General features: G+C 28.3%; 12 protein-coding genes and 1 long non-coding RNA gene across 17 annotated transcripts in view; 4 read left to right on the top strand and 9 right to left on the bottom strand.

The window, feature by feature from the left end:
• The window catches only part of LOC107163154 (angiotensin-converting enzyme-like), a 23175-nt gene extending 141 nt beyond the window's left edge, over positions 1-23034 (bottom strand). The window contains exons 1-12 of one of the 3 annotated variants that reach the window (XM_089229229.1): positions 22386-23034; positions 11791-11952; positions 11475-11571; positions 10476-10619; positions 10031-10222; positions 7721-7806; positions 7496-7656; positions 7070-7194; positions 5915-6140; positions 2876-2998; positions 2495-2638; positions 1957-2407 (exon numbers count right to left, since the gene is read on the bottom strand). In XM_089229229.1, coding sequence (XP_089085355.1) covers positions 2242-2407; positions 2495-2638; positions 2876-2998; positions 5915-6140; positions 7070-7194; positions 7496-7656; positions 7721-7806; positions 10031-10222; positions 10476-10619; positions 11475-11571; positions 11791-11952; positions 22386-22742 — 1983 coding nt within the window. In that variant the 5' untranslated portion in view covers positions 22743-23034 and the 3' untranslated portion in view covers positions 1957-2241. Of the gene's footprint in view, positions 87-1956; positions 2408-2494; positions 2639-2875; positions 2999-5914; positions 6141-7069; positions 7195-7495; positions 7657-7720; positions 7807-10030; positions 10223-10475; positions 10620-11474; positions 11572-11790; positions 11953-22385 lie in introns of those variants that run through there. The other 2 variants (XM_089229228.1, XM_089229227.1) reach the window with 2 other exon arrangements.
• A 3235-nt stretch (positions 23035-26269) lies between these two features.
• LOC107163158 (regucalcin-like) lies at positions 26270-52432 on the bottom strand. 3 transcript variants are annotated; one of them, XM_089229224.1, is made up of 20 exons: positions 52038-52432; positions 51793-51970; positions 51565-51729; positions 51115-51253; positions 50809-51036; positions 50331-50730; positions 50117-50245; positions 49888-50027; positions 49032-49277; positions 44858-45043; positions 44493-44745; positions 44242-44416; positions 42457-42845; positions 42202-42367; positions 29324-29432; positions 28598-28760; positions 27602-27808; positions 27051-27272; positions 26816-26928; positions 26270-26715 (listed from the first exon to the last, which is right to left on the bottom strand). In XM_089229224.1, the coding sequence occupies exons 1-20, from the start codon at positions 52138-52140 to the stop codon at positions 26452-26454; spliced, it is 3975 nt and encodes a 1324-aa protein (XP_089085350.1). In that variant the 5' UTR covers positions 52141-52432; the 3' UTR covers positions 26270-26451. The 3 variants fall into 3 exon arrangements, with proteins under 3 accessions (XP_089085350.1, XP_089085351.1, XP_089085352.1); XM_089229225.1 differs by lacking the exons at positions 42202-42367; positions 42457-42845; positions 44242-44416; ... (9 more) ...; positions 51793-51970; positions 52038-52432 and adding an exon at positions 35148-35294; XM_089229226.1 differs by lacking the exons at positions 29324-29432; positions 42202-42367; positions 42457-42845; ... (10 more) ...; positions 51793-51970; positions 52038-52432 and adding an exon at positions 28928-29143.
• LOC149055151 (uncharacterized) lies at positions 45600-49025 on the bottom strand. Its single transcript, XM_089229230.1, has 2 exons — positions 48546-49025; positions 45600-47079 (listed from the first exon to the last, which is right to left on the bottom strand). Exons 1-2 carry the CDS (start codon positions 48588-48590, stop codon positions 46606-46608), a joined length of 519 nt encoding a protein of 172 aa, XP_089085356.1. The 5' UTR covers positions 48591-49025; the 3' UTR covers positions 45600-46605.
• Positions 52433-55284: 2852 nt separating the features above from the next.
• alpha-PheRS (phenylalanine--tRNA ligase alpha subunit) lies at positions 55285-57559 on the bottom strand. Its single transcript, XM_015510436.2, has 2 exons — positions 56974-57559; positions 55285-56916 (listed from the first exon to the last, which is right to left on the bottom strand). Exons 1-2 carry the CDS (start codon positions 57470-57472, stop codon positions 55955-55957), a joined length of 1461 nt encoding a protein of 486 aa, XP_015365922.2. The 5' UTR covers positions 57473-57559; the 3' UTR covers positions 55285-55954.
• A 4655-nt stretch (positions 57560-62214) lies between these two features.
• On the bottom strand, positions 62215-64350 carry LOC107163153 (peptidyl-prolyl cis-trans isomerase-like). Its single transcript, XM_089229223.1, has 3 exons — positions 64111-64350; positions 62982-63198; positions 62215-62576 (listed from the first exon to the last, which is right to left on the bottom strand). The coding sequence occupies exons 1-3, from the start codon at positions 64309-64311 to the stop codon at positions 62365-62367; spliced, it is 630 nt and encodes a 209-aa protein (XP_089085349.1). The 5' UTR covers positions 64312-64350; the 3' UTR covers positions 62215-62364.
• Positions 64351-67534: 3184 nt separating this feature from the next.
• Positions 67535-69934, bottom strand: LOC107170734 (peptidyl-prolyl cis-trans isomerase-like). The gene is made up of 3 exons (XM_089228856.1): positions 69621-69934; positions 67909-68125; positions 67535-67843 (listed from the first exon to the last, which is right to left on the bottom strand). The coding sequence occupies exons 1-3, from the start codon at positions 69687-69689 to the stop codon at positions 67635-67637; spliced, it is 495 nt and encodes a 164-aa protein (XP_089084982.1). The 5' UTR covers positions 69690-69934; the 3' UTR covers positions 67535-67634.
• Positions 69935-71324: 1390 nt separating this feature from the next.
• Pfdn1 (prefoldin subunit 1) lies at positions 71325-73502 on the bottom strand. The gene is made up of 4 exons (XM_015520923.2): positions 73287-73502; positions 72280-72402; positions 71678-71806; positions 71325-71617 (listed from the first exon to the last, which is right to left on the bottom strand). The coding sequence occupies exons 1-4, from the start codon at positions 73311-73313 to the stop codon at positions 71495-71497; spliced, it is 402 nt and encodes a 133-aa protein (XP_015376409.1). The 5' UTR covers positions 73314-73502; the 3' UTR covers positions 71325-71494.
• A 2759-nt stretch (positions 73503-76261) lies between these two features.
• LOC149055150 (uncharacterized) lies at positions 76262-80102 on the bottom strand. Its single transcript, XR_016191955.1, has 8 exons — positions 79907-80102; positions 79653-79834; positions 79146-79579; positions 79013-79072; positions 78533-78608; positions 78288-78450; positions 77300-77563; positions 76262-77219 (listed from the first exon to the last, which is right to left on the bottom strand). It is a non-coding gene; the product is annotated as an uncharacterized LOC149055150 (long non-coding RNA).
• Positions 80103-81133: 1031 nt separating this feature from the next.
• LOC107163159 (uncharacterized) lies at positions 81134-84721 on the top strand. The gene is made up of 6 exons (XM_015510427.2): positions 81134-81611; positions 81689-81806; positions 82925-83124; positions 83191-83319; positions 83601-83747; positions 83817-84721. The coding sequence occupies exons 1-6, from the start codon at positions 81552-81554 to the stop codon at positions 84231-84233; spliced, it is 1071 nt and encodes a 356-aa protein (XP_015365913.2). The 5' UTR covers positions 81134-81551; the 3' UTR covers positions 84234-84721.
• Positions 84722-85343: 622 nt separating this feature from the next.
• Positions 85344-88445, bottom strand: RfC4 (replication factor C subunit RfC4). The gene is made up of 7 exons (XM_015520921.2): positions 88124-88445; positions 87930-88041; positions 87636-87844; positions 87363-87558; positions 87052-87261; positions 86862-86975; positions 85344-86283 (listed from the first exon to the last, which is right to left on the bottom strand). The coding sequence occupies exons 1-7, from the start codon at positions 88264-88266 to the stop codon at positions 86176-86178; spliced, it is 1092 nt and encodes a 363-aa protein (XP_015376407.2). The 5' UTR covers positions 88267-88445; the 3' UTR covers positions 85344-86175.
• Positions 88446-88553: 108 nt separating this feature from the next.
• LOC107170733 (uncharacterized) lies at positions 88554-93062 on the top strand. The gene is made up of 7 exons (XM_089228504.1): positions 88554-88987; positions 89086-89406; positions 90397-90562; positions 90881-90940; positions 91444-91591; positions 91660-91795; positions 91864-93062. Exons 2-7 carry the CDS (start codon positions 89269-89271, stop codon positions 92713-92715), a joined length of 1500 nt encoding a protein of 499 aa, XP_089084630.1. The 5' UTR covers positions 88554-88987; positions 89086-89268; the 3' UTR covers positions 92716-93062.
• Positions 93063-100544: 7482 nt separating this feature from the next.
• On the top strand, positions 100545-112763 carry LOC107170736 (low choriolytic enzyme-like). The gene is made up of 5 exons (XM_089229737.1): positions 100545-100946; positions 106766-106897; positions 107931-108278; positions 109798-109931; positions 111891-112763. Exons 1-5 carry the CDS (start codon positions 100787-100789, stop codon positions 112032-112034), a joined length of 918 nt encoding a protein of 305 aa, XP_089085863.1. The 5' UTR covers positions 100545-100786; the 3' UTR covers positions 112035-112763.
• Positions 112764-144163: 31400 nt separating this feature from the next.
• LOC149055149 (uncharacterized) overlaps positions 144164-144179 on the top strand; it is a 3732-nt gene continuing 3716 nt past the window's right edge. Inside the window, exon 1 of the mRNA XM_089229111.1 lies at positions 144164-144179. This exon is cut by the window's right edge and continues 133 nt beyond it. The gene's annotated coding sequence lies outside the window, so the exon portion shown is untranslated.

The raw sequence follows: 144179 nt of genomic DNA, 5'->3' as shown, positions 1-144179 counted from the left end.
GCCGTTGGATATCTTCGAGACCGGCAGACTCGTCGTGACTTCGTGAGTCGTATAATTCTGCTACAGAAAATTCAAATCGCGCGTACCTGTAACAAAGGTGTATCATAATATTATAAGATTGTTTCGCAGCGTTTGACCTAGTAAGCTTACATCTCCGACCGCCATGACTACGGAACAACATAATAATACATGTTATTTTGAACATAAAGGTAGGTACGTTATGTGCACCTCAACGTAACATATTACATAGGTGCGTCATAACAAATAATATTATGTAGCATACTTGATGGAAATTCCTAGTCGACATCGTATCATGTAATTTAATTATTTATTTACGGATAGATATCCCTACACAAATTGACCATCTCAGACCATTTAAACAACGCGAAAACAGATATATTTTTTTTTTAATTTCAAATATGAACACTTGCATTTAAAATTCGTGCTATTTACACACAGTATGTAAAATATATATATAATATGTATAACAACTTAGATGCAAGATATGCTATACGTATCTTGAATACAATACGTATAATTTCATAATACCTTTTTGGAATGTTCTTTATTAATTAGTTTTGTGTTACACAATATTACACTTATTTAATATTAAATTAAACATTTTGTTTTAATGAATGTGACTCTTTAAAATATACAGTAACGCCAGTAATGATTTTCAAAAACCTAAAGAAGAAAAACAGTGATTGATTGAAATAAAAAATTACAGAAGAAGTTGACTACATTTAAAATATATTATTTATATTATAACAAAAGTTTATTAAACAAAAAAGAAATTAAATTTATTATTACATTTGGCATTAACTAAATGTTCTGGAAAAAATGAGATTTTTAAAATAAACTGCATCATTAGTGATTAAAAATAAGCAAATGGTATTTTGGATTTCAAACGATGGAACAATTTGGAAATGGCTTTAAATAAATTATTTCCTGTGGACATAATGGTATACGAGAAAAAAAGTTTTGAAACTTATCTTTTTTTCATTGCAATTATTGATGTTTTGAAAACATAGTTTTCTATTTTTTCTATTTACCTATATAATATCAATTATTTATATATACATCCACCGTGTAATTTTGTTTGAAAAAATGACCATCTATATTATATATTCGGATATTCCATACAATTAATCTTCTCTCTTTTATCGACAATAATTGAAGTTGTCAAACGTCAACAATATTAAACATTCGAATCATTAAATCTTAAAAAAGTTATTGTAAAATAAATTAACGATTTAATATTTTAATTGGTATAGCCGGTATAGGTAGTGCCCCCATCGTGTAAATATATAGGTCCATTGCTTTGGTATTTAGAAATAATTTTAAATATTATATACAGAGCTTAATCTTTTTGTTAGAATTATAAGAGTTAATTACTACAATAACACGCAATTTTTACAGGAATATCACATATTAATACAATACCAATGCAGTGACTTTTGTCATTTTTATTCCAAGTACATAAAGTCAACAATGTTATCATGATCTGTGTCCAGTACTCAAGTGTCCACAGATATGAATATCATCCAAATAGCAAAATAAGTTATTAATTATGAGTTATAAGCAAGTTATAACTTAAATCAGTTATTCGTTTGATGAATAGGTACGGAAATATTATATTGTACCTATAAACCATTTTGTCACTGTTTCGTTTTTTTATTTATTTCTCTGCAATATATCTTGGGCTCTAATAATATTCATAAATTATTTTTTTATTTTTTATTATAATAAATATATTTTATAGGTCAGGGTTTCAAACCGAAATAATTTATATGTTTTTCATTATTTTATTATTTTTTTCTGTTAAAAAAAATCTAGTCTTCATGAAATCAAAATCTCAATATTTTATATTTATTATTTAAATATATATTAACTAATGACTACAACAAGGTATAACGTCATTACTTCTATCATTAAACAAATCAGAAACAGTGACCATCACATATCAACATTTATTGAATGTCATAATTATAACTAACTTAACTAAATAATAATAATAATAATAATAATAATAATAATTTCGATTAAATATTTTGTTTTCGTTCTATAAACTAATAAATTGTGGTTTCGTTCGACAAAAAAATTCCTATATATCGAACAACAAATTACCCAACTGCAGTTTCGGCCGGTTTGAAGTCCTACTTTATTATATTAAAAATGTAGTTTTTTTCTGATGATGCCTACCTAGAACATATTTTATTGGTTATTTTTTTTTTATGAGAACTACTTCCATCCAACGTGTTCATTGGTCTCTTCATTGATTTTTAAAAGATGCTCGTGAAGGGGTTGAAAATATTCCAATAACGGTTCTATTTCTACTCTTTGGTGTCCAACTATTGTCTCAAATAGAAATTGCCATTCCGTCGAAGAGCCACTAGCCATGACTGATCTAAGATAAACCACGAAACAAAAACCAGTATTTTATGATGTTGCACGTACTTAGTTTACTGCATTCCGATATTTTTATATTACATACTTGATAATTCTTCCGACTTTTTTATAGCCTCGTAGGTTGCATTCGTACAAGTGTTTGGTTTTTGCGTGTTTAGATTTGTACTCGCCACAAACCGTACACAACGCTTTGAATATTTGAAATTCTATTATCGGTCCCAAAAAGTCTCTGGTTTTATAAAACATATTAATTATTCACACTGCAAATAATATTATATTACAATAATAGTATAATAGCATCGCGTTATAGAATTAATAATATGATAACTATCACGTTGACGCGCGACGTCGTTATCGTTTAATGATCACAAATTCACAATAAAACGTGCAGAATGTAGATTCGCATTAAAATAGTATAAATAATAATAAAATATTATAGTGTATATAATTATAATATACTATATACTTGATGTGCGGAAACTCAATCACCTCAGCGTACGCTGCACTCGGATCAAACGGTTTGTAATTAGGATTCGTACACTTGTCCATGTCTTTGGAAATAGGCGACACAACGCCCTCGTATTTGAGCCTGTGGTAATAATATTTGATCAGATCGCTTGAACCCAATTCACTACACTAAATTTATGTCATGTGATTTAGAACAAACAAAAAAATATTTCAAAATACCACATTTTTAAAAACTTTTAGTTGTTATCCATCGTTATTTTAAAGAACTCCTATTGATACTTAGTTTGATAGTTTTATCAGCATATACTGATCTACCTAATATTTCGTTTCATTAATATCGATTAAAAAACGAACAAGTCTTTATATGTTATTGGTATACAATATGCTGCATTTAATAATAATAATAATTCAGATAAGAGAAGTAAAGTCTCAAGAGTCCCACGTGATATTAAGGCATATTGGGATAAACTATTTCATATTTAAATTTAAATGCTCAAAAATATAAAAATTCAGTATTTGGTTCTCAAACGCGACTTTTAAAAAAGAATATCCTGTTGGGAACATGAAGTAAAATAGGCTTTCATTTGCTTTAAAAAAAAAATAAATACATTTTTTCAAAAATGTAGTGTCTTATCAGTAATGACGGCTATACAATTTTTTCTTTAATAGCTATGAAATTTACACAAACTTTGAGCGGTAACAAATAAAACCGATACGATCATATGAAAATACATTTACAGCTGATAAGGCTAGTGGCAACAATTTTTTTCAAAATATTGACTATTACCTAAAGTTATGTATAAAACCATATTTTATTTTAAATTTATAATTTATCTAATATATATAAATATAACTATTGTAGTAGTATTTGCAGTTGAGTGATTTTTTTAATATTATGGATATAAAATATTGAAGCAATAGTTTTATTTTTTATTTTTAATCATAATTATTTTATGAGCGAAAAGTCAAAAGGTACTCCGTTAAAGCTTTGGTAAACTATATAGCTTCTATAAGAAGTACTTTAGCGCTTATTAAAAATATACTCGATATTCATGCATCACCGTTAAAAAAAAAGAAATGCATTCTGTTTCAGATCATATCAAATCAAAAATGATATAGGTCGTCTTTTAAAAATATGGCTGGCTCTTCAAAAGTCAAAAGTCTTTTCACTAACAAGCACGAGATTGAAAAAAAAACGATGCAAATATTAAATTTATTATTTCAGATTAGAAAAGAACATAATATTAACTATTAATAAAACAATATTAACTGTGTCAATATATTTTTCCTACAGTGTCTTACAGCGATCCGGGACATGATCAGTGTCTACCGACTGACCGCGCTTTCGGAAAAATGGACATTGACGCTTATATAATATAGGTACTAGGTACTATAAAGTAAAGACTAAGATTTAGAATATATTTATCTATATAAACGAATATAGATATTTTTTTATTGATCTTAATTACATTGTTTACTAGGCCATTAATTTAGGTATACATAATATTATATAGTTCACACTAAAGGTTATGCTTCTAAAATAGTATATGTTATATAATTTCAATTTCCTATTTAAACCTACCCATAATAATCGACCAAAAAAAGAATGTTTTCCTAACCATTTTTAAAGATTTATAAGACCGTAAGTGCACAATAAATCAATAAAATGTCAACAAATTATAGTTAAAAGTGTATCAAATTCTAAAAAAATGTATACAATAAATAATAACGCTTAAATTTAGTGCTGTAGTCATAAAAAAAACAGAACGTATACTATAAGTTGTAAACATCATCGGAATCATAAGATATATAAGTGTAATGTCCATAACATTATAACCAAAAGGTATACGGTGTCTATTCGTAATAATCAGAAGGTAGGTTATGGCGTTTACCGCAAACCCGAGATTATTTCAAGTCTTCTTCGTTCGTACCTCTGTATTGGAACAGTGCTCAGACACACAGACCTATAGTCAATAAAGTTGATTTTAAATTATGGTCGTGGGTCCTAATAGTCATTTCCTATATTAGGAAACGAACGAGGAATCGACAAACTCACGCCATCATACCTATAAGTTACAAGTTCTAATTTATATTTATTTTAGAGAGAGTAATTAACTTAAAACGTACGAAGGTGAGGCGTATAGTTGGTTCGCCGCGTATAAGCTAGTACGGGTGATACCACAGTACCCAGTGACGAACTGGAATGAAAAGAACCGTGGCGCTGAAACATTTTGTAGCGCCAAAAAATTACCAATTAATGCACTTTTCTATTTCATTTTTAGCAAATTTTTAAAACTATAAACTTAATATTTTTTCAGTAAAATATGAATACGAAGTCTAACCTGCCGACAATGTCTGCACATGTGCTTATACTTTTATTATTTTATAATAAATAGTAAACATAAAATATAAAAAAATTTTAAAAATGAGTATAAGTAGGTACCTGTTTTTTATTTGCAGTCGGTACTTTGGCAGGTCACACGTTAAAACTGCAGATTTATTTTAAAAAGAAAAAAAGAAATAAGAAACTTTTTAACAAATTACAATAAATAGTTTTAATCATGAAACGAAATCGGAAAGTTATCGTCATTCTACAGCGTCGTTGCACGTCGCTCGCAATAACATGAAATACGTGTCCATATTACTACATACACTCGTACTATGCCGCGCGGAAATGTCAGGAGACAATAATAGAAACATAATGTTTCAAATTCCCAACAATAAATACGAATCAATAGTTATGTCCGTTTTTATTATTTTTAATTTATGTTATTACATTTTATTTTTATATTACAACGTTTTTATGATAAATAAAAATTAATAGGAATATGTTATTATGGATGGCAAACACCTAATAATAAGGTGATTATTTTCAACATTTATAACTTTCATAGTTTTACAATAGGCCCGGGCCAGACCGCCACTGAGCGTACCTACATAACAATACCTACACTGGCTACACTTATAAATGGACTCGCGTTGAAAATTCCTGGGCACGTCTGTGTGTGCGTGAGTGCATATAACAGGCAATACGTACCTTTTGCTCCACCAGTGATCATTCATGCGTTTCGGTGCGAAAGAGCTCCTGCACGAGTCCGAGTGCCAAACATCGGCGGCGTAGGCGAATGGCAGGACGGCGACCTTTTCCATGGCCAACCGCAACAGATATATGTTCCGACTGCTCGCGCTGTCGTTGTACCTGTCGATGAAGTCTTGATATCGCACGGACAACGTCAGTGCGTTGATCACGCCGTACACGAACGCTGTAGACGATATTACAATCACATATTATCTTCTTGTTTTTGTTTTCATTTTTTATTTTTTGCACAACGTGTATATCATTATCATTATTTTTATTACAAAATATACTAGGACAACAACAGTCTACAACCGACAGGATTAAAACGTAAAAGTTGTATTAAACCGCTAATGGAAGGCTGAAGGCAAAATTTACCATATTATTCACTTCATTTATGAGCCACGATCGATATCAACGTATTACAGGATGTCCTTGGGATACTAATAAAATGTATATATGATCTACCGTTGTACATAAAACCGAGTGTATTATCAATATTTTTTAATTATTACTTGTTACTGCAGCCAAAAACCACTGCTGCAGTGGTCAGGTTATTTCAAATGTATATGCTTAGTGGTAAAGACACATCTATTAATAGGGTTAGACAGGATAAACTTTTCAAAACTTTAAGATTTCGTATATAGCCGATAATATTATGATCTGCTGATATCTGTATTATATGTAAGGTCCTTGTTGTTATGACGGATCTACATTATTAGTTATGGCTCATGTTCTCGCGTACATTTTTTTCATAATAACTTCATATTAAAATAATAGCAAGCTGTTATCGTTATGATACCATTGAAGTAAGAAGTTTTTGGAAAATGAGCATTTTACATCAATAAAAATTTAAAATATTTAACTCTCAGTTCTTTTAAAAAATACGATGTTCGTAAAGCTTAGTACTAGAATTATATTTTTAATCGTAATTTTCTCCTAGTGGGGGGAGGGCTGGAAGACTCTTGTTTACCTCCTCCCCATTATTTTCTTTCATAACTGTGCACTCAAATATCCCCAGGCAACTATCAAGTTGCGTTAGGTTTACGTCCGAACAATGTAACATGTTTATAATATAATATACGCATGATTTTGTCATAGTTATAATTTCGTCACCTGGGTCGGATGTATGCTGATACGCAAATGGCCGTTTTTTGTAAGCTGCAAAATAGTGAACTAAACCCAGTTGCTTGTGCATTGTGTACACGTCTTCGATTGTGTCCTTGAAATCCATTTTTATCCTGAAAAATTCTGTTTGCGTCTTAACAAACACTGTCACATGTGTATTAAATATACAAAAGGTTTGCAAGTCAAGGAAAAATATAAGTAGGTACTGTAAATGAAAAATTCTTAAGATAAAATCGATTTTCGCACACGTTTCATTTCAACCGATATTTTACACAAATATAATATAAATTTAATAAGTTTCGTATTACAGATGCATAAAAGAATATACATTAATATATGTATAATATTATAATATTATAAGTCACTCCACTTTTCGCCGACTTGGTATTAATCAAAAATGTATCAAAAAATCACCTGAAATCGTTATCGGCGTACATATCCCAAGACGATGGTTCGTGATTAGCAAAATGTTTATTATCTATCAATACTGAATGGGACCAAACACTTTTCGGCACACATCCCATGCCTATCGATTTAAAGAACCTATTAGCTTGGTCAAACAGTCGCCTTGCAGTCTGTAATGGATTTCAATTAACTGTAGTTAATAATATAACGAATCAAATCTAATAAATGTTATACCATAGCTTTTTTGCCATTATCGTGTACGACGAATTCCTGAACCATGAAAGGTATCAACTTCGTCCATGGTTGACCCAATACTGAACCTGAATATTTGACGAATAAACAATAAATAACGTTTAATTCAGACAGCTTAAGAATTAGTCTGCCAATAAAACTTGATAATCCAACTAGGTATGTCAAACATTCCGTCAAAATCAGTATTTTTAGTATTATTTATTACATATTATTATTATTTTATTTTTAGATTAGAATAATTATAATACTTATGAGTAGTAAATTAAATTATTTTAGTTAGTTTTATTTTAAGTTGTTTAGTCCAATTGATTTATATTGTATGATATTTATAAACATTTGATATTATTTGATATCAACCAATAGTTTCCAAAAAATATATTAATGCATTTTACGAATTGGTTTATTCATCATAAGTTTTCACTATACACATGCCAATTGTATGTTTACTTTTTTTTTTGAATAAAATAAAATATGTAAAAATATAAACGCGTATTAACCTTTTTGTGGTGATTGTAGTTAGATCACTTAACAGTGGCGCAATTATCGGGAGTGTTGGGTATGTAATTCACAGGGACCCGGGTTTTTGGGGGGCCCGATTCCTGAGATGTGGGAAAATATTTTAAAATTGCATACAATGTTTACAAAATTTAAAATATGTCAGTAAAGAAATTTCTCGCCAAAATCATTTTTAGATAATTAGTAAATTAGTAATAATTATTAAAAATATTCTACTTTAGTTTCCAATTACATTTTATTATGGTCAACTAATGCATATATTAGAGGCGTTTAGAAATTATAAAGTTGATTAAAATAACTACATATTATTTTATATTTACCTATACTATATAATACGAGTAATCAGAGAATATGATAAATCAAAAATTCGTAATTGTGTTAAAATAATTATCTATTATCACTGCGACCCTTCCACTTACGAAATTGACCATTTTATCCATCATGGTACTTTCAACGAGCAATAACTTATAATAGGAATTTATTTACAAAAGTTATTTTCATGAAATAGCCTACATAATATTAGAATGCCACTCGCGTGAATACAAAATATTTTTTAAACAATTTTTACGGCAATAACATTGTGATTGAACAATGAGTCAATTGAATGAAAAAATAATATTCTACATGGATTTTTATAAAAATTATAATTCATAATAGATATTGTCATATTATTATGTCATACATACGATACATCTTTGAAATTGAGGCTCTTATTAAGTTTTGGTGTTTATAACATTGTCAACTATAACGCATTAAGATATTTTCTTTTTGAAGTAACTGTTTTAATATTATTTTCTCAAGTTAAAAAATTCATAAAAAAAATTTTTATCAATAATAAATTAAAACATAAAAATAAATGAATAAATTAAAAAGGTTTTAAATTACATATAGTGTAGTGTGCTTGGTTATTTATCAATTAACTTTCCCGGTGGACTGAAATATCTTTAACGAACTTAATTTATTGCAATCAATAATTATTGGTGATTTTAAAATTGTAACTTGGTTCTTAATGACTAGTTAATACAATTCTTTTTTATTGAATCTGCTGATTTTTTTTTTAATAATTGCGCACAAAACTGATTAACATTTTAACCGTAACATCAAATTTGAATAATATAAGCTAATTTCAAATTAAGCGTTCCGCGGGATAATTATATATAACATGTTTGAATAAAATCTATAGAGCATAAAATAATAAATGTCTATTACGTTGGGATAGACATGTATTTATTATTGAAATAAGCCGAAGTAAATACGAATAACACGCATTACATTGATTTGTTATGTCATATGATATTATACTTATCCACAGATTAACATACAAATATATACATACATATATATATATATATATATATAGTATAATTAATCTATTCGTATACATTTATATACATTTATGGTAGAAAGTAAAATCTTGTGGTTTGAATAGTTGCAATGAAAAAAAAATTTTAATATTTTAAAATTATATAATAGTCTAGAAAATGTATATTACTATTTACTAAGGACTAAAATACCACTATTACAGATCACTAGTAAAAAACGACGTGAGGTAAGCAATTTTCTGTCACACTTATATAAATAGAACAACTTTCAAATAATATCTACAAAAGTTATAGGTAAACGTTAAGATGCTATAAGCCTCCGATTCAAGGAGTTGTTTAAACTGTTTAGAGAGTGGTGCTTAACCCAACGACCCGTTCAATGGACAACTGATGAGAAATACCTCATCAGTATGAACTGATCGATTTTTATTTTTAAATACATTCTCAGACTTGCCCAATAAATGAACGGGAATGGGACCATTGGCGGACACGGTAGCTGTTCCAAATTTTTCTCTGAGAATTTTACGAACGTGTGTGAAAAGATGCAAGTACAGCGGTCTTATGCCTTCATACATCTGATTGGCGTTCAATTGGCCTTGGTTGTATGAGTATGGTTCCATATAGTAATCGACTTCGTTTGAAAAATCTTAAAACGTAAATTAATTATCTTTTAATGAATAACGCTGTTAGTATAATGTAAATAAAGTAATTTAAAAAACAACATAATTACATTGTCTTATATATCATATAATATAATTGTCGTTAACCTTAAATCTTGTAACATGGTATAATCATAAAAATGTATAATATTATACACATCAGTGCAGATAATATTATAACAAATAGGTATTCAACATTTCAAAACAATGAGGTATTATGTTTTTTTTTTGCTAAATTACTGTTTAGTTGGGCCATATAGTTCAACATTTCAATATAATTCATGTAGATATTTTTCACATCATAGCTGGTGTGATTATGCCAAGCTTTCCAATAGTATTTTAACTCTACCGCGTCTGATGAGTTAACCATAACGATATTGATTTCTAAAAGTCGATTATACAGCATAATTAATACACATTGTTCTGATTTACATAATATATTTTACCACATAGCATTTTTTACCTTACTTCATAAGTACCACTGAGTGTTTAATTCAGTTATTAGTTAAGAGTATAACTTTTGTAGAGCTGAGCATTAAATGTCATATAATCGATAATCCATAATATTATTTAAGTATATATAGGTAATGTGTATTTTATTCCTTATTTGTTCAAAAATAAAATTAATGTAATATCTTGTTCAATGATATACCTTTTACAATTTTTAAACAAATAAAGAATAGAATTTACACTATATATTATGAACTTAAACAAAATTGATTATTTGACATATTTTAATGCTCAGCTCTCACACCCACGTTTTACTGACCATAACTCATAATATCGTCTTAACATACAATATTCAAAGAACATTTGGGCCAAGGTGATTATATTATAGATCCCTATAAGTTAATGGTGGTTTCTCCATCGCATTATCCACGTGAATGATTAAAGTCCCGTTACTAATAATTTACAAGAAATTTAAAGCACCGTGGCAAGTTTAGGACCAAGATAATAATATTATATTATATAGTTTCAAATAAACGTATAATATTATGTTTATAACTACATTTTACAATGCAACCCGCAATACTCCAGAATAAGAAAGTTAAACTTCCACCTACCAGATCTCAAAGTTTAGTATCATAAAAGCTGTACCTACCTACATAATATTCTAAAAAAAATACGTTTTGAAAACGCGTCATCGTATGCCTATGATGAATATAAAAACAATTCACGATATTAATATTATGCTTTGGTGTTATTAAAATCGATTTAAAAACAACATTTCAGTCATACCGTCCGCTGTTATGTCACACGGATGATTGGTCTTCCGGTATTCACAAACTGTTAATTCGTTAATCGTTGTTTTTAGTTTCCTCTTCAGCATTAAGGTCTACAATCAATTTCAAGACAAAATATAATAATATAATGCGATGCTTCCGCCGAACTATTTACATGCACACACACACGGTTACCCTCAACAATTAAATGGATTTTATTTTTTAAGTGACAAGATAGTGTAAATTATATAAAACTCGACCGTTTTAAATTGATAAATCTTTGTAGGACAGTCGTCTGTATATTATATTTTAAAGAAGACAAATGAACGTACTGTCTTATACTCGTCCGTGTTCAGCTGACAAATGCCACGGTCGTGCACAAAATACACTAAGGGCAACAGGTCTTCGTAGTTCGTGCCAAAACCTATAGAGATATTTTCGGCAGACGTTACAAGTAGATTTTGATATATAAACAATCGAACGGTAGATCTCATCTATAAAATAAACAATACTTCATTACGGTATTAGTATATGTAAACAAAATCCGGGATAATTCCTGGAAAAACTTAATCGATTAAAAAAATTGTTTCACTAATAAAAAGTTTAAATTGCGAAAAAATATATATAATATATAATAAGGATTTAATTTTATATGGCAATGTCAAAAATCCTGAAAGGAGATGAAAATAAGGTAAATCCACTGAATTTTTTTTGGGGGGAGTATTGAATATCATCAATATACGTACGCCGGGTATATTAAATGACGAATTGAACACAGATTTTGTATCATATATAGATTTGATGTTTTTAACGGGCAACGAAGTGCACTAGATCAGCTGATATATATTATATAATAACATTGGATATCTAAAATTCTGAACGGAACGAAGGGAGCTATTGATTTTGCCACGATGTGGTATTTTACCCTTCTAGCAAATATATCGTACTCGAGGATATAGAGAAATGCTCAAAACTTTCATAATAATATAGCTACCTACTCGATGTACTGTGTGTATTACACCGACGAACTGGTAACTGGTAACTGGTATTCCGCAAAAGAGATTGTTATTTTTTTCGATTTTTTCCAGAGAGATATAAAGTCCGAAATCGGAAAATTGCGAACAAAGTACTTACGGACGTTACTTATACACAAACATATAGACATTCAACACATGAACAAAAGAGGTGTATTATTGAAATCCACGTAGGTACTATAATAAATATACCTATTAACATGATTGGTCATAACAATAACAACACGCATTATATCGGTGATATACGATTGTGTACGATTGTCCCTTTTAGTAAAACGATTGCGTACGAAAATGAGTGCAACGTTTCCAACATGTACTATTAAATTAAATTAAAAATAATAATAATATAATTTTAAAAAATCATTATTATAATATTATAGTCAATTAAAAACAATATAAAATATTTAGTTATATAAAATACAATAATAATACACATAAGCTATAAATTAAAACGTTGGTATCGATAACCAGTTCCTGATAAAAAAAAAAAAAAATTAATTTAAAATAATAATAATAATATAATTTAAAAAACCATTTTTATAGTCAACTAAATAAAACTTAAATTTATTATACAAAATACAAATTATAAGTTATAAATTAAAACCTTGGTATCGATAACCAGTCCCTGATAAAAAAATTAATATATTACCATATCTATTTTAAATTGGTCGTATAGTTTTATTACATGGTTAATTTTTTGCATATCTTTAGATGGAATAGCTTTGGATATATTTTTTCGTATAGTGGATATTTTTATATTGGTTTCAGCCTGCATTTCTTTCAATGCCTCAAGCACAAAGAGTATATTAGTGCCTGGTGGATGTGAGTTATAGAATTGAGCGTTAAAAGTTCTGTGGAAACTCTCTGGACCATTTGTTGTTCTGACATTAAAATACGTAAAAATTATGGAATTAATAATAATCTAAATATTTTATGACACTTTATTTTTATGTATCAGAACATAAACTTTAAAGTTATATTGTACAAGAATACTTCCAAATTTTTCTTATAATTTATAAAAATATAATACCTTTTATTTATTGAAGGTTCTTCAGCCGGCTGAAACACGATTGAGCATAAAACACCTTTTTTGCGACACGATTGAGCAAAATTGTCGGCGTATCAAAGGAAATTAAAATACAAAAGAAAACTTACACGATTGAGCATAAAAAACTCGGCAACGTTGCCATTTTCAATTTAAAAAAAGTAAAAATAAATAATTTAAATTTAAAAATATTTATTCAAATAATTATAATAATTTAAAATATAATATGCCAAAAAAATAACACAATTTTATAGTCAAAATTTAATATACCTAGTCACATTAAAATAGTATTTAGATCCAATTGATAATAACAATAATAATAGATATGGCATGAAAAAAATAAAATCAAAATATTTATAATAATAATAGTTATGACGTGAAAATAATAAAATTAAAATGTTTATAAATCAATAATAAATAATAGTCTTTTTTTCTTTCTCCAATGAATTTATACTTGTATAAATTTACAAGGGCCAATTCTTTGCCTCTTTCTGATAAAATTAAAGTTATATTGTTGTTTAAATCCATATTTAAAAAAATAGAAACTATACGCACTTATATGAAATTTACTTTATGTGACGCGACTATAGATGATCGAACACTGATATTATTTCTATAATAATTTTGGAATCGTATCTTAATTATCTTATATTTTCCCCAATACTATAAAAGTTTAAAACGCCGTAGAAATTTATTGCTCCGGACCTAATTTATTAATCGATAATATTGTCGATAAAGTTGGACTCGGCTCATTGCTCGCATCTGATATCATAATAATCGTGTTTAATAATAATACGTCAAAATAATAAATTACAAAATTTTGGCAACATGAATGTGGCAACATCGCATAAAATATTCTATGCTCAATCGTGTTGCTAAAAAGGTATATGCTCAATCGTTTTATGCTCAATCGTGCTTTACCGCTTCAGCCCATATATTAGTTGGAAATATACAATTTAGTTGTATATAATTATTGAATACATAGCCTGGAAATAATAGTCTCGGTAACGTTTATATAATTGTACTCCTATAGAACATTAAATTATATTGTTTACGACGCCGTTCATTAAAATATATAAATTTGAAAAACAACATTTAATATCCAATAATTATTTCACAGTGCACGCAGAAACGAATAAAGAATTAGTAATAAATAAAAAAAATACGCCACTTTATAAAAATACCTACAATAACAATATTATTATAATATCATTATATCAATACGACATTTTAACCTCGAAGAAATGAGTATAGGCAAACAAAATTACAGTTCAACTCTTCAAATTGCGTATCTGTAGTTCCGTATTTTCGTTTGAAGATAAACACCGTATATTGCCTGAATAATGTTATATTCAAGCATTTTACGACTACCTCTAGGCTCTAAGAGTCATATGTGACCGAAAACTTAGTACCTAATTAATGGTATAATATATACCTATATTTTAAGCTAATCCTATTGTTGCTTTTTAACCTCCGAATAGTGTAAAAGCAAATAATGCCTACACGTTTTATTTTATCATTTCGTATATTATTTGACTATTCGCTATTTTTATGTTCGTTAAAAAAGTATACTTATGGAGAAATATTTTACTTTTTTTGAAAACTCGTATATTACAATTTACAACAAGTAATAACCGTTATGATTCTTCATCTTGAAACACTCATTATTTCAAAAAGGTGTGTCTTAGAAAAAAATTGTATTTGGTTTCCAATCAAAAAAAGAGTTTTTTACTTTTTTGAATAACTTTTTGTTTTTGTGTTTTTTTTTTTTAGTTTTAATTTCACATTCCACAAAAGCACATTTTTCTAAGTATTAAAATATACGGTGAGTTATTTACGAGTAATAAGTGTTTAAAGTACCACTCTAATTCACTAATCTAAAATTTAAATACTTATAACTACTCATAAACTACTCGTCCTGAATTCGATTTTTATATGTCGAAATACACTGAAAAATATTTTACTACTGAAGATCAAATGAAAACTGCTGTATGTTGTCATTCAAAAAAAGTAAACAAATTATTAGGGTAAAAAATCGTATTTAAAAGAACACATTGTTTAGTAGTATTGTACCAACATGAAACCTATAAAAAAACATTAATAATTTTTGAAATAATCCGCAGTTCGTGATAAAATAATCACTCTGTACTATGTACTGCAAACACGATTAAAATATTTTAATACGGTATACAAAATAAATCTAATTAATAATTATTACGGGCAAAGAACTCATTTTAATTGAAAAATAATATTATAAGAATAATACTGTTCTCGCGGTCGGATGAAATAATCTGTTATGAGTAGGTCCCTACAATCATAGAGTAATAACTAATGTTGTGCATCTATGATATTTACCTACTGTTTATCTTTTTATACATTTTTATCGCATACCTAATTATAATAATAATAATGCATAAAAACACAGAAAACACGATTGAGAGGTCCGTTTTATTCTTTCCTGTATTTTCTTCAAATTTAAGTATTTGTGAAATATTTACAATTTTATTTAGCTCGACGTCAAAACATCGAACAGTTTTATTCTACTTTACATATTATTGTCATGCCGTATATATATTCGGTATTGGTAAATTGGGTCCCAAATGACCATAACTCAATAAATTGAGTAAGTGGAGTCACAGGAAAAAAAGGGTGGTGGGTAAGCTCGGTCCCGGGAAAATAAGATTGTAGGTCACGCCGTCCCGGCTACTAATTAAAAAAATTAATATTATGATTATTTCTAAATATTATGTGCTATATAAAAATAGATTTCATTATATTATATTATAATATACTTCATTTATATCGATCAAAAATATTATAAAATACAAATTTAAAAAATAAAAAATGTATTTCATTATTATTGTTATAGTATCATACAGGAGAGTAAATTATCAAATACACCAGTAATTTTATAATTCAATTTGAGTTTATTAAATCAATAATAATTAAGTTTTTACCGAGTACTTACATCATATTATATATTAAATATCATAATAATGATATATTTATTTATTAATTTGCATTTGTAATATTTTTAATTAATATAAATTAAGTATAATAGTATAATCTTATGAAATTTAGTTTTTAGTTTTTTAATTAGTAGCTGGGACGGCTGGAACACGATTGAGCATGGTTACGATCAAACAAAAGGTACCAAAAAAAATCCAAAAACTTGAGCACGAAAATAGGAGCGACGTTGCCATTTTGTGCCGTAGAATATTATCATTAAAAAATAAAATACATTTGAACATTTTACATTTTATGATACATTTTTTGAACAATTTTAGTTATGAACAAGTACATTTTTATAAATAAAAATCTTTTCTTAATTTTTTATCATATATTTTTTTCCTGTTAAAGCCGACAGCAGAGGAGGATCTGTTTGCACAATACTGCTCCTAAGTCATTTATTATTGCATGCTAAGACACCGTTTGCTGGTCAGTTTAGTATATTTTTACAATATTTTTTCTTTGTTTTTACAACATTTTCATATTAAAATTAAAATTTGTTCTCCTAAAATATACTGAATATATAAATATAGATAAAAAATATATAAAAATTAAATAAATGTATAAAAATGAATAATCTTTTTCGGATAAAATAATTTTTATTTTATTATTTTCCATCATTTGCAAAATACACACACGAGACAACAGAACAGACTGATTGTGACCGTCTTAATAACAGCGTATAGGTATTATACAAACAATGACAGTTATTCACAATTTAGTGCAATCGTTACCATAGTTAAAATATTGGTTTCCTATCTGTCACAGTTATTTTCAATTTCCGTGGATACCCACTAGGTACCCATCGATTGATAACAAAATTTTTTTCGACTAATATATTAACTATCTATTAGTAGATTGCGGATTTAAATGCATTAAAAACCAAACATGCGCTAAAATATCTTAAATATACATAAATACATGCACTAAAATATTTAAAAAATTATTTTTAACAATACTGAAATATTTGGAAAAACCGTTTATTCCTACAAGTATACCTATTAATTTATTTTGATATTTTTTAAATTGTTATTTCATGAAACAACAAATGTAAAGCTTACTTAGCATATCATACGATCAACCAGAATAAATATGCGAATGCATACAAATCCGCGCTTTACCTATAACAGTAATCTACACAACATACGTAGGTACTAGTGAAAACTTGACAACGTTGTACTTAATATTTAAATTTTTTATCGTGCGGCTCAATCGGGTCGTCAAAAAGGTCGGCCGATAACGACCGTGCTCAATCAGGTATCACCGGCTGGGACTTACAATCTTTTTTTTCGCGGGACCCAACTTACCTACTACCTGTTACCTGTTAGTTTCCCAGGACTCAATTTACCGTCTTCAAAATGTACCAAACTTAACTCGGACCCGATTTATCTGGCCCCCAGATACTTCTGATACTTTCAAAATGTCAAAACATAACACATATCATCACATAAATTAACCTAACGATCACTATTATGTGCTAATGTGTGATTCAATTTTTAAAAAAAAACTCAGTTTCCAGTATATCTATTAAAACGGAACAAAAATACACAGGTAAAATTATATTTATTCCTTAAAATAAATGTTATTAATTTATTATATTTATATTTTAATTTATACCTATGTATAAAAGACGCGTATATAAGAAAGCCGACCCCCCCCCCCCCCGAAATTTCAGGCAAATCATTAATTAAGTGTTTAAAGAGTGAAAGTGGTTTCAATTAATAAGGAAGATAAATATAGCTGTAGTTTTATTGATAATATTAAATGTTTTAACAGAGAAATAATGATATATTTTCATATCTATTGATATTGGCGAGGTCATAAATATTTCATAGTTGACATTTTTTAATCTTATTTTTACGTTAGATTCTATAAATATAAAAATATATATCCTAAATCCACCCCAAAATATGAATACTTTTAAAATATTATAATACGATTATTTACAATTATAATATTACATAATAGGCTACAGCCTATTTGCGCCCCAGAGTAGTACATTTGAGCTCCGAGGGATATGGACAGATGCGCCCGAAAGATAAGGTATTACCTGCCGATTTATAGCCCCCATATGCGCCCATTTCGTATGCAACGTTGCGTATGTGATTCATATTATTATAGGTTATATTATTTATCTTGATAAATACTTAAATTAATTAGATTACCTAGGTAGTAGATTACATTATAAATTATAATCTACTAATTGTGTAGTTATTGTCATATTCACTAATATTTTTAATAATTTTAAAATTTAAACTATATTATTAGGAAAATTATGAGTACTTTAATAATTATTATATAATTGTCTTTAATAATATAATTTAAATTTTGTAATTTTTTCAACATTTTGGGTTTAAAAAAATTAGTCAATATAGCAATAACTAACATTAAATTTAGGAATTCTAAGTTAAACAACACTTAATTAATTCAAGTCGTCATAAAGTCCAATTAAGATAAAATGGATATAATATCGATAAGAGTGTAACATAAAAATTAAAAATAGCTAAAACGGGAAAAATAATATGTACAATAGTTTTAATTTTATAAGGAAATAAGTAGTATTGCTTGGTATTCCAGAATACAGTTTGGCAACGTTGCACGGGTTTAACACATTTTCATTAAAAATGTTTCGAGCGCAAATGGGTTATGATTTCGGGCGCAAGTGGGTTATAAAAAAGGTGTGATGGGCGCAAATGGTTTTCACCGACATAATAATATGTAGGTACCAGGTACGTTATAGGTAACATACAGTTAAATTCAAGACAAAAATGGTGTTTGATTTTTGTACACTTATCATGGAAAATCATTCATTAAAAACGGGTAGATAACAGGTAGGTCGTCCGATATTGGAGAACCAACTTATTGTGTTACACTGACAGCTGTAATAATATTTTAATAGTTCTATTATATCACATTATTTGTTATTATAACTTACAAGTTTGAACGGTTCTATCTGTATTCTGTGTTCAAACACTAGTCATGAGAACTCAAGAGTTATGATTTAACAACCACGATCCATCAGAATTCCGGTTACGTTGCCAAAAATATGACGAAAAGGCAAGGGCGGAGTGGCCCATCTGGAAATCTGGAATTTTCCAGATGGGCCGATACTGACGGATACTATATGGGCCGGCCCTACGTTTAAATAAAATGGTTTAAACATAAGTAACAAATAGTATAATCAGTGCTCAGTTGTATAAAATTGTAAATAATATTTCATGACCCTTATTATAAATACATTTTGTTATAATCTTAAAGTGAAGTTTAAGTTTAGTGTTATAGTATAAATTTAATATTTGATTTATTCAGAAAAACAATTTACAAATAATAAAGAAATTATACTTATTGATTTAAAATTATTTCTACCTATTAATTTTGATTCATTTGTGAATGGACTACTTAAAAATGCTTTCTTTAAGTTACATGTAAAATTAAAACCTTAATTTGATGATGATAATGATAATAAAATAAAAAAAACAATAAAAATAAACTACCTATCTGACAAAATGTTAAGTTTTTAAAAATCTTGGAAACATTTAAAGACATCTGTAGACGATGAATGTGCTGAATAACTATAGGTACATAATAAGTAGGTACTCAGAAAATGAAGATGAGGAAAAAGACATATCAAAACCATGTGTAACATGTAAAAACTATAGAATTTTATAGTTACATATTACAATGCATTAATTAAGTGTAATTTTTACTCTAATATTTATCCTACATTATCCATTGCTTATATCAGTGTTTATTATTTACTTTGCCGGTACCCAAATGGCCTATCATTTCTACTTAAAAATATTTAAAAACAGTTTGAGCAATTCAATTACAACCAAACATTTGGAGTCATTAATGTTGATGGAAAACAAATTCTTTATAGTTTAGTTATACAAAGTACACATTATGACATTAAATTTGTATTATTATAATATTATTATTATTATAAATATTAAAACAAAAAACATATTTGTTAATTTTATAAGTTAGATTTGATTTTTTTTTTCAAGTCTATAGTTAACCCCTGAAATAGTTAGCCGATGAGCCAAATGGGCTGGAAAAATATGTTTTCCAGACCCGAAATCAGGTTTCACTCCGCCCATGCGAAAAGGTCCTATGTAAACTACGCCCAATATTAAAGACATGCTTATAATATAAACCTTAATAATAATTAATACCAGCTAAATAAGCTCAAAAACATTTTTGTTAGAGGACGTTATAAATATTCAAAATATCTACAAATTGTATCTCACAATATTGTAATAAATTGTTTGATTTTTTCGGACAGTCATTATTTTTCTAATTAAGTTTTGTATAGTTTTTGGCATATTACACTTAACTGTTATTTGATGTGAATGGTTTAAATTATTATTATAAAAATTATAATTTATTTCTTCAATAATAATATGTTCTATTGATTTTATATAGGTACTGTTACTTGATTTTCTTCACAGGTGGAGTTGACATGAACATGAGATCGACATGAACTCAATTTTAATCGATTATTCTGCTGGCAGAATTTATACTAAAAAAAGGTACATGGGGTGAAAAGTTTATATGCGAACCATAATCCGTACATATACCAATTAATTTTTTTTTTAATCATATTTTTTCTTTTGAATATTTTATTTTTCTCATACCTACATAATAGTTAGGAAGCCCAAATAGCAATAGCAAGCAGTAAAAAACATATTACTATAATATATTATTTTATTTTTTAACTCTGATTTTCTCAACACAATTGTTTTTTTCTTTAAACTGAAGATTTCGAACAAACGACGGTAAGCCGATATCCAGTGTTATTTTAACAAAATACAGAAAACTAAATACTATGAATAAAATATATAATCAACAGAGAAAAACGCAGAAATGTAACGATATTTGCTTATATTACATTACGTGTTGCTAAAATGTAGTAACGGAGGTAGTTTTGTCGAGAAACTCGAAATTTGCTTGGGACGAGACCTAAGCCCTTATATATACTTACATGTTCTGTGAGTTCAATGTTAAAAAATACTTTTAAAAAGTAGGTATATGAATAAACAATTAATAATTATCAATAAAAAAAAATTACTTCATTATGTACATATTCCTACAATCTTACTTCTCAAATACTTTCAAATTCAAAAATATGGTCACATTGTTAACCAAACGGATAATTTTTCGAACCATTTGTTTGTTTATTTATTTAATGTTGTATTTTTAAAAATGGAGTAAATCCATAGGATAACTTTCTTTTGTCATAAGTTACTAGTTTACCAGCCCCCTAAACCACCACCTTCACTAAATCGGTTTCATTCGGTCGTCATTTCATATGAAGTCTCAAGTCAGAGTGTATACCCATAAATTACTAATGTTTACTACTATAATAAACAAGTTAAGTCTTGGGTATATTTAAATATAAAGTTTGATACATATAAAAATAGGTAAAGTGCAGTATTCAGTAATATATTCTTATTTTTAATACAACGAAATTATTTAAAACACCTTAGGTAAAAATAGTTTTAAAAAAGTATTCACTGCGTCTGATTATATATCAACAAAGGAGTGCATATACCAATTCAGTGTGTATGAACTCAAAATATTATGATTAGGGCCTGGATTTAAATGCACTTAAAACCATACAAATATGCTATAAAAATGTTCTTAAAAAATGCATTTTACCACAAAAACGACCTTAAAAATTCCATTCATATTTTTTTTTTTTTATAAATACAATTTGGTATTTTAATTTGAAAAGCATTGTCTACGATCAATCAAAATAATATGCACTTTGCGTTGAAATCCTAGCCCTAAATAATGATTATCATTTAAATGACTAAATAACGCAGAATATACTTACGGCCTCGTGTTCCGTCACTTCGGTCTTGTTCACTTGGTAATTCCACTGAGCCATCGCGTGTTCGTTGAGCTTTTTCTCGGTGAACCGATGCAAGCAATTGATTTTAAACTCGTCCAAGTGCCGTGTCGCAGTGCCGACCACCATCTGCATAGTTTCACGACGTGCAAAAAAGAAACAAAAAAAAAAAACAACACATAATTTCAGTTCGCATACGGTCTCGCGTGCTCGCACTTTTTCATTCGTCATCCTCTCCCGCGGCCCGCCGGACGACCAAACAGGCTGTACGAACAGATGGTAGTACAAACATACGTTGTAGATGTGGCACTGGACGAAAAACGTTAACCGAAACGAGAACATAGTGCGCTTCTCGTACGACGACGACCATTAGAAAAAAAAAATAGATACAATTTATGCACAAGGAACTAAAAAGTCCACGGAATAATAGAGGAATAATTAACGGTGATAATTAATAACAATATAAACAAACAATGTCATAGCTATGCGCGCACTGATGATATTTTTGTTATTATTATTAATTATTATTATTATTATCATCATCGTCATTCACAGTCGCCGGAGAAAATAAACGCATGACGACGAAATCGCGGATGGATGGATTCCGCCGATATCAGTCTTCATAACCATATTTCATTAGGTATACAGGGCGATTTTTTTATCATGAACCACTCATTATTTCAAAAAGTATCAATGTTTTTTAAAATATTTTTTTACAAAGTTTCATATTGTTAAAAAAACAACGTTTTTATGAAAAAATTATATTTTTTAATATTTTTTATCCTTATAATTTTTTAAGTTTTTTACTTTTTTGAATGGCAACCTAGAGTTTTAATTTCATATTCCAAAGCAGAATATTTTTCTAAGTATTTTGATACGTAAAAATCGAATTTTGGACGAATAGTTCATGAGTTATAAGTATTTAAAGTTTAGACAAGCGGAGTAGTGGACAAACATTTTGCGGGGTAACCCCGTACCACTCCACTCCGCCAATCTAAACTTTAAATACTTATAACTCATGAACTATTCGTCCAAAATTCGATTTTTACGTATCAAAATACTTAGAAAAATATTCTGCTTTGGAATATGAAATTAAAACTCTAGGTTGCCATTCAAAAAAGTAAAAAACTTAAAAAATTATAAGGATAAAAAATATTAAAAAACATAATTTTTTCATAAAAACGTTGTTTTTTTTAACAATATGAAACTTTGTAAAAAAATATTTTAAAAAACATTGATACTTTTTGAAATAATGAGTGGTTCATGATAAAAAAATCACCCTGTATATTATTCTGGATTCGTGTGAAAGCGCATACCCGTTTTCGAATTCAAAGAATTTTTGTTTTCGATTCTTTGAAATCTTCGATATTTTTAAGAGGACGTGATACCCGCATGTGTTGTCTCTGTCTTACAAGTGCATTATATGGTAAATTTTACGTTCAGCAGAACACGTGTAGCTCCGTTTGCTTAAAAAATAGAGTGAATTTACCTCTTATAAAATTTAAAGGTATGATTGTTATCTAGTCAACCTCATATGCTTTTTAATATATTTAAATTTTAAAGGAAGTTATGAGTATTTTAAGATGCACAAAAAATTCACAATTTTAAAATACTCATAACTCGCTTTAAATTTGATATAAAATAAAAAGCGTATGAGGTTGTCTAGATAATAATCTTACCTTTAAATTTTATAAGAGTGTTATAAGCACGTGTTCTGCTGAGCGAAAATGTACCATGTTACGCATTTGTAAGACGGAGACAACACATGCGGGTATCACGTCCTCTTAAGTCGTACCTACGTGTTTGTATAATATTCAGCCCGAAACGTAATATTATTATTTTAATGGCCGCCGTCGCGGGACTTCGGATTTCTCCGACATTATATGGACATCAACGATACTATATTTCGCGTAAATTATAACGACCAAAACAAATGAGATACCTATTATCAAATGCTATTTATAGTATTAAATACTTAATATGGTATTTGCTATTGTAATAACCATTACTTAGCTACCTCCATGGCTTCATGTTTACTTTTGTTACGTCAATCAGCTGCGCGAATAACGAAAAATATTAATGTAATGGCTATTACTCCGTTTGCGTACTCCGTGCCATGGCTGAACGCAATAATTAATGAAACGGCACACATGTACTATATACAATGTACATACTGCATACCTTATGGCTTATACGATATCGTGTACAAACAATTAAATTAAATGTTTTGAAACAACATTGCACTATTGCACTACATTAGCTTCTCCTATTAATAGGTTAATAAGTCATTAGCAAAATATGAAACAAATCGAATAGTTTGTTTAAGTTTAGTGCAGTCGACACTTTTAAACTTATACCATTCATACCTAGCTATGATGTGAATAGAATTTTTATGTAAAATACGTGTTTTTCATTTTGATTCCTTATTTTATGTACCTACTAAAATTATAAAATGTTGTCTTATTTTTTATTAGTAACACTCATGTTGTATTAACTATTGTACCTTTTTTATGTGAACAAAAATTTAAAATGACGTATTGTAATTTGATTTATTATCCGTCGAAAAATATTTATAAAATAATAATAATAATATATAGACAGTGGACCCGGACAAAATCAAAACTGACAATTCGAAATTTTAAATAGATCGATTGACCCTAACACCCCTACAAACGTACGAACGACTGAGAAACTGCCTTAACTAATTATATACCAATAATAATTAAACTGCGTTCGAAGTTTGATAAAATTATAGCAGCAACACTAGGGAGTATACCGTCACTCATCCAATTTGTAAGGCAGTTCATTTAAATTACCTGAAATGCTGAAATACGTGTTCAGAGCCACTATATACCTATTTACTATATATAGGTGAGAATTATTGGTGTCTAGTGCCCCAACAACATATAAGACCGCGGTTACAGGCAAAAATACTGAATAAGAGTCATTCGATGGTTACGAGTTCAGTTTTATATTTCAATAGTGAATAATGAATGTTTTGTAGGTGTAACGTTATAATATCGTCGATTCAGGACGGTTATGCGTGAACAATATTATAATTTAAGCCAATACGCGATAATATATAGGTCATAGAGTCACAATGACCTCCTTCTTAATTATTACAAACTTTATCAAATTTAACATCTTAAAACATGGTTTATAATTGAGTAAATTCATACGTCAGTTTTAATGCGTAATATTAATTATTATATTATTTTATATTTATCTATTACGATACTTTTATTTTGTACTCTTAAACTATTAAACAATAATTTAATGAACAGTCAGTTGTAATGAGTAATACCATATACTAACATATTATTAGGTATGCAACTCTAAAAATATTATATTAATATCTAATACATTTTTATTTTATACAATTAAATTATTTAATGAAGATTTAATATGACTCACATGCAATTATTAATGAACAGAATTGTGTGTGTATTTTTTTCAGTTCAATAAAATCTCAAATGCCAATCAGTTACGCGCCATATTTTAATTTTCAATAATACAATTTTTTTAAACATTGATTTTCTTTCTTGTAAATTAATAAATAAGTGATACACTTTTGATAAATAAATATTTATTTTTTTGCATATTTTATATTTTTTTATGCATATTTTATAATTTTTACGTGTATATTTAAGCAGACTACTCGTATAACTTCCAAACCCAAATTATCAGTAATCCGCCAATTTAGTTAACATAGATTACTTTTAAAATGTATAAAAAAAATCTCCATTTATCTTTAAATTTAACTCGTGAGCAAGTAATAGAAGATCTAGTGTTTTAATGGAATATTACACTTGGTTAACACGATAGAATATTAAATTTTAACAACTAATAATAAATAAAGAATTATAGTATTTCTTAAATACTGCATATAATACTTGCAGCTGCATTTGGTTTAATAATATAATAGTGTATTATTAACTAACAATACACACAAAAATATAAATATCTATACACAATCAAACAGTAATATTTACACCGAAGAGGTACTTAACAAGTAAGATAAGTATAATTTATTAACTATTATTATTTTATCTTATATCGTGTGCAGTTGATTTTCCGGACACAGGTGTACTTTGACGGGCACGCCTTCGAAACCGGTCGATCCCGTGTCAGTCACTCGGAACACAGCACCCGAATACGGACGTTTGGCCTTTTGCGCTTCGGTCAACTGGTAACCGGCCGTCGTCACGTACAGCTCGTCCAATTTCGGTCCGCCGAACGCGGCCGAGGTGACCTGATAGGCGGGCAATTGGACGGTTGTCAACAGCGTGCCGGTGTTGGGGTCGATTTTCAAGATCTAAACACCATAATTCATAATAAAATTGTTAGCACGAGAAACATTACGATTCAAATTAAAATTGTTGGCAAACGTGCGCGGCCGAGTGGACGACACTCACGTGATTGCTGTTAAAGCACGCCACCCAGAGGTTGCCGTTTTTGTCGATGGTCATGCCGTCTGGATCGCCGGCGACTTTGTTGGCTTTCAAGTCGAAAATCACTTTTCCGTTGGCTGCACGTCAGCGATCGAAATCGTTCCGTAAAAACAATAACATAAATCACGCACGTGTTAATATTGCGATGCATGCATATGATATTAAAAACTATTTGGGTGACGAGGGGCGAGGCACTCACTTAAGTCTCCGGTGGTGATGTCGAAATCGTACGCCTCGACCGCAAACTTGTAAGTGTCCACGTAATAGAACACTTTGTTGTCCAAACTCCACGCCATCCCGTTAGAGATGCTCACGTTGGATATGCGCTTGTTGATAGTGCCATCGGGTTCCACCGAATAGAGGGAACCGCGGCGTTTGTAATAGTGGCCCGGGTTGTCTGCCATCTCCGAACCCATAGACCCTAAATTACCGAGGGTGCAGATAAATGACCACGTCAAGTTATATCGGACTGCTGTTTGTGAAATATAAACGGCGGCGCTGCGTATGCGGTTATTAGACGCAAAATATAATTATGATTTTGAACGTTTTTAAGTGTTTCCACGGCAGTTTTAAAACAGTAAAAATTAAGACTTGTAAAAAATACATCTTCGGCTATATAGGCACATTATATCAAAAAGATTTCTCCGACCCCCCCCCCCCCCAAATTTGCCAAACGCGCTTAGGTTAGATTTTAACAACTAACATATACCTACGATGTATTATAGTCTATATATTATGTTTTACACTCACCGACCCACAGCCGACCAGTGGCGTCCGCTTTGCCATCGTTCAGACGATTGCCCGGTGTCTCGTCAACCAGTTTCTCGTACTTGGGCTGACTCGTTGTATTCGAACGTCCGTCCCACTGAACTATGCCGAGCGAAGGGCCCAGACCGACCACGAACATATCAGCCTTGTCCTCGATCGGCAAGATGAGCGTTACATCGTTATAGCCCTCTAAAACAGACAACACAAAAACAATATTAACACAAATTTAACGACATACATTTATCGCTGACGACAAGTGCCGGTTCCTCGCCTATCATATATTATTATTATATTATATAGACTAGTAAAATTCTTTATCACGGGAAAATTACAATAAGTTCTAGAAACCACATTCAGTTATAATAATTTATATCAACTAAAACTCATAAAGTAAGAAATATATTTATTCGTAAGATAAAGTAGGTCTAAATTAAATTATTTTTTAGTTTAAAAGTTAGTTTGTTGTTGTTTTTGTTTTAGTTTGACATAGTTTAAGTATATTTTTACTCATCACGATAAGAAATATTTTTTGTTGATAACAAATATAGTTTCAGATTAATATTCATTCGTTTTAACTATCATTCTTTTTTCAATGTTAAATTTAATACGGATTGGCGGCAATGCAACATCACGGAAAGTTACAATATACCAATGAAAAATGAAAAAAAAAAATAAAAGCAATTAAAAAGTTACAAATTTAAAATTAAAATTTAGGAAACATATTTTTGGGACCAAGCCCGGATTAAAGGAAGAGAAATGGCAATGGAACCAGGCACACAAAATATTATACTGAACGATAGTGGACCATTGACGGGTAGGTTAAGTTAGGTTTTCCTATAATACATGAATAACGAATATATTATAATTAATTGGCTCCGGATTAAAAATTCTCTCAATCCGGGCTTGTCTGGGCTATTGTCGCTGTTTATTATTGCAGAACTGAATAATTGATGCAAATAGCACGAACGAGCGTCGTACCTATGTTGGCACTGAAGAAGCTGTTTGATTCCGGATGGTATCTGTTGATCTTGCCCTGATGGAGATCGACGAAATACAAACTGCGGGTCGGTGAATGCCAATGCGGGCCTTCTCCGAGTTCTAAAGCCGGCGTCACTCGTTCTACGTTGTACTGTTGAGGCGCCTGCAGGGAAACAAATCCATTCTGTTATCAATTTTGTTTTATTTTTCTAAAAACCGTTAATAGCAGAAGGCTATAATATATAAGAATATTTTTTTATTTTAAATCACGCAACCGACGAGTATGAAACCAAAATTTAAAAAAAAAAAAAAAAAAAAAACATTACACACCTCTGTTGGCTTAGCGCTTATTATTTCGGCCAACAGACAGCTGCAGATTAGCGTCTGCCAAAAAATCGAAAAACCGTTGTTGTTGTTATTATTTGACTTGTGCATATTTTATCGTGCGAGGATAATAGCACCTATGGTATAGCTAAATATAGGTATATGCGGCAGAAAAAAATGGCAATGTTATACACGGCAGAGAAAACGGCAATGTTATACACGGCGAGTCAAACAATCGTATTTATAAGACCGTTTCTCCCGGCGGCGGTGGAGAGGTACGTCATTCACCGCTATATTTTATACGTATAGATATATATAATATATCCTACCTATGCACATTGTGTATTTGCGTACATAAATGTTGCGCTTATTGTTTATCGTAATTAGAAACCGTATACACACCTGCATAAACGACGACGACGACGGTGGTGGCGCCGACTGCGTTAGTGTACTCATATCTGCGCAAAACGTTTCCACTCCTTGACCGTACACGATCACTTTAATTTCATTTCTAGAAAACACATAGCCAAAAAATATAAAATCTTTGGAAACCAAATACAAGTGACTACAATTATATAATATATTATTGTTTAACGTATGAACTGCAACCTGTCCGCGTTATACGAATTTCGGAGAGGAGGCGTCATCTTCGAATATTATTAGTTATTAGTTATTACTGTACAATGATTATAAATAATGATATAAGAAATCGTCACTTTTTTCCGAAAACATGGGTACTTGGTTAAGCACGGCACCGGTTCAGAGTTACGAGTTCAAATTCCAAAGCCTTATTAAGCTCATATAATGTCGTATGACATATATATAATAACATGATAGTAAAATTGTGGTTACAAAGATATAGATATTGAGCCTGAGACCAACAAAAACGAACACGCTTTTCAATCAGCCAGGCAGACGTATTTTGCTAACCTAATCTCATCGGCAGTAAAAATCCGATTATTACTCATGTCACATTAGTTATTACTAGCAAAGTAATAAAATATTATAGGTATCCATACAAATACATAGGATACTACGTGAATGTGATTGGTGTACAACAAAAATCGAACCAACTCAAGTACTCTGAGTACTCACCATTCAAACAAAGTGTTAATATATATTTCTAAGAATGAGAGTGTAAAAATCAGGGGCTATATTAAACATTTAAACCCATATTAAGAGTTTAAAACTTTAAAACAATACGCCAAATCCGCATGTGTTTGTCAGAAAATGTGGGTATAGTAGAACCAATATCGTTTTGTTATAGTTTAATATTGTTTAAGCGATTTAAGTATTTAACCTATCATATAACTTAAAAGTTAAGGAGTGTCTATAGGAAACCTAATTTATAATCACCAATTTTATTGATATTTTAATTTAAAACTTAGTTGTGTTACACCTAACTATGTCAAATACTAAAATTTTAAAACACCTATAAAACACATCTTATTGTTCTAAAATTGATGTGCCCAAGGAAATATTTTTACTTTTAAGTTAAATAATCTATTAATGCTCTCTAATAACACATAAAAACTAGCAACTAAAAATTGGATCTGCTAATCTCAAATTTGCATAAATAATAGACTAATAAATAGGCCATATAAAACCTTATTTATTTATTAAGGGAATTATATTAAGCCATTTGAGGTTATACAATACACATATACATAATACATATTATATAACATAACATATAAAAATCCAGGAATAATAAACCGTTTTTCCCTCTTCCTCATTAAACACTGCGTCCTCTTGCGTTGTAATGCATTCGTGGTCTATCTATATTCTTATATTATCTATGCAAATTTGCTATGCTGCACGTACAATTTTCATAAGTTCGCCCAAAGGATACCACCCATCGACTCTTCGCTAAAACTTTATTATGGAATATTATAAAAATGTAAATATTATAATTTATAAATAATTAAGCAATTTGTTTAATTGGATATACCGTTCATATCTATAGAAATTTGTTTTACAAATAAGCCTTATTTATCTTGACTTAATTCTTATAGCGCAGAGATTGTTAAAACAAAAACTTTGTTTCTCTAGAGAGAAATAAATCAGCAGCTACACACCCGAATAAACAGTTTTAATCAGCCCTCGGTTGATTTGATATTACTACAATATAATGCAGCATGATGGTTTACATAAGTAATTTACTAATACTTAAATCACTATTGACAAACTGCAAAACGAAATATTTGTTTTTGAAACGGTAATACAGCTGTGTCAGCCTGAATTCTGAACTCAAACTTCCTCTAGTCAGTTTTAAATATTTTTGGAACTTAAATTTAAACTAATTGTCATTTCTTTTCCTTTTTATATTTTTTAACAATTTAGTTTATGTATTATTGCCTACTGGTAATATGTAAAGATGAGGGTTATGGAATACAAAAATTATGTCGGTAACCGTAATGACCACCACTAACAAATGTATAAAAATTATTAAAAATATTGAAATGCAGTAAATATTATGTAGTACAGCATAATATCTAAAATTACTAAATAAAGGATATGGTACTTGAGGTCTCAGACTGTAATTATCGTAGTTAAATGCACAATACGATTTTTGAACTTGTTAATCTGTTAATTAAAAATGATGTATTTTATGTTTTAATAGATTATACATAATATATATAATACACCTATCAAATGTATTATTTTCTAATACGCATAATGCGTTATATGCGCAATCAATTTGTACTAAAAATCGAATGTCTAATCGACTATAGATATAATAGTTCAATTACCGTAAATACGTTATTTCAGTCGAAAACAATGATCAGTATAACCCCATCGTTAAAGAATTTTTGTAATATACAATATACCTGCATACATAATAAGATATGTCGGACGTCATAGTTGAAGACAAAATAAATAAAATGGGCTATGGTGGGCACTAACAATAATAATCGTTTTCGTTTGTGTAGCATATAAATGACGAAGGCGTTGTGTGTATTATAAAGCCGACCAAAGCAAGCAGTGAGCATATTATTATAATATAATTCGAACGCACAAGGACCAACTAGCGAAAACAACGAATTGGATAAACAATAAACAAAATAATCATCATATGTATAAAAAACAAATATTGCAATCGGTAATATGTGAGAATAAAATTTGTTTTCCTTCTCGAATCGATCGAAACGGACATGCGCCAATAAATATATAAATTATTGTAGTAAGGTAACTACAGTTCTATATAATATACAAGCTTGAATCGTGGTGAAACTGACACACATCAAGGTATTCTAATTTATGAAATTGTTATATAGGTTCACACGAAATTTAAAAACAAATACGACAATAGGTCTCAACCATCGCAAATATAATAATTTATGATCAATGTTTTGATATAAATAGTATAGGGATAAGACAAATAAATAAGGATCATTAAAAGAGATACAATTTTTTGGTCAAAATCTGTTTGGAAATTAAATTACATTGTTTTGTAACTACATGATCATGGTACAGTATTATAACAACACATGTCAACGAAATAGATCTTTAACATACTCGAGGATGAGCAAATCATGTGATTCAAGTGCCCCAAAACATTATATATAGGTAGGTTATGTTATATTACATAGGTATATTATTATGACTATATGTTATCATAACTATTGGCCAATGCACTATAGATAACTTGTCCAGTATAGTATAATATTGTGTTATTAATTATTATAAGATCAAAACGAATTTATTCATCACTATAGGTATATATTTCAGAAAACGTACGGCGTAAAATAACATAATGAAATAGAATATAGTCTCAATCGTCAAATATTCTAGTAAAATATCACGGACACGTGTTAAATTTACAATAAAATTATACTTATAGCGAAAACTCCGAAAACAATATATTCTATTATTTGTCAATAAGAAAAAAATATAATTAGCATTATTTTTTGTATTAGTATTAGGATTTTGCTAATTTTTTTTAAGGAGGAGAAGAGGCACAAGTTTTTATCCATTCACGATATCTTGCTGAGAAATATTTTAATTACATTAAAACCTAAATTTACATTATACTACTCTCTGCAGTAGTAAAATAGATATGACAAAGGTAATGAAAAACGTGAGTATCAGGCAAGAAACAAAAATAAAAGAATATACAAATAACATAAAATCCTAATAAATAAATTCAATACATTATAAAACTTGACGAGTTAGATTTTAAAAATATAATTCAATTAGACGTTAAACAAGCTGTAACCATCATTACATTAATAATATGCATTGTATTCATCATCACATCATGAATCATGATAATCCTACTCCTACATAATATAACTATCGTCTATATATTATAAATTAGTGTCCAAAAATACAGTTTTGAACATTCACATTTGCACTTTAATTTGACTAACGCAAATAAAAAATAAATAAAATAAAAAACCTACAACTAAAACTAAAGTGTAATTTATAGCGATTTTCCCTGTATACTCTTATATGTTAATATAAATCGTTATAATCAAGGACCAATAATTTTTAGATATCTTATAAATTCTGAAAAATAGCTATACATTAAAATGTCCTTAATTATTCCATTTCGTATAATATGGGAGTTAAAATATAATGCTTCCCTGTATATATGTATATAGTGAGAAGATAAAAATGTTTACCTACCATAGCAAATATTTTAGCCTTGGAATACAATTAAATTAATTTAATTACATAAAAATATATAAATACAAATTGATTTCGCTAATACTGAAAAAATTTTCATTCCATTTTTTTTTTAGAAATCTATAAAACTATATTGAAAATGTTCAATGTTTCCATTAACTATGGTTTTTCAAGGGCAATATTGCAAATTTTTAAAAATGTACACTGATTAGAATAACATTGAATGATAATATGATATATATAAGTAAAATTAAAAAACGTATATTTTTAGAGAAAATAATAATATGCGATCATGAAGCACTTTAAACCTAAATCAAATAAATCAGTATTTTAATTTGTATGTACCTCCATTTGAATGAAAATCATTTAGTTTGAAAAACTGATATAGGTAATAATAATGCTAATATTATAGGCGCATGGTTAATTTAACAATGAACGACATGTTGTTAAAGCGGTGTGGACTTAAATATTTTTAAACTACATCAATGAACCAATGAAATAAAAAACGGATCGAAAAAATCCACGTAAAATAAAATAAACATCATTGTAGGTAAAACCTTTATTAAAAACTTTTCATTGGACTTCTATACCAGATAGGTATTGACTATTAAAATCAAGTAATTACTGAAAAAATAAAACATTAAAACATGTCTTAAAAAAAAAAATATACTCTTTGTAAAGAAAACTGAGTGACCAATATATATAATATATATATTATAGGTTTATAATTGAACAATATTATTTATAAAGACTTTTTTATAAGAAAATAAATAATACTTGAAACTAAAAAAAAAAATTTGTTTATAAAACATTAAAGTACAATTTCATATTTTATACAAAATCTTAAAACAAACATTTTTATATGCAATATAGCCATATGACGATTAAAAAAAAATGAAGGTACTAATCATAAAGGTAGTTAACATCGATAAACCGTGATTAATATTTAAAATATTACTAAAAATAAACTTATTCGAATAAATTCATAACATTATAAGCTGACCATAATTATGTATATAACATGATTCTATTTGTTATTTGATAAATAAAATCTAGTATTTATGTAAAATGACTAAGTGACATTTAGTTACAAAAATTAAAATATTTTAGTTAGAACTTTAAAATTTAGCAGTCAAATCTTAAATAATTTTCGAAAAAAAATCTAACAAACAACCAGACATAAAATGAAATCGGAAATTTTTATGTGGTACCTAGGTATTTCATGGTAAATGTTTAATGTTCTATATTCATGTAGTTTTGAGAATTTTTTTGTTTAAAACTTCAAGTATTATACAATAATAAACTATTATATTCCATGAAGACAACACTATAAAAATCTTAAATTTTCTCACAGAAATTAACTTTGAAAATAATCTTTAATTACCTAACATATGTATTCGTAATTTAAGACTATTATAACTTTTGAATTTCAATTATTAATGTAACTCACACAATTTAACATGTACGCAAGGCTAATAACCTTAGTTGTTAAAGCCTCTTTTCTCTGTCGATAAAAATAAAAATAAACTGTTGTATCTAAATATTTAATCATTATTGTTAAAAGATTACAATTAATTGAGATAAAATATCATACCTTAGAAAAACCGTAAACATACAGAGTATATAGAACTATACATAGAGCGGAGGCATAAAACACAAATGTAAGTCAATATTTGAACACTTAAAAAAATGTATGAATCGACATAATGTGTGCATCACTCTATTACTTTACATCATATATACGTCGATAATTATATAAGAAGTATCAATAAGCAAAATTTTAGTGTTCGTAAAATATTAGAATTGTAATAAATTAACACTCACTAATTTAACTCATCTATCGTGTGTAAAAAAGTATTATCACTAAATAAATGATTAGTGATAGTGCAACATATGACGTTAGTTATGATAAAGATAGTGAACGATATATAATATATTTTATTATTATGCAATGACCACAACAAGATTCATTATTAAAGAAACCTCAAAAAGGAGAAACGCTAATTTAATTATAATTTATAGATTATAACAATCTACTTACAGAACGGCCAACCCCAACCATCGTGATAATTAATCGTATACTATATATTTGGTAACATAGTTATGGTACAAAACATTCTTGTCCTAGTTATATTATATAGTGTGAAACCGAAAGATATGACAAAATGTCATATCTTTTATACCTATATTTTTATATGTTTTATTTGTTATATATTTCAGTAACACTTTGTATATAGTAGCATTGATTATAAATACTGTCAATGATAGTAGCTTAAACATGATTATGTTAAAAACCACTAAATATATATATTTATATTATAAGAATTAAAACGTTATCGTGTATGCTCAATAATAACATAAATAGTGTATAATAGGATTAAGGAAAATAAGAATCTATAAGAATATTTGTCGTCTTAGGTTAATTCCTATGTAAAAACTAATGTAGGCATAATATTTTTTTGTACATTACATTCGTCTGCAGAGAATCGATTATTATTATCGAATGCTTAATTTAAAGGTCAAATTCTAAAGAATTTTCCATTGCCACGATATCAAATCACAACATCGATTGACGCCGAAAATCAAATTAACATTTTAATTAATGATGAAATTACGTGTAATAATATATTATAGTACATAATACAATAAGCGTATTATAGTACTATGATGTATTGATGTGGAATTGTCATTTTATAAATGATGAGCGTATAGCGAAACTATTAAACCTTATAATACTGATAAACTTGAATGAAAAAAAAAGTATTTATCCTATTGTTGATTTTACTATACAATCTATACGAGAGAATACCTTTATATACACACGCATCAGATTTAAACAGATTAAACATATAAAACTTGAAAATAATACCAAGTGTACCTAAATAAATTGTGTAAATTTTTCATTTAGCGATTCTATACTAATTTATTAAGTACACAGGAAATTACACGGTGCGCTATACAGTATATATGCGGTTTATCTCGTCTGAAGGACGTTCTACTTGCGGTCTACCAATAATGAACAGAATTATGTAAAATATATAAATACGATAAACGATAGAAATTTGTGGAAATTAAAGACTTTACACAACAACTAATTTTAACATTATATAATCTCAGTCATAACCTGATATGTATACATATTTTAATTTTTTTTTTTTTTTTATTAATCGTAGTAAAAATTATTTTTTAAATATTTTATTACAAAGGCTCCGGGATAATTTATGTACTAACAAAATTATAATTTATTATACGTTCAATATAGTAAAATGTTGTTATAATTATAATTATTATGGTAAATTTTTTACCACGTATACTGTTTTAGCAGTTGGCGCCCATTATTGGAATTATATATTATTATAAGAAGACATTTTAAATACCTTTAGAGTATGTTTTACTCAATTTTGTCAACACAATATTACATTATTTAATTATAATACCTATTATAAATTATAATACCAAGAACTAATTCTAGAAAATACAAGTGTACCTACGTTAAAAATTTTTAAATGCATTATTATAAAAGTAGTACACAATTATTGAACTAATCATTTTATGATATTGCAATATCAGTACCATGGTAGGTACTATAGGTAGGTACAAGATATATAATACGATTGTAGAATTGTTTTATATTTTATGCTGTGGGGTTTATAATCAATATATACCTACATTTAAAAAAAAGAATGGCATTAATTCCTATAAATAAAATAAATTGATAGTATATAATATACGAGATACGACTAACATTGATAATCATTTTATAATAATATGAAATATTCCGCTATCAATAGTATCTCACTATTGATTATTATTTATCACATTAAAGTTTTAAATTTTAAATTTTAAATAATTAATACTATACTATGGTATAGAGAAAACTTATTTTAAATTAAATACCTAGCTACGATATTAAATGTATAAAAATTAAAGTTTAATGGCGTGATAGGACCGTAGTAAAAACTAGAATCTATACAGATAACACTTATTATCAATAAAATAACCATTTTAACTTATCAAATATCAATTATTGCATACTTAGTAGTCTATAGTACTTACATACGATATATTTAACAATAAATAATAATAAATAACATTTTTTTTGTTTAAAAACAATTCATTATTTATTTGTGATTGCATTTATAGCAAAATAAATACTAATAGTTAATTACTAACATGATCTTTAAACAAATATTAACATTTTGGACCAAATTATAATGAAATGTGATATCTAAATATAGAATACAATTTTAATATAATTTACCATTATAATAACATTAAACTTTCAACGTTTATACAAGGAAATAGCTAAAAAAAAAATAACAGTTAAATAAATATTTAAGTACCTAAATTTGGGTATTCTTGTCGTAGCGATCTACCGAACCATCTGTCGTATACCACGTATCTACAATCATTCCCACCGGTCGATGGTGGCGACGATTAAACTTTTTCCTAATCAAAGTTATTAACTATATTAATTAATTTTTGATGCCAAACATTTTAATTTAACTATTTAATTAGAGACAATACTCTTAGTAAGAATAATGGACTTATTAAATTTATACTTCTCCGTGTGGATACTACGGATTTCAAAAAAAAAAAATTTATACTCGCGCAAAAAGTTTATGGGGAGCTTTAAAATGTTATATATGTAGTTAAAAAGATGTACGTCCCCAAATTTTCTGCCATTAAATTTAGCAGATCGATGGTGGTGTCTGAAAAATGATAAAGAGACGACCCATAAATCATAATGTTTTCTAAGAAATATCAAATCATATGTAGGTAATAGTGTAATACTTACATAATAAATATTTATTTGAAATGATGGTACCTAATACTTTATAAATAATTCTGAATATAGAATATAAATGTATAAAAAATTAAATAATTTGATAACAGTGTATAAATTATACGTCTTTGTATTGTTGACCGTTGTTTATTATATACATAATACACTTTTTTATTATTGTTATTTCTACATTTATGTATTTATTAATATTTTAATTAAATATAAAATTGTAAGCCACATATGACAAGAATACTCATTTTTTAAAATCATTTTCATTCAAAATGTTATTGAAAAACGAACAATGTAATATGGGAATATTAATTCTGGACTACAATCTGACAATCATGTCAAGTAGCAAAAAAATATTAATCTTATGCGAAATTAAAATCATAAAAAGTACATCAGGGTACCGAGTTATTATCGGTTTTAAATTCGAAGCGAGGAATTTATTTATTTTCACGTATGCCTACCTATATATAATACATTTTATTGGAATATTAATATATTATCGGGATAATATTATGTCAATATTTTTAACAATTAATAGCCTTAATATACAGTTAAATTAATAAATTGCATAGAAATAGACGCTTTGACTGGTTAAGAAGACGCTATAAAACCATTTGTTGTCTCCATCTTACAAGTGCATAAAATAGCAAATTTACGCTCAGCAGATCACGTTTACCTCCGTTAACTTAAAAATTAGAGAATCGACCTATTATGAAACTTGATGTTAAGAACATTGTCTGTGTTTGTATGTGGGTTTTTTTTACAATAGTTCAATTTTGTAACAAATTAAGCGTATATAAAAAGCATTAATTGAAAATGCTCATAACTCACTTAAAAAACTAAGTTATCGTAAAACCCACATACACGATACACACACAGATAAATTTCTTACCATCAAGTTTCATAATATAGGTCAATTTACTCTAAATTTTGAACTAACGGAATTAAACACTGTGTTTAGATGATTGTGGCGCATGATGACAGCGCTTCTAATATGAGTGGGAAATACAAAGGTTTACAAAATCAATTAAAAATAGATGGTCCTAACTCTATATTTACTCATTGCTAAGCGCATGTTCTGAATCTTGTCATTCGAGATTCTGTAAAATGTTGTATTTGTGCTCAAAATTTGTACTCCTATTAATTAATAAAACTGCTGTATTTTTCACTGAATTATATAAACGTGCCGATTTTTGGATAGATACTATTTGTGAAAATTAAACTAGTACAGAAAAATTAAGAAAATTAAAAAAAATCGGCGTAACGAGATGTAACAGTGCGGATGATGCTTTACGAAGCATATTTAATACATGGTCGGATAAAAACGAAACAGAACTCTACCGAAATCATTATTACTATGTATTAGATGTTCTACACACCATTGCTTATGCTGATAATACTGATCCTCACACTGCATCTGATGCAAGAGCGATAATTATAAATTGGACTTCATAATATGAAACTATAATAGCAGCTTTTCTTTTTCTCCTATTTTTCAGTGCAACAACTCCTGTGTCAAAATATTTACAAACCAAAGGATTAGATTATATTGCTGCGTGGAATAAAATAAGTCATTTGATGAAAGTATTGAAAACTATGACGTTCGTGAACTATGTCTGAAATAAAAAATTACAATGATCTTAAACAACGAGTTTCTATTTTTATAAAAACTATGACTAAAAGAACAGTTTCATGACAATTTTTTTATACAAGACAAAAGAAAGTATAAAGAATGCCTGGAGAATGTACTTTTGACTCAGCTGAGAGTATTGTATTCAGAAGAATTTATGATGTAACAGGAATGGCTATGAATGAGCGATTTCGAAAAAGTCTAATTAACGCTTTAGCTTATTAAGATCTATGGCGCTTTGATGAAATTAAATCTAGTTCAATTTATTTGAATGAAAGTTTAAAATTTTTAGCTGACAAAGTTAATATTAACTATGAAGATTTACGAGAAGAAATTTGTCATTTTGCACGTTCTTATAAAACTATAATCAAATCCACAAAAACATTTTTTGTAAATGAATCGAACTATAAAGATGATCTAATATCTGAATTTAATACAGATGAATTTGTACAAAGTGAACAAATCGAAGATAAAAGCAATGATAATAACAATGACGACAATAAATCTTCCAACTTTTCTGAATCAAAATTTAAAAAAAAACGATTGCGAAGAATGCGTTTTTAAATTTTTATTAAAGTATAATTTTCATTCAGCGGCTTATTCAAACTTATACATACTATATAAATAATAAATGTATATTAATTCTTGCATACACACAAACAATTGTGAAAGGTCATTTTCCAAGTTGAAAATTATAAAAAACAGATTACGTTCTACAATGGAACAAAATTTATTAAATGCTCATCTTCTTCTAAGTAAGTATAGAGAAAGATTATTTGCCTGACAAAGAAAAGATAATTGACAAAATTTCAGAATTATCTACGACATTTTCAAAATGATTACTTATTTAAAAATTTAATTTATTTTTTAAGATTAAAATTAAGTTTATATTTTTAAAAATTTGCTGAAAACTAAATTGAAAAGTGCATTAATTGGCTATGTAACACTTGTAAGACGGAGACAACAAATATCTGCAGTGGAGCATAAAGGTAATTTAAGAGCACATGCAGTTTTAAAAATTAGTCACCCACCCACCCAATTTTTATTTATAAAAAATATTTTCACTTATTAATAACTGTAGTTCAAGGAAATTAATTATTGTGGACTATAGTTTATGTTATAAATTTATAAACTTCCTTATGAAACCTGCATGCAGTAATATACACCCACTTCCTTGAGAATACATGCAGTTGCATTACTTGCTAACCTGCCTGGGCGCCACTGAATATGTGTGTTGTATCTTATTAGGAAACTGTACTTCGGTACACACATAATTGACGTATTTATTTAATCATACATTCATAAACATGTACCTACCTAATATTGTTGTATGTCATAATTGTAATTTTTTAAAAACTGAGAATGTTTAATGCAATTACTAACCAAAAAATTAAAACCAAACATTTAGCATAAATAATAATAGTTATCTAAAACTGCAATTACTGCCTACTGGTTGTATACTACTAAATAAATTACAATTGAAACATAATATTACTATCTATTATATAATAAAATAAATTAAAATGGGTTTTCGCAAAAATATGGTTCTATTATTATTATTGTTAGTTATTGAAATTAATTGTTTTCACTTTTAGTCACATTTGATTTAGTTATTTTTCTTTTTATATTTATTTAATAACTATTTAAAACTAAAAATTAATAACTAATGAGAAAAACAATCTAACTGTAGGTGTAATAAAGTACATTACTGTATAGAGTGGAATTCAAATCATCATGAACACACTGAATTTTAAACTTCAGAAAGAAAGAAAATTTATTTTTATGTTGAAAATTTAAAACAAATGTACAATAAATGATTATTATAAATTATATTTTGAGTAGAATAATAAGAACAGAGTTACTATAAATTATAAAATAGTAACCATATTAATTAGGTAATGAATCTTTCAATTAATAATTTTAATTGAAATGTACTTTTCCCCCTAGGAATGTACTTTACAGTTTACACCACTTAATATACAATAGTTAAAATTAAAAAATAATAAAACAATATAGAATTATACTCTATGTTATCAATTTTAAGACATAAAACAATTTAAATAAAATCAAGTTAATTATTTTTCATAAAGCTGGTGCTTTTTTTAACAGGATGTGGTAAAATGTTAATAGAACAGTTTTGTAAGAACACTCAATAAACATAATTTTAAATTATAAAATTTAATATTTGAGTTCAGAAAAACGTATAATTTTACTTGTACTTACCCATTTTTATGAGCTATTAAACCGTGAATGTCTGCAACTGTTGTAAAGTATGATGCAAATGGTAATACTTGAACAGTTTTAGAACTCAAATCACAACTCCATGAGGAAAAAATAATTTTCTGATCCACAGATGCAGTTATAACAAATTGATTATATGCTTTAATACCTAAAAAAAAATTTGAAGTATACTAATATTCAAATAGTTAATAAGATAAATTATTATTAATAATTATAAAATATTTAAAAAAATAATACCTGTAACTTGAGAACAGTGGATATAAATAGATGCATTGCATAATAATGTAATATTATCTTCATAGTGAAAAATTGATAAACTTAAACACTGGTCATCTCCACCCGTAGTTAACAAACCATAATAATTTTCGATTTCCAACCAATCACAACAGTTTATACCAGATTGGTGTAAACAATGTCTATACTTAGGGGTAATACTTAGATCTACATCACTATTGTCAACATATTTTGAAATGTCCCAAAAGTTTATAAATCCTTTAGTATCAGCAGTTAAAACATAATGAAAACTATTTAAATGAACTAGTAAAATCTTCAATATACAGCTATTGCAGTCAAAATTGTCTTCAATTAAACTCAAAGTTTTATTGTTTGTATCATAATTATACAACCTGCAATTTTATAATAAATTTAATTATATAATATATATTGTTGGTTTATTACAACACATTGTGTACCTATTTAAATATTTAAACTTTAAACATATAATTGTATGGCTTTGTATGTGCAACTGTAAGTCAACAATGTAATTTGTAATACCATTGTTAAAATTATCTTCAAATAAGTTTATCAAGGTAACTATTCTTTAAACATTTAAGTATAACTAAATAATGATTTATTAAGAAACTTCAATGTGTGAAAATGTATACCTGTATCTTATAACAGCATATTGGATCAAAAATATTTTTATTGTTTATTAAAAAAAAACATTATCACTTGTTGTAATTGATTATAAATTAATAATGCCACATGAATGTGAAAGTATATGTGTAAGTTAATAATACAAATTAACTCAATTTAAATAAATTTAGTTAAGTTATAATTAAATAGTTAGATAAAAATGTATTTAATAAAAATAATGAAGTGATATGGATAAAATAATAACTAAATTCAATTAGAAAGAATATAATTATTGTTTTTGATAATATTTCTTGGTCAATAAAATAGTTATTGTACCTAAATTAACTGTAGCGGTTTAGGCAATTATAGATTTGTGTCAGCAAAATTAGCAATTAAAGGAATATTTTTAAAATCAATGAATACGGCAACTAGTAAGATACAATTAAAAAATTATTGATTTATTTTAATATAGTTATAGATGTTCAATACATATAAACATGATTTTAAATTTAAGATATTAATTTAAAATATACTGAAAAAAAAACAGTTATATTTATGGATACTTTAAATAGCTACTTTTTTTCAAATACCTAAATCACTTTAGGTTGAAAAATATAGAAAATCAAGATACTTCAAACAATATTGAATACACATACATATTAGTATTTAAGCATTATACTTCTATTAGAACCATTTAATTTAAAGTATTTTAGAAGCCTTAACGGCTAATAGAATGAACATCTGTTGTTAATCTTACTCTTTAACTAAAAAATTGGTGAAACAGTACATAATAGACCAATTAATTAGTAAAATGATGTTCATTGATAATAAAAAGTTCTTGAAAAATATTATGAAGCCGTGATACTGATAAACATAAAATAGTCTTTTTCTCCAAAATGCTAAAACTGCAAAGGAAAATTAAAAATTGAAACACGTTGCTTGGTTAAAGATAAACATTTTCAAGTTTTTATCAAACATTCCTATAGTACATCTAAATAAATTTATTTCTATCTATGTCAACAAAATGTTTGTTAATTTTAAGTGGAAATAAATTATGTTTTGAGATTAAGGATTTGTTGTTTTTCTAATAATTTATTTTACTCTGTCACTTAAAAAAATCAATTTTTTTTAAAGATTTTTAACATCACAAATATTTGTTTTTATTACCTTAAAAATGCATCAGAGCATCCAACAGAAATTAAAATTGATTTTGACTTGGTATACTGAACACAAACATCCATAAAGCGTGTCTCACCTTCATTTGAAGGTAAAACTGTCCTCCAAGGTTTTTTTTCTTGTTTAGTTTTCAATAAATGTGATACTGATTCTTCACAATACATATCTGCCATAATACAAAACCAATATATAATATAAGTACAATTATATAAAAAAATTATGATTAGATTTTAAATACAGACCATTATTTGTTATATTCAAAGTCCAAATTTTCAACTGAGCTCTACCACCAACAGTTACAATAATATATACATTAGGTTTTAAAGTAAGACAAGATACAGAACGAACTGAAGATATATGACTTCTTAGTATTAACAAATTATGAACCGAATCATTAAAACGAGTCAATCTAACAGTAGTGTCATCACTGCCAGATATCATTAAGTCATCAGTAACTTTTGCCATGCAATTTACGATCATTGAATGAAAACCTTTCTAAAACATATTAAAATCATGAATAATGAAATAAATAAGTAAAATATTAAAATAATTTATTAGTTATAAACATACTAGTAACTTAATTTTACTAGTTGTTTACGAAATTTACCAATAGGGTATGATGACCATGAAGGGGTATTTCATATAATTCTAATTTATTACTTGAAGAGCTGCAAACAAAACATATTGAATCACAATCATTGATAAATGTCAAATCCCAAGCTCTATGACCACCACCACAAGGAACCATCGCCAAAATTCTTTGTTCAGTTGGACTGTACACAATTAAATTGCTCTAAGACATAACAATGTTATTAATATAGTAACAATTTAATATTACTAAAGAATATTAAAAATTGTAAATTGTGTGCATCAAATTGGTTTAATATTCATAAATTATAACTTACAAATTCAAAATTTTGTTTATTTATCTTACAAAAATAGGAATAAAAAATCACATAGTTAAGTTTGATTTTACATACATTATAGGTATTCTTAATATGGTATGGAAAAACTTCTTATACTATTTATTTACAGTTAAATTTTTAAACATTATGAAAATTAAATGTATTACAAAGAGTTCTAGTCACTAAAATTTAGTAAAAAATCAAATAAATTACAATAAACATGGAAATATGATGATTATGAAAATAGGAGAAAGTATTAGCCTAAGAGTTAACATTAACAATCTAAAAGTACAAAGTACCTACATTTTCACATCTGATTAAATCCCTTATTAAATGACTTACGCCATCTAGAGAAGTATAAAACTACATATAGATGACCAAATAAAAAATGAAAAACTTAGTTTCAGTAGCAAAAAACTTAAATGGCTTGTAAACCTTAAAAAAAAAACAAGAAATTTGTAAGAATTAAGACAGTAAACATAATTCATTCAAGGTTGTGAAATTACAGTTTAAATAAAGATTAAAGGTATATTACTTTTTTGTGAAAAATGTGTTACTTATTAATAAATTTTGGTATCTATACTCTGTTTCAAATGAGAACGGTCACTTTTGCGCATACGACTGACAGCTGCGGCAGTGCTGAGGCCAAATTTCCCCCTCCTTGCAAGCCGACGATACTCGAAGACGTTGACGAACCTGTACAATTAGCGGTACGCACGACTGCTATTGTAATTAGTAATCACCGTATTAGTAATGCGACTAATGCGCTATACCCGTATACCGCGATTGCGTCGTAACTTTTAAGAAAAATTAGTTAAAATACAAATACTAGGAATGTTTTTAAATACTTTTTTTATTTTACTATTCTACTAATCAGTTCGCTAATTAATATAATTTATTTAATTAATTTAAGTTGGATTCCAAACATTTATGAACGAATAAATATTATAAATAAAATACTATAACATTAAAAAATAAATAAATAAAAAATGTGACAACTGATGAATTATTCGTGTTTGAATTTTCAAAAGTATTTTATTTTCAAATACAAATACGCCCAAGACAGTATTTAAATAAATTTATTCAAATACTTTATAACACTGTAGATCTATCACTTAGCAATTTTTGTCAAAGAACATTTTTCATTAAATCTTAACACACATATTTTAGACAAAAGTAATAAGATTAATGAAAGATCATAATAACACAAACATGATGTAGGTAATAGTCAATTAATAATAATAATCGTACAAATATAATATAAACATATTAAAAAAAAAAAATAATACAATCACAACAATCATAGTAAAAAATAACAATAAAAATATAATATTAATCATAGTAAAAAAATAATAATAAAAATATGATATTAATCATAGTAAAAAAATAATAATAAAAATATGATATTAATCATTGTAAAAAAATAATAATACATAGTTTACAAATTTATTTACTCGTCTGAAAGAGGTCTGACGTCGTTATCTGAGTCCGAGTCATCGGTAGCCACAGTTAAAACACTATTACAACCTTGCTTCGCGTACTCAAATCCCATAGATTTTAATAATCTATACATTGAGGTACGAGAGAAAGAGGGTAGGTCATCGTCTTCATTAACAACCTGTAATATTTTGTCTAACGTAGGGAACTCATGGTCGTTCCAAAATCGATGTACCTTCCGTCGTATTGCATATTTATCAAAATCATCCACCTTATCCTTTAAATTTTGAAATGTCTTAGTTCTGTTAGGAGATGAAATTGATTTGGACCGTTTGTACTCTAAGACCGTTTGATAAATAGTTCCAACGCCAATTCCCAGTTCTTCTGACCATTCTTTTTTAAGGTGAACCATTTTAGCCTCAGGGTTTCGATTAAGATGGTGTTTGTATGCATTAATGATAATTTTTCTTTGGTCAGACAACACAAACTGTAATTATAAAAATTGGTTAACTAATAGTACCTACAATTTTATTTATTTTTAATATTAATAAAACATAATAAAAAATGCAAGCAATAAATCGATTTTAGATATATTGGTGTAACTCTAAAACAAATTACCGTATAGAGACATGAATTTTTAACTGGATGTTTATACTGGCATTTTCTATACATGATACAATTTTCAAAATATTTACATAAATTATTACAGTAGGTTACAAGTGTGTCACCCTTATATTTATTGGTGAAACCACTATCAACTTTTTATTTTCAAATAGTAACACATAATTAAAATATCATGAATTAATAAAACCAATTTTTTCGTGAATTTATGTATTAACATTTTCAAATTTCGTTGTTTGGTTTGTGAGATACATCTTCTCAAAGTCTTGGTGGTTTTTACTATTTTTCGAATAACTGTAAAGACCAGGAGATAATGATAAATTTTATATCGCGCTAAATACAAAGTAATAAAATAAATAACAATTAGTTAAAAATTAAGATTGTACTTTGAACCCTAATCATTTATTAACTTATAGACTAATTGGATTTATTTTGTTATCTTCGATTCAGGGCGATATCGAATAAAGAATTTATCGTTAGCTTCTGGTCTTCACAGTTGTTCGAAAAATAGTAAAATCTACCAATACTTTGAGGTGTTGTATCTCACAAACCAATCAACGAAATTTGAAAATTTTAACACGTAAATTCACGAAAAAATTGGTTTTATTAATTCATGATATATTAATCATATGTTACCATTCGAAATCAAAAGTTGATAGTGGTTTCACCAATAAATATAAGGGTGAAAAATATTTAAATATTATACTGTTTTAGGAAAACATAAACCTAAAAGTTTAAAAAAAAATTTTAAAAATGTTAATACTTTTCAAGATAATTAGTGTACCCACTTATAGATGGATCACCCTGTATATTAGGAGCCTTGTATTAAATTTTCAAGCTTTTTTACTAGACAAATTTTAAGGACATTTATAGATAAAAAAACTCAAAAAATTGGAAACAGTTCAAAAGAAGTCAAAATATTATGAAAATTTGATCATGTATAGTAAATGTTAATATAAACAACCATTGAATATTTCATATATCTGTGGTCTTTTGTTTTAGAGTTACACCTAACCAAAATCGATTTTTGTTAAAAACCAATTTTACGTAAGAATTCCCGTTTTTCCTTATTTTTATTTTTTTCTTAATGCACTCTCCTATCAAACAAGATATTGCCAAAGTTGAAAATCAAAGTTTTATTTCAACTATTTTATATTCATATTTTATTGTTTAGGTACATGGACACAAAAAAAAAAAAATTAAAAATTAAAAAAAAAAAACCGAACACTGTAAAACCAATACATTCATCGCTTCACTCGGAATCTAAAAATTCTAGAGTAATCAGTAATACGCATATTATTATTAAAATATATTTGAATAATGAATATTTACCTTCCCTTTAGGATTCTTTTTTTGTGGAGATTGAATGCCTTCCATTATTTAAAAAATAAATGAAAAAAAACAGAAAACACTGTGCACAGTCGTAGAGGTAAAAAAGTAGATCGTACTTCGTAGAGGTTAGACAGCTCACAAAACGCAATTTCCATGTGCTAGCACGTCCTGGCTCCGACACAACCATGAAAAAACCATGGAATAAAAAAATAGGGGTGATTTTTCCCTTAGTTTTTTAACGATATAACTACGCACGCGCAGGGAACTCGCAGAGGTTTACGCGCGACGCATGCACCCGCAGGGACACCGCGGTAGTGCACGCATGAACGCACGCACACTGGATCGGGCATAAACACCGCCCATTTCCGGGTCATTGGTGGGTGATGCGCAGCGACTGATGAAAACTGGTCGGCCGGAGTGACCGTTCTCTTTTGGAACAGAGTATACTTTAAGTGGATTAACTAAAAGACTTTAAATAGATCTTACTTCTTTAAAACCGCAAATCAATAGCCCATGAACTAAAGAATTAGTTATGACAAACGGCCATTTTGTAGGTAATATTTCACAACGTATTTCAAACACTGATTCTGATTGTGTACTGACATTCCAATATCTATGATGACCATCTCTTCCTATGGAACTAATGACCGTAAAATTAAAATACTTCTCATGTGTCCACATTGCAGTAACACCAGCAAAACTGTGAATTTTACTGAATATTTGTAATGGTTCCTAAAATTATATTCATAAGCTTTTAAAAATTGTAACAATTTATGTTAAAAACAAATAAACAGTTGAACTAACATTTTAAAATAAATTATAATATTAATAAAAGTAATGAAATCAGTGATTTCCCATTTCTATTTAACTGATGTGCTACATAAGAATTTATATAATGTTCTATTTACAATGTATCAATTGATCAAGAGAAGCAATACAAAGTATCTAAAATATATTTCCTACACATAGTATAATATAATATATAATAAGTATTTTTTTCAAAAATTGAAAATTTTAGATTTTTTAATCTCTTCTATTTAAAAACTAAAAATGTGAGAAATCAATCTCAAGTAAACTAAACAGCAAATTCAAAGTTTTTTAGAATTCTTATCACATCATTAAATCAATAGTTGTTATTTTGAGAATAAAATGTTTAAATTCCCATGTGGTGTGTACGTTAAACTAAAATAGGGAAATCATCTATTCCAATCCCATCAGCTACATGACAAGCAAAATTTAATTCAACATTTTTCACAATCTCGGCCTAAATTAAGAATTAATAATTTTTTTTTGGTTTTTATAAATTTATACTCAGTATAAGTTTAAATAAAATAAAAATTACTTGATGATTTAATTTGAATAAGTAAATAGAACCTTCATTACAACCAGCGAAGATAAGGTTTTCAACTAATACAGCAGCTGTTATCCAAGAAGTAGTTTTTGAACAAATGCAAAATGTATCCAAATGGTTTAATTTCAAGTCTTTAATAGTTTAATACATGAAAATTAATTAAAATATAAATTATACACTTTAAATAGTAATTTAAAATAATAAAATTAAGCAATTTTACCTTCAACTAGTTCATAATAAAACATTTTATTTCCTATACAGCATAGGATTATTTGATTATTATTTAACCAAATAGTAGAAAAAATTTTATCTGGACAAATTTTATCAAAAAATACTTGAGCACTGGTGCCTAAGAAATATATAAATTACAAATTTAGAAATATTAAAATATAACATTTTAATACATTTTTAATTTATAATAGATTAATATTTACTTTTTAGAATGACTATATGTCCACTACTAGTAGTAAAACTTATTTTTGTTTCACAGGGGGATTTTACCATTGTCAAAGTGCAACACAAAACATCATTCTGATAGATATTGTTACTAATATTGTTTTTGTACAAGACTACATGGCCATCAGAATAAAGTACGTATGTACCAATGTTACTCAACACAACTAAATGTTTTGGATACCGGTTATCTTTTTTATAGTCAGCTAAAATTTCACTCTTAGGAACAGTGTCTAGTGACCATAATCCAACACTCCCAGATGTACATCCACTAGCTGCAAGATTTTTTATTTCCATACAATCTAAACTACGAACTTGAGAACCTCTACTTTCTTCCCATTGGTAAGTTCTTGAAGGAGTTTTCAAACATATTTGACCATCCTATACATAATATTTGTACATATTTTATACTTATAAAAGAACATTAGGTTACAGAAATGTTAAAGTTCAAATTTGTACTTCTCCGGCGCTCAATATGTTGTCAGATTGCATTAAAATACTTTTCCAAACTCTAGCTTTGTGTGCATAAAGTGAATAAGCTGGTGAAATTTTAGCAAACTTCCAGTGATCATAAGTATTTTGGTGCTCAGCAAATACTTCAACTTTCCAGATAACTATACTTCGATCATCAGACGTAGAACTTATAATTGAATTGGATTTGTTCACCGTGATTGAAAATATAACTCCCTATTTTAAAAATAAATAGATAAAAATAGCAATATCAGTATAATTTATATTAATAAACATACAATCATGATTTCTTACTTCATGCATTTGTAATCTTTGTAAAATATTTAAGCCATTTGATCTTCTAAAAGGACTCCAAATTACTATTTCCCTGAAAACTGTTCCTGAAAATACAATAATATTTTCTTCATCTTCACCAATTGATGTTGCTGAGTATCTGCTCATTATAATAAATAGGATTACTAAATAATTATTATCAAAGAATTTTAAAATGCTTAAATATAAGTTGCATAGTATGATCTTGAATTTGTTTGGCATTCTGGGGACAAATTATCATCAATTCAAGACAAAACCAAAATAGATTATTTTTTGAGACTTTCAATATTAATTTGAGACAAAATTATTTATGACTGGAGAACATACACTATGTATCAAATTGACTAATTGTTTTCATTTATAAATTATACTGATATATCATAATGGAAATATTTTTATAATATTATGCTATAATTTTTACAAAAAGGATACAATATACATATTTCATCACAACTAGAGGAATTTATTTCCTTTTTAAGTTCCAAATTCCAAACTGTTGCCACATTATGTGCAGATACTGTTAATAAACAATTTGAATTCATCCATAGGATGTTACAAACCCAATCAGTGGTTATTAGGATACAATTAAATTCAATGCTAGAAATAAAAATAAAAATTTAAAACTAATTCTAAGGCTATAAAATGTGAAATGCTATTTACACAAAACCCATCTTAGTTGTTAATTTATAAATGGCCACATATTTTTCTCCATGAACAGCAATCAACATTTGTTTGTCATTAAAATGAATACCATGTATTGAAGCTTTATCAAAGATTTTTCTACGCAGACAATGTTTTTTTGACTCAGTGTCATAGACTAGCAAAATATTGCCAATACCTAAACGGTAAAAAGAATGTAAATAAGTGAAAATTCTCATAAATCAAATGAGCCGTAAATTACCCACCAGCTAATAGAAATTGATCAATAAACTTAACACATGAAACAGTATTGATCAAAGATACTGACTTAAATAATTTTGACTTTTTGACATCTTTGCAGGAAAACATGATTTCGTCACTGTTCACAATTCAGTAATAATTTGACTAAACTGAGTAGAGCTGAAGAATACTCAGAATAATTGGAATGTAAAAGTAACAATAACCAAAAAAGCAATAATAAAAAATAATTGATATTGTTAGTTGTTATTTGCATTGCATTTTCAATTTTTTTTTTTACAACAGAATAACACCACAAATTTAAATTATGAGTTAGATAGTTATAATTGTTATAAATTTATAATAGAACTCTTATAATAGACAGTCTTAGACAATAGGCACGTGCGGCCGTGCGGACGGCGAGCGTCGAGCGGTATGATTTCAGATAAGTCTTATCGCTTTACGACGTTCTTGGGGAACCGTCAAATTGTTCGTAGTATTTTTATCACTTCTATCACTCTCCCGTTGTTATCGCTTTTCGCGGACTTTTTTTTTTCCAAATCCGTCGAAATATTTTCCTTTAACCCCCACACGAGTTTTCCGATTTCGACTGATTTTCGGCCTCTTGCCGCACGTGTTCGGTTTTCGTTCACGTTCTGTTCCCGGATCGACGTGACGATCGCAATATATGCCGCCGCCGGTACTCGGTAGTTCGTCGTACCTACGTATTTCTCGCCTTTTTCCATTATTATCTATCCGTTTCGTATTTTCGCACCCCGTGTATGCTCTATTCCGTACACTGTAAACGGTTACATCATATAAACTATGAAACGATCAAAAAATATTGCTTAACATTGTAATAGGTACATCGTCGAATATAATATTATTATTTTAGTCAAGAGTAAACGATAAGTGCACTTTACCACATCCCTCATGAATTAAAAATTTTTTTCGTACTTAGATATGTTACTTTAACTTAGCGGTACAAACGATGATGAAGAAACTGATAATATTGTTTATTAATATATATTCTATTTGTTAATTGTATAACTGGTACCTATAAGAACAAACAATAATTAAAAAAAAAATTAATTTGAATTATTGTTGCAAGCATGGGTACAAATGTAAAATCTTAAGTTTTCAAAGATTATAACCTCCAAAATAATGGTTTCTGAAAAAAAAATTCAAACGGTTCCAAAATCAGCGATGAAAATCCTTTTGAAAAAGATTTTTTAAATTCGTGAGGGATGTGGTAAAGTGCATTTGTTCTAATGTTAATCGTACTAAAATCTTACTCTAGGTGGTTTTACATAACAAATCAATCCTCGGATCTTTGTTTTATATCCTTATCCATATTCCTTAGAGAAGCTTTCACTTACAGCCGCACATCGCCGTGTCCGCGATCTATCGCAGGTGGACACTCCAAACACGACTTTCAGACTTACGCTTTACCTTTCAACTTTGATAAAAGGACAAGACTGTACCACAGAATATATGAAATTTCATATATTATTCTGTGACTACACAGACTGTGTGGACTAGAGAGCCTTGATAGTGTGGACTATCTGTCTATGATCTATCTATGGACATACCTAAAGTGACCATATATTTTTTTAATCAAAACGGGACAAAAAAAAAAAAATCATAATTATTTGTTACAAATAAATATTTTTAATTTAATAATATTATTAGCAAATTTCTGTGGTACTTACAATGTTTTTAAAGCACAAAAAAATTAAATTAACTTATTACACTTCCTAGGTAATTTTATTATTATTAACAAAATGTTTTCGTGTAATAATTACAAAATTAAATACTTGTATATTTTTCGTTTGAAACTCCTTCTGCTGCTGCAATTTCAAGATCTTTAGAAGTTGGCGTATGTCACATACCTAAGAGATTTGTAATCCATGAAAACGAAACTCGAATTTCAAACTTCCCGCCTTGGAAACAATACGTTATTCTGTGACAATACCTCCATGCTTTATCACTAATGGTTATCACTTCCTACAACCACAGATTATTCAAAATCTGTAATAATATAATCTGTACTACAACTTTAAGTTTTTGCCCAACTTTAATAATTGGTGGTATACACCATCAAGCACAGAGGGCTAGAAAGTCATAAATGTTGAATTTGCTTCTGAAATAAGTTATAATTTATCATCATTTCAACAAATGAACTCATTGACTAAATCACTGTGTGATGAAAACCACTGAAGACAGTTAAATATAAGCCTACATTTTTACTCATTATTATTATGTGATTATGAACATTCAAATAGGTAGAATATTAAACATAATTACGTAAATAAATCAATTAACTTCAAAAATTATTTTTGATGTACCTACTAGTACTAGGTATGTTATTTTAAATTATATGCATTAGTAGGTTTTTAGTTAACTCAGTGCTTTAAGCTCAGATATTAATAATGTTGACATTCTACAAATGCCTACTTTGTATAATGCCTATACACGTAAAATATCTTATCAAAATTTTAAATAAGCAATTCCCTCATAAATGCCTTTTAGATAATTTTGGTTGTTTCATAACTAAAGCCAATCTATGTATTCTAAAATCAAATTATTTGTTATAATTATATTTCAGTGTGATAACTACATAAGAAAAACAATATATTTATTCTTTCATAAAAATTGTACAAAATTAGCAATGGTTTTACCATGTGAAAGAGTGTAAGAATTGTAAAAATTTTTTTTATATAACCTAATTTGGGTGTGGTATGACGAATTATAGCATAGGTAAATTATAATGTGCAACACATTTATTAATAATTAATCTTTTTTGTATTTCATTAGTTTTATGTTAACGGTACCTTATCATGTATTATGATTTTACAGTATTGAGGAATGAAGGAAATATTAAAATCTGTAACGACTATAATAATGAAAGAAATATTTTATAAAATTGTTGGACAATTGACTGCTAATATTATATTGCTGATATAAATTTGTATACATCCATCAGTTTGGTGAATAATCTGATCTATTTTTACACAAAATTAATGCTGTAATTATTCTTTTCGGCATTGATAAAGTAAATATTTGATTCTAATAAACTGTAATATATTATATTTTAAGGGTTTGATTGTTCTAGAGCAATGTTATTGATACCATGAATAAATCTAATCTTTAGTTGAGCGAAGTCAAGTTGAGGTTTTGATGCTATTAGGTGAAAAAAACATAGATTGTCAAATGTCCAATAAGCGACTAACAGTACAAATGCATTTTATCATAATAAAAAAAAGAGAATTCCAATACTTTTCATGATTGTTTATTATGTCAATTGAAATATTTGAATGGTGTCGGAAAAAACCCTTTTGAATTGATCGAGCTGGAGTAAAGTTTTGATGAAATGGGTACAGCTGGAATTGAACATGTTAACAAGTCCTGTATGCTCATCATTGGACAAATCTTAAATCTAAGTGTATATAACTTAAGATTCACTTAGTAAATTATTATTTACATATCTTATTATGCTAAGCTCAAATAACAAATCTTAGTACTAAGTCAATAATCAAAGATAGCATACTAAATTCACAATTAATTGGAAAATTATCAGATTTAAAAATAGACACAGAGTAAGAATCTGAGTAGGATGGTGACTTATTTAGTAAATATAATAATCAATATAATATTAAAATTGATTTACTTAAATTTGTACTTTAGCTGAGATGTTTGAAGGAGATTTTAATTTTCTCAAGACTATTGACAAAGTAAGAAAGTTAAAAGAATAAATTTCTGCAATGTCCGACAAAGAAAGAAAAGATGTTGCTGAAAAGACATTGACAGAATGTTGGAAAGAGTTTTTTAGAGATGATGTAGATCTTTAAGTATTATTTATTACAATAGTGGAATTAAAAGTATTATGAAAACTATTAAATATATACTGTGTTTATTTTAGAATCATACAAATTATCAATATAATTTATTTGTCTAATCTACAAATTGGATTATCTTGTACCATTTGTAAGTTAACCCTAGGCCCAACTAGATCTCTAATATTGTTAATGCCATATTTAATCATAGTTGGTCTCTCTAACGATAATCCCCAAGCTATAACATTTACTTTTTCTGGTAATCCCATCGGTAACAGCATTTCAGGACGAAACATTCCAGAATTGCCAATTTCAATCCATTTTTTGAGTCCTTGATGATAACAAAATATTTCCATGCTAGGTTCTGTGTATGGATTGTAAGCAGGTTTAAATTTAATTTCAGTCATTCCTAATCGTTCAAAAAATGTGTGAAGAACACCAATCAAATCTCCCAAGGTTAAATTGTAATCGGCTATTACTCCTTCCACTTGATGAAACTCTGCCAAATGAGTAGCATCCAAAGTCTCATTTCGGAATACTCTGTCGATACTAAAGTACTTAGTTGGTTTAAAATCCTTAGCTAAGCCATACAACATACGAGCACTTACAGCTGTAGTATGAGTTCTCAAGACATTTTTCTTAGCTTCGTCTAAAGACCAATCGTAGCCATATCCTTGAGAACCATAGCCACCTTTAGAATGTACTGTTTTTACCTTGTTTAAATATTCTTGAGGAAAGTTTTCACTAGTTTGAGGGTTGTCCAAAAAAAAAGTATCATGTGAGTCTCTTGCTGGATGTTGTTGAGGTTGGAATAATGCATCAAAATTCCAAAATGAACTTTCAACAAAATTATTTGTTGGCATTTCAGTAAAACCCATTTCAAGAAATATTTGACGAAAGTCTGAGCGAACTTTCAATAAAGGATGTAAGCAACCAGCAGATTGTGGCTGCCCTAAGGCTTCAAAATTGTAAGACTTGAATGGAGTTGATTTCCATGAACCAGATAATATCATTTCTGTAGTTAATTCAGTTTCTAATTTTACAATAGATGTTGTAAATTCTGGACCCTTACCTGAAAAAAAATAATACAATTAATATATTAAAGAACAATGAATACCTGAGTAACTACCTAATGTAAAACTTTTTACGACAACTTCGCGAATAAGTTTTCGTTTTTTGTAATCCAACTTATCAGATTCAGAAATTTGATCATGAGATGCTTTCAGTTCCATCAAATCATTTTTAACCTTATCAAAGACTGAATCGACTTTTTTCATCACTTTGTTTGCTGCTCGATCAATGACTATCCAACCCTTTGACATTGCCTGGCTGAATCCAATTTTTGCATTTGGTATTGACATTAACTCCTTTTGAGGTATCCCATCAGATGGAATAGCGTTAAATAGGTTTACCTCATAACTACCATTCAATAAGATGGATTCTCCTTCGTCTGTAAGTTCCCAATATTTGCTTGTTACTGGATCAGCAGTAATAATATTTCCCAATGCCAATATGCTATTAACAACACCAATTATTTTTTGATGATCAATATTGTTTTCTTTACTTAAGTCCCATGTGTTAATGGAGCATTTAATATCCAAAAGATTTAACAACTGTTCTGAATCCATAATTATACAGCGTTAAGAAACTAGTAATTAATTTAACGTTGTGTCTAGTTGTCTACTCTACTGTGTATATTAATATTAAATATTAATAATATTATAGTATATTATATCATGATAATATAATCAGGTATGTCAGCAACCACGATGTATGTATGTATATTACATCGGATGTAAAGAAGATTAGGACAATATGACACCGGTTCGTTCTCGTATCTTTCAGTGGTACAATATTGACAATTGACGCAAAAAATCGCGGCAGTTGGGTAGTTCAGAATTGATCACCAGAGTACGCTACCATTCGCACGAAGGCCGACTTTTATACGAGTCGTAATGTAGATTATTTATATTGTTATTCAAATGTCAATAATGTGCATGCCAACATAATATTTTTTATGTTGTATTGTATAGATTATTAAAATATACAATTGTTTTGGAATCGTGTATCAATATTATTATGTGGTATTCAGCCACAGGCCTATGCGACTCCCCACCAACCAATAAACACAAATCAGTAATGCTCTGCTCTTATTGTCGGGTCCCGCTCTAGTAGTAATTTATATTTTAATAAGTTTTTACTCCTTAAACATTATTACTGTTATTTTGTTATAATAGTAATTATTATTTAAAAGTATAAAACCTAAAAATGAATATACTAAATTCTTATAAAGGCTATAAAAGTATAAAACATTATGAAATTATTAAAAATACAAAGTATCAACATTTAAAATATCCAGAATGGCTGTGAATTTAATGCACTTACAAACTATTAAGTATGCACTAAAATCTGACAAAATATGCATAAAAATATACTCTAAATAAGATTTGATGTTTGAACTACAAATAGGTAAGTCGAAACAAATTTTGGCCGAATCCATTTTTTTATATGGTGTAGCAAAAAAAACATGCAAATGCATTAAATTCACAGCCCTGCTTATAACTATAAATAATTATTGCTAATTATTACTTGTAAAGCTAATTATATAATTATATGAATTATAATATACAAAACTACTGGTATGTTCATTTTTGCTTACTTTTACTGTTCTATTAGATTTTATATCCATAATATCTTTTGTTTTAATAGACTCTTTACAAAAATGTGACTGGCATAATGTATCCCCAATTTTTAAAATTTTACCTATAACTACTTCCCAACTTTTCAACCGATCTTGTGTTACACGAAATGTAGGTACACCGGTGGTGGTACAATTACATAAAGAACATTTTCATGTCATTTTTATAAAGTATATAGGTAGTACTTTAGTACTTAAGTAGTTAGTACTTTTAGACCTTCAAAAGGACAATGTGCCAATAACGTGGATCTGTATATTTTGGCGGTATTTTACGGTCATAGGCTTATAGATTATTTAATCTATTCTGTGTTATTACTAGGGCTAAGATTTATATGCAATAAAAAATTGTAAAATATGCATTTTATTTACCAAAATATGCAAAAATATGCAAAAACAATTTTTTTTTTATTATTTATTATAATTCATAATTTTTTATTACTTATTATTAGCTCATATTATTACATTAAGTATTAGTTGAATTAGGCGTAACTTGGCACTTTCACTTTGAACTTTCGGCATACTGGACACTGTTATTAAAACCATTCAAATTATTAAGTATAAACGTCTGCACATTTACGCAACACACGACGTACCAATACAATTTTTCTGTGCTATCTCACTGTATAACAATGTGTATTGTGTAATTCTACCAGTCGTCCGACCAACGATAAGGTAACGAACAGATATTATCTGACCTAAGATAAAATAGGTAGTATTTATGCTATATATTTACAAAATTCAACGGATAAACCAAAAACTGTCGGTTTAATGATGTAGTGAAGTACCATTTAAAATTAGCTTATGAAAATTAAAAATGATAGTTAAAAAATCTATGAATATGCAATTATAATATACATTATGCCCAAAATATGCAAAAATATGCCAAAAAAAATTGGTCCTATTTAAACGAGAATAAGCCAAATCGTGGATAAATCTGACAATCAATCAATTTGGACTAAAGGAAAAAAGCATTCAAATGCATATAAATCCTAGCCCTAGTTATTTACTATGAGCAAAATAATGCCCATAGCCCACGGTCTTAATTAAGTCGACAACCATCAAAATAATAATATTATTGTACTTGGCCGGTAGATGGCGCCACCAGAGCGGGACACGTCAATAAGAGCTTCATAACCGGGGATTAGTAAGTTGCCCCAGACCTAATAATCTAAAAGCCGGATTCCCACAACTGGTGTACTTGCCAAAAACGCCAATAATTGTACATTTGACCAATTGACCAGTGCACGAATATGGTGCTCATACGTCTGGCGTACTTGACAAGTACGCCAATACTGGAGCGTCTGGAGCACTAGTGCAAGTAGCCAAGTACACTGTTGTCTGTTCCCATTGCTGGCTATTATACGAACCGGTCGTGGGGTCAATAGTACAAGTATATTGGCCGTTCCTTTGACTTGTGTCACAATGTCACATTTACCGACAATCGCCGGGAACGACACCAGTGACAAATAATTGTACAAGTATGGCGATCCGACGGCATGGCAAGTAACCACCAGTGCCAAATACACCAGTCGTGGGAATCCGGCTTAAGGCCGTGTTCAGCCATATCAAATATCAATCATATCATACAAATATATTGATTTAAATAAAAAAGATATTTATATATTCATTTATTAATTGATATTAATTCATATATTATGTACAAAAATGGAATTAGTAAATAGGTACAATATTGTACAATAGGTATTGGTATTAGGTACTGGTACTATATAGTTCAAATTGCTAATAAAAGTTCAAATATACATATACTGCTACTACCTACTAACCCAAGTCCCAAGTAGGTACACCCAAATACCCAAACAAAAAATCTTAATTATAATATTTATGTAGGTACCCGTATAATACATAAGAAAAAAAAATTAAACATCAAGTATGATGTAGAGAAGATAGATCTACAATAGAGAATTGAATATATATTAATATACAATTATCTATATTCTTCTCTACATCGTGTCAGCAACTTTGTATGGCACACAAGATGGCGGTCGGTGTGCGCCAGTTATCAGTTGTCATAAAATAGTAAAACACTATTAAATAATATTAGATTCTAAGCAGATATTGATGTTTTTTTTTTTTGATTTTACATTTTTTATACCTATAACATAATTTATCAACTTAAGATTTTAAGTTATTTTATCATTCCGTATGGTGTATATCTTAAATCTTGTATTAGAACTAGCATAATAATTTTATTCCTTTAATTTTAAAAATCATACTTTAATTCATAATTATTATATTGTAACATTTACGATTGATATAACTGAATTATTGTTTTTTTAGATTTTTATAAAATGACCATATTTTTTGTAAAATGCAAAAATGTAACCGGAAAGTTTAATTATATTACAAGAACAATTTTGATGCAAGTAGTTTATTTTTTATAATTCAATATAATTTTGTTAAATTAATTTGAAACGTAATAACTTTTTTAAAAATATAATCGAGAATTTGCTTATGAGTATATTTCTTAAATTATTTACTTACCATATTTTGTATTACGTTTAATTAGCATAATTTTTTTCAGACATTTCCGAAATACCAGACACCCTTTTTTTCGTAATATAAACGACGCTGCCGTAACTGATTGTGTATTACGTCGACAGCGTCGCCATCATTTATTACCTAAAAAAAATATAAAACCACACACCCTGTACTAAACCACAAGATTTATAACAAAATATCTGAAATCTTCTTAACACCAAACAATAATTCCAGTAAATATAAATAAATATAAGTACACAAAATATACTAGATAACCATTAGATTTTATAATAAATTTTACAATAGTTTTAATTATGTTTTCGATGGTCACTTTCTTATACCAATGCATTATAAAAAAAATATTAAAATATGTGTGATTGGTATTGGTACATATTTTTCACATCAAACATTGATAGTAGATATAAAATGTAGCAACTAACATAACCATTTTTATGATAGTTAAGATTTTAAGTGAGTTATGAGCATTCTAATTTATGCTAGTTTATGCACGTGAACTTGAAGACAATTTGTACCATTTTAAAATACGCCCACTTACAAACACAGATAATTCTCATGGAAGTTTCATTAGAGGTCAAATCATTTTAATGTTTAAAATAATAAATCTACACAAGATCTGCAGAATATAAATTTTCTATGTTACCCACTTGTAAGAAAGATTTAACAAATGTCAGTGCTCACTGTTGATCTTTCAAAAATTAATTCAAAATAATAATGCAAGTCAATTTAAATTGTTGAATACTAGGATGAACTATTACAGTTTTAGATAACTTTAATCTTTATGGGTGTCTAAGTCAAGTATTTTCACACATATAATGCACCACTAGCTAACATGCTGCCAGTTTCCATTTGTATACATTTCCACTCAATACAATACACTACTTCACCAATATACCTTTACTATTTGTTATAAATTGAACACCTCATAGAAGGCCATACTATCCTCAAATCAAATAAATTGTACAACTGAATAAATATACTATTTACCAATAAAATAGAAATTGTATATCTGTGTATTAAAGTCAATTTTTAAACAGTAGTAAGATAATTAGGTAGACATTTTCTTAAGAATTCAGTGAATAAAAACTAAAAAGATAATAGAAATTGATAGGATTAACAATTTCAAAAGGTTTACAAACATAAAAAAACAAAATATAGTATTAACTATTAAGAATGTATTATCAATTTGTGTATCCAGAACACCACAGACATAAATGCATCAAACTTTTAAGTAGACCACATATTTGACATTAATTATTGTTTGAAGTTATTTGTAGGTTTTACATTTAAATGGAAAACAAAAAATTAACTTAGTTGTCCACAATTAGCGACAATGATCTTTTTGGTAGTTTTACCACTCTGAGTACCATAGGACTCGATTTTCTTGACAACATCCATACCATCAACAATAGCACCAAAAACAACATGTTTGGTGTCCAACCAGGATGTCTTTACAGTGGTGATGAAAAATTGACTACCATTTGTATTGGCTCCAGCATTGGCCATTGACAAGATACCTGAAATACATTTATTTGTTGAATTATTATAAATTACCTAAAAATCAAATAATCAATTATGTTAATAGTGAAGGGATCAACTACTTATCATACTCTAACTTGCTATCTTTACAAATTTCAAAAACTATCGTTTTAAAAAGGTTAGAATAGGCGTGCAAGTACCAAAATAGAAAAGAAAAAAATGTAAAAAGTGTAGTTTAGTTCCAATGCGTTCTTTTTCTCGAAATGCTTGTATAGGTTATGTTAGGCAACAAAATCTTTGCACAAGTTAACTAAATTTTATAATACAAAAATTGTATATATGGACGTTATACAATAAGATAGCTTAAATATATTAGGTCAAATTATGCACAACTTACAGCTGGTAAATTCATGATAAAATGAATACAATTAAAAGAAACTCACCGGGGCCAGTATGTTTCAATGTAAAGTTCTCATCTTCAAATTTGTTTCCATAGATAGATTTTCCTCCAGTACCATTATGGTTGGTAAAATCACCACCTTGGCACATGAAATTGGGAATGACACGATGGAAAATGCTTCCTTTATATCCAAAACCTTTTTCACCAGTACACAAAGCACGGAAGTTTTCAGCTGTTTTAGGTACAACATCACTACGGAGCTGAAAAGTATATTAATAATCAGACAAATAGCAAGTAGACTTGTTGTATTGAATACCATTTAAATAGATTTAAGTTATTAAAAAAATATTATAATAGAATTAATATTTTTTTTTTTTTTGATAGGTACATAGAACAACATCAAGTCAAAATAAATATTGAAAGCATCAGCTACTTAAATGTTTGAAAAACATTCACACAAAAAAAAAAATTCTTATCTAGGATTTAAATTTAAACAGTAGTAAAAAAGTGGAAGTAATGAGTAAAAACAAGTAGGTAAGAAGGCTTTAAAAATTTACGCCAATGGTTTTGTACCATAAAGGCCATGTAATCTCAATCTAAATTAGATTCTTTTAGTATAAATCTATCAATTTAAGCGAGTTATCAGTACTTGGACAATGTACATGCTTACAGTCATTCGATTTTTATAGTGTAAAACACGTGATTTAGGTCCAGACCAACAACAGATGACATTAGTCCACGATAAAAAAATAAAGGGCTAAAGGGGAGCAATGACGAACGCGTACTTGTTCGATATCAAAAGACCTATCTCGTTTATGGATGACTTACGTATTTCCAGTTTGTCGAATAAGGGGAACACTAGAAATAATCAATAATGGCGTCATCAGACATGATTTCAATCATTTCGAGAGAGTTCGGTAATCACTATCGAGGTATGTTCGGCGCTAACCAAACGTCGGTAACAAGAACGTTCGACGAAAAAATTCTTAAGAGATCGAATGCAGAGAGAACAATTATGGATTTCGATACTCCAGTCATGGTAAGGCGTCAGGACAGAGAAAAAGGAAATCCGACGTGAAACGAACGTATCCAACCGTAGAGTGGAGAAAAATTGGAACGCGTTCAGGGAAGTTTGGGAACGGGAAGATACAATCTGTGGCGTCTCCACTTACCTCAATCGTGATGCGGCCTAATGCCTCGCCGTCGGCAGCCATGTCGAAGTACACTTTTGGCAAACTCATTTTGGTTGTTGCTGATTTCGATTTTGTCGAATACAATAGGAATGAAGAGAGACCTCCGGCGTACGAGTGATTCGGAGCGGAGCAGTATTGGAATTGCCGGCGGGTGAACAAGCGAAACGTGGTGGACGCCATTATGATGCTCTCGTCCGGTTTTCGAGGTTATGCGGCCCACAGAAGCTACGACGTCCAAAGAGAATAGAAACTCGTTAGCGAGTGGCGACCATACGCACGCTAACCGTAATGCAGTATTGCAGTGTTTCCCAGCCTTTTTTTAATCAACGCCCCTTTTAGATTTTAAAAATCTCACACTGCCCCGCCCCCAATCAATTTTTTTAAATGATATACGTTTTATTTTTTAATAAGCTATTTAATTTAAGACAAAATATCATTTTATATAATTTAACATTTTAACGCTACAATTTAGTTAATTTTAATTTTAAATTTAAGACCTAACCTAACGTCAAGTACCTGTCAAGATAATTATTTTGATATTATTTAAGTGTCTATAAATATTATACCTACATAATTCTGTGGATTACATTAGGTATTTTATTCTACGCAGTTGTACATTTCATTACAATCATTTATAAACAAAAAAAAAATAAAATGATAAATGAGCGCCCCCTTTAAAATGAAAAATGCCCACAAGGGGGCGGTAGCGCCCACGTTGGGAATCATTGTCGTAATGTATGTTCGTAAATCGTCTGGATTTCAGGCCAGCGCGCCGCTCCGGGGTCACCGCGTTTGCGTATGTCGATAAGACGATAATAGACGGTAATATTTTTAAACATTCAATGTCGTCATCACTTCATCAGCCATCGATTATTCCACTTCCAAAGCCGGCAATTAGGCGATTATAGTGATTACTTATTTACTTCATTACTTGCCACTTGGTTCTTGTAACTTGTAAGTATATGTATCCAACACAAGACAGTATATATTATATTTATAACCAAGTTATGATCAATCTCATCTCTCATCCATTCATCGTATTAAATTTAATAGTATTTACCCTCGATCTTGATTCTATACCAGAATACCAGTGCTCCAATTTTTTTGTCCGGAATTCACGATCATGCGTATATGGTATATACATTTAGGTACTAAATACTGCTTTTCTGGCTCAACGACAAATATTGCTACTATGAAACATAAGCATTGCCGATATAAATAGTAAATTGTAATCAGTGGCGTAGCAAGGGTATGGCGAACTGTGCCTACGCCAGGGGCGCAAATAGATCAACTATTGGACAAGAGAGACTCACAAGCATGGAACTTTTATCCATAGAACATGGATTTTCTAGACAAATTTCATATGACGAAATCATCGATGAATTCTCTAGCCTTAAAGCAAGAAAAGAAAATTATTATGTTTAATTTGTAATAATACCTTAGTATTTATAATATGCTATACCTGATAGCTATAACTATTATTTTAGTAGTTACGTTCGCAGTTCGCTATTTAAGTTTAAAACAATAAGTAGGCAAGTAACTGTAAACTGCGGCAAAATTACTGATATACTGTGGCCCTCATATTTTTTCCTTATTAATTGTTCCGGATGGACTACATTCCCCAATACCCTTCTACTTATTTAGTAAAACAGCGTATTTAACAGAATGTTTAAGCACATCGTATATTCGTATGGTAAGAATGACCAGTTAGGAATTTAAGACAGCGTCCCTACTTACCTAGCAATGTCAAGTAAATAGAAAAAAGTAATTTCATACAATAAAATTTATAAATGTAATCTTTCATGATTATTCAATATTGCAACAATTAGGCACTAATAACACTGTCAACGGTCAGTCGATATTGATACTAATATTGGTGGTATTTGTATTAAATATAAAAATAATTAAGTTTAAAAAATTCCAATAAAATTGCCTATCTAAAACTCCTTAAATATCACATTTTCAAGAGAAAGAAAGTTTTTCTGGTTTTTTTTTTTTTAAACCTTTTTCTTTGACATCGGTACCTGTACCATCGAGTGTACGCTGTACACATTACCATTTAGTGTGAAATAATAAATTTCAGTTAAGTTAAATTGATCTATTGGCTATTAATTATCCAGATGAAATGTATTAACATTGTATTCATAGACTTATTCACTTATCAATATTGTGTGATTTGGATAATTTTAAATCAAAATAATGTTATACATAAACAGTTAAAATCTTAAAATAAATATCAGTTTTATTTTTAAACTATCATAGTTGACCTAAAATTTCTAAAAAAAAATTTCAGTTTGTATCACACTGCGAAAAAGTCAACAATAAACATATTTTTATGATATCCTAATTGATAAAAATGAGTTTAATAATAAATAAAATATATCTCATCGAACATCATAATATAGACTTACTAATTACTAATGGAGTATATATCAAATAATATTGTACACCACATCATGCAATACACATAACATAAATATTGCATGTGATATACACCACAACACTCAAATATGAAATATACATGCATATTTTTAATTTTATATGCATTCAATGTTTTGAAACCTACTATACAGCATTATGTATAATTTTATTTGTAATCTTTAAAGAATTTGATTTATTGATCTGAACTATATCCATATAGAGTTATTAGAGGTAGCAATTGCTATCTGCTCCCAGGCTTAATTAATCTGCTTATAATTGAATTTAAGACATTATTCCAATGCTTGCTAGTTTACTACTCCATGACTTTACTTAAATTGATTCCCTGTACTAAAATACTTTATTAAAAAAATTTAGAGAACAAATCAGCAGATATTTTTACATAATATTTAAATAAAATGTATGTTACTTCATCAAATATTGATAAAAAATTGCAAAAACATATTTATAATTTATCTTACTTGTTTTTAACTTTGATGGCTTAGCATATACTCAATTTTTCAACTTTATGTAAGTTTCAAGTATAAATTATATTACAACCAACTAATTACTATTTTCATTGATCATATATACAACATAATATATAATACATGTAAATTAAAATTATTAATAAATAATTCTGACAATTAAAAGCTAGTTAAATAATTTATTTTATTTTATTTTAATTTATTACTCATCAGGATACTTACATTTAAATAATTGATGTAGTTGGATTTCATAGTTTATTTAATTAAGAAATAAAATAATTCAACATAAGTTTTTTTTAATCGCTATTTATTATTCTTTTTTTAGCCACTGTTGTAACACTAGATGAAAAACATATCAAAGAGAACTAGTTAATAACTGTTAATGGTTTTTTTCTTCATCTAAAAATTATCATCAGCTTGTTATAATTTTCTAAACAATTCAAGATATCCATACATAAGATTAAAATAAAAATAGGAGAAAATTAATTATAAAATAATAAAAAAGATGGAATGTTTGTAATTCCTGAATAAAGTTAACATACAATTCAGCATATTTTTAAATTAAAATGTTAATAACAGAATAAGAGTAAAAAAGCCTTAAATTTCTCCACAATTAGCGACAACAATTTTCTTTTTGGTCTCTCCAGTATCAGTTCCATAACTCTCTAATTTTTTCACCACATCCATACCTTCGGTAACAGATCCAAAAACAACATGTTTACCATCTAACCATGTAGTCTTGACTGTAGTGATGAAAAATTGACTACCATTGGTATTTGGACCAGCATTAGCCATTGATAAAATACCTATAAAATTAAAACTGCATATTAGCTTATTTACTTGTAATAAAATAATCAATATAAATTCATACCAGGTCCAGTATGTTTAAGGGTAAAGTTTTCATCGCCAAATTTGGCACCATAGATGGATTTGCCTCCAGTGCCATTATGATTGGTAAAGTCACCTCCTTGGCACATAAAGTTTGGGATGACACGGTGGAAAACACTACCTTTATAGCCGTAACCTTTTTCTCCAGTACATAAGACACGGAAATTTTCAGCAGTTTTTGGCACTATGTCTTTTCGTAACTATAACAAAAAATAAAATAATTTAATAAAAGCTAAAACAAAATAGGCATAATTCTAAAATTTATAAAACTGTAATGACAATTATTTATTTTTTAAATAGAAAATATTAATAATAAAAAAAAAACAAATAGGAAATATCGTCACAAAGCAACTTTTGTTGAGCAATTCAGTTTGGTATACAATATATTATGCCTAAGCCTAAAAAGTTATGGTATACTGGTATACAGATAACAATATTAAAAAAAAATCTATAACTATAATTCGGGTCATTAACATATATAAAGATTCGAAATTATTATTCACAAAAAATAAATATACAATAACACGTTACACGTCATATATATTAATATAATTTATTTCTCAGGTAAATCGTAAATGATAACAGTTCCAATTTACATTTAATACTAATTCCACATTTTTTTAACCGAACTTTATTTTCCAGTACTTTTTGATAGTCAAACAAATAAATATTTACATAGGTGTTTGAAAAAAGAACATAACCATTTACCGGTACGTATTGTATCTCAATTGGAAAAATTATATATAATTTATATTATAAGACATTGTACAAGTCATATCGTGAACACATGCCTAAGTGGCTTACCTCCTTGGCTTAAATACATAGTAATATTTTGCATTGGATATTTCTGAACGTTTCTCGGAATAAATTTAATGACTATAACGAAACTGTGGGGGGGGGGGGTCCGCACTCCATATATGTAGAGCCATTTAAATGATGAGCGCTAAAGCTAAACACTGAATAAAACCTCGTCGAAAAACGAGTGACGCTAAGTAATAAACTAATAACCAATAATCTAATGCGGGAAGATAAGGCAACATCTTTTTTCCGTTTTGGTCATGTTGTATTGCTTGAAGCGTGTACGCCAAGTGCTAAGTAGTAAGTTGTGCGTACAACGTGAAGGGCCTTCACAAGTCATAAACTCATAATCATAAAGTAGGAACGGCGAGATTATGACGGAAGTGTAAGTGCCAGGCTATCCAAAATATTTGGTATCGATTTGACCTTAAAATATGCATTGGAGATACAGAATATTTGAAAAGAAAACTTCATAACAAAAATGTTGTTAAGAATATAGGTTTATTTTAATTTCTGGAACGAAAATCCATCTTAATTATACCACTTCACCACCGCCCGCCTCCCACACAAAAAACCAACCAGACTGAACATGTTTGTGAAAACGACGCCAAATAAAGACAAAATAATGGGTGGCAATCGAATCACATCTACCATATACCAAGCGCCGCGCCCACTCCCAAAAATGAAAAACGTTTGATTTGATACGATTTTTTTAAATACGTCATCGCAAATGTCAAGAATATAGGAGATTTACGATGGCCGGCTCCTCAACTCTTCAGCCCGAAAAAAAACGTCAAAAGTGTTGTGGGTGCTAATGCTTGTACGTAGCCCGCCCATAGATAACATTATTTAATATTATTGTCGGCGTAGTCGTGTACCGACGCTTTTACTACTTACTTCGATGATGATCCTGCCGGCCGGTTGTCCATCAACGGTCATGTCGAAAAACACTTTAGGGTTGGCCATTGCACCAGTGGGCGGCTGTGTTGTCTGTACCGAAGAGGCGTCGTTAGGAATTTGGAGAGCAACCGAAAGCGGTAGAAAGAACAAAATGTGACGACGGAACTGAGAACGTTGAGCGTACTGTAGTACTGTGTGCAGCCTGCTGCCGCTGCGTGAGGCTAATAGGCAATAGCTATTATATAGCAGTATTAGCTATTAATGTTTGAAGTTTAAACCTTTAAACGCGGTAATGCGGGACGACCGGTGGTTCAAAAATCGTCGTCAGACTATCGAATATCGATGTTCTCGATAGTTGCAGGCTTGCAGCCTAACCTACGGAAGACCTCGTAAAACTCGTGACGATAATCGACAATAGTTTATTGTTTTTGTTAAATATCGATTTCTAGATTTTGTCGTCAGTCAATATGGCGTCGGTTTTTAGGTGGGGTGGTTTGAAAATCGATAAACTGTCGCGTCGTCGCAAAATGGTGGGAATGTGGGATATTTGAAAATATCCTCTTGCGGGAGCGGGACTCCATGGCGTCCAAGCGATTTACAATATAATATATACTTCTTCTAGCTGATGTAAACCGTATGAAATGGTGATTTAATTTTCATCTTTACCCCTCAGTGACGTAAACATAATGTTCATAATTTTTTCCGTCCATCATTATCTAGTTCAGAAGCAGTAAAACTGGTGGTACATTTTTCAGATTACAAAGTATAGATATGCAAATTAAATGTTTTTTGGTATCAAATTGGAACTTTGAAGGAATATCAAAAGTAAAAGATTCTCAATTCAAAATCATTGAAAAAGAGAATACACATAACCAGTTTTTACCAAAAAATTTGTTTTTTGTAGTAATTCAAAAAAGAATAATTTTCATAACGAAATTTTCAGCAAAGTTTATAATAGGATTTTCTAGATGTCAATTACAATGATCTTTTTGTATTTTTATTATCTGCAATGGCGTAAATGCAATCTAACGTAACTTTTAAGATCGTAATTCATAATACACCATAAAATGATGCTGGTTGTTGGATATGGTATCCAGTTTGTGGACCTATGTATAAATGTGGCACTTTAATTAGAGATTAGCACAACAAATAGTAGATCATAAATATAATATATCATATAGTTATGGCAGATTGTTTACAACACCAGTTAAATATGTATACATTATGGCTATAAATTGCTAATGATACATTGCAGACACTGTTAGTTGTTATCTTATTTTCTATACATAATTATATTTTAAATATATTTATTCTAAGTCTATGGACCTATTTAGACTGTTCTACAGTATAACAGTATGAACTTATAAGATAACAATAATAATCTTTGATATAAATATAAAATATACAACATTATAATAATTTTATCATATATATTGTGATGTTTTTAGCAAAAATAAGTTCAACCTACTGTATTACTAATAGAAAAAGAAATTACATACAGTAATACAAATTATTACAAAATATCAATAAAAAAATGCTGGCAATATACTTTCATCATGGTATTCAAATAAAAATATTTAATACATCTATTAGAGTTATGATTTACTCAATGCTGTGCTAATGCCTACAATAAAGTAAGTTAGTAGAAAAATTTTCCCATTTTTAAACATTTGATTTGGGTGGTAGAAAAAATAAGAAAAATAGTGTTTTAATGATTTTATTATAATTTATAAGTAATATTATTAATTGTTTTTTGCTGGTAGGTGAATTATAAAATGTATTGTTAAAAGTTATGGTGTTAAAAAAAAAAACCAACTGTGGAGTTAATTTAATAAATTATAATTTAAATAAAAGCCAAATTTAAATTTTTATTAGTCTTTAGAACTGCCTGGCTGATTTTCTTTGTCACCACCAACATCTCTTTTACGTTGCACCATTTCACGCAAATTATTCTCACTTTCTTTCAAATTACCTTCCAAATATTGTTTAGTGTTCTAAAATAAAATAAAATCAATGAGTATTTTATTTTAATCTTTTTAATTTGAAATACTTACTTCTAAGACAGTAATTTTTTGTTCTGTATCACTGTTAACTTTATCTAAGTTTTTAAATACTTCATCTCTTGGTGTTAATACAAATGCACGACCTAAAGCTTCATATGTTTTCACATCCTTTGGTATTTTCTATAGATATCAAAAAGAAAAACATTTTAAAGTCATAGCGGCGCTGAAAGTACTTCAAACATCAGTATAAATGACAAATGCACAACTAAATAATAAAAACTGAAAATTATCAATTATCAATTATGGATGAAATTACTTAATACTAATGATTTATAATCATTTAACGCTAATGATCTACTTATTCAAAATTTAAAATTTGTTTACAAAAACTGAAAACTTTATGTTGTCACTAGATCAAGTATAAAGCTTAAATAAAATAACATTATTAATATTAAAATAAACATATTGTGGTTTTCTAATGGTTAAAAAAATAAAATTATTTTTAAAAAACATTAATGCTTTTGAAACAATGAGTGTGACGACCAGCTAAAAAACTGTCTTATTCCAATATGTATGTATGTATATTATATATATATATATATAAATAATATTGTATACCATACATCAATGTTATGTATTTTTAATTTTAATACCTCTAGTTCTTGCTTAGTAAGAATATTATGCTGCTTTGTACGACGAAGAGTATCAATTTGCAAATCAGCCAATTTTATTTTTTGAGATGCATATAATAGTTTTTCATGAAGTTCTTTAAATGCCTGAAACAAATATATAATTAACAATTATTAAATACTTTTTTGTACAATAGTATGCAGTAGTTCTGAATTTCTGAATAATTTAATTATGATTGTATGCTATTAATCAATACATTCAACAAAACAATTATGGAGTTAGATATATTGATTTTCATAAAATTTTTAATTTAATTATATGATGATTGCAATAATTTTATGTTATTTATTTAAATTTTATTTTTGATGTTATGTCAAGTTCCATCAGACCTGTTTTTATCATAAATATTTAAACTACAGACATAATCTAACCAATGAGTAAATTGCAAGCCAATAGAAAACATCAGTAAATCAATGAATAGGATTTAGTGTTTCAAAGTTTTATAACACAGCATGGTAACTATTAATCAACATGATTATGTTATTAAATCTAGAAGGGAATAATGTCAGACCACTTAGACACAATACAATTTATCTAAAAGGCATCATAACATACATTTTAAGGAGCACCTAGTAATTTAACATAGTACAATATTAGTTCATCAACTTCCGAGCCCTAATAATTACTTATATGTTTATATATTAAATTTGCTACCTTCTGACAGGCAACTAGAAACGACAATAGTTTAAAAAGTTAAATGTTATATATAACAATCATTCATAAAAATTAAATATTTTGGTTGATATAAATTCAATAGAATGTAGTACCTAATATTTATGAAAGGTAGGCAAGTACATAATTTATTTAAAAAGGTGGTTTTTACAGATGTTGGATCATAGGTGGTTTTTATTAATATAAATAACAATTACTAATTAAGATGATTTATTTGATAGCGCACACAACACAAGAAGTTTAATTATTAAGTAGTAACAAAATTCAAAAGTATCATAATAAGAAAGAATGTACTTACATTTTTTAAGTCCATATCTACAGCCATGTTTATGATTTAAATTTTAGTATAAAATATTGAGTGGAAGATGAAATATTATTATTTTAAACTCTAATAAAAATATTGCTAAACAACTTAGGATTTAAGATTGATACCGTGACTTATGATTTCGAAAATTCAAACTAGGAATAAATTTTAAATGATTAATTATTAAGAAAATAGAAATCAGCAATTAGATAGTACTGATAGTAGATACCACATAACAATTAATATACCCACGAGACGAAACATGACAACTGATAAGAAACTAAAAAGTGATAGTGAATATTAAAGCTTAGATCATATACTATGGATGTAGCATTGAGTAATATGGATATATATTATAGATTATTCAAAATTTTCAAATCTTAGATTTAAAAATAAAATTTTTTATGAATTTCTAGCTTAAAATAATTTGTGAATTTTCTTGATTTTTACGTACCTATGTTGTCAAAATTCAAACTTTGAATGCCTATAAAAAAAAAATGCTGACTATGAATTTATTTTATTTTTCAACTGCTATTGTAACAATATGTTAAGATATGTATTAAACCTTGTATTAAATTTTCAAGCTATTCCACCCCACAAATAAATTTTCATCGATATTAATTTAAAAAAAACTAATAATGATCGAAAATTGCAAATACCTATGAATAGTTCAACTTAAGTCGAAAATTTTTGAAAATTGAATAGTGGATAAAATAAAGGTACTTAAATGAACATTCGGTGAAAATTTCATGTATCTGGTCATTTGTTTTTTAAAGTTAAATCTAAAACCAAAGTTGATTTTGTCGAAAACTGATTGTGCGTAAAAATTCCCGTTTTTTCCTTAATTTTTATTTTATTTATCCCGATTATTAAGAAAAATATTTGGAATATTTTACTTTTGACCCCCCCCCCCCCCCCAAAGTACCAACTAGATTCACTTTCTGATCAAAAGAGGTACTGAAGTCAAAAATCAAAACAATTTTTGCTCCAAAACGTGATTTCTGATCGAACGAAGTAGGTACTGAAGTCAAACGACAAAAATCGAAGCACTTTTACTGTCCCAAAACGTGATGACAGACACAAAAAAAAATAAAATACACATCATGGTCAAATCAATACATTCATCGCTCCGGTCAGACTTCAGAATCTAAAATTACATCATTACAACGACTATAATTATAGATAACACAATGCAATCTTAATTTTTATATAATCTATATTTATGTACGCCATTGTCATTTGAGGGTGGATGGGATAAAAGTCAAAATTTTTAAACAGATGACGTTAAGTATGTATCGTCTGTACGATTATTAGACCAGGCACGTAACTAGACATTTTTCTATAAGGGGGCTAATATTTTTTGGCCCCTTTCTGTTTTTTTGTACCCAATACCATTCCTCTCCTTATCAGACAATATCTATAAAAAATAATACTACATTTCACAATGTATTGTCTGTATTAGTTAAGCATTATATTTTTGTTATTTATTTTGGTAGGTATACAATATACAACTTAAAAAACTATATTAGGACAACTCGTCTATTTCTATAGTTCGCTGCTTAGTGCTAAGTCTCTAACTCGATAGATAATAATATTATATTGGGACATATCATTTTGTTAGGCATGTTTATTTAATTATACGATTACCGTATTGGTCCACTATTATACATAATATATATAGTATAGGTATTGCCTGTAGTTGTGTTTATCAAATCTGCGTTCGATACGTCCCGTATTTGGCATTCCTAGATTTCAATTTATTAATAATAGACGTCTTATTGTCTATCTTGTATTATTGACGAATATTTATAACATTTCGTAATTTAATTTTTGTTATACGATCGTTAACTTTACTATTTTATGGAGTACCATATAATATACAATAATTAGGATTTAACCGGCTTGGTACAATTATATTATTACACACCATATATAATATTTAAAAATCAAAATCAAGGGGACCAGTCTGGGGCCACTGACATTTCTTAGGGGGCCAAGGCCCCCCCTTGGCGATGTGCCTGTATTAGACAGTTTTTCAATTTATTGCCTATATTAGTTGTTTCACAAAAGTTTGTGGGTACGAAGTGTATAGCTTACCACAAATTAAGATGTATCTTGATTCGTGCTGTTTTCCTTACAACGAATTTGGTACCTATATAGTATAGTATATTATATGTACATATATAATATGATATAATTCCTATAAACTAAGATATATATAAAATAAGGGATTACTTTCCAATTGGTTAACGATGAGGAGACCATTACAGCGGCAAGTCTGAAATGCTGAGGCATCATGCGACAACCGTATGATGTATTATATGTTTGGATAATTCTTAAAAAACAACCATTGTCCCAACAGCTATAAAAAATACATCCCTGTAAAGGGTACGTAACCTGCTTTAATGTGAAAATGTTTTCAATTCGGTCGTCTTATTATTCGATTTTTAATTAATTTTTATATAAAAAAGAAACCGTAAATATCGGCAATATACCGGGTGATGTACACTCCGTTGATGGCATAGCTTCGATTTTAATAAATAACAATTTGTGAACATAATTACACCCTCATATCTCGCTAAATATTGGTCTTACGGGTTTTGTACCTATTTGCAATTGTGTTTTATTCAACATGTTTAGTCTGATTCCCAAGTATCTAAGTAAATATTTAGGCTTCAAGCTATTTTTAGATTGTTTTTCCAATCTATACCAATAATGTAACTATTTAAAATTTGTCACTATTGTGAAAAAACAATGACTTACTTATGAGGGTCGAGGGACTCAAAACTATAATCTGTAATTTTAAATTTTATATAGACCTAAAAAACAACTAACTAAATTTTTGAACCTCTATTAGCCCCCCCTTGGTGAGTGATAAAACCCGTCCCTGGCTCAGTGCCTACAGTGTTTTTCATATTTTTACACGAAACTACCATGGACGGTAGCCAGGAACATTTGCAATGAAACAGTGAAGGTTTTAAATCGGTAGTCTTATTATTCAATTTTTAATTAATTTTTGAAATCGAAATTTGCCAACTGCCGGGTGATGTCCGGGCGATCGGCCAGACTCCAGCCGTCAGTGTAGTACTGCAGTGCCTTCAGGTTTTTGATATTTTTACATGTAACTACCAGGGATGGTAGCTGGAGACGAGTGTAATTTAATGGTACAGGTTTCAAGTCGATCGCACGAAATATTCGATTTTTAATTACTTTTTAGTTTTTATATAAAAAAGAAACCGCAAATATCGGCAATACTGGTGATGTACACGCCATAGAGAAACTATTCGTAATAGTTTACAACTTTTGATAATTGTTAAATACACGAATAGTTTGTCTACGGTGTGTACATCACACCGGTATTGCCGATTTTTACGGTTTCTTTTTTATATAAAAATTAATTAAAAATCGAATAATCGTGCGATCGACTTGAAACCTGTACCATTAGATTACACTCGTCTCCAGCTACCATCCCTCGAAGTTACATGCAAAAATATCAACAAGTTTAAAATGGTAAAAAAAAATAGTTTATTAAGGATAATGTTGTTTTATGTAAGTTTGAATATCTGAATCTTGAGTGTAAAACTTTAATTTTGAAGCGTTGAATTTTTTATGTGTGATAGGTGGATTTGAATGATGAATTTGAAATTTTGAAGCCTTATTTCAATGATTTCGTCAACGGATAATTGAGAGTCTTGTTTTACTCTTGGCAAAGTTTGTAGTGGATTAAAGATGTCTTGTTTGTATTCTTCTGTTCTTTGTTCATAAATTAGGCATATTGCATTGAAAGAAGTAGTATTGAAATGATTTGTAATTATTGAATTTAAAAATTTTTGAACGAAGATTGCTTTTTGTTGAAATTTTTGTAATATTAAATTGTTATTTGTTGCAGGTTCGTGTTTGGCAGAGGGAATTGAGGGAATTCGGAAGCTGAAACAATCACATAATTATATACATTATTTAAATTTAAGAACCATTGCAGATGTTTCAAGACAAACAAATAAAATTACATTGTAAAAAACAGCTGTCGTCAGGTATATTTCTTTTTTTATATTCATTATGTCGTACACTGTTGGACAATTTTTAAATTTTTGTATAGAGTTGTATATGATTATTTTATTAGGTGTGTATATTTTGTAATTATGGTATTTCTGTAGTGTCAAATAATTTTCATCAACTAATTTGTGTAATGTGGTTTTCAGTTCAGGTTTTTCAATAAAGAAGTGCCTTATAATGCACATTATTATTTTAATATGTTTATATATATTGGATATCTAAAGAAAAGTAATTGTTAAGTCATTAATACATTTTAAATAATTATGTAGTAACAGACAGCATTTCGTAATGGTAATATTATAATAACTTTATACCAGGTGTTTCTTTTATCATTGAACACACATTATTTTAAAATATACCTATTTATGTTATTGGAAATATTATTTTACATAGTTTCAAGTTGTTTAAAAGCCAATGTATTTATTGAAAAATTTTATTTTAAAATATTTTTTATCCTTATAATTTTTTAAGTTTTTACTTTTTTGAATGACAACATATAGTTTTAATTGGAGTAGATAACATCAGAGTGAAGTGGTACGGGGTTAACCTACAAAATGTTTGTCCACTACTCCGCTTGTCTAAACTTTAAATACTTATAACTCATAAACTACTCATCCTCAATTCGATTTTTATGAATCAATGTACTAAGAAAAATATTCTGCTTTGGAATATGAAATTATGTTGTTATTCAAAAAAGTAAAAAACTTAAAAAATATTTTTAAATAAAATTTTCTAATAAAAACATTGGTTTTTGAACAACTTGAAACTATGTAAAAAAATATTTTCAAAAACATTAGTAATTTTTGAAATAATGAGTGTTCAATGATAAAAGAATCAACTGGATTTAATATTATTTGTGATTGTAATGTTATGAATCTTATGATAATATTTTTAAATTAAAAAAAACGCTGTCTTATAAATTTCTAAACATTGTCAACATACTGTGAACTTTTCGGTGAAATTTAAATTTTTGTAATATACATATAGATATGTCAATACTAAAGCTGAATTTAAATCATCGATTTCTGGATATGGATTAAAAAATTGAATGACCGATGACTGGTCATCAATTTGAATTACAATATCCGGAACCCTTGTATTTAACCTGTTTTTTATAAATTAATGTATTACATTATTTATTTTAATTTTTTAGGTTATGTGATAGAATATTGAATTTTAATATTTACTTTGTGTGTTTATAGTGGAGATCGTTAATCGGATTCTGCCACCATGACTCTAAGGCCTTCAAGAATTCATGAAATCCTTTATCAATGGCATACAAATTATTAAAATTAATGACGGGTAAAAAATGTATAATGGCGTTGCCTTTATCATCTATTATCCCCTTAATTTGTTTGCGATATATAAGAACAGTGGCGCCAAAATATATATTTACCTATGACAGCTGTCATAGATGATTTTAGTAGGTAGGAGGGTTACGTTCGTCATTTTAAATATAATACGATATGGATAATTGCATGTATTAGATATTACTGTCAATTGTAAACTAAAAGTTGATAATATTTCATAAAAACTATAAGGTAAGGTAATTATAAGAAATAGGTGGGTGACAAAATTTTATGTGGAGGTGTCTGATGTCATAGGTAAAATTTTGGACTTTGGCGCCACTGTATAAGAATGTATTTGACAATAATAAAAATTTGTACCAGTTTTTTTTTTTTTGGTTATAAATTTTTCCTAATCTATCCACTTCACACACTTGGACACTGAAACATGAGATGCAATAAGATTAAACTACTCAAATTAGGCATTAAGATATAATTACAAGATGTTACTTACTCATGAAGGATATCAGGGGAATTATGTAATATAATATAACTGAATATATAACCAATAAATATTAATGAGTTGGCCGATTGCAGACAATTGTTTATATATTATGGAATATATTATGTATAGATGAGGACGGAACTATTGTTTTAAAAAAATTGTATTGTGTTAGGTGTAAGGTTTGAATTGGCAGATGGTTTTTAATTGATGGTTGGTATTTTATTTGTTATAAGAAATTTTGAATATTGAAAAACTGTTTCACTTTTAATAATATCAATTGCTGATTTTTTAAAGATGGCTATTTTTTTGTCCGTTTTTTCTAAAGTGTATCTCGTTGCCATATTGTTTGTTGTATGATGATACGACTCCAAAATAGATTCAGCAAGCCCCTTTGCCTCTACGAACTTAATAACATTCTTAATGTTTTTGTATCTTGCAAGTATCTGTTAATAAATATTGTGTAATTATTTTCATCGTGAAATCGTATACATATACATTATTATAATCGTTACATACATTGATTTTTTTATATATTAAATTTTGAATTGAACTGCTCTTTGTTTTTAAAATCAAATTAAACTTTTCAATACTTTTTATTCTTGCCCGTAGCTTTTTATCAAATGTAGAAGACTTATGGACGTCATGTGTCCGTTGTTGGAGAACTGATAAATTGCACTCCCAATCATATTTAATATATTCTATTAAAATGAAGAAAACACCACTTAGTATCTTTATTTGTTTAAAAAAATATATATATATAAATAGTTTACATTTGAATTCACCTTCTTCATCTCTTTTAGGCTTTTTGAAATGAACCTGACTAAGGTGGTACAGTAATGTCGATTCGAATATGCATTTTTTGATACAAAACGGACAATAGATATATATATATAAATTTATATTGTTTGTGATTCTCATCAAATTCACAAACACAGTAATTTGCTGTTTACTATACTACAACAATGAACAAATAATTTAAAAAAAAAAGCGGGTAAGTCGTGGATATCGCTCTGCTAGACGCTAGAGTAAAGTTACACCCATGGGCCATGATATAACCATAGATAATAAAGATATATATATATATATATATATATTTATTATCTATGGTCCTTGGTCCAGTTCAAATTATATTTAAATTCAAAATAAGGCGGCAATCATGATATAACTAACAGTTAGTTATATTGGTTTATATTTATATTAGTTACATCATGGTTCATGGAGACAATATTATAATTTATTGAACTATTTTTTGATCTTAGAATAAATTGTCCAATGTTTATCAGATGATATAAATAATGATATATGTATGCATATTGTATACGTATATTGTATATACACGTTGAACTTTTTAAACAATTGTTATTACACCAAGTAACACTAAATATAACTCTAACAAACTATTATATCTACTACTAAGTATAACTCTAACAATGTATTATATCTACTACTAAAGAATTAAGCATAACTATAATAAACTACTTATTCAAAATTACTTTTTCGACAACTTGCCATTCAAATTGCTGAATATTATCCAATTCTAATTTATTTGACTATAAATATACTAAATAGTAATTAGTATGAATGCATTAATATTTTGGATAAAATCATCTGGTTAAGTTATCATGGAAAATATAAATGAAAATAATTATCAGACATAATAGTATAACAAAAGTGAGTAAGTCAACATTTTTAATTTCAATAGACAAGGTGAGTACAGTAATTTTTAATAATAATAACAAAATTTATCAAAAAATATAAATAAAAATCATACAAAACCACGATATCTTAAATCGTGTACAATACTCAACGGGTGTTAAAACAATTAGATATTTTAAATGAAAATATGAAATAAATAATAACTGAGAACAACGTTTGTGATAACAGTCGACGCCCGACGGACCAAATGACGTAGGCACCATGCGCAGAGCATGATTGCTCTGTTGCTGTCATACCATAGACCTATTAACAAATAGGTCTATGTGTCATACCATGTTAGTTATATCTGTTGGTTATACCCGTTATACCATGCATTCTCCTATTTGATATTTGTACAATAATAGTCGTGATAAAGAAAACCTTTCGGTCGTCTCGTCAGTCGTCACTAGTCTAGTCTCGTCTCGATAACGAATTTCTCGGCAACAAATTGTTCAACGAAGAATAATAAATTATTATTGTTTATGTCTTGACACTCGGTTTTTGATAATAATAATATTATTCGGGGTTTTTTTTCTCTATCATCGCTGATGTTGATCTCTGTTTGATACGACCTACTTTTGCCGTCAACATCGTAGCTGAGTTAGCTGACAGTTATATTTTAATTCGGTTGGCGATCATAGACCATAGTTATAGGCTTATAGCGGTGTTCTTATATAATATATTCATCACCAAACCGTTTTTGTAAGACACAACGAGACCATGACGTCCTCAAAGTACTGTTTGAAAACTCGCAATAGAATGAAACTTTTAAACGCCAAGGTAAGTGTTTACCCGCTCCTGAAATTATTATTATTTTAACTATATATTATTTCGAACATTTTTTTTTAATGTTTCAGAAGTTGGATAACGAACAGGATCATGATCTGTTTTTGTCAAAGTTTACTTCAGCACTGTGTGGTGACAGTTTCAACAGACTCCCGTTGAATTCCACTTTAGGACGTCTGCCACTATCTGGTACGAGATAAACTATTTCATCTTAATATTTTATTTTAAAAAGGACATTAGGATCATTAGGTTAACATATGAAGTAGGTAGATGCTACATACAAGGTAAAATATAAAATGCAATTTAATTTTAATTTTAAATAATATCAACAAGATGTTTAAAATGTTTTTTTTTTTTTATTGGGTTTATTGGGCCTTAAAGACCATCCCGTCTCACAACCAAGCTTCCATCCCACTCTATCCATTGCCAGATTTCTCCAATTGGAAACACCTTCTAAATGTTCAACATCCTTTATAATATCTTCCCATCTCATTTTTGGTCTACCCAGAGGTCTTTTACCTACAGGATTTTGTTCAATCACAGCATGAAGGTAATAGTGGATTTTGGCTCTTCCATGCATGGCCAGCCCACCGTAGTCTTCTGCTTCTGTTGACCTCCATTATGTCTAAACTGGCCTATAGTGTTTCCAGCTCTATGTTCTTTTGTCTCCACTCCTGAGTTATTTCATCTTTGACCGGGCCATATATTTTTCACAACACTTTTCTTTCAAAGACCATGAATCTATACTCGTCCATTTTTCTAAGTGGCTATGTTTTCAATCCATACACTACAACCGGTCGTATTAAGGACGTATATAATTCTTCTTTCATTCTTCGCGATACTGCTTGTGAGCTTAGTACATTAGTCAGTTCATTGTAGCATTTATTCCCAGCTTGAATCCTTGCTGCTACCTCGATTGCTACATTATTTTTTTCAGACAAAATAGAACCTAGGTATTTGAACTGTTTTACTCTTTTAAATTCATAGTGATCTATTTTTATGGACTGACAAAGAGGTAGTACCCCCTGTCTACTTAAAATGTATTGTAGAATTTTTAGTACAATGGTTCTAAAAAAATTTGGTTCTAACTGATTAGTCCTCAAAAATATTTGTTATGGAAGTTTCACTGTATTACCTAAAGTTATCAGTAATTTATTTAATTATATAAGAAGTATATTTCATTAAATACTACTTAATACATACTTACCTACATATGAATATATTCTGATTATGTTTTATTTTAATAAAGTAAAATATACATTTTAATGATGTTAAATTTTCTTAAATTTTACCTTTTTCACTTACAGAATTAGCTCAGGAGCTCAAAACAGGAAAATTGATATCAAAATTTGAAGACTTTGATTATTACACCGATGGAGAAGATGAATCACCATATGTTTACACATGTTCATTTGTATTGGCTATAATGTATTTTGAACGACTTAAAGTATCAAACCCTAATTATTTGAAATCTATTAACTCATCCGAATTATTTCTTATATCTCTGGTAAATCGATCAATAATTATTAAATAGTTATTAATTAAACATTAAAAACTTAAATGTTATTTATAGTTAGTTGCAAGTAAATATCTTCATGACGATGGTGAACTAGATTCTGCAATAAATAGCGAATGGGCTGTTGCTTATGGTATCAGTCTTAAGACTATCAATCAAATGGAAAAAGATTATTTATCAGCTATGGTAAAACTTTTTAACCTAAAAAACTAATTAATTCTAATCTCAACAATTAAGTGGGTATGCCATTTTTAATTAATATTTTAATATTACCTAATTGAACATTTTAGAAATATATAAAATAATATTGTATTTTCTTATTCCTATAATATATACTAAACTATGTCCATTTAGTAAATATAAAATCTTATTTATCCTTTAATTGAAATTTAGTTTACAAGCTTATTGAACAATTATTAAGATTATTTATGAATAATGCTTATGACAAATTATTATTTTTTATGTAGAATTGGGAGTTTTTTATAAGTGATGAAGAATTTACTAGTAGACATAAAGAAATAGTTAATCAACTATATGGTGATATAAAGAAATCTAACTCTGTATTGTTAAAGATGTTCCTATTGATCTCATCAGTTGTACAAAAAATAAGAAAAGTAAGTTAAGATTTTTTTTTTAAATTAAATAGTTTAAATTTCATTATTTGTTGTGTTATTGTTAATTAGTTGTACAAAAGGAAAATTGTCCGTCAGAAAATGAAACATATGATTGCCATGTCAACTGTTATCACTGTGGTCACCGCAACAACTATGCAACTCAACCATGGAAATCAAAAATTAGTCCAAGAATTGTATAAACAAATTGAGTCTGATCCAAATTACCCAACGATTCCCTCCACCAATACAAATGTTATAGAAAAGCCGGAAAAAGTAAAAGATATTTCTAATAAATGGCATTCATCTAAATTACTACAGTTATTAGACCATTTGTTACTCATGAACATATGTGTATCTGATGATGATCGTCAACTATCATTTCAAACTATCCTTAGTAAACCAAACAAAAATCGATTTCGGAATATTTCAAATTTTAAAAGTACTTTATTTTTTGACTACATAACAACTATAAACCACACATATTGAAGTTAAGTTTTAATTTTGTTGATTCTCAATCTACTCAACTATATTTACTAATATTTTTGTTATATCAGTTATTTTACATACATATGTTTTGTATAAAACTCAATGGCATATATTTTATTAACATAAATTAGAATTAGAATATATCAAAAACAATTTTTGGTTGTAATAACTCATAGGAAAGTATTACAACCATTATATTTTATTTAAAAATAATGTGGATTTACTTTTAAACAAAGAGTGTATAAAAGATAAATATATCATATATTTAAAAACAATTTTTTTTTTTTTTACTGCACGGGTAATCAGTCATACTTAATGATTTAAAATTAACTTAATCTACTAGTTTGATATTCTGATTATTAATTACTAATTACAAAGAATAAGTTTATGTGCAATTAAATTTACTAAGGTATAAAAGGCTGAATGAAATATTTATAATTAAGATTATGAATGATAAATATTTATTATGATTATTTTTATATACTGGATTATTTTAATTGAAAGAAATTGTAATTGTTAATTCTTTTAATTTATGGAATAAAATATAAAAATAAAATTGATTCTGTTGTTTAATTGTAATAAAAGTAAAATTACCAGTGTTAAGATTTAAATAAATACATTTTATTTTTTGGAAACAATCCTATTTGGCTCTTTTATTTTATAACTAGATTCCCACAATTAGGTTGCATTACATTATTTGCATAAAATTATAAAGAATATTGTTGAGATTTCATTTACTTAGCTTACTTCATTTCTAGTGAAATTAACATTGAGCAATCAATTCAGCAATAAAAAATAGAAAACTAAGAGTTTCATCTTCAATACTTTTTGAAATCAATTGTATTTTTTTACAAAATGTATATTAAATATAGTTTAAATAACGGAAGAACCGTTTCACTGTGAATATAATTATTTTTATATTTCAATTATTTATTCGAGAGGTTAAAATAAAGGTTGTTTGTTTGGTATATAATGGGTCTCGAGAATTTTCAAAATGGGTAGTCGTTCAAAAATTGGGCATCTCCAATCTACTAAATATACAGCTGCTTTCATCAGATACAGGCCATTCCAGTGGTTTTGCAGTTAGTTGTTATCAGTAAATAAATAGTATAAGGTCTGATTGTTTATATTACATGAATGAAGATTTAATATCAGTATCTTAACTTCTATTTAATTGGTCACGAATATTGAGTGATATCTACTTTCTAATGTATTGTATATGAGATTAATTCTGTTACAGATAACATCTCTTAAAATTAAAACCCCTTAGATTTTTTTGTTTTCTATACTAAATTTAAAAAAAAGAAATGTATACAATATAATATAAAATGTACTTTCTAAAAATATTAATGAAAGGTTATATTAACAATCATCAAACATTTAACAAATAAATAATGGGCTAAAGGGGTCCCTTAAAAATAACTTACTATGATTAGACCATTCAATTTTATTGATCTATTTAATTAATACATTTTAATGCAACCTCCATTAAAATTTTTGATTTATAAGAAATCAGAATTCAATTCGAGATCACAAGCTAATTTTGAGTTGACATAGAAGCAGTCTTTTCCATCTGATTAATTTATATTAACATTTTTTTTTTTATAATTGCATTTGACAAGGTTTACTTTTAATGGCACCATTACATAAAAAACTATTTTATGCAATAATTAATAATTAAATTTGAAAAGATAAAAGTATAAGCAATTAAATATTTATGTTGATATTGTATTTGACTAAAATATGTATGTACAAAAAATATTTAGAAGTTTTTGAAACATGAGAGAGTGAATGTGTTTTTATATGCCATACTACTTCCAAATATTAAAAATAATCCAAAATTCCTTAATTATATCTATTTATTATTATATTTAAGTGTAATAAAATAAAATAAACATCAAGAAAAATAATGAAGTAGATGTTATCATATATTTCAACTTTTTTAACTATCTGTTTTGGCAGCTACTGTGCACAATTTGGCTAATAACCCTGACAATTGAAGTAGTGAGTTCATTCCTTCAACAATCCTTATGTGAACCATTCCAATCTCCTGAAATATAAATACATTTTATAACTTATAAGAATTGTAGGCATGAGTTTAGGATAACAGTTTAAAAAATTAATGTTTAGATTTTAGATATTCAAACACAAAAATAAATTTATCTGTTAACAATAACAACCTACATACAAATAGAATTGAAAATATGTTTAACTCTTTATCATAATTATAAGAAAATTTTAAATAGATTATTTGGGGAATAACATGGTCTCTGTTGTTATGGTAGTTATATTCAAAGTTTTAACTACTAAATTCAGAGCCCTACTTATGGGAAGCTCCAGGCCTCGATAAAATTAGGAGCCTCCATATATTTATTATTACAGTAATAGTTATATATTTTTTATTTATACCAAACTACATTAAACAATTACTCATAGGTATATGGTATAATTTATAAATAATCTTACAAATAGAGTATAGAAAAACCATAAAGCAAAAAAACTGAATTTATATAATAGATTGAGGTGCCTCATCAAAAAATTAGTCCCGGTACAAAGTTCCTAGGTATGACTCTGACTTAATTTCAAGTTGAAACGTACCCAATGTATGATATTGATATACTCTTTTACCTGTATAAATTTTAATTTCAGAGATTCTTTGATTTCCAAATGTTTAGCAACTCTAAATATGTTTGTAATGATGTCCTCAGGGGCATAACCAAGTTTCCATAAATGAGCCATAATCTACATTAATATAAAAAAATCAAAAAAATTAGAAGCTAAAAATCTTTGAAATGTAACATTTAAATAATGTTTATACTTTGAACGCCTTGGAGATATTTTGGTCAGCACATTCTAATAACATTTCTTTAACAAGTAGGGGATGTGGTTCATCACAAACTTTGAATACATTTGTGCTATCAACGTGTCTAAAGCCATTCCACGTAGATTGCAAATTGTTCAACGCCTGTCGCATGTCACCTTGAGCAGTAAATACAACAGCTTCCAAACCATCAGCACTGTAAGATACCTGAAAGCAATTATAAAGAATATATTAGACAGCAACTTATGATTTAAAATAACAAAATTAAGTATATAATGTATATAATGTATATGCCATATTTCCATTACCTCCTCGGATTTGCAGACTTTAAGCATTTGTGTCATGATCTCTTGATCAGAAAGTTTTCCATATCGCAACATGGCACAGCGTGACTGAATCGCTTCAATAATTTTGTCACTATTGTTACAGGCAAGGGCAAATCTTGTTGTATTACTCCATAATTCCATAGTACGTCTAAGTGCTTGCTGGGCTCCATCAGTCATACTAAAAACAAATAATATTTTAAACATTAATAGAAGTACACAATAAATAAATATTATTTTAACTAAGTATTTAGTTACCTATCGGCTTCGTCCAAAATAATTATTTTGTGTCTACCAGGAGGCAATGTGACTTTTTGCTGGGCAAACATTTTGATTTTGTTTCGTACAGTATCAATACCACGGTCACTGGATGCATTTAATTCTAATACAGCTTCTTTGAATGCACTTCCTAGAAGTATTCTAGCCAGAGCCAATATTGTTGTAGTTTTGCCAACACCAGGAGGACCCTTGTAATAATATTTAAAAATTAACACAATTTGCTATAGAAAATATTAAAAAAATATAAACAAGTGATTATTTTTAAATACTCACAGCAATAATTATGTTTGGTACATTTCCACACGAAGAAAACTTTTCCAATCGTAAAACTGTTTCTTCGTTTCCAATAATGTCTGAGAATGATTTTGGACGATATTTTTCAATCCTGAATATTAAACCATACAAATAATCAGAATGCCATCTACAGAATATGGATAGATTTATCAGTAAGTTCATATTGCACTTACCATGGCGTATTTAAATCACTTTTAACAATTTTGGTTTGAGGTAGCGCAGTAGATAAACCCTCGTTTGTACTGGTTGAGGATCCTTCCATCGGATCTATTGATGCCGAAGTAGAGGTACCTTCTTCTGGAATATCGACTTCCATTTCAAAATCACTGTCCAGAATTAAAAATTCGATCTATGAATCAACTAGAAGAAATTATTTTTAAACGTACAACATTTTTAAGTAGGGTCGCATGTGAATGATGGGCTGATGGGCAGTTTACAATAAATTATAAGGCAATGTTATGAGTTTGGACATTTATTGTAATAATGTAATGATATTGTTTGAAAAGGCGGGAAAGATAACACTATCTACAATATTACCTATTTGTTTGAAAAAAAAAATTGGGTTATGTAATTTTTTGAACTGAGGGTTCTGGGGATGACTTAAACGTCTTGAACCATATTCTTCTCTCTCTTTTCTCTCCCCTTAACCCTTACTAAAACCACAGAATAGATTTCACCATAGTCGTATTATAAAAATGTCGTTGCTTAATACATAATTTATGATATATATCCAAATTCAAAATTTTATTTATCACTATTCATGATTTTAAAATTATTTTTATCTATTAGTGATAATATAGTGTTCACATATTTTGGTTATAAGCATTAAGCATATAGATTGGAGAATTCAACGATTTAGATTTAGATCATCTACATGTGGATTCGTGGGTCGTCGACGTCGTTAATTGCCTAACTAATTTACACTTTACAGAATAAAAATTACAAATTATAAAAATAATAATAATTGTTTATGAAATTTGAATGATACAATGATACAATTTCACTTTGGATGACGAATTCATGTATGTGAGTATCGTGTAAGTATATGACAAAATAAATGCTCTATACTTTTATTGTTATAATTATTAATTACTTTGTCATAAATTAATATTTTTGTCTTTTATGATCTATCAAGAAGTCAAGTATAATTATTCGGTTTGATGCTCGTGACGAAAGTAATAAGAGATTATTAATCTTGTAGAAGTTACCATCAGTACAGCGTGATTATATTATTATGCCATACTCATGATCCAATCTCAAATTTCACTAATGAGAAATAAGAAGAAATCAATTGTCAACTAATTGTCTAGTTGTGAGAATGGATTTATCAACGGAAGAACTACTTAGCAGAAAAGAGACGTTGAAGCAATTTGAAAACTATATTGACCAAACAAGAAACACACTTAAGTGTTTTGTTGAAAAAATTGGATGGACATTAGATGAAACACCAAACAATGTAAGTATTCAATACTTCACTTATAGTCTTTAACTTTAAGAATAGTTGCTTATTTTAATATTGAATGAAATTCAATAAATAAGCCAATTCTAACAGTTCCAACATTTGTACTGCTTATTTAGATATTGGGTTCTTTATAAATACTAAATGAATGATTATCATTCAAGTTAGTGTTCAAATATTAAAAGGCTATGTTATTAATTATTATTAAAAGATTGCGTGAGAACAACATTTCCCACACTTTTCATCTAACTTAGACTCTTAGAGATTAACAAAATAATTTTGAATCCCAAACCAAAAATAAATATTAGTTATAAGTGTATTGTTTTATTTTATGAATATGACTTAAATCTTCCATGTATGTCCCCGTCTCATAATTCATGTACGACATTGACAATTTCATTTTTAGAATAATACATTTTTTTACTTGAATGTAATATATTAATATATTAAATATAAATATATTTTTTAATATATCAATTTCCACAGAAATTATGAAATATATGACTGGATCTATTGCTGTATACTTTGTATCTCTTTTATGTATTTTAATTTTAAAGCAAGTTTTTTAGATTTTTAAAATTAATTTTTCCTAATATTGAAAATAGATTTTTCTGATTGTAAAATTTGCTACATTTTATATTATTTGACAAAGATAACAAATGCTCTCATAAATTAATTAAAATATCCTTTTAATGTGATACTTATATGAAAAATATTACATCGGTAATCTATTTTATTTTATTATTTAAAAAAAAAAACTTAAATTCCATGTTGTAGATGATTATTTCAATGTATAAAAACGATATATTGCAGATCCCAAATTGAAAAATCATGTTTGAGAAAAATATAAGTTCCTAGGTCGTATTATACATATATTACTACAGTCTATTTGAAATAACTAATTTAATAATTCGCGTTTAAATTTAAATTATTAAGACAGTTTTATAATTTTAATATTATGTATTTTATGTACTTATTTACTTCCAGGATAAATTGGTCAAGTGTCCATTTAACAATGAACACAGAATGCCATCATCCACACTCGAAGTTCATTGTCAAAAGTGTGCACTGAAAAAAAATGGATACGATTCATCTCATTCATTTTACCCTTCTTATAATTTGTCAACCACTTTGGCCCAGACTGTAAAAATTGGTATATATAAAAAAACATTTTTTATTTTGTTTATAATTCATCATTGATCACATAAATTATTATGATTATAAATTTATAAATTTCTGCTTTAAAAATCAATCTATACATTTTTATGATAAATTCTTAAATTAGTATCACATACATAACTACATGAGATGTTACAAATTACTGCTTTCCTTGAGATGGTCTCATTGACATTTATATTGATGAAGTGTTGAATACAATTCAATTATTTATTTGATTTTAATTATACATTGATTAAGTATAATTTATTTTGTTCTACTTAATGAAAATGTATTTCATTTTTACTTGTTACAGATGAAATCACTCAAATGCATATTTTGAAAACTGCCTTCGAGGAATCAAATTCAACCTTAAGTTAGTAATAATAGAAAATTAATTAATATTATTTATTGAATAAATCAATGAAATATTTTTCATAACAGCTAATGAATCTTTTTCAGATATGATTAAGGAATGTTTGGTACAAGATATTTTACAATATTTTGTTATGTATTACAAAAAAAAAAAACATATCCTTTTTAAATATTCTATTTGATGATAATAATAATGATAGTTAGTTAATAATTATTATACTGTTTCATTATTACTTCAATTATAATAATGATTAATGATACCTATTAATTTCAACAGTTTTCAAATATTTGTTCTTTTTTTTTAAATTTGACAAAAACATTTGGATCTATATATTCCTTAAAGAACATCCATATACATTTTTTATACTTGAGGTAAATAGACCTCTTAAGAAAACTTATTTATTAGCTATTCATTTGTGATCATTTTTGCAGTAAAATAGTAAAATATATTATATATAATATACATGTCTACTTCAGTCATTAAAATTTTTTTTTTTATTTTAGATATAAATCTTGAGCCTAGAGCAGTTTCTCAAAGTATAGAACGCTATACTTGTGATTTTACTACTGATGAAAGAAGAGTATTATATGATAGTGCTGTAAAATACACCAAACTTCCTAATCACAAATATGTGATAAATGATTTAACAGGGTAATGTTTAAATGAAATACATGAATTATTTTTAAATAAATAATTATTATTATTCATATTAATTTTAGTGTGGATGTTTTTAATAAAACTGATGATAAACCTAAAACTGAGCTTGAGCTATTGCAAGAGCAAAGAGATTTAAAACGTAGAAGTGCTGCTTATAGAGGAAAAAAAGTTCACACTGATAGAAAATCTTATGTAGAAGTATGTTAAATGTATTTAAGTTATTAGTATTCTCAATTATTTCTCAATTAATCCTTTTGATTATTTAGATTTTAAGAGAAGTAGTTGAAGGATTAACTAATAGTTTATCCCAGTCCCATTCAGAAGATAAATCAGTGTGCATCCAAACTTCAAATACTGTTTCAGAAACTATACCAAATGCCCGTGTTGTGTACAAGTATGCAGGTAATCAAAGTTATGGTAGTAATCCATATACTCGCTGGCTTGATATTCAAACTGAGGAATCTAAATTATTTAAGTATTGTCAAAAAAAGAGTCAAAATTCACATCAAGAAGCCTCTACGTCTAGAATATATTGTAAAGATCAAACTGGTTTTACAACATCAAGAAAAAGTAGATCTAAATCAAGAGAAAGAAAAACATCCACTAGTGAATTAAAATCAAGATCTAGTAGTTCTTGGTCTCGCTCAATATATAAATCAAGAAAAAGTAGATCTAAATCAAGAGAAAGAAAAACATCTATTAGTGAATTCAAATTAAAAAGATCTAGGAGATCTAGGTCTCGTTCAGTTTGTAAAGAAACCAAATATAAAAAACTTAAAATTCATTCTGTATCCAAAGAATATGAATCTGTAGAAAATAAACATAAAAGGTCTAAAAAACGTAAAACTCGATCAAACTCTAAAGAAAGTGAGTCTAAAAGACATAGAAGTCGATCGATATCTTTAGAAAATACAGGTAAAAGATCCAAGAAGTATAGAACCAGGTCCAAGTCAAAAGAACTTGATAATATTTTGTTAAATGAAAAAGACTCTACCATACAATTTAATCCAAAAAGTACTCATAAAAAAAAAAAAAAACATAAAAATAAAAAAAATCGTTCTAAAACTCCTAAAAGATCTCATAAGAAGAAAAATAATAAACCTATTGAAAGTAATTAAAACATGGATGACAAAATATTAAATGATAATGATGTCATCAATCCCATCTATATGTTAAAATTTGTGTATTAAAAATGTATTGGGTTTGCATTATAATTAATTTATGATGTTATAAATATAATAATAATAAGATTTATAGATAAAAAAAGTTTTATTATTTTAATATAATAAAGACGTTTCCATTTAAAAAATTGTTTATAGTTTCATGTTGTGATTTTGAATCATTAAAATTTAAAACTTTTTTTGAGTTCAAAAATTTGCAATTTTGTAACTGAATATAATAAATAATTTAAATGTTGGACTGTATACCTAAGTTATTTTCTTAGAGATGAGAGCCATTTTGGTATAATACAAATATTATATTATATTGTATACAACTATTATAATTGTTTTTTCTTTAAAATACACATAATAGACTTTCATTTTGATTAAATTGTCTTTGTAATCAACACACAATAGTTTTTTTTTTTTAGAAATTCAGGTATAAATCCATTATGTTTGATTATAATTTGTAAAATTAGTGCACAATATTATTAATTGAATTTGAGTTTTACATTACTTGGAATACATTCAACTATTGCTGGACTGAATGACTAATAATGTTATAATATGATTTATGTATACTAATCTACAAAAAAAAAAAAGAACATGTCAATATGTCTAACCAAGAGTGACCAAATCTAAATGTATAACAATTTACAAAATTAATTATATTGACATCAGTTTGTTGTACACTAGTTTATTGAGTTTAGACAGTGTTTCAGATTAATTGAAATATTGTATTATGGTTGTTTAATAAGTCAATTCACCAAAAATTAAGTATGTGGTCTTCATTATATTATTTTATTATACCATGATTTGTGTCAAGTAAAATATGTCTAGTAGGTGACAGGTGTTGATAAGAAATTAAAAACTTGATTTTTATTTTCTGGTAAAATATTAATTGATAATATTATATAGATACTAATTCATTAATTTAATTAAATTAATGCACTTTTTAATTTCCATGTTTTCCAAATTATTAACTTAATTAAGAAATTATTTTTATTTTTATGTGATGAATCATTGAGAGTTGAAAAGTTTTTGAAAACAAATTCATGGTAAGTTCTTAAGCAAGTAAGTTTTATTATCATAAAAGTTGTTTTTAAACCACAATAAATAAAATAATGTGTATTATACATTGCTTTTTCAGTGATATTTTATCAAAACTGTTTTTATTTACATGAAAATTATGATAACACGGCGTTCTATGTAGGCAATTTAGCTATACTGCCGTCGTGGGTTCGTTTTTCCAGTATCCCTTTACTAATAAATTAGAATAATTCATAGTGCGTTAGGATTTGGCATGCAATTCAATTTAAAATGAAAATTGGAAGCATAATTATATTTTTATTTTACATAAAATTAATTAAAAATATATGTATGCTAATTTCAATAAAATAATGAATTAAATTTTATAGGTAACTGAGAAGTAATTACCAATAAAAACACTTCAAATAATCCTACTTGTGTAATTGTTCAACGTTAGAGTTATTTTTATGTACAGTTACTTTTCAAGTAATTTTTGAATTTATAATTAAAACACCTAAATAACGCAACTGTCTATATCGTTTAATTATCAGAAAATCTGTACATGAAAATCATAAGATCTAAAACGAAATATATACAATAGAATCCGCTTAAAATGATCATTAAGGGATTTGGAGAATCTGATCGTTGTATCAGAATTGCAAAAACATACCTATACACATGAGATATATAAAACCAACCAAATACACGACATCGTAGGCCGCCATTATATTATTTGTCCTCAGTGGCTTAATTACCTACATATCTATATGAATAATATGTGAGTTGTTGTATCAATCAATTTATCGGACTTGAATAAAAATCTATGGTTTTTCAAGGGAAACATAATTTAAAGAGTATATTATTTTAAACATAATATTCGGGATACTACGAAGATGGTCAAATGTATATACACTATAGTATTATGTGGTTTTCGGCGTTATCGCAATTTACTAATTGTCATGCGAAAACTGTAGGTACCTATGGATTTTAAATAATGATAATGAAAAACAGTATACCGATTACCGACACGCTTGACCAGACTTGGGTCGGTCGAATCGTCCAACTGATACTAATGTATAATATACACGACCCGGGCCATCTGGAACGTTTTCATTTTCAGATAGGCTGTTCCTTTTCCCCTACACGCGCGTATACTCATCACATATTCACACATTTCAGATCGTGAAAATAAAAATTGTATTAAAAATTAAAACTCACCGTTGCCCTGCCTTGGCTGTTTGGCCACGATTATCGCGCCACTATATTACTTACTATCATTCAGCGACAGTAATACCCACCATCGGTTGTGGCGTGTTCAAAACATATTTATAATATATATATATTCTCCGTTTTACATCGTAAATTCCGCAGACGCTAAATATTATAGTAATATACCAGAGATGAACACAACGAGGCTTGCGAGCCGCATACAGCTCTCGAGTCAATCTCGTGCGGCTCTTGACACCAACCTTAGAGTAAAATTAATTAATATGATATAAAAACACTTTTCAATAAAATAAAACCTCATTCCTTAATGTGTACCAGAACAATTATTATGTTCTGTGTAGTGTAAAACATAAATGTCCATTTATTTGTTATAAAATGAAAAAATGTATCTTTATTTTATAAATATATCTTAACAATGTGGCTCGCTTTTAATAGGCTATATAAAAGTTGATGGCCACCCCTGTTTAGACTTCAAGGTGGGGGTTAACTCATTGCAGACTGTGAACGTTTGTAATACTGTAATAGTGTACACAGTGACCTATTTTTTTTTTTGTGGACGGTTGTTTTGTTATCATGGACTTTATCTCCACAAATATTAACATAGCTTCATCATAGACTCATAATTGATTATAATACATCTTAATAACCTGTAAGAGATGATCTTCTTGTAAAAAAATCTCAAGACTGTTATCTAAATTTTATTTATAGCCTTGATTAAAGAATATTCTATAATCAATGGTTATAGTAAAATTATAACAGGAATAAAGTATAAACTATTTGACTGAATAAATTAAAACTAATTTAACTTTTAAATTTACAATAATAATTTCCGAATAATAATAATAGGGCGATAGTCAATAATACAGTTGGCCAGACATCACAAAACGATAATAGAATTCTAAGAATTAGGTAGTAGTTCACCCCACCGTTTATTGGAAATTCAAATAATATTTCGCTAATTATTACTACCACTATTATCTGACAAAAGATGAAAAATTATTATTAAAACATTATTGAATTTTAAAAGCAGTTTTAAAATATTTCGTCATTTGACTTTAGTAATGAACAGAATTAGAAAAAATATTGGGGGAGACTCCGGAGACTTAACCCCAGAATACCTCCCTCCTAACTCCTAAGTCCTAAATATGCCACTGAGTATATAAAAAACAGACAACAATGATATATATATATTATATTTATGAGTAAAATATAAAGTATAAAATAGTACAATAATTAAGTAACATCGAAAATCCAATCTTCATTCACATGCCACCGAGAACAATAAATAGTTAACTCGATCAACAAATATTTTGATCATTGACGATCACAATAACTGGTCATAAACAATTTAAAGAATTGGATCTATTGAATCGTCGTAATATTTCAACTTGACGATAAAATAGAATATTAGATAAAATACTTGATGGTTATTAATTGATTACATTTTAATACACATAATAGTCACAGAGGTCTGTACAATATTCATGACATTTTATATTAATTTAATATATATATTATACAGTACCTACTCCCTAAAGATTTTCGTTGCACGTATTACAGAGGTACCATTTTAATTATTATCGATAAGACACTGACTGCAGTCTGCAGCTTTAAAATATGCGCAAATGTATAATGTAAACGTAAAGGGTCGAAAACGCCATGTGTGAAAGGTGACCAGCACTGGTCAGTGCGACCGTATACAGTTTATATTACAATATTTTAATATTAAATGCACTCGTATTTCTTATGGACGCCACGTTCTATATACGCCCAACGGTATAATAAATTGTCTTTATAATAATATAACCGACGGCGACGTTGAATTACAGAAACCACAGCGCATTTATATTGTAATGAACGCTTTTTCTCAAATTTAAAGTGGAAAATTCGACGATAATAAATATAAAAAGATCACTTTATATGCTTACGCCTTTTCGATTTTCGTCGAACGAACGACCGCGAAAATGCGTATTGTTACACTATAACCACACTATATATTGGTACCTAAACTATAATAATAGAACGGAAAGACGAGGGGCACGGTCGTTCTTATCAATATTGTGTCGGTTTACACTCATTTAATCTAATCTGTGGTATATATAAGTATAAATTATAATATTATATACATCGGAGACGACCACGACGACAATTGTTATACGCGCGCGATTTTCATCGCTCCACCTGTATAGTGTAAATATAAATGTATAAATATGTTGATACAGGGTGTTCCATTTAACATTGGCTATATATACATTTTTTTTTTAGCACCACTCAGTGAGCTTTAGAAAAACCGTATTTATACGGTTATTGAACCGTTTTGATGTACCTACTACTACTGTTCGTATAATCATAATATACCACTACGGTTTTCACAGATTTGTAATTCAAATGTTGTTGTTCTCCTAAGGTCAATAAACATGATGGGGTTGCCTAACACTAACTGAAAAACATAGCGGCTTAATACAATCTTAAATTTAACTAAAAAATTATTTTTTCATAGCTTTTGATCTATCTTAATAAAATGTTGTGGTTTAGCCTATGTCTGCGGGTGTTGGCGGCGCTTTTTCTATTTTGAGGAAATTCACTATCCACCACGATTTAAGACCTTAGACAGGGCCGGACTGGGTAGGGCCCGGCCCACTATCCCAAATATAATAGCGGCCCTACTCCCTGAGTCTCTGACTATAGGGGTAATTAGTTAAATATAATACAAATAATTAATTAATTTCAATAACTATATTATAATATCATGATAACAGTTTTAATAAAAGCGATGAAGAATTTTGTATGACTTCCAAGACATCTTGAAAATCAGCCTCTGTTCTTGGTTCAATGACGAACATAATCTATTTTTTATTATCTTTAGTGCTAAATGTACGTTCACAGTTAACTTGACTGACTGATAAACTTAAGACAAATTCATATGCAGCATATGAATTTGAGTGAGCAGTAGAATGCATATTTAGTGAGTATAATAGTTTTTTAACGCAGATCAAACATTTAGAACGGTCATAATTTGATTTTGATGATTGTTTACATCCTTTAGTTAAAAAAAAATTATTTAAAAAAATTTAAATTAGTATAAAATTTAATTTAGTAACCAATTTTACTAATTTGAAAGTTGCACTTACCATTTTTTTCCAAATTAATGTTAAATTCGTTCCATTCCAATGAAAAATTGAGATAGTATATCAGATAATATGAACGTATAATAATACCACGTTAATCTATTTTTAGCAAAACTATATGTTTATTTTTCCCATGAAATGATTTATCAATAGACTCTTGAGATTTGAAACGATACTGACTTATTATAACTTATAAATAATAATAACTATTATACACAATATACTAAACACTACGTCAAATTACGCGTAGGTATGTGGCTATGTAGCCTATGTCTCATATCATATTATGTCGCATTACTATATTTTAATATTTACTTATCTACCGATATAATTGTACTTACAACAGTAAGTTACAAGGCATCGGCCCAAAACCCATCCAAAGACAGCGGCCCACTGTCCTCTAGGACAGTAAACCACTGGGCCAGTCCGCCCCTGACCTTAGACCTATTTAATAGGGCCATGTTTAAGATAGACTGTACACTGTTGCGCCCAATGAACCATGATAAAGTGTCTACCCAATCACTATTAAAAACAGCTGGAAAATTCACCACTAGCGTTTGAATGTAGTAGTGGCCAAGGCTAAATAGACTACTTAGCCATGGTTGTGGCTATAGCCTATAAGCTCAAACATCGCGCTGTAGTAATTATGCTTCACACATCATGTCGTAAGCGCTAGTGGTCAATATTCCAACCGTTTTAGTTATTTAATTTGAAATTAAAATACAATTAATACATACTTGGTATATTATTTATTTAAATATAGGTAGACGTCATATAAATACGAAAAAAATGGCTGCTGGGATTTCATTCCAAGCAAACGGAGGAACGTCAAAACATAGTTTTAAAATGAGCATATCTAGGCAACTCGCATCTAAGAGAGAACAAATAATAATATTATAAGATCTAGAGTAGGTCAATAGGCCACTTCAATATCACTATTGTTCTGTGGTAAAACTGCCCTTACAATAATCGAACACATGATTACTGACAACTGCCAAAAATTCACATTCTAACGTCATCTTCTCAACAATCTTATACCACTCGAAGAAGCCATCCAATCAAAACAACACCACCAATATTTTCAACTTTTTCAAACTAACTGGCTTCGATAAGAAATTTTAATAACATAATATGTTTTCTTTTTCTTTTTTTTCTAATATTGCTTAAGTACATTTAGTTTTTAAATAACACTAGGCTAATAATCTATGTAATTGAAGCCTTAGTTTAAACAACAAAAAATACGAAAATTGGCTATGAAATTAACCACGTAGCCATTTATCGGATCACTCCGTATAAGAGGTATTATAAATTATGATACATGATAATTTATCGGAAAGCGAAACGAAGAATGAAAGTCAACCACGAAATGCCGAAACGTGTGATTTGTCGTACACTACACGTCTACACATTATTGTGTTTATCGGTATTACACATAATCGGATATTATTCTGCGCAGTAAAAAATTATGTACGCTCAAGGTGTTGTAGTCTATGTATTTAATGGCTAACTACACGCATTCATAATTACATAGACTGAGTGATTCATCAAGCACTCGCTGCACCATTTTTTCCCTTAACTTTTAATTATGGTACTTTATTCAAATGCACATTTTTGGAATTATATTTTTTTAATTTTTATTCCATTGACTGGTTTACAATTAAATTAATTTTCTATAATTATTTTATTATTGGTTCTTAAATCGTCTATAATCTCTTGCATCTCTTATTGTTTGATTAATATTATTTGCTCTTGCCATTCATCTTCCACGTTTCCCTTCTGTCATATATGTCTTTTAGTATAGTGTTATGAGTCCTCATCTTATCAAAACTTATCAAAATGTGCCACCGTCTTTTTTTAGACTGTTTATCAATAAGTATATTTAAAAGTTCAAAAAATCGGATATTTTTGTAAATTCATAAGTGGTGAATCATCCTGTATAGTATATATGTGTATATGTATATGTATATGCATATGTATATATTAGATAATTAATTCCATAGCAGTAGGGCGATGGCTCCTTGTCTACAAAATGAACAAATAAATAATGGGCCTTATTAGCGTGTGTCATCAAGTTTGTACGTACCTACCTATATATACTTATTCGTATAATATAATAATGTCATGTATATCGGCGTGGAATTAAGTACAATCGAATAATGTGTGGAAAAAAACAAGACCAAACGGAAATGGGGAGAAATTGTCAGATAATTCGTCAAAGCACACTAAATGGGAAGTGTGCGCACGTGTAGATATACGGCTGTATTATATATATATATATATGTCGAGAAAATCGAAAAACGATTATATTATTGTTGTTTTTATTATAAAATCGTTTGTGTGGTATACTTTTCACGTCCGATATCTTTCTGGCACCTATATATAGGACTTCTAACACGCTTGTTGACCAGCACTCACGCGCGTAATTTTCGAAGTGATATCGTACTATCGTATTATTATTATTATTAATATTATTATTTACAGTGAGTGAGTATATTAATATATTGAAACCCATCGAGTCCTGCAGATCTGCAGAAACGTGTAGGTACGATTGATATCGGTAATAATAATAATAGTAATTTATACGTTTCGGTCGATATATCAGGTTGACGGAATTTTTAGTTATTTTTGAAAAACCCGCCGTGGGTATGATGGGCGGAGTACTTTATTATTACGTCGTGTACGTGTGCGCGGTCGTGAGGATTTTGTCGAGTTCCGCGGCCAGTCTGCAGGGCGGACAGAATTTCGTCAGCTCACTCTTGGAGAGGTTCAAAGAAGGTTCGAAGCCACCCTCTCATTACACCCCGGGTAAGGCGACTCGAGACTGAAATTATTATTGTTGCTATATCAGTCATACTTTCCCTCCGCGGCCGGAATGCATGCAGCTGACGGGATAAATAAAATGGCTGGCAGCTATAGGTACACTATATATACACGTCGAATTAAGAGTATAGGTGGTAAGGGGAAATTGATGGCCCCATTGATTTGGAAGCTCATATATTTTATCCCCGAAATATATTATTTTATTTTTAATATGTTCGATACAGTTTTCAAAAAAATTAATTTATCTCAGTAAGTATAGATACTATAAGTAGTAATCTATACTTATAAAATCCAAATACCACTCACTCACTGATCACTGTATCTCAAAAACTACTCAACGTACAGACTTGAAATTTGGAATAGGGGTTCTTCTCATATTTTCACCGTGCAATAAGGAGGGATTTTTCAAAATTCACATTTTAAAGGGTTGCTCAAACTGAGATTTTGAGATTTACGATGGAAATTTTGTATATAATTGGTTGCTATAACAACCTGATTTATGTGTTGACACATTTATTACTTTATTATTATTCTTAAATGAGTTAGTTAGTTAGAGTTAGCTCTGCCAGTAGTTTGATTATATTAGCCACAAAAGGCAGTACAAACAATACTGTTTATAAAGAGATATTGAGATGAATAAAATATGTCAATACAAATTTATCTTTTTGTTTATATAACACCATAATGCATATAATAATGTTATAACGACGTTGTAAAACTTAATTAGTTTTAAAAGATATTACAGAAACCTCTATACAATACATGGGCAACCTAGGATCAACTTATCTAAAAGCAGCCTGTAATAAATATAAAAAAAAATGATAACATAAAAGTAATAGTAGGTAACACAAAAAAGGATTTTGTATTAATTGATTATATTAATTCACCGTTAGTGGAATTCAGTAAAAATGGAAACTTGGTATAACTTTAATACTTAGAGTTAAATCATACACTTACGTACAAACAGCACCAGGTCCGCGATCTACCGCAGGTAGATTTCCTACCTGATAACATTATACTTCTGCAAATCAGAATTTTTATTCCATGTAACATGAAAAGTTAAGATAAGTTTTGAACACCATAAACCGATTATTAAATAACGAATTGGACAAAGTTTGAGCCATATAAATTTAGTACATTTAACGGGCAACGAAGTGCACGGGATCAGCTAGTATTATATAAAATAAAAATGTTTTTTTAATTTTATGCTATGAAAAATTACTAAATTATGATAGTAAATATTTAATTGATATTCTAATAATTGATGACAATAAGATGAAATTTATAAAACGGGAGTTGTGGAATACATATTGACATATTGTACCTACTCACTACGCATATATGTAGTTTTTATTGATCATGATAGTACGTGGTAATATAGTACAAAATTAGACAATTATATACAGTCGTTTTGTTTGAAACTAAAGTTGAAAGGGAGCCCACTAAGTGGTGGACTAAATAGTGTCTCGAAGCCCAATTGATCCTTAATCTGGGCTTGACTGTATACCAGGAGTCACCAATTAATATTTTTGAAGGGCCACAATAGGGATCAGAAATTGTTCGAGGGCCATCAGAATTGATGTCGTTAAAAACCAATGAAACATAAAATGATAAATTACAACACTAGAACATATTATAATGTTATACCGGTTTTTACTGTTTTTCTTATCTGTGGGCCAAAATTTGGTGTTTCTGTTTACCATATTATAAAAATATTTTCTTTGTAAAAATGAGTACACGATGATATTATAGGTGCTCAACGAAATCCCCAAAGGTTGGTTCTACCAATTACAGTCTGACGATCAGTGGGCGTTCCATGATATTTTACAACTGTCAAACAAGTGAATTTAGGTCATTTTCTTTTCACGCTAAATATTATTTATTTTGTTTTATCGTGTTGTGCGTGTTTGCTTTTGAATTTTTGTTTTTTATAAAAAAGCGTTACATTATAATATTTTACATTAACAAGTATAAAAAATATTAGAAAACAGATATAAAAATATTTAGCTGAAATTTAACAGAAATAGGACAACACGAAATAACAATTTACTATTACACAAAGTCGAAAAAGTTGAAAGACGTATAGAGGGAAAACTAAAAATAAAATTATATAGAATTATAGAATGATAATCACTTAGATAAGCAATGAAGTTGAAGGATAAAAGCAAGAAATATTTCGGGTAAAATATTAATATTAGAAATTAATAAATTATTTTTGTTTTGAGAATCTTTTTTTCCCGCGCTACTGAACATAAAATTATTTTATAATACTAAGAGATTATTTGAAAAAAAAAAAATTAGTAAATATTATAATTATAAAATATAAGTCGATCTATTTGAAAAATACAGGTCGCATACAGAAATAATTTACAAAATTAAAATGTCTTAAAGTTTACATTATTTAAGATTGACATTAAAACTGTGATTCAGACGATACGGAGGAATACAATTTCCAGTTATTATTCTGAAACGCTTAAGTACTGAGCTATAATAATAAGTAATAACAGATGACGGTGGACATTATTTACAATTTTATATTTATCAGAGGATAAAACCAAAATATTTTTTATCTACAATCATATTATAATTGCATATTATGTTGGGTTCACAAACATCCATTATTCCATTATAGTTTAACAGTTCCTTAAATATTTAACAGATTCTCTCACACATCAAATAGCGACTCATGAATTCATGATTGGTCCATTAAATTTTAACGAGTCGTTAAATTTATGAAATGTTTGTGCAACTTGGTATCATTAACTCTAACCTAAAATCTACTTAGTTTGTTAGCTTTTAGTCATCAAATAATATTTGAACGGCTTTAGATACGCGTTAGTTTGCTATACTTATCTGAAAAATAAAATGAAATAAAGGTTTTTTTTTTAATACTAAAATCAACAGATGGAGTCATAGAGGTAAACATTTCAAACATTTCATTAATAACTTTTAATAGTTTTATTACAGTAATATTATTATATACATTAAATAATTTGAAAATGAGGATTTATTTATTACATTTTAATAGTTTTAGGAGTATAATATGAGTTGTAGATTAAAGTGGTCAATTTCCGTTCGCTGTTGGAATTGAATAGAATAAAAATAAACCCGTACCTCGTGATATATTCGTTTAATATTTTAAATTAATTTCCCTGCAGAACATGTAAAAATTTAATAAGAATATCTAATAAATATTTAAAATATTATAATGATTAATATTATATCAATACCATTAAAACTTGTTTGTCATATTCTCGTAGTTGATTTTAATAAATTTACCACGAAAATGATATTACTAATAAATTAATAACATAAAAGTAGTTTTTCAATATTAAATTTCACTCTTCTTGTAATTATTTAATGAAATTATGAAAAACATTTGTTTTTATATCCATATAGGTACCTATACGGCTATACTCATACAGCTAAACGTATACATATACGTATAACATATATTGATATAGATGAATGTCGATCAGCTGGTTTCTTATTTTTCTTTAATATTTATAGTTTTTGAGTCAATCATGTGGTATCGTTGAAGTTTGTAATAATTTGTGTAATACTATAAATGCATTGCACAAGTGTTTTGAGATTTAAAATGGTCGATGAAAATGTTTTAGTTTTAAACAGCATTGCAGTTAATATTAAACAACGAATAATTGAACAAAGTTTGAATCATATAATATAGAATAGGCATTTTTAGCGGATAGTGCACGGGATTAGCTGGTTAGGTTAGGTTAAACCAACTTAAACAATACGGGATGTTAACGATTTATCTTTTTATGCTATAAAATCATACACTTCAAACAATTTTCTCTCGCTTTAAGTGGATTTATAAATGAATAGAATACAAGAATTTAAAAATATTTATTTATCATTATTTTTCCCTTGGAATAAATATTTGAAGTAAAGAAATTCATGAAATTGTGTAACCCCACTTTCGAGTCATCATCACGTTTTGATGATAATTGGTTTTCATTGTCATTGATAATTATTATATCGGGTATCTACTATCTACATACTACGGGTGGTTATTTACATTTTTCTCATAGCGCCGAATTAATTAATCGTGTATTGTGTAAATTGTTCAACAGCCATAATACGTACTTTACGGGACTTGTTGGGGCTGATGGATTCCTTATTTCCCAGAAACGTTCGCACAGTCGTAGAGTCAGAAAAACAGGCCCCAGTGTCGCGTTTGTTCTCGGAAAGTCATGCTTTATATACCTACATAATATCTAATAATGTATACATATTGTGTACAAGAGTCCCGACCAAGTGCCAACGGCAGACGGAACTGTTGTTCGAACATTACTTTTACACGACTGCGATCACAAATATCAAGATTCAACAGAACCCGTGCGTATGCATATAACAGCAATGGCTGTTTGAAATTGAGTGTACTCTTAAATCGGACATTTTCACTATAATATAAATGGTAGATGGGCTTGCACGTCGCATCCCGATACATCACATCGCATGGCAACCCAATATACTTTGAAATCCACACACGATAATATTATATACAATATATTACCGATGAAATCCACATTTCGAAATCAAAAATTGTATACTATATTTAAAATCGTACCTCGAGTAATACAAAATATTTTATGGTTATTGCATTACCTAATTATGGATATCGTTTTTTGTTCATCCTATGTAATATTGATGTACGAAAAAAATTAATATTCAGCAGAAATAAAATATTGTAGATTATAATAGATGATATTATCTGTTGTCTGTTAGATTTTTTTTTATTCAACATAAATTATTATTAATTATATAATACTCATCACCACCATCACGTAACAATTTCATTCTCATTTCTATATACAATCGCGTGCGTTTTATATAATAACACATAATATGGTTATATTATAATATATGAGATACGATTTATGAGTATACACGTATAGTTATACCCTTCACGTTTCACTACACCTTTGAAACACATCCATTATGTTTAGTTATTTACGACGTGCACGAAAAGCCTACGTAGTAGGACATTGGATTAACACCTTCTTCTAGTATATTATCGTTGGTATAATAGGTCATGTTTATTTAAATTGAACGAAGTTTGACTATAATAAAATAATATACACGTTTTGGCTAGGTATATATGTACTCTGAGTAGGTATGATAGATCGCTGCAGATGTTACGCGCGCTTCCGTTCTCTTAACGCTTAAAACACACAAAAAGAGTAAAGAATCATAAAAAAATGGTAAATATATAACAGATATGCGGATCGAACAAACAATAAACCACATAGTTTGTTTATCGTTCAATGCCAGTCAATGCATTGACTATACGTTAAAAAATAAAATTTTATAATAATTGTATTATAATAATATTGCAATCGAGTTTTTTCACCAAATGGTGTGGGAACTATAATAGAAAGTTCGAACGTTTCCCTCCTTGCTTCTTTAATTATACAACATAAATTGTGACAGATGGGTCATGGGTCATGGGTCAGCTGAAAAAATTTTTTTTAATGTCAGTTTTCAGAGGCTAGACGTCTTAGGATTATGAAACAATACATTAGGTTGCAGATGTAGATATTGTGGTTTATTTGAGGGTTTATTGAACGCGAGGTGATTGCTATATTATAGTATAACTTAATTATATATATTTTATAAATTGTATAGCAATTGCCAATTGTGCATTTTTAACGCATAATCAAATTGTTATCTCAGCATTTGTTATTAACTCATCATGTGTTGAATATATTATTTTAAAATAGATTGAAATTATTTTTTAGATTACGTATTATATAACATACATTCGTTTATTTTGTGATCAGATATGTATCCAGAATTGAGATCGCGATTGTACCAAGGAGACATAGTACTGCCAGTTTCGAGGAATGCCATAATGTCAGATTACTATAAATGGCCCAAGGCAATAATTCCTTATACAATCCATTACAATTTTAGTGAGTAAAACGAATCATGGATTTAAAAAAAATTTACGGTTGTATTTTACACCTTAATGCAGAAATCGGTATTTCAATATAATAAAAATACGATTACTATATATGTTCGTACCATGCGAGCACTTTTTCTTCTGTTTTATATAAGTTAATATAAATTACTTTAAAAGCTTTTAGGTTTTAGTAAAAACGGTGCCTCGAATAACCCCTTTATAACATGCCGCCTGTCTCTTGCATTTAACGTTTACTTCGTATTTAACGTTTATAGCATTAATGCTTAATTTTTAAAACGTAATTATTTACTTGATTGGAATTACAGAGAACTTGAATTATTATTAGATTACGTATACGGTATAGATTTAATACATAAATACATTATACGAGATGTATATTGCATAGTATTTATTTAAACTATATAGTATCTCGCCGTATTTGTCTCTCTGCCAATTAATATCTTATTTAATTTAGTATTAAAAAACTATTTTTGTACTGGTATGGGTCGTTCTATAATAATATTAATAGTTTCTCGATTTTAACGGTATCTAACTTCAATCAAAAATCAGATGTAATTAAATATTTGAAAAATGTAATTACTAAAATGTTCAATGCAGTGTTTGTACAATATGTGAAGTACGTTTAAAATGTCTTGTAAGGAGACGCTGCAGAGCTATATGCTGATTGTGCTCGAGGACTTAACGCTGATCCTTACATTATAGTTGTACTATACAAAGTGTTATATAAACGTATTATATATTTTAATGTGATTAATAATTGTTGAATGGGAATATGTTATCTGGAACGTCCGATACTTGAAAAAATGTAGGGAAAAAGTCGTGAAGGGTTGCAAAATTTCGGTACTGTTTATGCGTTTTTGTAAATCAACTATTATTAATATCGATATATATATATATAAATTTTTATCTCCCCATACCCACTTTATAATCTAAATTCTATCCAATCGGTAAGATTGCGGGTGATCGGGTATTTTATTTAACTGTTTTTTTCACACTTTTTTCGCGTGCCATCGCCGATGCAGCACAAGACGAACGGTCAAAGATCCGGATGGCCATGGACTCAATCGAGTCCAAGACGTGCCTGAAATTCGTTGACATGAACGGCGTAAACGCGACACAGCTGCTGAAGGAAGTCGGGCACTCGGAGTACGTGTACATCGGCCGTGAGCGGAACAAGGGTTGCAACGCCATGATCGGCTTTCACCGGGAAATGGGCCACCCACACAGCATGAACTTAGAGTCACCGTCGTGCATCTCCCACCAGGGTACGGTACAGCACGAGCTCCTTCACGTGGTTGGGCTGCTCCACGAACAGGCCCGCGCCGACCGCGACAACGCGGTAGTCATCTACTGGGAAAACATCGACAAGAGTATATATTATTTTACGCACATTAAATAATTATATCACGACGAATATCGTTGTTCTGATATTTAAAAAAAATAATAATTTGAGATGGTTTTTGAAAAGCTTAAAAGTACAAGAGGATGTTTTTATAATGTGTATAAGTGGCCAGATGGTACGACTGCAGGTGCTCAAGCGTGGGCCCTCTCTCAATGTATCAATGTAAATTCGTGAACTTTGAATTTCTTTTTTAAATTTAGAGATCACAAACCAATTAATTTTCAATTCAAAAATATAACAAATAATATTCTATAATATTTTATTATTTTACATCTACTGAAAATATGTTTAATTTTTTATCACTTTCAACTTATTTTACAAATGCAATTTCTGGTAGGTACGTCGAAAATTACTTAGCGCGTATCTGGTCATGAACACGTTTAAGTTGTAGGTTTCAAACTTTCGTGACTCGCTAGACTATACTGCAGTGGCCTTTGTCTGTCAAATATACCACGCCTACTTTGTGCAGTTTTTGTGGCCATGTATAATATATCTACTCATTAGATATATAATATAAACTTATGATAATTTCAAAGGGTAGGTATCTCCGATATACAATTCCGTGCACCATATTATTAAATGATATTATACAGAGTGTATATTGTATTACAACACGATGTATTATATTTAATGTAGGGTTTGTGTCTATATTGTATTTTTATATGTATATATTTTACACGAGGAATGTTTATTTTAATGAGATGTGTAATACGATACCACTGAAGGCTCGTAGCCATGATTTTATTCCGGTGAGTGGGGGACGGTCCATTTGAAAAACTGTTGTTTGAACTTTTAGTATAAAATATTACAATAAAAATAATGTTTGTCTGAGATGAATTTCAGATGGTTTTGGGCTCCACGCCCCTTTCCTAATGTACAAGTTCTATAATCTATATATAATACATTGTATAAACAGTTGTAATATGTACGGCAGAGATAATTAATAGATATTAGATATTAATATTATATTTTACCGCTAAATCTTTCAGGACGATTCAAAACTAATCTGGTGTTTATTTGAAACCCATAATCCTATATAATAATCCAGACTTAGAGTTTGGAAACGGCTACATGACATAACGAATTTTCTCCTTTTGTCATTATTCCCTTAGATAAGCCCGAAAGGTCAGTTGATCAAACATTCAGAATATCAAGCATATATCACAAACTTTTGTCGAAGTAAAAAGTCGTTGAACATTTTTAATTATGTAGATATAATTTATAATAATATTTGTATAATAAAGTATCTCGTTTGTGGTTTGTTGAAAAATAATTTTGTATAAAAGCTATGAACTGCAGTGGTTTTAAGACCCGTAGTTATTTTATATAGAAATATAATATATATGAGTAAATAAACCACTAAAAAATAATCTCAATTAGTTATCATCGTATAATGTAATGATAATTTGCTGTTATAAAATTACTGTTCAAAATGTTTATAATTTATCTTATAACGGTTAATTAAAAAAAAAATAATTTGTTTTCAGCATATTGGCCAGACTTTAACAAAGTGCCCGATAATGTAACAACTACCTTTGGACTACCTTATGATTATACTAGCGTTATGCATTACCCACGTTATGCTTTTTCAAAGAACGGTAAAGAAACCATAGTTGCTAAGGTGAGTTATAAAACATATATTTAGTTAGTGCTTTGGAGAAATGTTGGAAAACAATTAGAAGAGGGATTCAGCGGGTGTTGGATAAAAGAGCGTTTCTCACAAAATTAACCGACGCATTACAGTACACCCTCTCCAGTCTCCAGAAATAATCACACCAAAACAATAACAAATTTGTTCTACAAATATAGATTAAAAAAAAAAATCACTAATGTAATTAGACGATTAAAAAAAATTTGCGTTAAACAAGATCCATAAATGTAGATATTATGAACAATCTTAATACAATTTTAATAGGGTAAATACTTTCGTTATAACATAATCAATTTCCGGACAGGATACCTATCATTACAGGATCACTGATTTAGTGATTTCGACACTTATCATGTGCCATATCGTTCTGTTATCCCCCGGTGAAGCTTTTGTGTTATATACAAAATATATAATATTGTATTTGGAAGCTGCAATGACAAATCCATCTAATTTTTACGAAATTCGGTTAATTATTGTGTTTGGATAATTTAAACAACATAGTTTTAGCTACATATGAATAGATTCTAGTACAATAATTTGTTGGAATAACAAATTTTGATTTTTTTCTTTTTTTTGTAGAAATTCATAAGTAGAAAAAATTATTTTTTTAAATTTAAAATTTTTTTAAATTAAGATCAAAAATTTTACAAAACATAAAAACATGAAAAATATATTTTAAACATTTTAAAATTTGTTAAAAGTTATACCACGTTTACAAACGTTAAATACATATAGTGTAAAAATTAAGTTTCTAAAATGAATAAAAAGTTTCTATCCAGCGGGAATTGTTTTTAAATTTCCCGTAAGGTTATTTTGCATTCTATTCATATTTTTTTGTGGGAATACAGTAGAAAGGAATATTTAACACTATTACAAAAATCAATAAAAATTCAAAAACATATACAATATGCTATAATTATATTATAACATACAATAACTTTGCATAAAATATAATTGTGGACACTTTTAATTTAACGCATCTCTTAAGTAAACATTTTTTATTGTGTTTTTTATGGCATTCAACCAAGTCATGAAGTCACATCTAGCTTTATTAATTTAAAGTTTAAAATTAGAACAATTTTTTTATAAAAATAATATAGTGTACACACTTTTATTAAATCGCCTTAAAATAAATGATTATAAATGCCTTTATTGACTAAGTAAATTCTGTTTCAATATTATTCAATAAACTCGGTGATTTTATCGATTTATTTTTATTATTGGGGGAAGTTAAAAAAAGGATTATTCTTAGCCCTTAGGGCGATGTTTAATTCTAAAATTAAATTGTAGAGCACTTAAACTGGATTGTTGCATATAGCTAACTGTTGTATGTATTCACTAAATTGCGACAAAAGATTATTTCTGTAATTAAAAAAAAACTCATAATTGTGTTGCTACTCATGGGAAATATACCAAACGGGCAAACGACCTCTATAACTACATTTAAGTTTAGAGTTAATTTGATTTTAACATCAAACACAAAGTTTCAAAAATTCAAAAATACTACAGTAAAATTTGAGACTTATTTTTACATCAATATTTTTAGTTGTTATTATTTTTTTTAAATATTTGAAATCAATATTTTTTTTTTACTTTATTATATTTTATATTACCAATTTAATAAAGATTTTGTTCGCGAACCATTGAAAAATTACTTATTTTTTACATTCAGTTCCAATAGAATATTTTAGTCCTGTTTTCAAATGTGACAATAACATATTCATCGATAATAAATAATAGGTATCTATATACATATATTATTACCTATAACTTGGATATCAATAATAATAATATGCGAACTGAAATACTTGACTTTTTACTGTGTAGTAGCAGGTGGTGCTGTTGCTGTCATTGAACTATGAAATATTTACTTTTATATGGTATCACGAGTGGAATGTGTTATAGTATAAATTACTTTTTTTTTCCAAGCATGAACCAAGTATGAGTTTGGGACAGAGAACCGGAGCCACGGTCAATGACTTGCGAAAAGTCAACGCAATGTACAATTGTAATGGAGGTGCTGCAACACCTTATGCAGGCGACTTCCAAGGCGACGAATATCATATTTTTTAGTTAAAAATATATTATTATCATGATATTATATATTATTAGTGACACGAATAAATTGTGACTTTTTATTTTCCCGCACAACGTTAAATTTAATAAAACATAGGTATCTAATTATAATTGTTTAATATAGTATTTTTTTATTATTGTCTCAGTAATTATTAAAACAAAGTATAAAAACAGTAGTCAAATTTCGATACACCAATTTAAATTGTCAGTATACCTATATAGTTTTGTGTAGGTTGACGGTAGACGATCTAATCATTATGTAATTTATAACAATACCGTTATAAATTAATTAATTATACTTAACTATAAAATCATTATTGGTATCTAATTTTCAAGTTTCACGATAAGAATATTATTAGGTATACTATATTATGCATAAAATGATTTAGCCATAAAGAAATTAATTTTATACTAGTACCTACCTGTAATAGAGTTAATTATGTTAAAAAATCACTGTTTTATTGAATTTTAATCGATTTTGCACAACTTTAATTGTATGCATAGAAAATATTATCATATATTTATTACCAAGTTAACAGAGAGTTATCAATGTGTGGCTTCTTTCAACAAACCTCATGACCTGTTAACTTTTATCACATATTCTTATTGTGTCTAGTATAATTTAAACAGATTATTTATTACTTGTAAACGTAAAAAAAAATATTTGTATTTTCGATTGTTAAAGTAACATGTTTAATAACAATGAATAGTGATGACATAGTATAATATTTAAATGTTTATATTTTAAGCTACTGTAAATACCTAATCATTAATGATCAATGAGTATGGGTACTAAATGTCTACTTTGTATGTACTTTCGACCCTTTAAACTGAACATATTATTAGAACGTTGAATGTTTCCTCGTAAAGCTGAAATGGTAATGTTGAATAGGTTATTAGCACATAATAGCTAAACAGAAATTGTTTAAGTATACATTAACAGACGAATATTATTATTATTATTATTGTTAATATCCAAATTTACAATATGTATATAGTCATATAGAATATAACATAATGTTCAAACGTGATTTCTATAAAGGGATACCTACCTACGTGGTTATATGTCAAATCGATAACACAGAAGTAGTTATAAAATATCAGTTATCTTTATGATATTATGATACTCTAATGACACAGATAAATCTGTGTCTAATGCTGGTTGATGATCAAAACCAGAGAGATTTCTGAAACGACGCGGGGATGTTAAAATCAGCTGATTGCAGGCTGCAGCGGATCGCCTTAGGTATTTCTACTTATTGACATTTACAAATAGGCAATAGAAATAATTGTTATTATTTCTAAGTAATGCTGCTGTAGTAATGACAATAATTTATCCTTCAAGGTCGAAGTGTTTATGCAGTTCAATGGTAAAATTATAACAAATTATACTAACAAAAAAATAATAAAAACAATTAGCTTCCAGTTGTACGTTTTATCGGCCACTCGATGTTTGAAGAGCGTAATTTTTTATTTTTTACTTTCCGAATTTAAACACCCAATTTAAAATTATAATAATAATTTGATAATACACGATGGAGTACATTTTTACAAACTTAAAGGGCCAATAATAATATTGTAGAATATTCAATTATGCGGGAAAACTAATTAACAATATATAACAATATCATTGTATATCTGCAGGACTGCAGATTGATGTAATCAGCCGTGAGTCATTTGATTTCCTTAAAATGATGTAAGAAATAATGAAAATAATAATTATACCTATATAGTTTAATATTATGTTAACATTTCATCATATAACAATATTTACTCTAGTTTAAAACTTTTGATTACATTAAATTTAAATATTTAATTATATCCAACATATATACGTAAGCTATTCGTAAAAACTGTTTCAGTTTAATATTTTAATTGTATTACTATTTTTATTTAAAATTTATGCGGAATAAATTTGAAAAAATACTTTGCACTTATTCAAATAATTGTATAAAGGTAATTGTGGTATGAAAAATTACGCCACTTCCAAATGCATAAAACAGTTTGATTTAATTTTCTTTTATTCTTAATAATCTGCTAATTAGAAGTGTTGGTATGGTTGGCTCAAAACGTCAATTAATGATTTCCCACCCTAATCATCTTTTATTATTTTTGCATAGATCTGTAAAGGTTGTGTATTTTATATTTTCATTTAAATTTTTTTTCGAATTCCCATTGAAGTATAAAATACTTTTACAAAATTATATGTATATTTATTAAATAATCATTACTTAAAACTAATCTTAACTCAAAAAATTGTAGGTACCAATATGCCAGCGCCATATTGCCATATTGTCATGATAGATATTATCTAAATACTATTATTATATTATTTAAAAACTTATCAAGTATTACGATTTTTGAATAGTTTCCAAACAGCTTCAAAAGTAAAAGTTTGATTATTCTATTTTAAGGTACCGGGTACGGTTTTCTATGAGCTATTTTACTGTTTAAATAAAGTGTTGCATTAAATACAACATATTATTATAACCATTGACCTAAGATAAAATCTCATTACAATAATAAACGTATTCCATTGTTAATTTATTTTTTAATTTAAACTTTGTGCCTATCACGTACAATTATTAGTTTTGACAGCCATAATATTGAATATTTACGAGGTATGAAAATGTTAAAAGATACAAAACAAAAATGAAGTGATATAACATGGTAGAAAAATTAAGTAGAGAATAAACTAGTTATTTTTAATGAGATATTATTCTTATTTTAATTTTAACGTGTGCTTATATGATTACATGGTAACCACATGTATATTATTTTCTATGTAATGTATACGCACGTGTATACTAGCAGTAAACATGGCTCATTAGCACTCATTAATTAAAATTATCGAATCCCTGAAGTACAACACGTACAGGTAAAACATTAAATACAACTGTATAATAATCTATATTAATATTAAAATAGGTAGGTTTATATGTTATAAGATAAATTTATTTTGGAAGAAATATTTTAGTCTTATAATAATATTAATTTCAACATCGAATTGTATTATAAACAAATAATGTATGACTGACTTGGCCGACTTGCCTACTCAATAAGTATATTTTACCACTAAAATTTGATATATCCAATTATTAATAAATCGATTCTATTTTTATATTTTTGATAATTTTAATTTTTGGCACTGTTTGATGAATTTCAAAATCATTTAGGCAAATGGCCAGTACGTGGGGTCTATAGGGATTACGAGGTCATAACCTAAATAGGAGTCATTTCTCTTTAACCTATAAAATGGCTCTGATTTATTATAGTTTGGACTACTGTAAAAATGTTACACATAAATCAAAACATCACTTTATACTTTTCAAAGAAATTAAAATGGAATTCAATTATTTTGAAAAAAACTAATGGTTGATTAAAACAGATTTTAAATTATTTAAGTAGGTATCTACTTATATTATATCGAACTGTTATTGTTGTTCTAATAATAATGAAATGTCAGGTAATAGGTAAACATATATAAATACTTATTTAATTTGTGTTCCTATAACAAAGTATGTAAAAAAAATAGTCATTAATTTATTAAAATAATTATTATTTATAAAACTGCCAAATTCAATAATATAAATAAATGTAGAAATTAATTAACAATTAATTAGTCGTTTAAAACAAAAATGTAAAATATTTTAGATTCTGAGCGGAGCGAGGAATGTATTGATTTTACCATGATATGTGTTTTTTTAATTTTTTTTTTTTTTGTCTGTCATCACGTTTTGGGACAGTAAAAGTGTTTCGATTTTCCAAGGATATTCACTTTTACATCGGAAACCACCCCCAAAGTTTGAAATTGAAGCATTATTTCGACTAGTTATGCTGTACACAGACACAAAAACAAACATAAAAAAAAAAAACACACATCATTGTAAAATCAATACATTCATCACTTCGTTCAGAATCTAAAATAAATAACATAAGTTTTCACAAAATTGTAAATTCAACACTATAAACATGATACAGCATAGCGTTATAACTTATAATATTAATACAACGCACAGGTAATATAATAGGTGATATGATGTATTAATATGTATACTGGAGAATCGCCAAATATGGGATACAATATAATACTATGTATTATATCATAAATTAAGTGAAGTAGCGAGATCATATTATAAACAATTCAAAAAATAGTTGAAATAATTTTAGATTATTAAGTAGGTATATATACGTTTTAACCACGTGTGTATAGTGTGTTTCATAACTATCACTGTAGTTGTTGTCGGTTTTACATCACCTTTAAAAAGTACGAATAATTAATTATTTATTTTCATCAGACAAATTATGTATAATATAAGAATATTATTTGCATATTCCAATTTAATTTCATTATTATAAATTAAAATCGTCTAACATCGTTATTGTCTACGGGGTACATATTTCATCAATCATATTTTATCAACCTGCCAACATCAACTGCCAATAGCGAGGGCTGTAATGAAATCGAAATAACAGGTAAACAATACTCGAGGTAGAACTTTCTATGTCAAAAAAACATTTACAATTAACTCAAAACCATAAATCTTTTAACAAATCCAAAACAACAGACACAATTACTAGTGAAACAGTGAAATATAACATTCAATCCATATCGAAAACTGTCATATAATCAAACAAAACAACAACAAAAAGTAAAAACAGTAAAAAATATTCACTGTAAACGTTAACTGAAGTCAAATATACTCACCGAAGCGTTGGGGTGGATGAGTTTTATACTAAAATGCAACACTAAGATAAAAGGAACCTATTCAAAAACGTTGTATTACAAGGAGGTATTATCTAATAAAGCACTAAAACAGATCTATCCAAATCCAGGAAACAATAAATGAATAAAATAATTTATTATTTATAATTTAATTACATCCTATTCCAGGCTCGTAAAATGTCTCAAACACCTATTACATTGATAACGAGTTTGAGTATAATGTCAAATGACAATAGCATCGCTGAAGTATAAAATTGTATGTATTCGCTGTTAAAACCAAATTATCATAAATTAATAAAATTGTTCGGCATACCTCCTACGCGTTGGATTTTAAAGACTTCATTATTGTTTCATCAACCAGTGATGTACGTATTTTTACTCATGAATATTTATCGACAATAATTCGTAATCCCATTAGCACACCGTTTTGTTCCGTGCCAAAAATTAAGTTTAAGAGATTTCACAAAATTGGTAAACATATTATGTTATATAATAGGGCGTGGCTGTGGTATCCCTCGTCATAAGTGCGTTTACAGTCCATTAGACTAAAATCAAAATATGAACGAAAACAAAACAGCGAAAAGTAAAATGGATATTGTAAAGTACAGCCATAGAAAAAAAATGTTTAAAGCTTTGCTACTTTCAATGAATTTATAACAAAAGACCAATAATTGTTGATAATATGTCCAAGCCACAAAAATAAGTTGTAGGTACGTAATATTATAGCGTTCACTATTTCTTATCAATGATTCATGAATATTACACACAACTGTAGCGAACAAATTGTTATTTTTTATGTATCTACTAATCAGTACAATAATATCTAGTATACGTATCGGCTATCGCTATGTTTAAAATGTTTAAATGTTTAAGCTAATAGTCGTTGTCGCGTGAAGTGGCATAATATGTAGTCATTTTACGGTGAGGGGGATGTATTTTGAATATTCACTTAAAATAAAGTTTATTTATGATTATTATTACGAATTTACATACGTAATAGATATAATATTATAATAAATTTGTCTCTTATATTAGATTATTTTGTCTTCTCTCATTTCGCTTCTCACATTTGCTATCGTACATTGACGTAACCTTTGACATATGACCAGATATGTACATTAGATAGATTCTTATTTAATTCATATCTTGTACGTGTTTTGTTGAACTTACATTTATACATGCTATCACAAATACATTTTTGGTAAGTTTTATTTTAAACTAGGCAATTATTTTTGGCTTCGAAAAATTATAACTAATAAAATTCCAAAGGAAATATTTTAAAACTATTATTTTATTTCGATGAATAAAAATATTTTAATTTACATACATCAAAATTCCATTATTCAAATGAAAGTTCAATCGAAATATTTCAAATATATTTTTTTTTAAATTTAATATATATTTTAATGTGCCACTATACTTATGTACGATGTACCAACATCTGTTCTCCAAAATTAAATGTAGGTATTTGTTTATTTTTAATTTTAATTTTATAAAATCAAATACCTTTGGATAAAATTTGGTTGAAAAAATAAGAGTGTTTTAAATCTTTTTTTGATGAGTAGGGATAGCTAAATGTTTAATAATTTCAATATGTTATAGGCTTTTAATCCTTGGTAAAAAGGACAGAGACGGCGAAATTTTTCGAGATTGGTGCCAAGACATTGTCATCTATTTTAAAAATTGCTCCGAGCCGCAGTACTATGATGTTTGTGTCAACAACAATTTTTTAGAACAAATCAGAGTTGGATAGGTGTGATTTTTAAAAACAACTTACAAACATAATACCTACTTAAAGAATTATTGTAGCTAAAGAAAATTAAAAATCGTAAGTCACAATTTTTTTTTATAAGCGTGTTTATAGTTCAAATTTTTACGAAATATGTCGGAAACGCGAAAATTTGAAAGTAATTTTGAAGTTGAAAAATCATAAAATTTTTGTGCTTATAACTAAGGATTTAAAATACAACACTAAGTTTTCTATTAGTTTTCCTTCAAGTAGCTATAAAGAAAACTCGAAGCGCATCATTATAGGAAAAATTTTAAGTGCGTTTGAATTTCAAATTTTTACGAAATAGCGTAACGATAACGATTTATCCTCAAACGATTTTAAATATGTGTTATTATTAAAGTTTCTCATAAGTTATTCTTATAGTGATTAAAAAATTATAAGAATACATAGGCACAATTTTTTTTATTAGCATTTGAAGTTCAAATATTGACAAAAATTCGTCAAAACCATGAATATATTTTTTTTTGTGTCTGTCATCTCGTTTTGGGGCAGTAAAAGTGCTTCGATTTTTGACTTCAGTTCCTTATTCGATCAGAGAGTGAATCTAGTTGGTACTTTGGTGGTCAAAAGTAAAAACTTCTTATATATTTTTCTAAATAATCGGGATAAGCAAACTATAAATTAAGGGAAAAACAGGAAATTTTACGTACAATCAGTTTTTGACAAAATCGATTTTGATTTTCGATGTAACTTTAAAACAAATGACCATTGATACATGGAATTTTCACCCAATGTTTATATAAGTATATTCTATCCACCACGAAATTTTTAAAAAAATTCGACTTAGTTGAACTATTTATAGGCATATGCGATTTTTGATTATTATTAGTTTTTTTAAAATTAATATCGATAAAAATTTATTTTTTGGGTAGAAAATCTTGAAAATTTAATACAAGGCTCTTATATTGTTACAATAGCAGTTGAAAAAAAATTATAAATCAATAGTCACAATTTTTTTTTATAAGCATTAAAATTTTGAATTTTGACAAAATACGTAAAAATCACAAAAATTCGCAAATTGTTTTAAGCTAGAAATTCATAAAAAATTTTCTTTTTAAATCTAAGATTTGAAAATTTAATACAAGATTACTTACAAATTTGTCAATCTTTATCACAAAAAAATTACCTTCGGAAATTCAAATTAAATTTTTATTAGCATTTGAATTTCAAATATTGACAAAAATTCGTGAACGCCATGAATATTTGCAAATTATTTTGTAGTTCAAAATTCATAATATTGTTTGTATTTATATCTAAGGTTATAAAATTCAACACTAAGTTTTCCATAAGTTTCGCTTCAAATAGCTATAGAATAAACTTGAAGCGTCATTATAGGAAAAATGTTTTGAGCGTTTGAGTTTTAAATTTTTATGAAATCGCGTAATGATAACGATTTCTCCTCAAACCAGGTATATGTATATCTATGTTAATATAAGGTATTATGAATTATGATAACTACATGTAATGTTTTTGGAATAATTGATTAACCATGCCTTATGCAAAGTGCGTCTTAATTGAAAAATAAAATATTTGTTTCAAAATAGAATATATGACAATATTTAAATAAAATATATCCTAGACTGACAAATCATCTCCGTTCAGAATCTTTTTTCGTATACAATGATACCTATCATTGCATTCAAATCTAACCTACCCTAGTCAGAGGTCCTACCCACCACCTAATGTACAGTAGAGCGATACCCACTTTCCCGCTTTTTTAGTTTTTTTTTTCTATTAATGTCCATAAAATTTTATTGGTTTAGTCAAAAAGTTTCAAAATTTAATTTAAGGCTTCCAACATATTGTTTCAATAGCAGTTGAAAAATATTAAAAATACAATCACGATTTTATTTTATAAGCATTTAAAGTTCAAATTCTAAATACGTAAAAATTACGGCAATGTTCAAATTATCTTAGATAGAAATTCATAATTTTTTTTTGTTTTTTAAATTTGAGATTTGAAAATTTAATTCAATATTCCTTATAAGTTTGTCTAACTTTATTTAAAAAAAAAAAATGTCCCCCAGAAAGTTAAATATTTTTATAAGTATTAATAATAAGTAATAATAATCTATAATATATCTTAGCAAATAAACTGTCTCCGCTAAGAATCGTTTTTCGTATACAATGATATAATATTATTGGATTCAAATTTAATTCCATCCATTGCAGTAACCCATTTGTAACCTACTGTACAGGAGAGCGATATCCATTTTCCCGCTTTTTATCATTGAATATGGCTACTGGTGTGTTATTTTGTAAGTTTTAATGAAATATGAATAGCATAGCTTTGATATGATCGAATTTAATGTGGAAAATATATTTTCAGAATTGTACCTATTTATGGGTACATCGGATGTGTAATTTTTCGAAATATAAATATGTTGGAAAATAATTTATATACTTTCAACATTTTATAATCAAAAACTACATATTATTAGTAATTATAAATCATTTTTTTTCACAATTCTTTTTTATGAGATATAACTATATAAGATTCAACTGTAGAATAAAAATGTTTTTGTTTGCTATAAAAATTCAGAAATTTTCCATAGATATAGCACTTTACTCCCTATTACCGTTATATTTTAAACAATATTTAATTATAAAAATGTATTTCAAAAATGATTATATATGATAAGTACCTACCTCATTTGTAATACATTGTTAAATAATAACTTTAAAGGTTAATATTTCGTATGCATAAAAACGAATATTTCTCATGAAGGCGAAGACTTAAAAGTGTATTAATACTTATACAATAAGACAATACTTAAATCGTATAATTTCAAATTGATTATATTTTACTAATTTACTTTAGAATTTATAAATATAGTGCAATTTAAAAATAATAAACAAATAATATATATAATACATATGTAGGTATATAATAATAATCTAGTAAACTATATGGATCTCAGTTCTGAAGAAACTTAGGGGGATTATTTAAAAACTAAAATGCACAAATTACATAATATCAATAATTGTCATTATTTTTGTATATCATCTAACATTTTTCTAGCTGCAGCAGTACCTACCGATATACATAAATTAATAATATTACCCATCTTTACTTTCATGGTTTTACAAAGATATAAAATAGAACACTAAAGAACCGAGAAGATCATAAATTATTTATAATACTAAATAAGGATTTAAAAAAAATTAAATAATAAAAAAAAAAAAAAACAATATTATAACTGATCACACAGAGGCCACGTACGTAGGTAATCGTTGGGGCCTATCTTATATATTGTTATATATTATTACTATATAGGTAAACGCGGGAATGTTAATTTTTTTATGTTCTGCCGGTCGTGTGGTTCACAATAAAATGACCCGTTATAAAATGTCCATTAAACCATGGTGTACACATTCAATGTTTTCTATATTGTTCAGGAAATTCGCGGAATCATACAATTGCACACTGTTCACCGAGAGGCGCCAATTTTAAAAACCTCGTTTTTGTTATAATTTGACGCGCATTACATGACGTAGTTCATACAGGTATTGACGTATAGAACACAAGTATAATATGTCATTGTTTAGATTCCGGGTGACCGAGTTAAGCAACAATATATATTCTATTCGTTTTCTGCATTGGAGTTGTTCTCACTATAGTGTTAGCAACATCCCTCGACTAGGGTTTAGACGGTATACTGTTCAAATAAAAATCAGAAATCTAGTTTGGATAGCATACCGTTGTTATTGTTATCATCATCTTTGGTTAGATTAGTGTATAATAAACAAACAATGATTATATGTTATCGTCGTCTTGGGCTTAAAAAAGAATCAAACGACAAAACAAGAAAATAAAAATATATTTGACTTTTTCTCGGGGATGGGGGGGGGGGGGATTTAACGTCTATAATAAAAATTTGAACGTTCAACTTATGGCTATTCGAGTTCGAAGAGATAGAAAAAACAATAGAATTTATTATACGCAATTTTTTTTTTTTTTTATCTAACATTTTATTTATAATCTATATATTATATATACAATATGATTAGTATGATAAGTAAATTAGATACAAGAATTAATAACAAGAGCATCAGGAGGTAGCGTTTATGGGCAGGCAATCAACAGTGCTACCCGATAAATTATACGCAATTAACTATTTTTTGTCGTGAAAGTTACTTTTTTCAGTTTTACTTTCAAATTTTATAGAAATATCCTGCAGGCTCACTCACTCGAAAAATATTTTTTTTAATAAACATAATTTACGATATTAAAATATAACGTATGAAGTATCGATGCATCGCAATAGGTATAGTAACTTGTACGCATATGTCACCAAAACTGAACCGTCAATATTGACAAACGTTATTCTGCCAGATGTCTCATACCACGATGCCAGATCGTGGTTTTATACTTGTGTGTGTATTAAATACACACTACCTGTAAATAATATTATGCCTGTATTTATCGACATTGATAAGGTGTTTTTCGCTAATACCCGCCAATCCATTAAATATTATTTTAAAAACAGTTATCCTTTTGAGCCTAAGTGTGCCTCTGGGAAAAACACCCAAAATGTGCTAGAGATTGTGATACCGTGTTAAAACTATATAGTATATTCGATAGTTTATGAGTAGAAGAGGTTACTACGCACAGGGTTGGGCAAGATACACAAAAAAAGTATCATGATACATGATACATGATACATGCATTTAGTGTTGTATCAAGATACAAGATACTTAGATAGTTAGATATATGATACTTTTAACTTTTATATTTCCAATCGAATTGTATTTGCCATTAAGAGGACGTTACACCCGCATTTGTTGTCTCCGTCTTACAAGTGCATAACATTGCAAAAACTGTTTCGCGCGGGAAAGAACCAAGAAAGATATAGTTATAACTTATAACTAAGAAACGAAATTTTCACCACATAAAAAGGAGAATTTTGTTTGTGCAATATCGTTTTAATTTTTTCGATATCACTTATACAAAAAAAATTCTTATTCTTTAATAATACATTAATTTTGTGTTTTTAAGCATGAATAACTTTTTTTGTAGTTCTGATATCGAAAAAATAAAAACGATATTGCACAGACGAAATTCTCCTCTTTATGTGGTGAAAATTTCGTTTCTTAGTTATAACTGTATATTTCTCGGTTCTTTCCCGCGCGAAACAGTTTTTTTGTCACGCCTGCACCGAAAGTTTGGTTTTCGACAACGGTTGAAGCGTTCGAAAGCGTCCTTTTTCCGTCCAGCGGGTGGTAAAGTGGAAATCCCCAAAGTGCCGGGCGGAAAAGAGGAAATCCCCAAAAGTGCCGGGTGGAAAAGAGGAAATCCCCAAAAGTGCCGGGCGGAAAAGAAGAAATCCCCAAAAGTGCCGACCGCCGGGCGCGTATCCCCTGCACAACCAGAAATTAAAATGTATACCTACCACGGTTCTTACAAAACATAAACTTTTGGTTACATCTTAAATGTATAGTATAACCTCCTTGCATGACGCATAAACATTTAAACATATTTAATTTGCACTGTTCCTAGATAAGTGCGTCGAACGATGCGTTACTGCGTTAGTAAATGTCTTCCATGAAATTGTTTTTGTAGAATAGTCTATAATTGTTGCATAGATCCCTGCATAACCTTTTCCATGAACGCAGGGGCGTGACAAAAAATAGTATGTGTGGCTCGCGCGGGAAGGCCATTTCAGTCTTGGGCGAAATATACTATTGCAATGTTACGCACTTGTAAGACGGAGACAACACATGCGGGTGAAACGTCCTCTTAATTTTATTTTATGTTTTCAAATTATTTTACAAGTGGCTTGGTGAGGCGCGGTCGTACGTTAAATCTGTGGAAATGCACTGAGTGTACGTACCAGCCGCAGTTGCTAGCTCCCGGATGGGTGACCACCCGGGATTTTTAGCAACATATCCTTGCCACACATACACAAACACGTGTTACAACCCTACCCACTTAAACAACCTACAAACTCAATACACAAAAATAACCCCCACCGTACCACCCCTGACCCCACACCAATGGCCTATGTATAGTCGCAGGGCTTTAGATCAATAAAAAAAAAAAATTATCATACTGCTTTACAAGTTATAACATTGTGTGGTATATTTTTTCGTTATAGTTAATTTAAATTCGATTGCATCTGGACAATTTTTCGTGTAAATACAATCCACTACGAAATTATCTAATATCGAAAATCAAAATGTCTCGGTACTATTAAGTACACATTTTTACAATAAAAGTATCTCGTATCTTTTGGAAAAAAATGATGCAAGATATTGGTATAAAATGTATCATGATACAAGATACAAGACACAATTGCATCTTTGATACTGCCCAACTCTGGCTACACATTATACAAGGTAATATTTATTTGAATAATTAATGATATAACTGTAATTCACAAGCTAACAAAATTAAAAACTTGAATTATTTTTTACTGATTTTGGGTATTTATTAGTATCTACTTATGAATAATGATAATAGTGGTTCTTTAACAGTCAGTAAGAGTATGATAAATAATAGCATTTTATGCTTCATTACATACCAAAAATGTTCATGGAATTAATATTGTTGATTGTTTTAACTTAATACTATTTTGAACACACGCGCAAAAGCAAATATAAAATTGAACAATGGTAATAATTGTCGGGTCATTTAAATTTTGTCTAAAATGGTAGTAGGCATTGATAAAATGTCTATGTTATAACAACATTTTAAACTTTCGATGTCAATAACCCCGGGTAAAATAAACATAAAAAGAACATTTTGTGTTTATTCCCATCTGTGTTTTAATGCGGGATATGAGTACCTATATGACGGTTTCTCCGAAATGCATTCAGAGCATAAAAGTTTGCTACAACGCCTACAACAGTTGTTCTGCATATGGATGAAAAATAAGTGATATATATATATAGCTATCATAATAAATTGTACATAATGCACTGTTATTGAAATTTGAAAGAACTATTAAAACGCGTTTTACTTTTATTAATTACACATTGTGCTGTGTAAACCATCTGCAACATTATATTATAGACGTACCTGCATGACAGACATCAGTCATACTTCAGTTAAATCGTAAAAATGTAAATTAAACGTTTAAATTGGAATTTAAAGATGGCACGAATTTAAACAATGGAAATAACGTGTATCTCTACGTTCAACTTATGTAGATACAGCTCATGTATTACAACATTTAAAAATAATGATTGTGCAGTGATTATATACAATTATTGAATTATATATTATATTATAATACTGTCGTATTATAATTTCAAAATAAGGTCATGTTTATAGCAAATTGATATTCGATATTGCTATTACGTACCTATTATTTATTTTTACTCACTGTAAAAAGTATGGAACTGTGTCTTCATGCACTAGAATCGCATCAGCAACACTTTGAAAATGTATAATATTATAATAAATAGCTCTTACAATAGATATTGTAATTCATCACTCAAATTAAAATATAGGTATTAAATTATTTTATATTCATTTATAAGTATATATACATATAAGGTCTGGCACAAACGTCAATGCTTTTAAAATAATTGGCTTAAGCAAAAGTTTCTTACATTTAAAATAATTGCTACTTTTGGAGGCTACTAATGTACCTACCTAATAACTACTGAAATATACGTAACACAAGACAACTACAATTGGAATATCAAATATTAATATTAACTTGACATTTTTGAATCAACAAATCGTATTATAATGTATAGTAAATCATAATATGATCTTAGACCAAAAATAATCACTATAATATAGAACGGGAAATAAAATATTATATACATTGAAATAAAATAAACATAGAATAAGCTAACACAATGCTGTATCTTACCATCGTTCCATATAATATATTGAAAGTTTTTTTTTAAACTTTGACAGGATTATAAAATAATAAAATGTTGCTAAAGTTGAACTACAACCGATGATCTTTATTTCTGTTGACTAATCCTCACTACTACAACACCTACATATAATCGATAATTGATTAATTTTAGAATTGACATTACACAGCTAAACTATTGTGGTTGATCTGAAGAGGGGGCTCGACCATCTTATAATAATATGTAATTTGTATATGGGACGCACACATTAAGTCGAATTCAATTCGGAATCGACGATATTTGGTATTATATTAAATTAAATTATGTGGCCATGTTCGCGTCATGTAGAATGATTAAATTCCTGTCGTATCATATACTATGCCCAACCACTAATTCCGATCGAGATGTATAATCATCGGCTTATGCTATGACTATCTACAGAAACCGATTGATTATTACAGCTACTTAGATGTGTTTCCATTGGTTATAAATGAAATTCTAAAATAATGTTCAATCCCTCATCTCGATAAATATCTCGAATTAAAAAAAAAAAAAATAAGAGCGATAAAGCTTATACTGATGGTTATCATAAATATTCTTAAATAGGTTATTTTGTAATTCGTTACGTCAAGTGGTTAATGCCGAAATATTTATTGATATAATTCAGTAAAACATATCATTAAAGTTTTTCTTATTTATAATGCTTTAAAAATCGATCTTAAAGCATTTACCATGGAAATTAGTATAAAGTAAATTGAATGAATGCGTATTTTTTTATCGGTTGAAACTTGATGACGTATAAAAGGTAATCACTAATCAATATAATCGAACAGTATTTACCTTGAACTTTCACATTAATTGGTTTTCGCAACGAGTCTAAGTTAAAGTCGTTTAGTCCTTGCATTTGCAAACGTTTTATTATTTCGTGATTAACGAGACGTGTGAGAAATCTGCTATAAACGAGTGTTTTTTGATTACAAATGGATATTTTATAAAAATAACGAGACTATCTGAAAATTGCTTTTAAAATAAATATTTGTTCATATTTAATGGTTAGTGTTGTCCCAGTGGTACTGAATAATTCAAGCGCTCTAAAAAAAAAAAAATCATAAAGTTCATATCTCAAGAGTCGAGAATACAAATTGGTAAATCCATACAATTATCTGTAATGTACGTAAAAAACTGACTATAGTTACGATTCCTTAAAAACGACAATATGGAAATTGCATTACAGCAATATTATCATATATAATGGCTGCAAGTTCTTCAGACTTACCAACATTAAATAATAATATCGCTTCTAAGAATTCTTTTTCAAACGTTTTCCTTTCAGACAGTTTATTTTACTAAAGGTGTAATTGTATGGTAATGGCTGAACTATAATAATAGGTATACACTGAAAGATTCAGTATAATTTCCGATTCGATTTCCAACAACGACAATACGATGTATACAGCTCAATATACAAAAGAAACCATTGACAATAAATTATTTAACAATAAAGGTAGATATATTTTTTTAATTGAAATACATAAAAAAAAATTATCTGTCAAAACAAAATCAAATCATTCTGACGAAAATTGTATACATTGCACGATGTTGGATTCCATAATTGATTAAAAAGGAAAAATCATCAATTTAATTTTTCTGCTCCCTGTGATATGATGATGTTTATACTAATAATTGTCCTTTCGCAAAGTATGCGTGGGTAAAAATTACTTTTGCACCGATCGTCTTGAGCTTCCCAAAAGTTTTTATGTAAAACAAATTTATTATTTTCGATTTGAATAAAGTTTAGCCATGGCAAAATGATACACTACCATTCAACAGAGTGAATTCTTTGTTGTTGTTTTTTTTTTTTAATTATATGGTTCTGTGTTACAGTAGTGCTGAATGCTGATACAGATTTCTTTAGGTTCTACACTCGCCTTAAAATGTACACAGCACACCACCCTCTTAATAAATAACTTATAAACCTATGTAACTCCTAATATTTCTTTATCCTCCAGAAGCAAAGTGGCATGGAGACCTTTTTAATAAATTACAATACAATTTAGGATAAACAAGTAGGAAATGTATCAAAGTTTCACAAATGAGCGTTTTATGTATAATATAATAATATAAAACGTCACATACTCTATTGCACGCATGTCAGTGCAGATTGTGTATGGAGGAAAAACAAATAACGATTTGACTGTAAATCTTTTTAAATAAATCAACTACCTGATATATATTTATATATATTATAATGCACTTATTATACTTTTGAGATGAGAAAGCCATTTCGTTATGATTTTACTGCCTAACAGCTTGTGTAACGTCAAAAAAATTCATAAATTATTAGGAAGCGGTTTTAAAGCACACTGATCACAAAAGTTAAAGAATATAATATTATTTTCGGAGCTGTCTTTCTGTGGTCTTTCTTATTCATTTGAGTATTTACTAATAAAAAAAATGCGTGAGTTTAGAGTCTCTGAAAAAGTTAAAATAAACCTACATCAAGAATTATAAATATTTGATACACAAAACTACTAAAAGGAAAAAAAACTAGAAATAAACCATAAAAAATGTTGTGTTATTCAATTTTTATGATCAAAAAATCACTTTTCGACAATGTATAAGTTATTAACAATAACTTATAATGAATGAATGTGCCAAGTGCCATCAGCTTTAACTTTTATTTTTTACTGTGTTACACTTTGACAAATATATAACACACTAGCTATTGATGGTGTTGTTCTTAAATATAAAATAGTCCAAAAACTAACGTGAATGATATAGGAAATATAAAATAACATTGACATTCTTTAGTCTCGTTATAAATGTTACAGGGGTGCACTAAGTGCTGTAATATTAAATTTAAAAACAATTTCCACCACGTTCTTTTGACTGATGGATAACGTACATTGGTTATTCAATTTTGTAAAATGGAATATTTTTAATCTTATGACATACAGTAGATGCATTAATGTGTACATAAAATCCATTTAATCGTATGTATATTTATATCGCACAATGTAGGCACTTAGTAATTTGCAAATTATAATGTAAATTTAAAATCAATAGGATTAAAAACAGGATAAAAAAATAAAAACATATAGTTGTAGGATTGGTGCTTAGTTTTACCCGGAATATAAATTTCCTGGGATATCACGAAATTATGAAAATAATCATCATATAAAATATTTACTATTAGAATTGTATTACAATATTTAAAACATTTATGAATTTTAGATGGTCAAGTTAGGAAGCTTTGCAAATAGTAATAAAAATAATATTAAACATTTTGTCTCCCTTTGTTTCAATAATTGGATATTTAATAAAAAAAAAGCTATAGTGCTAGACTGTACTTATAATATTAATTGTATATATTATATAGAATGTATTTCTATTTTTTATGTCTTTATTACATTTTATCGATGTTTTCATCACAAATAAATCATTTATTCATTACATAATTTGATATATACATAAATATAATAATTCAAAACAAAATAGAATGAAAATTAATTTTCTGTTTGTTTCAAAATGCCAAACTTTCACTCTTTAATGTTCCATTGGAAATTTGTGAATTAGGTTCAATTATTTATCAAGAAAAATGTATATAGTCTCTTAAACCTAAACATTTGTTGTTTTTTTTTAGATTTTTAGTGTTTCAAGTGTTTTAACAAATACGAAGTTTTTTTAAATATTTTTTTAATTTAAAATATTAGTATATAAACCCAAATAAATGGATTACTATATTATAGTAGGAAAAAGAAAAATATATATAATTGTAGTTATAACTGTTGATTTTAATTATATTTATTATTTTTATTACTTCACCTACTTAAAAAATTGTATAAAACATTGGATTTCAATACCAATAAACATAAAATATTATCATTCATCAGCTATTGACCATTAAGTCATTCCGGATATTACATGTTTAAAGATTAATAATTACAATATATGATGGATGTTCATTTTTTTATAAATAATACGGAAATAATGGTGTGGTCAAAAATTTAAAAAACTAATCTTGGATAAAAATCACATTTTTATGTCTTTAAATACAAAACCTATCAAAACATGATATATTGTATTTTTTTTTTCAATTTTAAAAAATTTGGCTTAAAGAATGTTTATATTTTACTTAATAATTAAATTTGGATATATAGGAATATTATTTTTTTAAACTAAATATATAAGACTAAAAGAATGCTCCAATTGATAAAAACGCTCATGTATGTAGTTGTTATATATACGTATCTTACTGCAGTCTTTTATTCTTACAAGTGCGTTAGTTTATTTTTGAACTGGATAAATTATTACATATTGCAAACAAAAATATATTGTTGTTATAATATAATATATAGGTAATATCTACCTATTAGGTATATATCTATAATAGCTATTTACTCGACATTTACAAGTGTAAAATACTGATTTGCGTGTTTGCCTATACATTTATTTTCCGATTCAATAAGTAAAATTGAAACTACCTATAGATAAATCAATAAAAAAAAAGAAAAAGACTTTCTGAACCTTTATTATACTTAGGCAATAATGCGCACTCATTAACAAGTGCGTTGGATATTGACTAATAATTATAATAATAATTTTTATACTGTCACGATTGTAAAACAATAATATATCATCCGTAAAATGTATGTTATATAGCACTTAATATATGTAACTGATGTATCCATCATGTATATAATATTTATATTATTCGTATAATAATTCATTGTTTTTGTCAGAAATGTCATCATAAAAATTATTAAAACTATACGGGAAAAAACGAAGAATTGTTCTGCAAAATTTATGGACGATTTGGAGTTCGATAAACAAACAAAAAACAACCATAATATTATTGTTGTTATCGACGTGTCGAATTTATATGACTGTTTATCGTGTACAGTGTACCTATATATATATATACCTATATATATACCTACATCAGGCAGATTTTTCGTTCGATTCACTAGGTAGGTTAGGTATACATTGATTACATTGTAATAATAATATTCTTTCTCTATTCGAATAATATTCAAAGATTAACTATGGTTTTTATTCGATTACTTTCTATAAGCAGTTCGGTTTAGTTGAGTAGTATATCTGCAGAATACTTTTGCAGGGTATTTTTTTAAAATTTAATCCACTATCACTGTACATTATATTATAGCAATAATACGTAAATGCAACGATGCAGATTCGACTGTGTTAGATTTCCGAACCGGATGTAGATGTACGCCATTATATATTGCGCCTACAACTGCAGCATTGATTGTGCTGACCATCATATTATTATCATCGGTATAATAGTATACAGTACGTTTTTAACGATAACAACGATAACGCAACCGTTCGACATCAGCTGCGCGACGTAGATACCTACTACCTATACTATAATATTTATGAACCGAGATCGAGCACATATTAATAATATTAAGTGTATAATATATATATATATATATATATATATATATATTCGATCAATCCGTTTTTAGACATGAGCTTGTACGTTTGACCGCATTTGCTGCAGTAGACCGCAATTCACATTGCCTATACAAAAACAATTTCAATGAGCGGCTCACTGTGTATGATACGTACGGTACGAGACGAGTGACGTTCGATGACATTCTACATCATAGTGGCTTTAACAGTTGTAATTATATACTCGCGGAAATTTATTATGATTATTGAGATGCGATCAATATTTATAATTAAGATTGAAATATGAGGGAACATACTACCCGGTATCTTTCTCCCAATAGTTATTCCTCTCAAATCAACGGAATATGATATTATTTATAGGTTGTGGATTGGTCAATTAGGCAGCTGTATGTGTATCATATATCAGACACCACGAAGAGGAACTGAGAAAAGCAACAAGTTTCAAAGCTATACAAATACGAAAAATAGTGTGACGTCAATGAAGTCTGTAGTTGTGTAGCCAAGAATTTTGAATGGAAATGGGGATGTTATAGCTAATAATACATTTAAATGAATTTTGGAGGTAATAGATAGTATTAAAGACAGAACTAAGAGGATTTATGGGACAATGGAGGAATATAACTCCTAATTCCCTACCCTACGGGTACGCCACTGAATAAAGTGAATACTTATATTATAGATTATAATTATTGTTCTTGGCGGAGAAGGAATAATTATGATGCTCGATGATTATCGTTTGCACAGGATCCATTAAGTCACTACAGCAGCGACCGAGATGAATACTTTTACATTCATGTGAATGTTCGGGATGAAAAAGCGTTTATACACCTAAAACCTAACCCTATGTATGCAATGCTGCATGCCTTATTAATATGTAAAAAATATATTGGCATTTTAATGAGCCACAGGATTAAAAATGTTCAAGTGATCTCCAGAGCCATACATATATGTTATTATTACATCATACAGTATCTATATAGATTTTGGTAACTTGTTTTGATTTGAAATTTGATTGGCGGCTGACATTTTAATATTATAATTTATAATGACTTTTGAGAACTATTGTGTTTTGTTCATTATTAATAATCTACAATTTTCACCGGAGATTGAATTTGTAATACAGTGTCCCGCGAGGATTTACCCATTATCATACCTCCTGAGATAATAAATATATCATAAATCTATTATTTTTATTAGACTCACATAGACTAGGACTACATATGCATTTTATTTTTTAATTTTATTAAAAATTTTGGAGAAGAAGTTAAAAAAATTATTTTTTAATTTTAATTTTTGAAAAATAGATACCTAGTTTCTAGAGTTTATTTTTCTGAAAATTTTGACCTTTCAAACATTTTATTTTTATTAATCTAATAATTTTTAGTAATTTATTTTGTCTATATATGGATAAAATAGCAAAAAACTGGTTTTTATCCGGGCGGCGAGTTCCTCTCTTATATACGGCTAATGGTATATCCTCACTGGACACTCTGTACATCTAAAAAAAATAGTAATTTCTATAAGTATTAGTGTTCTCGCCCATAGTTTTGAATTATGCAATTGTCTTAAACCTGAACACTGTCATTTATCTTTGTATCAAATCTCAAATCAACGCAATTACTTTAAATGGAAAAATCTATAAAATTTATTTATTATGTACACCTATTATTACAGTAAAATATTATCACTAGGTAATGAAAAAAATTATAAATTAGTCGACAAAGGGACACACGCATACCGCATCACATCATAAATTTTTTTCCAGGATAGTTCGCGGGATTCACTGCGCAGACTCATGATGAATATATAATATGCATTATTATTTCAAAATTATTACACTAAATCGTAGTACTGATAGGGTAAGGGGATAAGAGAGAGGAGAAATAATAAAAAGATAACAGTTGACACTAACATGAATATGAATATTATATTGTATTAAAGTGCCGTTACAGCGAAAGAGGAACGGCGGTGGATCGCAACAGTAACGACTTGACTCTGCGTTGTGTATAAAATATACAAGGTGAATCACCAAACATGCTCAATTCCATTTTTTAATTTAATTATTAGCTCATTCAAATTCTCTTTTTATAGAATTCTTAATTTCAAAAAAAATAATACTTAGGAATAATATTTTTAAATTCTTGAAATGTTACTTGTCACATATGTGGTCTACCGTACGTTTTTATACGTCATATTATCCTACCTACCACATGTTTTATGTTTAATTAAAATATCAATCAATACACAAATTTAGAAATAATAATATATTTAAATCTTAATTATTAGTATCTAGTCAAATATCAAACAATTATACACAAACGTACAAATGCCATGCCGTTATTTAATTATGTGACGTACCATGAATTTTTTTAACATAGTTTTTAGGTTCTTCATGAACCTGATTTTTTTAATGATTTTGTTCAAAGTTTTGATGTACCTAATTCATAATTTTTACTCTTGCTAAATGCTTATACCTATATAGGATATAAGTCCTTAAGAGTGACAAAAAAATAAAAAAATAATTAATATTGGATAGTCGCATGCTCAGCTTTTCTTTTTGGAATGAATTTTTGGCTATTCTCGGACAACGTTATATATAGGGTACATTAATTTCTTCATCGTATATTTTATGTGACAAAAATAAGCCAAATATAGTAATCCTCGTGCCTCCTTCTCATGCCGGTGATTGAATGTAGTGTTTATTGTATAATATTAAAATATGCTTGGACCATGTTTACAAATAATAAATATTTATTAGGTACTAGAATGTTGAATTATTCATCTTAGTCCCCAAATCCGCCATACTCCTCGTCATAGACTTATTGTTTTTAGCGCACAAAGTTAAATAGGTAGCTCAAAAACCACTCGTTCGAATTCCGATTCATTTTCAGAAAAACTTCCGCTAAATAATTTACAGTAGAATAGGGGCGGGTTCACGTTTGAAAGGCATAATAGTTTGTATCTCATCCAGAACTCCTCTAACAAAAAATATAGCACGAAAACAACCCGATTTATTGGTAATGGTGTGTATACCTATACGGTAAAATACAATAATAATATACAATAAAATCATAACATATTATAATATTATACCAGTCGTGACGCAGCCGTGCGTGCCACGTTGTCGGTTGTCCGCTGGGCACGTACCGGCAACGCGGCGTCAAAGTGCGCACACGCACGGTCGCGCGCTCACTCACAAACACACACACAAATACACGCGCGCGCGCGCGTTCACGCCACCGTTCACACCGCCCCCGCTTTCTTTCTCCTTTGTTGATACGACCACACGACGCGCGGTGGCTACACACCAACACGCACACACACACAAGCGCACACAAATACGAAGACATACTTACGGTGGCGGCGCGTGCGTGTGTATCGGTCGGGTTCCGCGGGGGGGGGGGAAAGCAACCGAGAACAAATATTTGTCCAACGGGTTGCAATGTCGCCGGTTCGGCGGCAAGCAGAGTGTGCACTCGTGTTGTATTGAACAAACACACGCGTCGCGTCGGTGGCTTTGGCGCGCCCGCGAACGCACGTCGATATCGTAAGCGCGCCGACCGGGTGTTTCGGGCGGGCGGGCGGGCGTCTTGGTGGGTGAAGAGCAACGAGTAAGCCGCCTGGGCTGTCGTCTGCAGAACCTTGTGGCTGCCCTAGACGGTCTGATGACGACGATGACCAGCCAACGCGCGACGGCGACGACATAATATTATTATATTGTACAGAGCGGAACACATTCAGGCCCCAATCCGACTCGTGCAACCCCGAGGTATTATGATGCTATCGTTAGTTGATAACGATGTTATACATCGTTGTTATTATCGTCAGTCAATATCGCACAGTAGTTTCGCGTAGGTATAATATCGTTTTGTGGTGACAACAGGACCGTCGCCACAGTCGGAACAGTCTGACATTTTCACTAGGTCAGACCTTGAAAATATGATATAAAAACTATTGTCCTCTGCCCAAAAAAAGTTATTTTCCTCCTTGTCCGTGAAGGTTGTGATATTTAATTCCGCAAGCATTTCCTATAAATTTTATCGTACTCTGCACTAGTCACCTATAATAATGTAATTTAAGTATACCTATAACTCACTCAAATAGATGAAAAGTCATTCCCAAGTCAGTGCATGATGTTATTAGATATAAAGTTTACCAAGTTAAATTTTCAATAATTTTTTGTATTTTCTACGTCCAACCGTCTGAATTTCTGAATGGCAATAAATTTGCGCCGATGTCATACAGAAGGCTGGAGTCGAATATTTACCCGGAACCAAAACATTTTATACTATCTTATAAGTAGTCTCGGAACAAAAATCAAAATGTGTTATTAATAGGTCGTTTATAATAATCATCGTTTCTTTTTTTCCAATTTATCATGTTTTATAATTAATTCGAAATGGATAAAAATACTAAATTATTGAAATAATTGAACTTTCCAAGTAGCTCTTTCTGAAATGTGCTTGTATAATCAATCAAATTATCTAATAATTTATACATCGATATTAGCCATTAGGCGTAGTACATCTGCAGCTGCTTTACGACTTATTTTTTAATATTGATATTTGCGACCTGCCCGCCGTCCGAAGTACCTATTATCGATCACCTTTCTAATTTAAATGACACCACTGAGCGTTAAAAGACAGGTTTTCGTAATACTTCAATTTTGTTATTTATAATAAACTAACATGAACACTGAACTATAATATACAATTACAGGATACCACATAACATTACATATAACGGTATCTACCATACAAACACTTATTCCAACATATTATGCAGAACGGTATTGGAGACTTTTACCCTTAGCAGAGCTGACAATTATTCCTAACCTACCCTAATAGTGTTTTCCATACATCAAAATACTGTCATTAAATTATTTAAAATAGATGACAGATCATCATAGTACCTAGTTGAACATACACTTATACTCAATAAACAATGGTTAGCTCAACATTACGTACGCTTATAAGCAGTGCAAGTAATAGGAAACTGTAAGCGTTGGTATTATTTGGTATTTTCAAGAAGTGTAAAATAAAATAATATTTATAAGTATTTTAATACATTTTCAGATAATAATGTATTATGTGTTAAGCCAGGATATATTTATATATTAAGTATAAAGAAGTGAAGTAAGAATTTTTGTTTTTCTTACAAGCTTTAGCTTTCGGACACAAACAGTTTCACTGAGGTAGGTACATTGTCAATTTAATTTGTATAATTTTTAAAATAATGATAAATAAATATCTACAGTAAGTTTACAGGTTATTTGAATTTAAAAAAAATTATTGCACTCAATCAAACGTATGGAAAATAAACTATAATCTACACTTAAATGAGTATAGTATGTAATGTGTCAAACACGCTGAAGTTATATTTTTCAGAATATAAATTAATAACGTTGTGTAATTGAGATAAAAAATATTGGTTTTTTGTGTATTTTATTTATTGTAGGTTAGCCACAAAATCTAAAATAAAATATTTATTCTTACTATTACAACGATGGTCGGAGTGGGAAATGATGATGATCACATAGGTATCGAGGAATAACCAATATTGTCCGATGTCTATTTTTCATTTTGTTTCTAGGCCTGATTTATAAGCTCTGATCGACGATCTTCTTATACTGTGTGCGAAATGTAAGTGCGAGTAATGTGAAGGTATTCTGTATACGACGAATCCTGAGCATGAACAAACTGTTTTTTGTGATATTATTAATTATTACTTGGTCTTCAGCCGAAAGATAATATATAATATGAAAACTCGTATTATACTAAAATTTGCATATTGCGCAATATTGCGCTGTACATCATAATTATGATGTGATAATAATTCATCCCCGTGTGTTCGGACCAAAAACAATTTTGATGAATTCTATTTGAACAATTGTTCAATATAGGCACCGCCACCAACTTAATAATATATACCTGCAACAAACATAATCGGTGACTGAATAAATGTTTAAGCGATGAATCGTGCTTTGCCTTTACATTTTGTTCATATAAGTATCACCGTTTCCAAAATTATATATACTGAATCATTTTAGATTCTAAGTGTAGCGATGAATGCTGCAGCTTATTGTATTTTTCACACACCTGTTTTTTTTTTGTCATCAAAAATTGGGGTGGTTAAAATGCTCCGATTTTTGACATTATCATATTTTCTGATTTTATATGAGGTACAAACGTTTAGTATGGATTTCAATTCAAAATTCGAAGGTGGGGGTGCTCGCGATTCACCGGCATCCCCAAAATTTAAGTAGGATAGTTTGAAAACCGTTGAGATACAAATGATTTTATTTGTGGTACAAACAGATACAAACGAAGTAAAGACGATTGGTATAGGTTTAAACTCAAAATTCGAAGTTGGGAGTGCTAGAGAAATGGACCTATAATATTGTTAATTTTTCTGAGCGTTTGATTTTAAATTATTTATGATATTTGATATTGATGAGTGGTTTTTAATTATTTAATTTGATTAATGTTATACATGTGTATGCAAGGATGACGGAGGTATCCTCTCAGAATCGTTTTTCATATGCAATGACTTATCATTAAATTCAAATCCAAAACTTCCATTACAACGACTTACCTACTCGACAACCACTGCACATCATAACTATACCCACTTGTTCATCTTTTTTTTTCAATCATTATTTAGTATACCTATATAGTAGCCACAGTTTAGACTTTTAGAGTATAAAACGCACTATAGGTACACTGAAAACTTATAAGTTATAAGTATAATAGGTAATTGTATAACGATCATATAATTTATCTCTATCAATAATCGTAATGTAATTTATTTTGCTGTCTTTTGGTAAGCGGACTTCATATAATATACCACCCTACATATCTGTACGATTATACGATATACTGATGAAACCATTAATGTGTAAAACTGCAGTTTCGTATAACACGCGTGGTGTACTATAATATATTAGTTGTATTACTACGAAACTGTATAAAAATGATTTTCAACAGTTATGTTATTATCATGAGCAATAGGTCATAATAATATTATCATTTATACAGTTAAAAAAATATTTTGTACTACGGTTTTTAAAACAAAAATTTACTCGTGCATTTATTGACATTGAAAATTAAATTGAATTCGTCATAATATATTCAATATTACTCATAAATAATTAAGTAAATTATGAAAAAAAAAACTTTTAGTATTCGTCTGTATAATGAAAAATTATAATATAGTCCATTGACCATAAAACACAATTTATTTATTAGAATAATCAATGAAAAACTAAATACATTTCAAATGAACGTTGCACAAAACAAATATACCTATCTACGTTGAGCTATTGTCAGCTGAACAACGAGGACTTTACAGTTTATTTGATTATTACTTTAATAAAAACATGATAATATCTTCATGTCATTAATATCAGTTAAGAATATTGAGTTACTTTCGAATATTGATTTTATTTCATCGGGCCGTGAGTATATAACGTAGACTACAATATGCCTTTCGGAATAGCCATTTTCTCCAATTTAAGTATCGAATACTAATTTGAAACTAGATATCTAAAAACATGATAGAATTTTTTGTCGATAAAGTTCATAACACTATGATTTATTTATACGTGTGTATTTTACTTTAAAGCTTTGGAAAATATTTATAGATGATATTAATTAGATAATGTGATTTCCTTAAAACATGGTCAAGTTTTTTTAACATCGTTGTTTGAAGTTTTATTCTGTCAGTTGTACAGCTACAGAAAAATTCATATTTAACATATTTTATACTCTTAATAATCGCAATTGCCCTTTAAAATTATTTAAAAAAATTCAATTTTTTCCCGCGAACAACAAATATAGAAATTAATGGGAAAAACAATCCAACCAAAACAATGAACTCAGATAAATAAAACCATTAACCAAAAAATGCCCGGACCCTCCAGTCAAGCTTACGCGACATGAAGAGACCATGATCGCCAGAGTATGCATCGGACATACTAGAATCGCCCACTCCTATCTTATGCGTAGAGAGCTCAAACCCAGGTGTAAAACATGCAACTGCGAACTCACCGTTAATCATATATTCCTAGAATGCCCCACTTACCATAACGCCAGATCAAAAGCAAACATAAACACCTCCTCACTCAAAGACGCACTCGGACCAGGACAAGAAAAAAACATAGTAAACTTCATCAAGATGGCCGACCTCACAACCAACATATAAGACAAGAACCAAAGACAGCACATCACAACTATCAAATCTTCATTATATACATTTATAAATTAAACATGTAAACCATTGTAGGCTAATAAACCTTTGTATTTGAAGCCTTTAATTAATAATAATAATAAAAAAAACTAATATAGAAAATAGAATAAATTTAATGATTTTCATTTATGAATTCAAATAAATTTTATTTGAAAGAAATAATGAGTATACAATAAAACAATTTATAAACGCAGTAAAATATTCTATTTGCAAAGTAAAATTATGTCCATATTAAGTATAGGTACAGTAAGCATTGTACATAAGTGTGGTTTATGAAACGCAAACATTTTTCATGTCCAACACGGGTCAGTATAATAATGAATTTATGTATGCATTATATATATATCTACTCGAAAAAAATGTTTTTACATAACAATCAAAGATCCGTAAATTAAAATGAACTCTTGAGTATGACTCGATAAATAAATATCCAATTGCTTAAAGTTTTGTTTATTAATTTTTATTTTAAATGTTAATATTACCAGATTATTATTATTTAGTCAACATTTAAAGTCCTCCAGACGTTTTGTTTTACTGCTGTATGAAACATATGGTTTTTGTTGTCTGTATTTGAATTATTTTTTTTTATATAAGACATCAATATAACAATGATTCCCTATAAAAGGTCAATGCACTAAAACATAAAAAGATGCGCACGAGTAATTTATTAAAAAAAAATTATGACGATGATAAAAAAAATCATTATTTCTATAGGTTGTACACTAAAATTGCATTGCATGTTCGTGTAAACATTGCATTTTTACTGCGCAGTTTTGTTATATTTTTAAAGTTACCCTACATAATAATAATTATTGTCAACAGGACACCAGCAAGTGGCATATCATATATCTTACACATCATTTTATCTGAATTTTTTTTACATTTTATTCGATTATTTATGTAGGTAATGACAATGTCTTGTCAAATTATTACAAACAAACTAACTTATCTGTATTATAAATTATACAAATATCTTATTTTATCATATTTGTGATAAGTATTATAACAATACATGTATTGTACTTTCAAAGTAATTTTGTTGGATTTATACAACTTATTACTGAATAGTTAATGGGTCAAAATAGCTATTATATTTTTACAACCTCTCTCTTTCTCTCTCTCTTTCTCTCTCCTTAAGTTTGCTCATATATTGAATATTAAGAGGTATTTTTTTATCATTGTTGGAAATTGGAATGAAAAAAATTAAATGAGCACCAATAATAAAACCTAATTATTATTACAAAACGAATCGAAGAAGTACGGTTTATATTGTTTTTGTGAAATAATTTTTAACAGGAATTCTAATGATAATTTTATTTCTTTTATGTCCGAGAAGCAATTGGAGTTATTTCGATACATTTTATCCGACGTTTTAATTTTAAATCATTTAATCCATGGCCATTATCTGACGTAGTAAATTTAATATTTTTTATAAACTGTCTAATAGACAGTGTCTATTATGATGCACTTAAATAAATGGCGGAACAGTTAAGTAACGGATACCGTATTCGTGTAGAGGGGGTATTTCTATACTTGTATATATGATAGTAACTATAGTTTGGTGGTAAACTGTTATTTCATATAATTTGTCTGCAAACAAAATGAAAACAACATTACTGTTGGTTACAAGAATATGCTCGTTTTATTTTTCATTATTATTAGAATAGAAAAATGAACTTGCTCAATTAATTGCTATTACTTATAATAGTTATTATAATGAATGACTAACTTCAGAAAGGGTTAGATCTCTTTTTTATATTATTTCAGGAGAGACAAAAATCGAAATATTGACATGTCCTGGCATGTCCTTTTCTTTAATAAATTATTATTTTCGATCGCTATTTTCAGATGTTTTGACTGTAAAATTTGTCTGATTTCTGCAGTACTTTAAGATGTATATACTTGTGTGCAGTGTAAAATGATGGTAAAATTAAAATTAATAAAAATGGACTTGTCCCCTTTCTGCAATTAGCGATATGATACCAAGATTAACGTTTGCTTTTTTCAACGAGGTTGTTTTTATTGCAGACGGTGAGAAATATTTCCGATTTTCAGAAAATAACGAAAATAACGAATATATATAGGTACCATGAATAATAATCTCCCAAGTGTTTTAGTATACTATAGTAAATTCTTAAAACAACATTAGACAACTTTTTTACTCTTATCGAATTTGATATTCCTTTAAAATAACTTTTCCCAAAACTGTCTAGCGTGAAAATTAGATTCTCTGGAAATTGATTATGTACGCACCTGGTAAATACATTACACCGTTGCCGAAATTGTTTGTCACTGCTCTGATAGCTTTTCGAACCATTGCGCCGACGATCATGACCGGCTATATGTAACTTACTAGACTGACGAGTAATCCAAAATTTTGTTACACGCAAAACAAACAAAAGATGAAATCTTCATAATAGGCAATGTTATGGAGTTTTTTGAGACTATAGTATAAATAAATTCGATTGAAATCGGCAAACGACCATGTATATACGTTTCTAGGTACAAAAAAAGTGCACTGCTACAGCAATATTTTGAGTAAAGCGTATTATATTATGAGTTGATACGTATTCATTGTACATGTATACTATAACGATTAACGTTCAGATTTTGTAACTTTTTTGTTAATATACGGTTATGGCAGTTATATGTATAGGTACCATTATGATGATAATAATGCGTGTCGAATTAAATAACAATTTCAAAACATCTGCACTTTTGCGTTTGAACTTTTGATACAAAATATTATAATCTGTAACAGTATGGTTCTTTGCTAGTTTTTGTCTAGTCGATAAGATAAGCTTAGTGATTAAATTATATTTGAAATTTTAGTAGTTCAATGACTGATGTTCAAGGTTATAAGCTGTGGTCCAAAAAGCTAGAACGCTAATTGAAAATCAAACTATGTATACCTAATACATATGCATATATCATACCTATACGGTATAATATAAGCGTGTATGTAATGAAACAAAATTGTATATCCACACGAATACTTAGGGTTGATTTCTTAGGTACTAAGAAAATACGGTAAGGTACTATAGGTACTCTATATCAGAAGTTCTCAAACTTTTTTTTTTCGTGTACCACTTACATGTATAACTGTGACATTATGTGCGTTTAAGCTTAATAATAATAATAATATTAAAACTATAATATTATTATCCAATCCGTGTGCAATAATTACACTATACCATAGATGTGTATTCGGATATTATAGATAAGATTGGTGTGATAAGGTACAAGGGCCTTGTGCATCGGTCGAAATTTTAAAAACAGTACTCTTCAAAATTTCAATATATATTTGTTTTATAATATTAACTGTATATTTAGTACCTACATGTTTACACAAACATAAAATAATATTAGATCTCAAGTACAAATATTAATTTTTTAAATGTCCATCACACGTTCTTCTTCGTACTATACCATTGATGCTATGGCGTACCGCATTTTGGAAATCGACTGATCTATTTTGAGAGCTAGTAGTGCCTGGTACCACCAATACAGCATTTCACATTTTAATAGGTTATTCTCAACGTGATAAAATATAGAATGTAAATTATTTTCATAAGATATCACGAATGACGGCGTTGGTACCTATATTTATTTTTTCTTAGCAATTAAATTTATGGTTTACAAAGACGATTAACTTTTCTCTACTTTGTTTTTAAGTTAAGAATTTTATTTTCTAATATAAAAAGAGAATGTGCGTTATATTATAAATATTACAATACAATGTCTCAATGTATTTCTCATATGGTATAATGGTATTATCTAAATGTTAAATAAAATGTATGTTTATTATTATGTTATTTTTAATGTAGGTTAAATGTATTATAAATAAGTTCTAAAGGATGTTAATAAATGAAAATAAAAGAAAACCTATTTTTGAAATAAGGTGATATCTTAATCACGATAAGCCATTGTCTTCGACACGTCCAGGATTAGAGTCTGTCACGTTCCACATCCAAACCGGGATAGAATATGGTTGATCAATTTTTATTTATTTTATATTTTTATTATCTATAAAGTCACGTAGATAATTTGCTTATATAAATAGAGACCAATTTTCAAATATTGACACTTCTTCAGAATAGGCATGAGAGTATATAATATTATA

This window comes from Diuraphis noxia, unplaced genomic scaffold, assembly GCF_037042655.1.
Source record: "Diuraphis noxia isolate RWA-SAM2 unplaced genomic scaffold, SU_Dnox_SAM2 contig0005, whole genome shotgun sequence".
NCBI classification, from domain to species: Eukaryota; Metazoa; Arthropoda; class Insecta; order Hemiptera; family Aphididae; genus Diuraphis; species Diuraphis noxia.
The sequence above is the reverse complement of the archived record's forward strand: the minus strand, read 5'-3'. Positions and strand labels throughout refer to the sequence as shown.

Bases quoted from the DNA above. Each gene is read 5' to 3' on its own strand.
- LOC107163159 (XM_015510427.2), top strand. From the start codon at position 81,552: ATGACGTCCTCAAAGTACTGTTTGAAAACTCGCAATAGAATGAAACTT. The intron at 83,125-83,190 runs GTAAATCGATCA...TGTTATTTATAG, and splicing joins AATTATTTCTTATATCTCTG to TTAGTTGCAAGTAAATATCT. The intron at 83,320-83,600 runs GTAAAACTTTTT...TTTTTTATGTAG, and splicing joins AAGATTATTTATCAGCTATG to AATTGGGAGTTTTTTATAAG.
- LOC107170736 (XM_089229737.1), top strand. From the start codon at position 100,787: ATGATGGGCGGAGTACTTTATTATTACGTCGTGTACGTGTGCGCGGTC. The intron at 100,947-106,765 runs GTAAGGCGACTC...TTTTGTGATCAG, and splicing joins ACCCTCTCATTACACCCCGG to ATATGTATCCAGAATTGAGA. The intron at 108,279-109,797 runs GTATATATTATT...ATTTGTTTTCAG, and splicing joins CTGGGAAAACATCGACAAGA to CATATTGGCCAGACTTTAAC.
- LOC149055151 (XM_089229230.1), bottom strand. From the start codon at position 48,590: ATGGAAGGCATTCAATCTCCACAAAAAAAGAATCCTAAAGGGAAG. The intron at 47,080-48,545 runs GTAAATATTCAT...TTATAATTACAG, and splicing joins AAAAGAATCCTAAAGGGAAG to TTTGTGTTGTCTGACCAAAG.
- LOC107163153 (XM_089229223.1), bottom strand. From the start codon at position 64,311: ATGGCGTCCACCACGTTTCGCTTGTTCACCCGCCGGCAATTCCAATAC. The intron at 63,199-64,110 runs GTAAGTGGAGAC...TATACTTTTCAG, and splicing joins TAGGCCGCATCACGATTGAG to CTCCGTAGTGATGTTGTACC. The intron at 62,577-62,981 runs GTGAGTTTCTTT...AATGTATTTCAG, and splicing joins ATTGAAACATACTGGCCCCG to GTATCTTGTCAATGGCCAAT.
- LOC107170733 (XM_089228504.1), top strand. From the start codon at position 89,269: ATGGATTTATCAACGGAAGAACTACTTAGCAGAAAAGAGACGTTGAAG. The intron at 89,407-90,396 runs GTAAGTATTCAA...ATTTACTTCCAG, and splicing joins TAGATGAAACACCAAACAAT to GATAAATTGGTCAAGTGTCC. The intron at 90,941-91,443 runs GTTAGTAATAAT...TTTTTATTTTAG, and splicing joins GGAATCAAATTCAACCTTAA to ATATAAATCTTGAGCCTAGA.
- LOC107163158 (XM_089229224.1), bottom strand. From the start codon at position 52,140: ATGTTTTCCTGCAAAGATGTCAAAAAGTCAAAATTATTTAAGTCAGTA. The intron at 51,971-52,037 runs GTGGGTAATTTA...TTTACCGTTTAG, and splicing joins TGATCAATTTCTATTAGCTG to GTATTGGCAATATTTTGCTA. The intron at 26,716-26,815 runs GTGAGTGTCGTC...TATGGTGTTTAG, and splicing joins CGTGCTTTAACAGCAATCAC to ATCTTGAAAATCGACCCCAA.
- alpha-PheRS (XM_015510436.2), bottom strand. From the start codon at position 57,472: ATGGATTCAGAACAGTTGTTAAATCTTTTGGATATTAAATGCTCCATT. The intron at 56,917-56,973 runs GTAGTTACTCAG...ATTTTTTTTCAG, and splicing joins CGTAAAAAGTTTTACATTAG to GTAAGGGTCCAGAATTTACA.
- LOC107170734 (XM_089228856.1), bottom strand. From the start codon at position 69,689: ATGGCCAACCCTAAAGTGTTTTTCGACATGACCGTTGATGGACAACCG. The intron at 68,126-69,620 runs GTAAGTAGTAAA...TTTTTGTTATAG, and splicing joins CCGGCAGGATCATCATCGAA to TTACGAAAAGACATAGTGCC. The intron at 67,844-67,908 runs GTATGAATTTAT...TTAATTTTATAG, and splicing joins CCTTAAACATACTGGACCTG to GTATTTTATCAATGGCTAAT.
- RfC4 (XM_015520921.2), bottom strand. From the start codon at position 88,266: ATGGAAGTCGATATTCCAGAAGAAGGTACCTCTACTTCGGCATCAATA. The intron at 88,042-88,123 runs GTAAGTGCAATA...TTTAATATTCAG, and splicing joins AGTGATTTAAATACGCCATG to GATTGAAAAATATCGTCCAA. The intron at 87,559-87,635 runs GTAACTAAATAC...ATTTGTTTTTAG, and splicing joins ATTTTGGACGAAGCCGATAG to TATGACTGATGGAGCCCAGC.
- Pfdn1 (XM_015520923.2), bottom strand. From the start codon at position 73,313: ATGGCTGTAGATATGGACTTAAAAAAT. The intron at 71,807-72,279 runs GTATTAAAATTA...TGATATCTATAG, and splicing joins TTACTAAGCAAGAACTAGAG to AAAATACCAAAGGATGTGAA. The intron at 71,618-71,677 runs GTAAGTATTTCA...ATTTTATTTTAG, and splicing joins AAAAAATTACTGTCTTAGAA to AACACTAAACAATATTTGGA.